At 38.1% G+C, this 112,500-nt stretch overlaps 2 protein-coding genes and 1 long non-coding RNA gene across 4 annotated transcripts in view; 1 reads left to right on the top strand and 2 right to left on the bottom strand.

Annotated features, from left to right (window-relative positions):
* Positions 1 to 2,118, bottom strand: part of LOC103909194 (uncharacterized) — a 6,434-nt gene extending 4,316 nt beyond the window's left edge. The window contains exon 1 of the mRNA XM_073931394.1: positions 1,780 to 2,118. Within this exon, the coding sequence (XP_073787495.1) occupies positions 1,780 to 1,821 (42 nt within the window). The 5' untranslated portion in view covers positions 1,822 to 2,118. The remainder of the gene's footprint in view (positions 1 to 1,779) is intronic.
* Positions 2,119 to 25,547: 23,429 nt separating this feature from the next.
* On the bottom strand, positions 25,548 to 94,365 carry kcnk9 (potassium channel, subfamily K, member 9). 2 transcript variants are annotated; one of them, XM_073931235.1, is made up of 2 exons: positions 64,522 to 65,037; positions 25,548 to 28,484 (listed from the first exon to the last, which is right to left on the bottom strand). In XM_073931235.1, the coding sequence occupies exon 2, from the start codon at positions 28,435 to 28,437 to the stop codon at positions 27,568 to 27,570; it is 870 nt and encodes a 289-aa protein (XP_073787336.1). In that variant the 5' UTR covers positions 28,438 to 28,484; positions 64,522 to 65,037; the 3' UTR covers positions 25,548 to 27,567. The 2 variants fall into 2 exon arrangements, with proteins under 2 accessions (XP_073787336.1, NP_001122021.1); NM_001128549.1 differs by lacking the exon at positions 64,522 to 65,037 and adding an exon at positions 94,083 to 94,365 and having other exon boundaries at positions 27,568 to 28,484.
* Positions 63,068 to 65,803, top strand: LOC141378989 (uncharacterized). The gene is made up of 3 exons (XR_012394860.1): positions 63,068 to 63,361; positions 64,432 to 64,630; positions 65,323 to 65,803. It is a non-coding gene; the product is annotated as an uncharacterized lncRNA (long non-coding RNA).
* Positions 94,366 to 112,500: the final 18,135 nt, after the last annotated feature.

Below are 112,500 nucleotides of genomic sequence, written 5' to 3'. Positions count from 1 at the left end.
ACAGCAGTATGTTTGTTTTCATTTAGCATGGGGGTCGTGTTTGGGACCACAAATTCTGGAGATTTGAAAGTGCTTGCTGAGGACCTGTTACAAACACCTTTTGAGTTTATAGACACATTATTTGCGTTTTAATATGAATTTAAACTCATGTGAGCTGTGGACTGCTTAATCTTAGCTAGGAAACTCTTGTAAAAGAGATTTTTAATCTTAATCTGCTTCTTTCCTGGTAAAATAAACATATATATATATATATATATATATATATATATATATATATATATATATATATATATATATATATATATATATACACAGTAAAAGTCAGAATTATTCGCCCCCCTCTGAATTTTTTTTTCTTTTTAAAATATTTCCCAAATGATGTTTAACAGAGCAAGGAAATTTTCACAGTATGCCTGATAATATATATATATATATATATATATATATATATATATATATATATATTTGGAGAAATTCTTATTTGTTTTATTTCAGCTAAAATAAAAGCAATTACATTTTTAAAAACCATTTTGAGGTCAAAATTATTAGCCCCTTTAAGCTAATTTTTTAGAGAACAAACCATCATTATACAATAAACTGCCTAATTACCCTAACCTGCCTAGTTAACCTAATCTAGTTAAACCTTTAAAGGTCACTTTAAGCTGTATAGAAAAGTCTTGAAATATATCTAGTAAAATATTATTAATTGTCATCATGGCAAAGATAAAATAAATCAGTCGTTAAAAAATTTGTTATTAAAACTATTATGTTTAGAAATGTGCTGAAACAATCTGCTCTCAGTAAAACAGAAATTAGGGAAAAAAATAAACAGGGATGCCAATAATCCAGGGGGTTAATAATGCTGACTTCAACAAAAATAACTTCAATAAAAAAATCTATAAAATAGCAAAAAAATAAATAATTTGAAATATATTGTTGGAATATATTGTAAAGCCGTTAAAAACATCTAATCTCATCTTAAAAACTGCTCATAGGCATATGAACATACTTGTACATAATTCCCATATTTATTGAAGAAGCATAATAGTTGAAACTGAAACTAAAACCGTGCAACTAACAAAAACACACACGAAAACCTAAATTAAATCTAAATGATTTCAACTTGTTTCCAAAGAACATTTATATATAACAAATAATTGAAGATTTAGGAACAAAATTACTAAACATTTACACAAAAAAAAGAAAACAAAATGAAAAATATACAACTAATTATACCATTAATAAAAAATATATATGATACTAAATAGCATTGAAATGAAGAAAAGGTTCATAAAATTTAATTTAATTTAAAACTAATAAAAGAATACAAATTGTTCCTATTTTAATTATTTCAAATTTGTATTATTTTATAAGTTTTAAATTAAATTAAATTCTTTAATTCTTTAATTCAATGCTATTTAGTATCATATATATATTTTTTTATTAATGGTATAATTAGTTGTATATTTTTTAATTTTGTTTTCTTTTTTTTAAATAAAAGTATATTATTTTATCAAATAAAATATTTGAAGACATTTGATTTGCAAATTGTTTTATTTATCGGATCAAACAAGAAACATTTACCCTTTTATTAAACATTAATTGTAACATTCCAATACATTATTGCACTGCCAAATATTTAAAACACACAAGTAAGTTGCCTCTTTGAATTAGTTGAGATTTAAACAACAGAACAGAACATTTTATAATAGAATAGAATAGAATAGAATAGAATAGAATAGAATAGAATAGAATAGAATAGAAGACTCGTATACTCACAACGGTCGCCATATTTTCATGTGCGTGTTTTTGTCGAATCATCAGTCGGTGTGTGTTTGTTTTTTCCTCTGTCCTGCACGAGACCGTGACTCTGCAGTGAGAGAGAGACGGAGAGAAAAGACTGAGGATTCTTAGAGTGACATCTGCCTTAGTGATTGACAGTAAGATCCTTATGAGGATTGAGGTCAGTGTGCAGGTGCTGTGATCTCCTCTGAAGTCAATGCCAGGTCACACACGCACACAGACACAAACCTACTGCATGTGCTGTTATAGACACATGGCCTTCGTTCTTCTTGTTGACAAACATGCTGTTTTCAAGATTGTTTTGTGAGCTGCCGCTAGATGGCGCTACAGACTGAATACTTAAATCTGCATGACTGGAATAAGTAACTATGGTTGTGTGCTTGCTTCCTTGAGTTTTATATATTTAAAACAAAACATTAATAATGAACTTGTTTGATTTAACATCTCAAACTTTTCATTTGATATTAAATCAGCTCGATTCAATTGCATCGTTTAATTACAGCTATCAAATTACCCGAGTCTAGACATTCGTGTTGCTTCTGGAATTCCAAGACCAAGTTATTTATCTTATTAGTCATTGTGGGCAGATGACTAGCTGAATAACAAAAAGAGCAAACAGTAAATCTGTCTGAGCTGCATGTCAGTTTGTAATTATAGTGTTATGAATTATTAAACGTTTGCAAGCAGCATTAAAGACATTTCAGAGCAACTCTAATATCTAAGAAATGCTGAAACTGAAAGTCTCACACATTCAAGTTATAAATGGGCTTTTTTTTTTTTTTTTTCCATAAATATGCATATATAGATGCCAGCCCTAATGCAGAAAAAAATTTAATTTGAAATTATTATTAATGTAAATTTAAAAAAAATTAAAAATTTAAAAATGATTTAAAAAAAAAAAAAAAAAAAAAATATATATATATATATATATATATATATATATATATATATATATATCGCTTTTGGTCTCCACTTGTATTTTTTTTATATTACTTACAGAACATTTTGGCCTCCACTTGTGTTTTTTTTATAGAACATTAGAACATTATTCAGGTTTCAACAGCATTTTTTAAGTTAAACAAATTTTAGCTTGAGGTTTTAACTCAGCTTAATATATTATTATTAAGTAAATATGTAAAAATGCAAAAAAAAATTACAGTGTGTGTTGATATAGATAGTTGAAGTCAGAATTATTAGCCCCTCTAAATTATTAGCCCCCTGTTTATCCCAATTACAAGATTTTTTTCAACAGATCTCTAAACATCATAGTCAGACATCATATTTGACTAGATATTTTTTCTAGACACTTCTATACTACTTAAAGTGACATTTAAAGACATGTAAACGTTTAACTTGGTTAATTTTGATAACTAAGCAGGTTAGGGTAATTAAACAATTAAGGTAATTAAGTTATTGTATAATGGTGGTTTGTTCTGTAGACTATCGAAAAAATATATAGCTTAAAATTTAAAAACTGCTTTTATTCTAGCCAAAATAAAACAAGTAAGACTTTCTCCAGAAGAAAAAATATTATCAGACATACCGTGAAAATTTCCTTGCTCTGTTAAACATCATTTGTGAAATATTTAAAAAAATAAAAAAAATTCAAAGGGGGGCTAATAATTCTGACATCAACTGTATGTGACTGTGTAAAAAAAAAAGATGGCTGTGTTTTGTTTGGTATACAGCAGCACATTGGTGCAGATTGCTCAAATTATTTGTGTAATAACTCGAGATTAAACCTAAATCTCCACATATGTGAAAATGTAAAGCAAGCAAATGATCTCCAATTTGACGGTCTTACTGTCCATTTGTGCGGTGGAATGAGATATCCAGTAGACTAATCTTCTCGCAAAGTCCTCATAGTCACGCTGAAATCCTCTTCTTCCACGTCGGGGCTGATGGGATTATATGTATGGCTGTGGTGTTGAGTGAGTGCTGATCCTGGTGACCTAAAGCAGGGAAAGTGCTGTCGTAATCCAGACCCGAGCCAAGTGATGCACAGGGCACTAAAGTCAGGAAAAAAGTACGCTGACCGCATATTCGCATGGGCACGAGTGCAGAGACACCGAAATTGGTTTCAAAAGGGCAACAGGCTTAACGCAGGCTCTCGAATCTGGTGAAGAGTTGTAACAATCTGCCTGAAACCCCAGGCCTTCAAGGCAGCCGTATCCATCTGTCCCTATCCGCTCACAGATGTGATTGTTCAGATGGAACCAGCTGATAATGATGCTTTTGTGTGCGTTTCAGTTCTCTGTTTTCATTTTTTCTCTGGTCCTTTTCGGCTGTGAGGAACTAGCGATAACACGAAGCTATCAGAGACTATATTTAGCTGATTGAAAAATGTTGTGGTTGCTAACTTCTGGGGTTGCTGCATGGTTGTCAGGGTGTTGCTAAGGTGTTTTGGGTGTTTCCCAATGTGTAAATGGCTACAAGGGTGGTAAAATGGCCACTAAATATTTCTGAGCAAGGTTGCTGCAATGGTGGAATGGGTTGCTGTCATGGTTTTGGTAAGTGGTTGCTAAGGTAATGTGGATGACTGCCAAAGTGTTGCTGGGTGATTGCAGATCAGAGGGAGATCTGGAGCACGTTGTTAAGTAGTTACTAGGGTGTTCTGAGGTGTCAGGTCACTAAGGTGATCTGGGTGATTGCCAGGGTGTTATTGTGTCACTGCTGTGGTGAACTGACTGCTCAGTGGAATCCTCTGGCTGGTTGCCAGTTTCATTCTAAGGTGTTCTGGATGGTTGTTGCTGGTAAATTCTAGGATGCTGTCTGTGTGTTACTATGTGTCTAATGGCCCATTTCCACTAAGAGGTACACAGGGCCGGACCAAGCTGAACTGCCACTCTAGGCAAAGGACGGTTATGCCGCCCTCAACCCTAAAGTGAAAGCGTGGTGGGGGGGTAGTGTCGCGGACGCCGCCCAAGGCGTGGATATAACTGAGGGCGCAGGTGGTGAGGGTAGTGTCGCGGACGCCGCCCAAGGCGTGGATATAATTGAGGGCGCAGGTGGTGAGGGTAGTGTCGCGGACGCCGCCCAAGGCGTGGATATAATTGAGGGCGCAGGTGGTGAGGGTAGTGTCGCGGACGCCGCCCAAGGCGTGGATATAATTGAGGGCGAAGGTGGTGAGGGTAGTGTCGCGGACGCCGCCCAAGGCGTGGATATAACTGAGGGCGCGGGTGGTGAAGGTAGTGTCGCGGATGCCGCCCTAGACGTGGATATAACTGAGGGCGCGGGTGGTGAGGGTAGTGTCGCGGACGCCGCCCAAGGCGTGGATATAACTGGGGGCGCGGGTGGTGAGGGTAGTGTCGCGGACGCCGTCCTAGACGTGGATATAACTGAGGGCGCGGGTGGTGAGGGTAGTGTCGCGGACGCCGCCCTAGACGTGGATATAACTGAGGGCGCGGGTGGTGAGGGTAGTGTCGCGGACGCCGCCCTAGACGTGGATATAACTGAGGCGCGGGTGGTGAGGGTAGTGTCGCGGACGCCGCCCAAGGCGTGGATATAACTGAGGACAGCGGGTGGTGAGGGTAGTGTCGCCGCCGCCCTAGACGCGGATATAAATGAGGGCGCGGGTGGTGAGGGTAGTGTCGCCGACGCCGCCCTAGACGCGGATATAACTGAGGGTGAGTGTAGTGTCGCCGACGGCGCCCTAGACGCGGATATAAATGAGGGCGCGGGTGGAGAGGGTAGTGTCGCCGACGCCGCCCAAGGCGTGGATATAACTGAGGGTGAGGGTGGTGAGAGTAGTGTCGTGGACGCCGCCCTAGACGCAGATATAACTGAGGGCGAAGGTGGTGAGGGTAGTGTCGCCGCCGCCCTAGACGTGGATATAACTGAGGGCGCTGGTGGTGAGGGTAGTGTCGCCGATGCCGCCCTAGACGCGGATATAACTCAGGGCGCGGGTGGTGAGGGTAGTGTCGCCGACGCCACCCTAGACGTGGATATAACTGAGGGCAGGAGAGGTGAGGGTTGTGTCGGGGATGCCGCCCTCCGCCGCCTAGGTCGCCTCTATGGACGTGCCGGCCCTGAAGGTACAGTAGGGTACGGTAAGTTTCAGTATGGGTCACTTTTATCAGGCTTGTGTTTCCACTGTCAAAAGGGTTCTCTTTTGGTGGGTGCGGTGTACGACAGAAAGTTTCAGACAACGTCATTTTTACTTGGGGAAATGTCTACAGTAAAGCTGTCCGGTCATTTGCATATCATATGAGAAGCACTTCTCACAAAACGAAAAAAAGGATGCTTTAAAAACATAAATACTTGTGTATAAATGTCCATTACTAACCTTTCTATGAACAGGATTTGATTATAACTGCAGATCAACGATCATTCGGCACAGCAGCTGAATGATATAAAATAAATAAATAAATAAATGCAGCATATATGAACACATGCAGACTCTTTCAGTGTTTCATAGGCTACCAATTACAGAAAAACTACACAACGCATACATTTAGTGCTAATTTGGGTTCAAAAACAACACAAAATATAACTCACAGTCAGAGCAAACCTCTCATCTGTGTCTGTAATCTTCAGCAGCACATGTAACCCCTGTTAGAGAGTCATTCCGTCATTTTGAGTTCACAGAACACAGTTATTCCTGGTGGTTGCTAGGGTATTGCTTTGGTGTTCTGGGTTATGCCAGGGTGTTGTTCGGTATTTGTTAGGTTGTCTCTTGTGGGTTGCAGGGTGCTGCTATGTGTCTCATTGTACTTATGGATTTAGAGGGTTTCCAGGCAAATGTGGCAAATGGCCACTAATGTGAAACAAGTGATTGTCAAAGTGTTGCTATGTGATTAATATGCTCAGTTTGGTTACTAACATCTTATTGGTGGCTGTCAGGTTGTTGCTAAGGTGTTTTGGATGTTTGCCTGGATTCTGGCAAAGTGTTACTATGTGATTGGTAGGGGGATCTAGTTGGCTACTAATGCATTGTTGGTGGCTGTCAGGGTGTTGCTAAGGTGTTTTGGGTGTTTTCCAGGATTCTTGTTGTAGTTGCCAGGATTTTGCTATGTTGATTTCAGTTGGTGCCATAGTTGCAATTATATTCTTTGTGGTCGCTAGGGTAATGTTTTTGGTGTTCTGGGTTATGCCAGGGTGTTGTTCAGTATTTGTTGGGTTGTCTCTTGTGGGTGCCTAGGGTGTTTCTTTTGGGTTATGAGGGTGTTGCTACTATGTTCAGGATAGCTGCCAGATTGTTTATATGTTGTTGCTAGGGTGTTGTGGATGGATGACGGGGTGCTGATAAGTGGGTGGAAGTGTGTTTTGGGTGTCTGCCAGGGTGTGGTTAAGTCAACCCAAGCTCATTCTGGAAACATAGCCCCGCGGACGTTTCTGGAGACCGCGATTTATGTGGGCGGAGGTACGTAAGGTCGCGTTTAGTTTTTTTCGAGCGAACGCTGGGGGGCGGTGTAGCGCCGCTCCGCCCCTCCTCTTCGCGCTCGCCGGCCGACGGCTCGCCTCCGAGTGGAGGGCTTTCCCGGTGCAACCAGTTTGTCCGCTTAGCTCACAGCATTGCGTCGGCGGAGCGGAGGCCCTGGAGGAGGAGGAGCCGGCCGCGGTGGACGACGACAGGGATCGAGTCCGGGGAACAGCGGTTCCGGAAATCAGGTAAGACAAAAAACGGAATCCGAAAAATAAGGGCGAGAACGCGGCGGGATCCAAAAACGCGGTCGAAATAGAAGACGAGGGCTTTTGCTTTTTTTTTTTTTTCTGGACGGCTTTTGCGAACCGTCGCTCGGGTTTAGGGACGGGACTCCTGAGAGGCGCCCGAGACGCGAAAAAGCGTGCACAGCGGACTCTCGCGAATCCGCGAAAACAAAAACCGCTCGAATACGTACCTCCCGGGACTTAAATCGCGGTCCGCAGAAACGTCCGCGGGGCTACGTTTCCACAATGAGCCCGGGTTGGGTTAAGTGGTTGTGAGGGTGTTTTCATGACTGTTTGAGTATTTCACAGGTGTTTTGGGTGGATGCCAGGGTGTTGCTAAGTGTTTCCTTATTGATCCTTGTTTATAGAAAGTTTCACCTGTTTTGTCATCACCCAGATCTGAAAAAAGATGACACAATGGTTAATATCATTCTAAAAATGTGAGATTTTGTCCAATTTTCCTCTATTTCCAGGTGCAAAACGCACAATTGTGTGCCTCTGAAGTTGTTCTCACAGCTTTCTCAAGATGTTTCTTGCCATCCTAATAGAGAAAAATACGATTTTCTTGTCAGATGCCTGGTGGAGTTCATTGTATGGGTCTCGGCCTGAAGTTGTTTCTGCTGAAATGTCAAACACCTGTTGTGCGAAGAGAAAAAGAGGTTTTTACAGAAAATACAAGAATCTCACCAGGTTTGTGACGGTGGGCTCTGTGGATATCTACACAGCCCTACTATGGACAAAAGTGCTCAGATTTTGTCGCAGTCTCCTGTTGAGGGGTTACTGAACGCTTTTATACGAGGGAATTTGGACACCCACTGCGTCAAAGTGCTTTCACCTCTATGAAAGCACCACGAACGTGAGGATGAGTTAATGATGACTGCAGTCATGTTTAAATCCACCTCACATCCATAGTTTAGCACACAGATTTTGTCATTTTTTAAAATTCAAATATCAGTCACTTACCAACAATTAATGCATTTGTTTTTTTTTCGGAGATTTAATTCTTTCATATTTGCATGCTTTCATATGCAAGTTTATTCGACATAATGGGAATCTGCTGCTAAAGGATATTCTGTGAAATGAAACGAACAGGCTGTCCCTTGGCTAGAAATAAAACCCAAGTCATTTTTGATGAAGGTGGATTCATTTGGTCCCAGAATGCCCTAGTGCATTAGCTAAATTTTTCATCACATTTTATTAAATATTAAATAGCTTATGAAACTTGTGAAACTAATGTATATAACGTATATACATGTACAGCCATGGAAAAATGCAAGAGACCACTTGAAAGTTCTTAGTTTCTTTAGATTTACATATGAGTTAAAAATTCATGGGCGGCACAGTGGCTTAGTTAGCACTGTCGCCTCACAGCAAGAAGGTCGCTGGTTCGAGTCCCAGCTGGGCCAGTTGGTGTTTCTGTGTGGAGTTTGCATGTTCTCCCCATGTTGGCGTGGGTTTCCTCCAGGCGCTCCGGTTTCCCCCACAGCCCAAAGACATGCACCTTTAGGTGAATTTTAAAGTTGTCTTTTACGTTGGGAATGGAAAAAATGGCAAAAAAAAAAAGGGGGACATAAAAGAATTAAGAAATAAAATACATTTTAATAATAAAACAAGTTTGGCCCTCAAATTTAAACTTTAAACTTTGTATAACATAAATAAATGTTGTTAAAACCTGATTAACCTATTAAAATAAGTTAAAGCAACATAAATTATTTGTTGTCTTGACATTTTTGTTATTTTTTACAGTATAGTATATCTTTTATTCTATAGACCTATATATGTATCCTACAATGTACTTTATGTACTACTTTATACATTCACTGGCCACTTTATTATGTACAACTGCTTGTTAATGCAAATTTCTAATCAGCCAATCACATGGCAGCAACTCAATACATTTAGGCATGGAGACATGGTCTAGACGATCTGCTGCAGTTTAAACCGAGCATCAGAATGGGGAAGAAAGGTGTGGTTAAGTGGGTGTGAGGGTGTTTTGCGTGACTGTTTGAGTATTTCACAGGTGTTCTGGGTGGCTGCCAGGGTGTTGCTAAGTGTTTCCTTATTGATCCTTGTATATGGAAAGTTTCACCTGTTTTGTCATCACCCAGATCAAAAAATGAGCTTGATCTGAAAAGAGATGACACAATGGTTAATATAATTCTAAAAATGTGAAATTTTGTCCAATTTTCCTCTATTTCCAGGTGCAAAAAGCACAATTGTGTGCCTCTGAAGTTGTTCTCACAGCTTTCTCAAGATGTTTCTAAAAAAGAAAGGTGACGGGCTGGTCTGAGAATTTCAGAAACTACTGATCTACTTGGATTTTCTCTAGGGTTTACAGAGAATGATTCGAAAATATCCAGTGAGCGGCAGTTCTGTGGGTCCCCTTGTTGATGCCAGAGGTCAGAGGAGAATGGCCAGACTGCTTCCTGCTGATAGAAAGGCAACAGTAACTCAAATAACCACTCGGTACAACTGAGGTCTGCAGAAGAGCAGCTCTGAACACACAACACGTCCAACCTTGAGGCGGATGGGCTACAGCAGCAGAAGATCACACCGGGTGCCACTCCCGTCAGCTAAGAGCTGGAAACTGAGGCTACTGTTCACACAGGCTCACCAAAACTGGACAATAGAAGATTGGAGAATCATTGCCTGGTCTGATGAGTCTCGATTTCTGCTGTGACATTCAGATGGTAGGGTCAGAATTTGCCATCAACAACATAAAAGCATGGATCCAACGGTTCAGGCTGGTGGTGGTGGTGTAATGGTGTGTGGGATATGTTCTTGGCACACTTTTGGTCCATTAGTACCAATTGAGCATCGTGTCAACGCCACAGCCTACCTGAGTATTGTTGCTGACCATGTCCATCCCTTTATGACCACAGTGTACCCATCTTCTGATGGCTACTTCCAGCAGGATAACACACCATGTCAAAAAGAATGTCTCAGACTGGTTTCTTGAACAATAATGAGCACTGTACACAAATGGCCTCCACAGTCACCAGACCTCAATCCAATAGAGATTTGCATAATGGATGTGCAGCCGACAAATCTACAGCAACTGCGTGATGCCATCATGTCAATATGAACCAACATTTCTGAGGAATTTTCCAGTGTCTTGTTAAATCTATGCTACAAAGGATTAAGGCAGTTCTGAAGGCAAAAGTGGTCCGACCCAGTTCCAGTAAGGTGTACCTAATAAAGTGTACACTATATTATACAGCATATATAAAACTTTTCATGTGAACTTGCATGAAATCCAACTTTTCAGAGAGGCCTCAGTACAGTACAGTAGCCTCTATGTTCATATTTATTAACGCATGCATGTGTAAATAAGCTTGCGTGATTTCTCTCCCTCGGCACCTGCATATTAGAAAGGCCGTTCATATCAGTGAATATATAAAGAGCGAGGTTAGCTCTCCTCCTCGGGTGGCTCGGCTGGGTTGCTGAAGCTCTTTTTGAGCTGCGTTTTAAATTACAGGCTGGATGGAGCGCCAGAGATCCAGGCTCGCTCCACCACTGTTCTTATGCTGTCGCTCTCCCCCGGCCTCAAACAGCAGCCTGACAGCTTAATTAGCGAGGAGCCGCGGGAGATGAATAGGGCCGCGCAACATTCGCTTCCACCTACTCAATAAAGGCCGGCATCCAGCTGTAGAGCCACCAAACACTGGGGACGCTGATGTCATACAGGCTGCTGAACTGCAACCTCACGAGAAAGAAAAAAATAAAAGAGTGAAAAGAATATTCATTTGGCCGAGCATTAGCTAATGTACCGCTTACTGATGACAGCGCTGTGATTAGCATAAGAAATCAGCTCTGCGGGAGAAAAAAAAACAGCAAGGTAAATTAGATTTGATAACATCAACATGGACTCTTTTGTTTCATCATTCACTGTGATAAAATGCTGGGTTCCACACAATCAATTTGTGTTGGGACAACATGAAGAAATTAAGTTAGCTTGTTAGTTTATACAAATGTAAGTGGAGTGAACATAAAATAATTAAGTTGCCCCCCAAAAAAAATCTCAAGAATTGTGTTGTTTCAGCTCATTTTAAAGAAGTAGTTAGTTTGAAAAAAACGCAATCAGCATTTTTTGATTGAGTGTTATTATTGATTTTAGTGTTATTGCTGAGAATACAGTAAATTACATTTACATTTAGTTATTTAGCAAACGCTTTTATCCAAAGCGACTTACAAATGAGGACAAGGAAGCAATTTACACAACTATAAGAGCAACAATGAATAAGTGCTGTAGGCAAGTTTCAGGTCTGTAAAGTCTAAGAAGGAAAGTATTAGTAATTTTTTTTTTGAGTACAGTTAGTGGTATATCCAGAGAGGCAATTGCAGATTAGGGAGTGAAGTGGAGACTAAATAGTTGAGTTTTTAGTCGTTTCTTGAAAATAGCGAGTGACTCTGCCGTTCTGATGCAGTTAGGGAGTTCATTCCACCAACTGGGCAGATTGAGCGTGAGCGTTCGGGAAAGTGATTTATTCCCTCTTTGGGATGGAACCACGAGGCGACGTTCATTCACAGAACGCAAGTTTCTGGAGGGCACATAGATCTGCAAAAGTGGGAGGAGATAAGAAGGAGCAAAGCCAGAAGTCGCTTTTTAGGCAAACATCAGAGCTTTGAATTTGATGCGAGCAGCAACTGGAAGCCAGTGCAAACGGATGAGCAGCGGAGTGACATGTGCTCTTATTATTAAGTTAAACGTTAAAGGGATCGTTCACCCAAAAATGAAATTGACCTATATTAACTCTAGCCAAAAAACCCAACAACATAAATTGGATTTGATAACATCAAAACGGCCTCTGTCATCTTTCAGAAGTTTCAGAATGATGCGTCATTCATGTGATTCCAACGCAATCTCACGCAATTCGTAACTTTTTGATTTAGTGGCTAATTCGTATGAATTTATATGATGCAATTCGTACAATTTAGTACGATTTGCTCATCACCCAATGACGGTTGGGGTTAGGGGTGGGGTTGGGTGCCACGACTCCTTTTTAAAATCGTACATTTTGGTACGACTGGACTTTTTGTACAAATTAGCAACTAAACTGACAAAACTTAAAATACTTACGTTTCCTCGTGAGATCAGGCTGGTAATTCTGAAGAAAAAAATAATGTTAAAGAGATAGTTCACCCAAAGATTCAATTTAGTCACTCACTACTCTCCTTCAAGTGGTTCCAAAACTGTTTATGTTTTCAGTTAAACACAAAAGAAGATATTTCGAAAGAAGCTGTGAATCTGTGACCATTGACTTCCATTATAATAGTATTTTTTCTACAATTTGAAGGAATGTTTGATGATTTTAACTTCATCCTATGCATTAATAGACTAATCCTTGCATTAATAGGTTAATTCTGTTTTTAACTAATTGCATGAACTTATTCTGATGTGTTTATCCTCACATGACCTTATGTGCTTAACCTCATATAATTTTGCTACGTAACAGCTGTGCCTTTGTGTGACTGGTAACCGAGAAGTTAACTCCTCTGTACTTGTTATCAATGGAATGTTACATATTTTCTTCCAGAGTGTGCTCATTTACAGGAACAATAACGGACGGGAGGGGCTCAAGCTCACTCTCTTGCAGGCTCTGTTATGTGTATGCGTAACCTTTTCTTTGCAGATTTGCTGTTCTGCCTAACAACTAATGATTGGACTGATGTTTGAACTGATCTGGATGGAGGATCTTAATTACTGAAGCGCCCGAAGAGAAACCGGCGATATATACTTGGCTGCAAGGGTTAAAGAGTGTTGTGGAAAGCCCTCAAGTAAACCTCATACTGTAAAGGGTTTACTCTGCAGGCCAGTGCGCTCTGTATGCTTAATTCATTTGATTCATTACATTAATTTAAACTTATTTGAAGCCTCTGACCGACCTTAGAACCTGGGGGACTAGGGGAAAGTCCAACAAATGGAAAGTCAATGGTTACAGGCTGCTAAACTGCAAAGTAATGGGAAAAAATAGAGTAAAACGAATATTCATTTGGCCGAGCATTAGCTAATGTATCGCGGTACTGATGACTAGCTGTGGTTTAACATAAGAAATCATCTCGGTGAAAAAATAACAACGTAACTTTAAAATGGTTTTAAAAAAAATGAAAAACTGCTTTCATTCTAGCCGAAATAAAAAAAGACTTTCTCCAGAAGAAAACATATTATAGGAAATACTGTGAAAAATTCTTTGCTTGCTTAAACATCATTCGGTAAATAAACAATAATATTAAAAGATTTTGACTTCTACTGTAGATATTTAATGTGTTATAATAACTTCTAGTCGCAATTCATCTCCAAAACTATACGATTAGCATGTCTGATAACTTGAAGAATTTCAGCTGATGTTCAATTTTAGGGACACATGTGGCTCATTGCATCATTCATAAAAAAAAAAAAAAAAAAAAAAAAACGGACTGCACTGAGATATGCATGATAAAATATAAATGAGCTAATAAAAACTTGGAGTTTATACTGTAGTAGCTCCCTTATGAGCCACTGTTTCGAACAAACGCAGCGCTCCGCTCACTCACTGAAACACAGGCACGCGCTTTTCATTGGCAGAAAATGACAGATTCATATTCCTCCACTCATGGAGTGAGCGTGGTTTCCACAAATAGGCTTGCGGTGAAATTCACAAGCACATTCGGTCTCCTCTCTCAAAGTCTTGCTCCGTCACTCTGCTTCATTTAGATTTCTCACATGGAGAAGGTGAAGGTGCCTCTGGTAGCTCTCCTCTGTATAATCTAATAATTTGCCTTCACTTACATCACACGACAGGTGATTCACAATAACTATTTTAAAGCATAGTTATTTCTGGTGCGCGGCATTGTGGCTCAGTGGTTAGCACTGTCGCCTCACTAAGTGAAGGTCGTTGGTTTGAGTTCCAGTTCGGCCAGTTGGCATTTCTGTGTGGAGTTTGCATGTTCCTCCCGTGTTGGTGTGGGTTTCCTCCCCAGAGTGCTCTTGTTTCCCCCACAGTCTAAAGCAGGTAAGGGCAAACTTGATCCTAGAGGGCCAGTGTCCTGCATAGTTTAGCTCCAACCCTATTCAAATAGACCTCCCTATAGAGTTCAAGTGATCTTGAAGACACTGATTAGTTTGTTCAGGTGTGTTTGACTAGTGTTGGAACAAAACTCTGCAGGGAAACCGGCCCTAGAGGATCAAGTTTGCCCATCCCTGGTCTAAAGGCATGCGATAATTGTATAAACTAAATGTGTGTGCGAATATGAGAGAGTATGGGTTTTTCCCAGTACTGGGTTGCAGCTGGAAGGCCATCCACTGCTTAAAAACATATGTTGAATAAGTTGGTGGTTCATTCCGCTGTGGCGATCCCCTGATGAATAAAGGGACCAAGCTGAAGGAGAATGAATGAATGAATAAACAAAAACAATAGAAATCATAACAGAATTTGTAATGGTTTCCACTACAAATACCATTACTAACCATTACATTTTGCAACAGAAGCTCACTGGAAAGTTTGCTTCTGTCTACAATTTTGTAAAAATGCAAAACGTACATTTAACCATGTTTCTAGGTGAAATCAACAGGCTGGCAACTTTTGTCCCTTTTCACACTACTGGTATTTACAGGGACATTTACGCCTGTATGCTTAGTAGCTTACTTTGTAAGGTGTTGTAATTGTGATGCAAAGCGCTCAGATTTGAGAGTGTTGAAGAACACTTTCACAAAAGCGACAAAAGGAAAAAGTAAAATGAAGGTAAAACTATGTGGTCATTTATTTTTAAGATTTGCTTTTTAAAACACTATTGGTTGGGTTTAGGTTAATAGGTCGAGGTGATCTGTAAGAAAACCCTGCTTTCCCCTGGACATGTACAAGAAGGATGTCTATCTGAAGCATTCACCAAACTGTGTTTCAGATTCACAATAATGTAAACCTCTTTAGTGGATTTGGCATGTGAAATGTGCAACAAAATTTATACTTAGTAACGTATTTCAGATTCACAAAGATGTAGACACTGAACTCTAGTGGATTTGACATCTGAAACGTGCAACAACACGTACCCTAAGTAACGTATTTTTGATTCGCAAAAATGTAGACAGTCCCCTCTAGTGGATTTGACATCCGGAATGTGCAACAAAATGTACTCTACGTATTTCAGATTTGTAATGATGTAGACAGCGCCCTCTAGTGGATTTGACAGATGAAACATGCAACCAAACGTACCTCAAGTAATGTATTTCAGATTCGCAAAAATGTAGACTGCGCTCTCTCTAGTGCATTTCACATCTGAAATGTACAACAAAACGTACCCTAAGTATTGTATTTCAGATTCGCAAAAATGTAGACAGCTCCCTCTAGTGAATGTGGCATCAGAAACGTGCAACAAAAGTCCCCTTAGTAACGTATTTCAGATTCGCAAAAATGTAGACAGCGCCCTATTGTGGATTTGACATGAAACGTGAAACAAAAAATACCCTAAGTAACATAATTCAGATTCGCAAGTTTTAGAAAGCACCCTCTTGTGGATTTGACATCTGAAGCGTACAACAAAACGTATCCTAAGTAACATAATTCACATTTGCAAGATGTAGACAGCGCCCTCTTGTGGATGTGACATCTGAAACGTACAACAAATCATATCCTAAGTTATGCATAACAGATTTACAAAAATGTACACAGCGCTCTCTAGTGGATGTGACATCTGAAACGTACAACAAAACGTACCCTAAGTAACGCATTTCAGATTCATAAAAATGTAGACAGCGCCCTCTTGTGAATTTGACATATAAAACGTGCAACAAAGCGTACCCTAAGTAACGTATTTCAAATTGGCAAAAATGTAGACAGCGCTCCCTAGTGGATGTGACATGTGAGACGTGCAACGAAACGTATTCGGAGCAACATATTTTAATTTTCTCAAAAAAATGTAGGCTTTTTATTAGTTTCTTGTGCATTGGAATAGGATGTATTTGCTGTAACATACTGCCTTACCAGTATGGATGAACAGGGACCATTACAGTTTCCATTAAAACATTCATTACAACCATTATAACATTTCAGTTGTTTAATTTATTTAGCAAGGTGAGACATCGCTCCATTCACATTTACTATAAAGTAAGGGTGATGTACACTGCTAATGATAAACATTCCCATTTAAGCAAATAAAATGCATTAGTGTGTCAAAGATCCTACGTGATAATACGAAGCAGGTGTAAATGAGCTTCTACGCTGATAATGGTACACCTGCAGAACTCAGCATTGCACATCATCGCTTATCCTCTGCAATTTAGTTTCAAGGAGACGGTCTGTGTTGACAAATGAACACCTGCGAGCAAATGTTAGCATTTTAATTTGTTTCTTTGTACTGTATGTCATCTTCTGAACATCTTTATGGTGGGAATTCAGAAGCACAGGTAGGATTATCCTACATCTGATTTTGAATGCTAATCAAAGCTCGGTGACTTTTAACCCACTGTTAAAAATTATATACGCTAGCATACACAAAATTATATATATATATATATATATATATATATATATATATATATATATATATATATATATATATATATTATATATTATTATATATATAAATTTAACACGGTAATGGCTAATTTTGGGATTGTCCTTATTTTCTTCTCCAGATTTGTAATAAAACTATGCATAATTTTGTTAGCGCAGATAATGAGACATCTGAAACGTGTAACAAAACATACCCTAAGTAATGTATTGGCAAAGTAATAATAATGTAATTCGCAAAGATGTAAACAGCGCAACTCTAGTGGATTTGACATATGAAACGAAACAAAACAACAAAATGTACGTTAAGTAACGTATTTCAGATTCACAAAAATAAAGGGACAGTGCCCTCTAGTGGATGTGACATCTGAAACATGCAACAAAACATACCCTTAGTAACGTATTTCAGATTTGCAATAATGTAGACAGCGCCCTCTAGTGGATTTGACATCTTAAACCTACAACAAAATGTACACTCAGTAACGTATTTCAGATTCGCAAGTATGTAGACAGCGCCCTCTAGTGGATTTGACGTCTGAAACACAACAAAATATACTCTTAGTAACATATTTCAGATCTGCAAAACTGTTGACAGCGCCCTCTAGTGGATTTGACATCTGAAACGTACAACAAAATGTTCCCTAAGTAATGTATTTCAGATTCGCAAAAGTGTAGACAGCGCCCTCTAGTAGATTTGACATCTGAAATGCACAACAAAACGTACCTTAAGTTTCATATTCGCAAAAATGTAGACAGCGCCTCTTGTGGATTTGACATCTGCAACAAAACGTAACTTAAGTAACGTATCAAATTGTTTTTGTGCTTATTTTAAGTTAGCAAATTTTGGTTGCCAGTATTAATAATGTGAATTGACACATTGAATTAATGTCAGTGAATTAATAAGGAAGAGTAAATTGTAAACTCTGACCCAAGTTTATTTAAATCAAGCGACAGAAAAAAACTGGTTAATGCATTGACGAAATGTTCATTATTGCAGAAAGAGATAACTAGGATGATCTGACCACCTGGTTCCCTTTGTGAAAAATTGACCATGCCTTTACAGTAAATATTGTATGTTTTTTAGCGTTTGTATGATCACAGTTTCACTACAAATATGAGGGGGGATGTTTCACTCCAGTTAAAGTTGAAATGGTGTACTTACTGATTTTCTCTCTGGTCTGCAGGGGAATGACAACTGCTGGAGCTCCAGATGTGAGAGATGAAGCTGGGAGGAATTGTGTGAAAACGCTCAGATTTACCAGCCATTATAGCAGCACCTTTCACCTCTCATCATGCACTGAGAAAACAGACTAATTTTGGAATAACACTCCAACTGTTCACTGACAGCACATATGGAGAAACATGAAACCAGATACTGAGGAAAAAGCCGTCAATAGCTAAAACAATACTCTCATGCATTATTTCAGCTTGTGATTAAGTTAAGCTAAATTTCTAATTGTTGTTTTGTAACGTAATAGACTAAAATTACAATAAAACTGAAACAGAAAATAATTATAAACATTAAGAAAAACGTTTAAAATGAAATGAAAACTGAAATTAAAGAAAACTAAAAGTGAATACACAGATAGGATATGACAAATAATTAGCTAGCAAGTCATAGCAGTACAGTATTGGATGTACAAAAAGAAACAAAAACTGAAAAAATAAAATAACTTAAAACAAAAAACAATCACGATCATCTTAATTTAAATAAAAAAATACATTCATAAAAATAAAAAAGTAAAGCGTTGCTTAGATCGGAGGAAAAAGGACAAATGGATATATTGTTTACATTATATTTACAAATTTTATACATAAAAAGCATACCCTCTCTTTAATAAAAAATTAACATTAAATAAATAAATGTGATTTCTAATAATAATAATAATCACACAACAATAATAATGATATAATGATTATTATGATTGAATATATTTCAGATTTGCAAAAGTGTAGATAGCACCCTCTAGTGGATTAGACATCTGAAACGTGCAACAAAATGTACCCTAAGTAACGTATTTCAGATTCGCCAAAATATAGTCAGCGCCTCAAGTGGATTTGACATCTGAAACATGCAACAAAACTTGGCCTAAGTTGCATGTTTAAGATTTGCAAAAATGTAAACAGCGCCCTTTAGTGGATTTGACATATTAAACGTACAAAAAATGCACCCTACATAACATAATTCAGACTTGCAACGATGTAGACAGCGCCCTCTAGTGGATTTGACATCTAAAACCTACAACATACCATAAGTAACGTATTTCAAATTCGCAAAAATGTAGACAGTGCCCTCTGGTGGAGGTGGCATCGGAATCGTACAACAAAACATGCCCTAAGTATCTCATTTCAGATTCGTAAAAATGTAGACAGTGCCCTCTAGTGGATTTGACATCTGAAACATGCAACAAAACACCATAAGTAATGTATTTCGAATTCGCAAAAATGTAGACAGCGCTCTCTTGTGGAGGTGGCTTCGGAAACATACAAGTTTCGTTTTTTCAGATTCGCAAAAATGTAGACAGCGCCATCTAGTGGATTTGACTTCAAAACGTGCAGCAAAACTTACCCTGAGTAAAATATTTCAGATTCGCAAAAATGTAGACAGTGCCCTCTAGTAGATTTGATGTCTGAAACATGCAACAAAGCGTACCCTAAGTAGCGTATTTTAAATTCCCAAAAATGTAGACATTGCCATCGAGTGGATTTGACATCTAAAATGTGCAACAAAACATACCCTAAGTAACGTATTTCAGATTTGCAAGGATGTAGACAGCGCCCTCTAGAGAATCTTACAAGAATAAAAATAAACCTTGATTTAAATATTTGTTTTAAATATATTTTTATATAAAACAAAAAGGGGAAAAGGACATATTAATATATTGTTTACATTATATTTACATGTTTTATAAAAAAAAAACTCACTTTAATAAAAAATAACAATAAATATTAAATGATATTCGGATTAATAATATTATCATCACACATAATACAATTATTAAATGATTATTATAATTTAATTTATGATTATAAAAAATCAATAATATTTAAAATGTTGATTATAATGTCAATAATATACTGTGACAACTACTACTACTAATAATAAAAATAAATATAATTTAAGGATTAGTATTGTCATGTATTAATATTTACAATGAATAAATAAACGATATTCAAAATATTTCAAAGAAATAAAACAAAAATATTGTTTCATAAAGCCATAAAGGAAAAAACAAACAAGCAGTCATGTCAAACAGAAACTCAGTAGGAGATCAGTGAAGTTGATATTTTTGTTTTTAATTCAAATGTTTAATTCACCCCAGTCATGTGAAGAGGTCAGCCGGCCACACTGTCATGCACACGCAACAAAGAAGACAAACAAACTCATTTAAAATGCTTCTTTGCAAATTTTCCCTAATAAAGGCTCAAAAAAAAACAAAACAAGGCAATTAAACAGTATGTTGTTCTGTCAGTCCCGAGATTGAATCTGAGTAATGACGGGTGCCTCTTTTTCACTGGGACAGGGTCACACAGATTATTTGACCTTAAATGATCACCTCGAAAATGACTAATATTGCAGAAATAAGATTATTGTAGAAATAAACACAGAGCAACATGTGGCGATTATTGTGAATAATCATATTCATACGGCAGCATGAATCACACTGCTGTGGGCGGACAGACAGATTTAATAGTGCAATATTTCTGTAGCGTTCTGATAAAAATATAGTAGCTGAGAATAAACAGATGAAGACGAGATGGACAATAGAGCTGTTTGCTTTTCTGTTACATGATAAGAAAGTACAAATGAAAATGCATATAGTGACAATTATTTAATACATTAAGAGTTCAGATGCAAACACCTCTAAGTGCCGACTGTAATTTCTATCGAAAATGAACATTTTTCTCAGCCTGCTTTGTTTATGTTGAGTTATTTTACTGTGAAGACCAGGAAAAGGACTTATTCTTTGACATAAAAGTGATATTACTGAACATGCACACAGGAGCTTGATAAAAGTACTCCTTTTAGAGGAAGATTTCGGACGGAATTTAGAGGTTTTTGCATCTAAACTCTTCATATAGACTCATCAATATTGTTGTTATTATTTTATCCTAAAATGATAATAAAATTAGTATTACAATTTTATATAATAATAATATTTTTAATGACAATGGTAGTAATTATACTTATACTACTAATGATAAATATAAATAAAAACATAAAATTGTAATTATTATCATTTTAGTATTGCTATTTTATATTAATAATAATAATTATTATTATTATTAAATAATAGTACAATGAGTATTTTAATTTTATTTGTTATATTATTAGCAGTAATATAATTATCATCATTATACTATTATTATTATTATTATTACTATTACTATAAATAAAATTACAGTTATCATTTTATTATTATAAATATTTTGTGAACAATACAATTATAATTTTAATTGTATTTCCTACAACAACACAATAATAATAATAAAATGATGATAGTTTTACTACTGCTACTAAATATAAATAAATATAATTGCAATTATTATCATTTTAATATTGTTATTTTATAATATTAATAATTATTAATTAATTAATAAATATTAAAATAATAACTATTGTAATTTATTTATTTATACTATTATTACTATTATGATTATAATAATTATTATAAGTAGTAGTAGTTGTAGTAGTAGTCGTAGTAAAATTATCATAATCATAATTCTAAACATTACTATTACTATAAATAAAATTACAATAATTTTATTATTATTATTTTGTGATGTGATAATGATATTATTATCATTACAAAATAATAATAACAATAAAATTATCATATTTTAACTTATAATAATATTAATAATAATAATAATTATAATAATAATAATTATTATTATTATTATTATTATTATTATACTACTGTTATTAAATATAAATAAATATAATTGCAATTATTATCATTTTAGTATTGTTTTTTTTATAATAATTATAATTAGTATTAATTTAAAATAATAATAATAATTATTATTATTGTAATTTTGTTTATTTGTATTATTATTATTATTAGTAGTAAAACTATCATAATCATAAATATAAATATTACTATTAATATAAATCAATAAAATTACAATAATAACTATATTATTATTATTATTATTATTTTGTGATGATGATATTATTATTGGCTCTATATATTACATAATTGCCACTATTTGCATTTTTGTGTGTGTTTTTTTATCATTTAGCAACAGAAACCCACAACTCTATTGAACATTTCAATAATTATTATTATTTACATCATTGTTATTATTATTATTGTACTATCAATATTTTTAATAATGATGATGACAATAAATGATTTTACAAATAATCATTGTTATTATAAATGGAATTTAAATGATTATAATTTTATTATTACTTAATAATAATAATAATAATAATAATAATATTTATTATTATTCTTAATAATATTCCTACTACTACTTATAAAAATATAAGTGCAATAACAATGTATTATTACTATTTTATAATAAAACAACAATAGTGGTAGTAGTATAGCAATAATAATAACAATAACAACAACAACAACAATAGTATATTGAATGCAATCTCTATATTTAACCTAATATGAAACTGGACGGACTGAAATGTGATGCATATGATTTGGATAAAAATCAATTTTTATGTCAGTGTCCTCCTACAGCAGTGCAACTGTTGCCAATCATAAAGTCTTTTACATTTCATCTCTTCCACACAGACAAGCTCATCTCTCCGAGTAATCATCCTCAGGCTATTACATATAATATGCATGTACAGTTTTATTAACGTAAAATACATATTATTCCATCCCGGAACCATCATGTAGGCTACTGTACTGTACACACACAGCTTAAAGTGACAACTGATACCAAATAATATTGAAAATAATGCTTTTTTTTTGTGCTAGAGAAAAGATGGACGTATTTAAGACAGAAAAATATATATGTTTGTGCATTGTTTTGGCGCCGGCGGCTTTTTGTGAGGATTAGTTGCTTTGGTTTTATTCGATGTGACGTCTTCCATGTAAATACATTGGGGAGCTTCTCTTCTTTTCTTTTTTTAATTGGTTTGCTTTTACATCTGAATATGAATTTGAGTATGTGCCTTAATGAAATACAAACTCCACTTCTGAAAGATACCCCTTCAAGGCACATACAGTATATATGCTGAACGCTGTAAAAATGGGAATGCATCGGAGTTTAAAATATGCCTTTGTCATTTGTCAAGGATATAACTACTTACAATATATGCACTGTACAGTATTATAAAAAGCTAGCCATTTACATACATTTACATGAGTGCTGCGACCGACGTATGCTGTGGAAATCCGGAATGTCAGGCGTCAAGTTGATTGGTGTTAGAAAGGCGAGCTGTTTGAGATTGACTAAAAAGAGCGCCATATATTCCCGAAGGAGTTTCTCTCATTAATTAGTCGTGTCTGAAACCGAATTACTTTTGGGCTTTTGCATACCTCAGTGATCCACATCAGGACAATTAATCCAGATTTCGTTTTTTCTGCAGGAAAACATCGGCAAGGTTCCAATCCAGACCTGACTTTCCACCTGAAACCCGTGAGACTTGCTTTTCTGTCAAATATTATCACTATCATGGCAGCTTTTAACAAAATATGTCTTGCTGTAATCTGTTTATATCATCTAAATGGTGCCTTGGATTTTATCTACACACATACTTTAAAGCAATGGTCTCAAACTCAATTCCTGGAAGGCCGCAGCTCTGCATAGGTTAGCTCACACCTGCTTAATAGTCTCTAGTAGTTTTGAACACCTTGATTAGTTGGATCAGCTGTGTTTGATTAGAGTTGGAGCAAAACTGTGCAGATAGAGCCCTCCAAGAATCAAGTTCGAGACATATGCTTTAAAGGAATCACCTTTAATGTTGGAAATGTACTTTTCTTGGGCCCTAAATTGAGCATGTGTTCACATTCGGCAGGTTTGGATAGATCAGGGGTGCTCGAACCTGATCAGTGTCCTGCAGAGTTCAGTTCCCATTACAATTAGACACACCTAACCTTTATAGGTATACTAGAAGCTTCCAACCAGGTGCGTTGAAGCAATCTGGAGCTAAACTCTACAAGAAGCCGACCTTCCAGGACCATTTTTGAGCAACCCTTGGTTGGATTAAAGGGATGCTTCACTTTTTATGCACTATAGTTAAACAGTTTAGTTTTACCATTTTTTAATCCATTCAGACCATCTCCAGGTCTGGTGAGAGCACTTTTAGCTTAGCTTAGCACAAATCATTGAATCAGATTAGACCATTAGCATCTCACTCAAAATAAATTTAAATAATTTTCACTTATTAAAGCTTGACGCTTCCGTAGTTAAATTGTGTACTAAGAACTAAAGGAAAATGTTAAATATAGGTAACAACACTGTGTTATATGCTGCAGCCGTTGTACGGCAGTAAATTTCTTTGATTATTTCATCAGAACAAGAGTATAGTTCCTAGCTATATCAATCTACAAAATAGCAACTTTTGATTTTCCGTCATTCCTAGTGAACTTAACTACAGTATATGGCATATTTAACTACAGAAGAGTCAAGCTTTGGTCATTTTGGAGTGAGATGCTAATGGTCTAATCTGATTCAATGATCTATGCTAAGCTAAGCTAAATGTGCTCCCGGCAGACTCGGAAATCGTCTAAATACTTTAAGAGATGGTTAAACTCAACTGCTTAACGTTAGAGCCTAAAAAAGTGGAGCATTCCTTTAATCCAACCAACAGTTGCTCGAATTTAGTCCTGGAAGGTCGGCATCATGCAGAGTTTAGCTCCAAATTTCTTCAACGGACCTGGCTGGAAGCTTTTAGTATACCTATAAAGAGCCTAATGAGCTAGTTCAGGTGTGTCTAATTGGGATGGAAACTAAACTCTGCAGGACACTGGCCAAGTTTGAGCACCCCTGATCTAAACAAATCTACATACCGGTTGAACATATTCTCAATCAGCTGAATGGATTACAAAAACGGTTAACTTTAGAGCCTAAAAATTGTGGAGCGTTCGTTTAATCTAACCAAACCTACTGAATGTGATCAGGGGCATTATGTACGAAGACTTGCGTTGAATTCATATGAAAACATTGCGTATGCTCAAAGCAGTAATTGTGCGTACGCAGTAAAAAAATCAGATGTATGAAACACTGCGTACGCCGGATCACACGCATATTCTGTTTGTACATCCGAATGAACGTGAAACGGAGCGCAACATGCACGAGCACAAAACCCCTCCCTGCCTCCTCCCCCGTATGAATATGCTAATGACTCTACTTTGACAAAACCCAACGAAAAATTGAAAAAGTGAATTGGAGGTGCTGCTTTCGGAGGTAGACCGGAGAAAAACTGTGTTATTTGCAAATTTGTCCTCCGGAATTAACAACAAAAGAAAAAAATAGAGTGGGAGAGTTTAGCTGATGCGGTTAACACAGTTTGGTCTGAACATCGCACTGAGTGGATTAAAAAAGAAATAGTGCGATGTAAAACGCATGGCAACATGTTTTGACACGTTCGAGCATGAACTCGGTTCGAATCCAGCGTCTGATGAACTCATTCTCCCCCCCCACTACATATCAGATTTTGCCTATACTCTTCATCACGAGAAAGACAAGTAGGAATCATTAATAAGTCTGTGCATCATATTTTATTTGCACATTTATTGAATGCAAATGTTTCTGATTCATGTATACAAATTAATCCTCAGATGACGTCTTTATAGCAATGTGCGTGCAGTAGATCGCTCCGATTACATTGGGAAAAATGGCGATCGCTGTAAATCGCGCTTTAATGTTTGGCTGGTCAGCTGCATGGTATGGAAATCTTATTTACCTGCTAGACATGCAGATGAAGCCGTCTCATACAGCTGCCATTGCTCGACTCAGACACTTTGAAGAGAGCAATTTAACACAACTGCCTCTAGGAGTCGCCAATGGATATAAATCAGACACACACAAGAAATGTACAAACGCCAGGCATGAAGTTGGCGTGGACCTGCGCACATTCCCACGTTCATTTTAACGTTAGTAAATCCAAACGTGAGCGTGAATCCTGGCGTACGCAAAGTTTTTGTGTGTGTCGATACATGAGGCTCCAGATGTTCAGTTTAGGGCTTGAGTAAAGTATATTTTCCAACAGGTGATACTAAGACAGGTTCTGAAAGTCATTGTAGCCACTGTACAATGTGAAAATCTGTGATATTTGTATCATATTACTAATTTTAGATCTATCGCTGGTCTTGGCTTTGTAGGGTCTCGTCTTGACTCCAACTCTGCTTTATTGTAGCTGCAACACAGATCCTCAGATATTGTATCCAAGACCTAGTGAAAGTTTAGCTTGAAACTGAAAAGTGACATGATTGCTGTTATTCATCGGAGAGAAGGAGAACTGTTGATTACATCCAGTCCCTTCCCCTAAAAGAGGTGCACTATGTTTTTTTTTTCAATCAGCGTCAGAGCAATTTTAGGCTCATTTGCAGGGCGTCCTCTGAAGACATCATCAAATGTGTAAAATACATAAATAACCGTCTCTATCGATGCATTTAAATAAGTCTCATTCATGGCTATGGTTGCGAGAAATGCAATCGTTACTGGGGTTAGCATACATTATACATTGATTGCTCACAATGGAATAATAGTCGACTCAACGTGCTTTTATTTATATAAATAACGATGAGTAAAAATCATCGGTGATGCCATTACGTTCCCATTGTGTGGCCATTTTAGTGGATGATTTCAGAAGTTCGTCGTTCATCTAAAAAAAATGTTTAAAGGATTATTTGCTTTTTAATATCAGATCCAGTGTCCCCTTGTGACAGTATACGCATATCAGTTTGAACAAAGCACATGCAATTATTCTTCTCTCACAACCGACTTTTGCTGTCTGTCGCCTCTAAATATACCGCGCTTGGAAAGTCTCTACACACATGTATAATTTACAGAAAACGGTTGAGAAATGAAACGAAAACGAAACAAAAAAAACGTTAACAGAAATGATGACGCACATCAAGGGACAACTAATGCACATGCTATGGTTGGCAACAATATTTTGGCGTGATGTGAATCAATGTCTTATTTTTCTTCTCTTAAATAGAATTGCTTATAGAAAACAATACCTGATACAGTGTAGTCCTTTTCAAATCAGTTTTTTTTTTTAATCGTTATTTCTCCTTCGGTAGGTGTGTGGCACTTGAAATCTCACGAAAGAACCAGAGGCTGCTCGCCGTTTGATAAAACGCTTTCTCCACACGTCCCTTAAAAAAATTAGATATTTATATATAGATATATTTCCCTCTGTATTATTCAAAACGCGAGTGTGCATCGTCTGATAACGTATCAAGGTTGTAATATTAATATATCCAAACCCAGCTGGGGTGCTGCTCAAAAGGGCAAAGAAAGCCCAGGCGATGTTTTCTGCAAAAATAGATATCCATGCACTTCATGCTTTATTTTGAACAAAGTTCCTACATATCCATCGATCGTCCTGCTTGCATGGTCGCCTCCATGCAACAAATGGCAAGTGCAGGAATGAGGTTTGGTTGAGCAGCATTGGATATATCTCTGTATGTGTGTGTGTGTGTGTTCAGATGGACTTGCGTCGTCTCATAAGCCGGAGGTTTTCCGCGAAGCTGTGCAGCCCAGGAGAGATGGAGCTGATCGGGGAAGGAAGGAAGCTGTTTTTCAAGGTGCTCGGTGAGATCTCCTCGATGCGGTAGGACACCGTTGAGTGGTAGTGATGGTACGGATGCGGGCTCAACTGCGAGCCGAATGAGTTCTGCTGCGGAAACGCACCTCCGCCACCTCCTCCCAATCCCAACCCGAGGCCGACCGAGCTCCCGAACTCATGCGAGTGGTAGTGCATGCAGGAGCAAACCGACTGGAGATCGGTGACTTCGGGACGGTAGCGGTTCTGCTGCTGTTCTCGCCTCCGCCGACTCCTCTGAAGCGTGTCTTCTTGGATGTGGATGATCATGCTACTGCGGTTCCCCGCCAGGGACGCCCTCTCCTCAGCATCCCGTCGCTCGTCCTCGCTGTTCATGGTCAAGAAGCGTAGCACCACCAGATTGAGGAAGGCCCCGATGACCGTCAGCCCCACTAGGATGTACATGAAGCTGAACGCCACGTAAAGAGGCTTTTTCTGCAGGGCTTTGTTCTTCTGGAGGGCCACGAAGTCCCCGAAGCCAATAGTGGTGAGTGTTATGAAACAATAGTAATAGGACTGGAAGAAGCTCCAGTCCTCGTACTGGGAAAATGCGGCAGCGCCGATGCAGAGCGTGCCCATGCAAGAGAAGAAGCCCACTGTTACCATGTTCTCCATGGACACCTCTGTGATGCGCATCCCGCAGCACTTCTTGATGCGCTTTAGCAAGTACTTGACGAAGGTGTTCATCCGCTCGCCGAGGCTCTGGAACATCACCAGCGTGAGCGGGATCCCCAGCACGGCGTAAAACATGCAGAAGGCCTTCCCAGCATCTGTGCCTGGAGCTGCGTGACCATAACCTGAAGACCAAAGAGACCAGTGGTTAGATTTTTACAGAAGAAAACCTGAGTGTGCTGCAAGGTTATTGTTGTAAGTGTAAAATAAGACTAAAACTATCATTGAGAAATTATTTTAGTTCATTTATTTTTTTAAATTGAAATGAAAAACTAAAACTAAAGGAAACTCAACAACTAACTGAAATAAATTAATACTTTGCAGAATTTAAAATAACTTTCAAGATCAATAAGCATTCATTCTATGTCGGAAGCTAGGGTAAGACTTTATTTTGATGGTCCGTTTTAATATTAGTAGACTGTCTGCTTAATATCTGTTGATACTGCTCCTTTAACACATTTTTCTGACTATAAAAAACTTTGCAAGTACATGACTGTCGTGACTGTCAGTGACCACGTGAGGGCGCTGTAATTCAACGGACACTGACTATGAACTACAGCGCCCAAAAACTACAAGTCCATACATACCACGCTCATTACACCCGGTCCACGTACACTGACCTGCCATCACAACTGTGTCTGTTTACCGTTGATTTCCCGGACTATTTAAGACAGACTGTGCCTGATGTGATGTTTTCCAATTGGTATACAAGTGTTAGCTCAATTACAAAGTAGTAAAGTAGAACTAAGGAGCTGCTCTCAACAGCACCAGAACTCGAAGGGTATCGCATACAGTTGAAGTCAGAATTATTACCCTACTGAAAAAAACAGCTTAAACCAGCCTAGGCTGGTTGGCTGGTTTTAGCTGGTTGACCAAGCTGGTTTTAGAGGGGTTTTGGCTATTTTCAGGCTGGTTTCCAGCCATTTCCAGCCTGGTCCTAGCTGGTCAGGCTGGGAGATGACCAGCTTAGACCAGCTTGACCAGCCTAGCCAAGCTGGGAGCCCAGCCAAAACCAGCTATGTCCAGCTTAAACCAGGCTGGTCAAGCTGGTTTTAGCTGGATTTAGCTGGTCATTTTACAGCCTGACCAGCTAAGACCAGGCTGGAATTGGCTGAAAACCAGCCTGGAAATGGCCAAAGCCCCTCCAGAACCAGGCTGGTCAACCAGCTAAAACCAGCCAACCTGCTTAGGCTGGTTTAAGCTGGATTTTTCAGCAGGGTAGCACCCCTGTATACCCCCTCGCTCTGTTAAACATAATTTAGGAAATAGTTGAAAAGGCAAATTCACCAGAGTAATACTTTTTTAGCCAGCAGTTTAGCCTAATTGAAAACTAGCCACTTCCAAGCTAAATATCATCTTCAGCAAATTCCAAGAAGCTAATCTGTCAATTTCTACGAAATGAAAGTTACCCAAATGTTGGCTTTCTCTGCGAACGCACTCAGGCAGAAAATGTGAGCTGAGTCACGAAGATCATAGCTAAAAACGCTGAGTATAGGTCACGCAAACCAGGTGTCTGCTTGATCTTATTCTGGGCTCAGAGATTACAGGGGGGGCGTCCAATTAGTGCCATCTTTCCTCTGTTGCCTTCTTGGCCCGTTTCTTTGGGTGGTGAGTCGGGAAGGTGGGCGTTACAGGTTTAGAAATGAAAGAAAGAAAGGATAGTGGAGCCAGTAAAGCTCTTAGCTTAATTAGACTTTATCTGGAAGTAAAAAGGCTAAATTTGCTGACTCATGTTGAAGCCACTGAGCCTTTCTAATACAGTCTTTTGCTGATGAGCAAGAAAATAAGTGACATGACTATAGTAAAAATGTATTACATCCCACCCGACCATGCCAAGGCAAGTGTACATCTTGCGTCTTTCATCAGCATTAAGAAGGTATCATAGCATACAATTAAGTGATACCTGCTCAATACGTAGCGGTTTTGCTAGCACTTTACTTTAAATAGTGCACCGACATCACAACAAAACTTAGCAAAAATAAATTTTCTGATTAGCTAAAAATGTAAGTGTGAGCCAATTGTTTGGCTAGTTATCTTCACTGGTTAGCAGTTAGCAGAGCAACTTAGCCATTTAGATTAAACAGAAAGCAGCTTATACAGTTGAAGTCAGAATTATTCCCCCCACTTTGAATTTTTTTTCTTTTTTTAATATTTCCCAAATGATGTTTAACAGAGTTAGAGTTTTTACAGTATGTCTGATAATATTTTTTTCTTCTGGAGAAAGTCTTATTTGTTTTATTTCGGCTAGAATAAAAGCAGTTTTTAATTTATTTAAACACCATTTTAAGGACAAAATTTACTTATTATTCCCCCGATAGTTTACAGAACGAACGATCGTTGTACAATAACTTGCCTAATTACCCTAACCTGCCTAGTTAACCTAATTAAGTCTTTAAATGTCACTTTAAGTTGTATAGAAGTATCTTGAAAGATATCTAGTCAAATATTATTTACTGTCATCATGGCAAAGACAAAATAAATCGGTTATTAGAAATGAGTTATTTAAACTATTATGTTTAGAAATGTGCTGAAAAAAATCTGCTCTCGGTTAAACAGAAATTGGAAAAAAATAAACAAGGGGGCTAATAATTCTGACTTCAACTGTGTGTATGAAATATATATATATATATATATATATATATATATATATATATATATATATATATATATATATATATATATATATATATATATATATATACATATGTGTGTTGTGTGTGTGTGATCATATAAAATATATATAATTAAAATATTCAATATACACTGGTAAACTAAAAAAATGTTCAGCTAGTCAGTGTGAACAAGTATGATAATCTGATTCTAGCTAGGATCTCTAGTGTGGAGGAAGAAAAGGCACCATTATTAGCCGATTTGCTATTTGTTTACAAAAAGAGGTGGGAGGAGGACGGAGTCCACAGTTTGCTTGGAGGCTGGGAAGTGTGAAGAAGTAACTGGTTACTGTACACGTAAAATGGTGAAATTCAAACAGGTCAATTATGGCACAAACATAACCCCCCCCCCCCCCCCCCCCCCCCCCCCCCCCCCCCCCCCAAAAAAAGCTGCATGGTTTTCTTTTTAACTTTGTCTGAGGTGGCAGACAGCAGAAAAAATCCACAAAAGTGAAATTTCCGATATGATCCTTTAAATCAGGGGTCACCAATCTCGACCTGGAGGGCCGGTGTCCCTGCAGGTTTTAGCTCCAACTTGCCTCAACACACCTGCCTGAACGTTTCAAGTATGCCTAGTAAGACCTTGATTAGCTTGTTCAGGTGTGTTTGATTAGGGTTGGAGCTAAAATCTGCAGGACACCGGCCCTCCAGAAACAAGTTTGGTGACTACTGCTTTAAATGCTCATCTGATTAACTGTATTTTCAATTAAATAAATGCAGCCATATAGCAAAGACTGTAGAATACACAAGAGGTGTCACTCGTATAGATTTAAATGGGGAAAAGTGTAACGTCAGTATGGCAAATGAAGCTCCGCCTTCTAGTACAGGAGCCAATAATCAATCGCTATAGACTGAGGATCCTCCTAGGAAGGGACTTAGACCAGACGTCAGTTTCTACAGATTTTGTGTTGTTCATACATTTAGAAATGAAACTAAAGAGACAGTTGTTGTTTACCTTCATTGGTGATTCCTAATATGAAATTTAATCGTAAGCTTGACAAGCAGCTTTGGAGAATTTGGTGTTTCCCCATTCAGACAGAATGCCCGAGAGGTGTTTCAGAGATGGCCACCCAGTGAAATGACTTGCCTTAATGGGACTTTGCTTATAGTGAAAGACTATGAAGCAACCCAGGCTCATTGTGGAAATGTAGCCCCGTGGACGTTTCTGGAGACTGCGAAATACGTCCCGGGAGGTACAAGAGCAGTTTTTGTTTTTGCGAATCCGGGAGAGGCCGCTGTGCGCGCTTTTTTCGCGTCTCGAACGCCTCTCGGGAGCGTGCGCCGTTCGCGCTTGCGCTGTTCTCGCGTGAACAGCCGCCGGAGGCCGCTGTGGAGCGACCGTCCGTCTGACTGACTGGCTGAACGACTGAACGATGGACTGGGCGGACAGCCAATAGGCCTTCCCTAAACCCAAGCGACGATTTTCAAAAGCCGTCATCCGATTTTGACCGCGTTTTCGGATCTCGCCCCGTCGCGAACTCGTTCGCTTTCATTTTTTAGATTCTGTTTTTCATCTTACCTAATTTCCGAAACCGCTCTTCCCCGGACTCGATCCTGGTCGTCGCCGTGGCTGGCTCCACCTCCTCCGGGTCTCTGCTCTGCCGACGTAACGCCACAAACTAAGCGGACAAACTGGTTTCAGCGGAAAAACCCTCCACACGGAGGTGACACCGCCCCGCAGCGTTCGCTCGAAAAAAATAAAACGTGGCCTTACGTAATTCGCGGTCTCCAGAAACATCCGCGGGGCTACGTTTCCAGAATGAGCTTGGGTTGCAATAAAAATACACAAACAAAAACACAGTAAAAAAGTACTAATAAAACTTGGATTTGGATGTCTACAGTGACACTTTCAGAAATTATTTTCATTTGGTTTGATGAGTAATTATTGATATAAGTTCCCATTATTGTCCTTTTTCAGGATTCTCTGATTATTAAAATCTCCAGATGTGACATTTGATCATTTAATGCATCCCTGCTGAATAAAAGTGTTCATTTCATTACTCCATCCTCGCCGAGCATAATAGACCCCTTTCCCGAAGCATTAAAATGCGCTCTTCAAAATTCACAGTTGAATTATCGACAGCTCCACAATACTCTCCATCCCTCATCCGCAGCTGCATTGAATCTATTTCAGTCTTCAGATATCAAACATATATGCTGCCAAATCTACCCAAGTGCACTTTGACCCTTCAACCAACCCACTGACCCCAGCAATATTTTCCTTCAATATTCCAGCGAGCGTTAACATGAAATTTACACACCCATATTTCCAATAAGTGCCTGTGTGTGCGCGCACATGAGGTCAAAAGAGCAACTCCAACGCGGTGAAAGAGAAAAGAAAAAGCTCTCCCCGGTGCCGCTTGCAAATCAAATCGATCAGGCTGGACTTCTATAAATAGCATTCATAAGCGCACGCTCGAGTGGGCAGGCGGCCTTCAGGGGGAAGGCGAGATCAATCCTTACAAGTCCAAAAGATCAGTAAAAGCCAGTTAAGTTCGCACAAGTGCTCGGCAGGAGTTGAGCCGCGTGGCCGATCTGTGTTGCGGTAATGAATGCATGTGTCTGTGGGTGTCGAGCGCTGTTGCGTGGGCCATCCAGTGGGCGTTCAGAAGGTTTTCGAGAGGCTATATGTCAGTGGGATGCATTCTCATTAACATCTGCTGCTGGGATACGAATTAAGAAGCATACTTTGTTAGTATGGATATGTGTATTTTGGCGCATTATTTATATATACTGTGTATTTTAAAAGGCCCAGTGGTTAGCACTGTCGCCTCACAGCAAGAACTGGTTCGAGTTCCAGCAGGGTCAGTTGGCATTTCTGTGTGGCGTTCGCACGTTCTCCCGGTGTTGGTGTGGGTTTCCTCCGGGTGTTCCGGTTTCCCCCACAGTCCAAAGACATGCGCTATAGGTGAATTGAATAAACTAAATTGTCCATAGTGTATGAGTGTGTGCGTGAATGAGTGTGTATGGGTGTTTCCCAGTACTGGGTTGTGGCAGGAAGGGCATCTACTGCATAAAACACATGCTGGAATTGTTTTTAGTTCATTCCGCTGTGGCGACCCCTGATAAATAAGCGCAGAAAGAAAATGAAATAATGAATTATTGAATTAGTCATATGGCGAAATCGCCTACTACTCAGTAGGTACTGCAGTTAAACGTACTTCGTTACCGTTAGAAAATTATGTTCTATATAATATGAATGTGAGTAGTATTACAGTTTTTTTCAGTCTCTTTGGTGCGTTTCTCACAACACTAGTGTATTTTTGCACAACATTTAATGATTTTCTCAAAACAATTAGTACAAACTGCAAAACCTAGCTGATAACCCGCAAAAGCGCGTCACATGCTCAAAATGGATAGTTCATTCCTCAAAAGCAAGTATTCATGTCAATTAAAGTGTCAGTATCATCAAAATCAAAAGTCCTGACACCATTGTTTATGAACAAGATGGTCAAATGGCTTAGTCATGTTTTCATTATGACAGTTTACTTTACATTTTTTCAATGCAAAAAAAGTCTGATTTTGGTGACACGTCCTGAAAATGCTCAAGACAGCACTGTATACTATTTGTACAGCCATTTGAAAACTACAGTAAAGTTGGACATCACTGCATTTAATGAGGTATCTGAGTACAAGACACTGAATATGTATGTTTCACATTTTTACTGCATTTGCTCTTTGCAATCCTAATTTATTCACAGCATTGTGCAAAAGAATAAACACACCCTTATTTACAACAAACACAAACTCCCTTTTGGTAGAGTTGTGCACAACAGTACACAATATTGCAGTACATATTGGAACTGAGCCTACAACATACACAGGTCTGTAAATCATTCATCAAATTGTTCAATTTTACTGTAAAGAAATTTTCAGGAGAAAAAAAAAAGATTTAAATTTGTTTAAAAAAATTAGCTTGACAGAATTTGACAACTAGTTCAACATTTTTGTATGTAATGACTCAAGTAATGAAATGAGGATTATATAAATGAGGTTTTATATGGAATGACTACTCAGCATTTACAAGTTTAGTTCATTTTGACTGACATGACATAAGCAGATGATAATGTTAAAAACAGCAGAGAGTTGTATGAAAGCAATTGATGCATGTCCAAAAGCATTCGCAATTTGTTGAAAAGAATGAGAAACTGCTGCTAGGATGTGCACAAATGACTAATTGTTTTGAGAAATGCATTAACTGCTGTGCAAATGTAAATAGTGTTGTGAGAAATGCACCAAAGTGACTGAGAAAAACAGTAATGGAACTTGGAAGTACTAGATAAGCCGTTTTGTCATTATCACATGACCTACCCACGTCAGTTGCATCGCTTCACTCCTATTCATGAAATCTCCTGCGGGGAATCATGGCATAGCACAGCGTGCATTGGATGCACACTTTAAAATCTCGCCGGAAGTAGTAGGGTACTTTTCGCATACTGTTTTTCGAATTCTATGAATTCAGAAATACTACTCGACTCGCATGCTGTTTAGCGTACCTTATAGTACAGAAGTATGCGATTTTGAATGCAGTCTAGGAGTATGAATAATTCCCAGCTTGACTGTATGTAGAGGGGTGGGGTGAGCAGCAGCTCATTAGCATTTAAAGAGATATGAAGCAAAATGACTCACTGTTTTGGACAGGGTAAAAATTATGTTTATTTACACTACCATTTGAAAAATATAACCCAATATTCCAGAAAGCATAGGACGTCATACTTGACACCAACGTCGTAATGAAAATCGGATTGACGTCAGAACTCAACGACAAACCGACGTCAATCTTCAATGTCCAACATTAAATCAACCAAATATCAACATCTAATGATGTTACAGCTTGACGTTGTGTGGATGTTATCACTATGACGTCTATGAGATGTTGAATTTTGGTTGTCAAACCTGATGAATAAATGTCAGGATATAAAATCAGTATAATGTTGGTTTAAGATATCGGCTCGATGTTGGATTTTGATCACTTTCCAACACAACCAAAAATCAGCGTCATTATTAGAGGTCAAAATAAAGTTTTCCTTAGACACTGGCTAGACTATGAATTTTGATCACCTGACGTCACAACCTAAATCTAACCTAATATTGATGCCTTATAACATTGAGTGTATACAGTATCAACTTAGATAAAATGAGCATCAGATGTCACCTTTAAATCACTTTTTTGTGTATTTCAAAGTATTAAAATGCTACTTGCTCTTATGATGATTCAACGTTACTATTTCAGTCAACAGTGCCGCTCCGATCCTCCAGATATCATTCCAATACTCAGCTTTATCATCATGCAGATCAATTAAATATACAGGGGTCTGATTTACTGTATAAAACGTACGTAGAAACCTTCCTACATTTTTTTTTATTTTTTTATTAACGATTATGGCTCAAGGCGACACCTCCTGGTGCTCCGGTTTCCCCCCCACAGTTTAAAGACATTGGTGAATTGAATAAACTAAATTGGCTGTGGTGTATGAGTGTGTGTGTATGGGTGTTTACCAGTACTGGTATCTGCTGGATAAAACATATGCTGAAATATTTGACAGTTCATTCGGCTGTGGCAACCCCTGATAAATAAGGGATTAAGCCGAAGGAAAATGACTGAATGAATGATTATGGCTCATATGATGATTTAAAAAGGTGAGTCAATGTTTAAGTTAAAAATGTTTGCTTACAGCTGCGCACATTCTCCCATCAAGTTTTTTATATATCACAACTTATCAATGGGAAGTGGCATATGCACATTTATGACCTTGTCTTGTGCATATGTAACGTTTATAAATGAGACCCCTGACTAATTTGTCAAAGGTTTGCATAAGGTTTCTGACCAGCTCTGTCAATGACTGTTTTTCAGTGTTCAGCAATGGGAAAAGTGAGCTGTGTTGTCTGACCTGCATCATCTGAGCACGGTGGACTCTCTCTCTCTCTCTCTCTCTCTCTCTCTCTCCTCCCACACAATCACTGTCAGCGCAGCCAAAAACAGCACACCGTGAGTAAACACTGACCGTCGGCTAGCTGACAACTCTGAATGACTAACACGTACAGGCAAAACGGTGCGATCGCTTTGTATGGCAGTCGTAGTTTTAACCCTGGCTAAAGAAAAATTTCACACTATTCATTTGGGTGCAGGGTTTGGAACCAGTGGGGTGAGGCAAGAGAAACACAGCTTACATCAATTTGTCAAATGTTTTATCATTCATTTTCTTGTCGGCTTAGTCCCTTTATAAATCCGGGGTTGCCACAGCGGAATGAACCGCCAACTTATTCAGCAAGTTTTTACGCAGCGGATGCCCCTGCCATCTGGGAAGCATCCACACACACATTCACACACACACACTCATACACTACGGACAATTTAGCCTACCCAATTCACCTGTACCGCATGTCTTTGGACTTGGAAACCCACGTGACTGCTGGGAGAACACGCAAACTCCACACAGAAACGCCAACTGAGCCGAGGCTCGAACCAGCGACCTTCTTGCTGTGAGGCGACAGCACTACCTTACTGCTTCGCGGTAAAATGTTTAAATGTTTTTTTTTTTTTTTTTAAGTGTTCATTTTCCTCATAATTCAGATATTTATTTGTTTTCTAAGTTCTAAGTTTTTTTGGTAACACTTTAGTTTAGGTCACAATGCTATTAACTACTGGCTTATGACATGCCTATTATTAAGATATGATCTGTTTATTAGTAGTTATCAGTATTGGGTAAGTTACTTTAAAAAAGTAATAGATTACAAATTACTGACTGCTACTGGAAAATTGTAATCTGATTACATTACTAATTACTTCATGTAAAAAGTAATCAGATTACTAATTACTTTACTTTGAAGTTACCTTTAAAACATATAAATAGACCTATAAAAATACAAAATAAACTGCAGCTCTTTTAGAAATGTAATATTTAATGGAAAGCATTACAATGGGTTGATCAAAGCAGCTTGAAAAGACTTACGCCCCATTCACACGGGGCTTCAGCGTCAACGCTTCCCATTCACTTTGAATGGGTGACGTCAGGCGTTGCAGAACTGCATTGTGGATCCGTCAGCGCCGCTTCAGAGACGTTGCTCGCTGCAGAAGTTGGGACTAGCTCAACTTTTCAAGTGCTGACGGAAGCGTCAGCCAATCAGATCGCTGTATGCAAATACACCAGCTAGACAGTGGCCTATTGCTGACTAAATTTCAGTGGCTGACGCTGCTATGACGATCGCTTCAGCCCCAACTTTAGACACACCTTTAGTCAAGCATTGACGCTGAAGCCCTTTATGTTCATACATGATATGTCTCCTATATAGCTCATATCTCACTTTGGCAACTGTCATGCATGATGCCTTGCCTCTGTCATATTTTCTATTATCAAGGCAATAACTACCCAGATAGCAGAGTGGCATTAATTCACTGTTGAAATTCTGTCAGAATCATTAGTTTAGTTGATGTTATTACATTTATTAATTGTTAATTTACCTTAGGTCTCGGTAAGAACTAACTTAAAAAGTGCAAAAATAAATAAATTAGCGTATGTATGTGCAATATAAATTTGGTATCACTTGTAATTGGCATGTTATGGATTTTTGCTATGGCAAATAAGTGAGAAGAGATGGAAAGCTATGATGTCTACATGTTTTCCTGAAACATTTACAAGGTCAATTCTTTCTTGTATGAAGATAGTGGAAAAGAATGAAATGTATAGCAAAATGGTTTGTCTTTTTTTTATTATTGTTGTTTTTTTTTGTTTGCCTTATTTTTGTTCTTGTACTATATTTATTTCTTGTATTATTTAAGTAAATAAAAATTTAAATTTCTATTAAATAATGTTGTCTAGCAGCTGTATTTTAATAATTTTACTAACATATCACTGTTAAAAAAATCCTGTAAAATTTACGGTAAAAAACTGACAGCTGTGGTTGTTAGAAATTTACCGTTAAAAATATGGGAGAGATGTTTTTCAGTTTACGGTATAATTAAGTGATACGTAAATTTAATGGTAAAAAACTGGCAGCTGTGGTAGCCAGAAATCTACTGTTAATTTATCGTTAAAAATACGGTAGAATGTTTTTCAGTTTACGGTCGCAAAAAACGTAAAATTTACAGTAAAAAACTGGCAGCTGTGGTTGCCAGACATCTACTGTTAAAAATACGGGAGAGATGTTTTTCAGTTTACGGTATATTTACGTGATACGTAAATTTAATGGTAAAAAAACTGGCAGCTGTGGTTGCCAGAAATCTACCATTAAAAATACAGTACAGATGTTTTTCAGTTTACGGCATATAAGTGAACCGTAAAATTTACGATAAAAAACTGGCAGCTGTGGTTGCCAGAAATCTACCGTTAAAAATACGGTAGAGATGTTTTTCAGTTTACGGCATATAAGTGAACCGTAAAATTTACGATAAAAAACTGGCAGCTGTGGTTGCCAGAAATCTACCGTTAAAAATACGGTAGAGATGTTTTTCAGTTTGCGGTATATTTAAGTGATACGCAAATTTTGCGGTAAAAAATGGCAGCTGTGGTTGCCAGAAATCTAATGTTAAAAATACGGTAGAGGTGTTTTTCAGTTTATGGTGTAGGCGAACATAATTGTACCCTTTTATGTGCATATATGTACATATAATATAGAAAAACGGCCAATTTTATATATGTCACATGTATCAAAGACCTATATCAAAACCTATATTAAAACATAAATGTTAAATAGATTCTTTCCGTGTGGGTACCACCAAAATATCGGCACAAAAAGTATTATAATACTAGAAACATTTTACTAATCCGTAAGCTTTAATTCCAATTTTACACTGGATTTTGGAAACGACATACATTGTAGGCATACAAACATTTATGTCAAAACAAATTCGTCATGTAATTGATTTGAATTGACGTATTTCTGACACCAATGTTGGATGCCATTTTGCCATCAAGGTAGTCAAATGACATCAGATTGATTTGTGTTTTTTATGTTGATGTGGTTTTGACATCAAAGTGCCCGCTGGGTTGAATTTTCCACAATTCCAGCTGTGAAAATCTTAAATATGCACCACTGCACCAGAGCTTTTGTTGTGTGAAAGGTCTGATTACCCAAGTCTTGATGTCAGTACATAAACTGTTTCCAGTGTAAAGATTGTGAACTATACGTGTCATGTGATATTGATTCAGCGAGCGACAAACACATAGTATTGGCTTTGCGTGATTCCCTGTTCACCTCGGTGGCGTTTCTCCTCCTCCTCCTGAAGCCGAACGCTTGCTTTAGCGAGAGCTCTTGAGTGGGATGTGAGGAGATTAGAGCTGATGCACGTGGGTGGTTTATTTACTGTCAACGCAGAGCCTTGCAGAGCTCTGATACCGTGAGAATTTAAAAGCATTTTTATCGCTATCTGTGGCAGTGGGTTGATCTTTTACACGCTTGGGTGTTCATTGCAGTCCTGGCTGTTGATGAGCTTAGTCATACTGCGTGTGCGTGCGGTCTTTCTCACTACGACATACACCGAGCTAATGGGAGAAATGCATAGGGAGCTGTGAAAATGATTCAGATTCAAAATAAGCCACGCCGAGCGTCCAAGAGTCGCTTTGGGGTTTTTTTAAACCGAAGATTTTTCCAAATTTTTTTTACCAAATGTTTTTCGGCGCGACGCTGGAGGTGAAATGTAAGGTCATTTCCACACCAATGCTTTTTCGTTGAAAGTCCGCATGAATCAGAAGCTGCGACTGTTTTTTTTTTTCGTATTGTGACGCAGTTTATTGAGAAACGGAATATTAAATTAGAAAACAGTGGGCGTGGCTTGTTTTTTCTACTGCGAGCTGATTGGATGTAGTAAACTAAGCATTTCATTCAGAAAGATGAGGAAAAGGGTTTGGGGAGAGTTATTACAACCCAACAGACTCCTCCTCCTTCTCATAATTTCTGTTTGTTGTCAAAACTAACAGCTGGAGGGGCGTGGTTAAGTATGTTAGCCCCACCTAATAGCTCAGACAGATTTAATCTGAGAATTCAACTGAAAACAAACAGGAAGTGAAGATAACTTTTGAAAGTGCCATTTTCATGTTGCAATGTGGACAGTCCAAACGGAGGCTTTCGCAAATGATAGTCATGTGACCTGTGCTGCTAACATGATGGTTTGTACATTCTCTATATTATCTTTCTTCACAGGACACAGAATGTTTCAACCCAGGTTTATTCTGAAAATGTACCCCCTATAATAGAGCTGTTATTGGGCCATAAAAGTTAGCCCCGATAGGGCCCGAGCCCAACAGAATTCGGCCCGAGCCCGAAGTACATTTTGGTTGACAGTCTTTTAAAAGCCTGAACCCGTTTATAGTCCAACATTATTCAAATATGCACATGCAAATAGCTCTTTTGTTTTTTATTCCATCAATGAATCGTTAATAAGTGTTTTAACATAATTTATTCATAACAAACGTAGGCTATGGACCACTTGGAAGTTGAAACAAAGAAATAAAATAAGTCCTCGTAACATCGTAACACCTCAGCACTCTAAATAGGCCTACATACACTTAGCCTTTAAATTGGTCAACACACCAATAAAAATAAGTCTTTCCTAACCATCTAATTATATTAAATTATCAATTATGACAGGTATTTGGCAATAGCAAAAGTCGGGTTCAGTCAAAGATCTTCAGCTCTAACCTATATACATTTTTGTAGAGCACCAAATACGTCCCAGAAGGTTGCAAATACACTAGTGATCACTGTTTAGGCATTTTGAGATCTTAAATTTCTCTCGCAAGTGGCATTCGCACCTGCTCTTCTTGCGTAAATCCAACCGCCTGTGTTTTCAAAGCAATCCAGAAAAAAAAAAAACATTGGCGGCAGCTTGATTTTTATCACACTTTCATATTTAAGTCTGCCAACGTACATGGCAAGCCAATGGATCTGTAGTGAATTATGTAGCCAGATATACGTATGGCTGCATTTTGTCTATAAAATGAACACTCCGTGTGGACAGCTTTTTTTATTGTTACCAGTTTGTCCAGTTCCTCGCAGCTTGTGGTCGGACTTAAGACACAGAGAGGAGTTGACTAGGACGATGGGGTTCGAGTCCTGCGAAGAACGATTCCAGAAAGTGGTTAGAGACAAAAACAGGAGCAAAAAAATTAAATGAACAAGTAGGTAACAGGGTGAGAATGTGGTAAAAATCTGACTGATTTTATTCTGGATTGCTTTCGAAAACAGTGTCAGTTGGGTTTAGGGAAGGCAGTGGGTGAGTCAATCAGTGCTTTTGAAAACATTATTGGTTGGGAAGGAGGAGAGTGGGTCAGTTGATTGGACAGTCAGTCAGTTGACAGCGCCCTGTGGTGGATTTACATGAGAACAGCAGGCACGAATGGCAATCGCAAGAGATTTGAAAACGGGTACACAGCGGCCTCTGGTGGATTCACGAAAACAAAAACTGCAAAAAAAAAGTACCTCCTGGGACGTATTTTGCGATCTCCAGAAATGTATATAGGGGTAAATATCAATAATGAGCCTGGGTTGCCATATTGCCTCTCTTCAAAGGATATGGAATGTTTACGGAGAGTTTACTGGTTCAGCACTAAAAGCAGACCACAGCTGCGACATATTTAAAGTGACATTTTGCAGAGTTTCAAAGAGATGGAAAGTAAATAAATGCCAGAAGGATATGATGCAGGTAAAAGCATCTCACCTTGTACATGAGCCAAAGTGTTTTCAGACGTTTTAGCATGGATGACGAAAAGAATTGAAAATGATAGTGTGGACATGAAACGTTTATCTAGACAAAAATGCTATTTTTTTTCCTGTATTAGTGTAGACGTAGCCTAAAATAATACCTGATACTGTCGATATCTTCCGACTTTCCCAGTTGACTAATAACACTAAAAATTACTTATTTTGTAATAAAAGTAAATGTAAATAATGCACTAATTTTCATTTAAAATGTACATTTTGTTAAATAGTCTTTATTTAGCTGATTATCAAAGGTTTTTACAAAGGGGATTTTGGTTATCTCTTTTTATCCCTCCATAATACAAAAATACTGTGACAAGCCACAAGAAAAGTAAAGATGTTCACTTTTTTGTAGAATAAAACCAGGTAAAATCAGACTGATTCAGTCAGCCGAATTACATATTAATTATCTGTTCAGAATAAAGATGGGAATGAAAATTTAATTTAGTACTGTTGAAGTGAACATTTAAAAGGAAGGTTGAGAAAATAGCCTTTAAAAATATGTTCTGTAATTGAAATCTACAAATCCAAATTGATAAAGTATGATAAAGGTCACACTAAAAGATCCATTTTAGTTGTTTTTATTCTAGTAGATGGGGGAAAAGCACTTTATGAAAAGACAAAAAGCATAAAATTCTCCAAAATGATGTACATGAATTAGGATTATTATTATTATTATTTAATTTTTTTTTTTTTTTTTTTTGCTGCGTTGTCTTGCCTTTAAACTGGTGATTTTATTAAATGCATTTCATCTGCAGGGGACAAAGTATTACTTGATGTTTTAAAGTTTTAAAGGTAAAAACCTCCTGAGCAGTAAAGTCACTTTTGCAATTGTGCGTCACACATTTCAGCCCAAGCGTCTGTGATCAGTCTTGTTTTTTCTCTCTCTTTATTACACATTAGAGCTAATTAATATTGAGCTTTGACACTTTTATAACCCATGAGTAATTATTCTAAATGAATGATTATTGGCAGAGTTGATTAATTGGTGCAATGATCACATCAAAACAACAACAGCTGAGTCACTGCTCTTCTCACAAGGAGTCGATGCACAGGTGAACAATTACATCACTCTCTCCTCATGATGAACATTGAAGTCTCTAACCTTTTACAGCCTATAATATGTAATGCAAAAAACAAAATGCCAAATAACGAAAACATTTATTTAAAATTTGGAACAAACAAACAATATTGCATAAAATAAGAAAAAGGTGGCACGTTTTACCAGTAATTTAACTTCAGAATTGTTCAAGTCTGCATGAAATCTAAATATACAATTTACTTTGCCGTGGCTGACGCTAACCTTTTAAAAAATGTAACAACACGTTGCAACTAGTAAGACAAGCTCTGTGATTGGTCGATTTAGTAGCGCTGACAAGTGTGGGCAGTGCTGAGAGCTGCGAGCCCGATAGAGTGAGTGTTTACTAGTGTCGAGTCCCATGAAGGAGCTCAAGATGAAGACTTTTGTTTTGTGTTTATCTTATGATTAAAGTTGTTGCACATTCGCCGGTTCCTGCCTCTGAATAAGCAAGTTTTAGCTACTTGCACATTAATGTAGCGTTCAGCAAAAAACAAAAGCCCCACGAAGAAACTCGACACCGAGGAAGATAAAAACCTTCTACCAGCTAGAATTTCGGAAGTGTCATTGCAGAGCAACACGCAGAAGTATAAATGCACGGCTATGCGCCGTGGCTCACATTGATCACTAGCAGAAGTCTAAATCAGCCTTTATTATCACAATAATTGCAGTAATAACACATTGTTTGTCTTAAGGTGAAAAATGTTTATGTGCAAGTTAATTCACTGCTGAAAATGCTTTGCATTGGTATTCTTTTTTCAAAATATGAAAATTTATTTCAAAAATAAATAAATAAAATTGCTGTTGAATTGCATCTGATGTCAGTTTAATAGCTTGGGTTCAATATGTGTAGCCACAACCTTTCAAACATTAGTCAATATGGGCTCATTCTGAAAATGTCCCCCTATATACATTTTTTGGAGATCACAAATTATGTTGCCAGATTTACATATGAAATCGGTTGAAGAAAGCAGGAAAGATAATAACAAAAGCCAAAAAATAAAATAAATAAGTAAATATCAGGGTGAGAATGTTTTCAAATCTGAAAACGTGGTAAAAATTATTCTGGATTTTTATTTATTTCTTTTTTTTGAAAATACTGTCGGTTGGGTTTAGGAAAGTGGGTGGGTGCTTTTGAAAACACTATTGGTTGGGAAGGAGGAGGGTGGGTTAGTCGATCAATTAGTCAGTAAGACGACAGCAGCCTCTGATGGATTTATGTAAGAACAGCAGGCACGAACGATACTCGCACAAAAACTGGAACAAAAAAAAAAAAAACATACCTCCTGGGATGTATTTGGAGCTCTCTAGAAATGTATATAGGGGTACTGTACGTTGTCAGAATGAGCCTGGGTTGACATTAGTTGATAGATGATAAAAATATAAACCCCGCCTCCCTACTGAATATTTAGTTGAAGCTGTAAATAAATTCTCATGCGGAAAAAAAAGTTAGCAGCAACTTCATGATCACGTGAAATGTAAGAAATCAATAGTAAAACCCAGTCACAAAATATTTAATAGTTTGTGGTTCTGACCAATTGTCATTTACTCAACTAAAATAATGCTAAATGACAATATTTTTCATTTGAATGTTCGCAGACCATTATAGAATACACACACAAAAAAATAATAATAACATTTTACTAACAAATTTATATAACAAAAATACCTGATAAATGCCAGAAATCCTCATAATTTTTCACTGATCCCAGTTTTTCAACAGCTGTAAGTACAGTTGAAGTCAAAATGATTTGTCCTCCTGTGATTTGTTTTCTTTACCTTTTCAAATATTTAACCTATTTATAACAGAGCAAGGAATTTTTCACAGTATTTCCTATAAATATATATATATATATATATATATATATATATATATATATATATATATATATATATATATATATATATATATATATATATTTATTTATATATATATATATATATATTTTTTTTTTTTTTCTGGAGAAAGTCTGCTAAAATAAAAGCAGTTTTTAATTTTTTAAAATCATTTAAAGGTCAAAATTATTAGCTCCCTTAAGCAATAATTTTTCTGATAGTCTACAGAACAAACCATTATTATACAATGACTTGCCTAATTACCTTAACCTGCCTATATAATCTAGTTAAGCCTTTAAATTTGACTAAACTGTATAGAAAAATGTCTTGAAAAATATCTAGTCAAATATTATTTACTGTCATCATGGCAAAGATAAAATAAACCAGTTATTAGAAATGAGTTATTAAAACTATTATGATTAAAAATGTGTTGAAAAAAATCTGCTCTGCGTTTAACAGAAATTGGTGGAAATTATACAGGGGATGAATAATTCTGACTTCATCTGCATTTTAATGGAAGTGATCAGACAGGGATGCACATATGTTTTTATAGGTAGCTCTGGCAAGGTCATGTTAGTTCTGCAGAGAGAGCTTCGTCTCTGTGAGTCTGTGTGTTTTTTATTCCCCGAAGAAGGAATCACTTTGATGATGCTGATAATCGTTTTTTCGTCAGCTCTGGTTTTTGACATCATGCTTTTTCTGATATGATAATCTCATTATTCCATCCCTGCGGAAAACAGAGCCGCTCGTTCAGCAGAACGCAGGTACACAGTCACAGGTGTGTATGTGTGTGTGTACCTTGCAAACAATCATTCATTCCTTCACTAGTCACCACAGCGGAATAAACCGCCAACTATTCTAGCATATGTTTAACTTCCAACTGCAACCCACACTGGGAAACATCCATACACACTCTCACACGCACACACATAAAGTACGCCCAATTTAGTTCCTCTTATTCCCCTATAGCGCATGTGTTTGGACTGTGGGGGAAACCGGAGCACCGGGAGGAAACTTACGCCAACACGGGGAGAACATGCAAACTCCACACAGAAATGCCAACTGACCCAGCCGGGACTCGAACCAGCAACCTTCTTGCTGTGAGGTGAAAGTGCAACCCACTGAGGCACCATGCTGCACCAACGCAATTCAGATTTTTAAAACTTAATGTTTGAATATTTTTTTGAGTGTGAGTGTGTGTGTGTGTGTGTGTGTACTTGTGTTCCAAATACAACCAAATATCCCCACAAGCACACTGTAAACAATGCTGCGTTCCACACAATTTTCACACGTTGTCCTAACACACATTAATTAAATTAAGTGAATTGTTTTTACTAATTTTAAGTGAAATGAACAAATAACAATTAGGCTTTCCCCCCCAAAAAACCTCAAGAATTGTGTTGTTTCAACTCATTTTTACATTTAAACACGCAGCAAATGTCAGTTTTTGAGTGTATAATATGCCTAATAACAATCATTTCATGTTCTCCTCTGTCAATTACTTTAAAAAAATGACCAAATCCAACTAATCATTTTTTTCAGTGTTGTGCTGTTGTTGTGATTACATATCTGTATAGAACGAAACGTGAATATGAAATGCATTTGTTTGAATGCCATGTTCGGGTGTTTTTCTTGATTATACAACACTTTTCTGGCTTGCTTCGAGTGCTCTCTAGCAAACACTCAGACGCCGTGCATTTATGTTCAAGAGGGAATCACTCCACTCACACACACACACACACACACACACACACACACACACACACACACACACACACACACACACACACAAAAAACATAACTGCACACAAACATGAGTCTGCTAACTTTTAATTGCTTTTGAAGGCTTTTACAATGCAGGACTGACAGCAATGTGTGGGACATCAGATATGCTTCTCTAAAAAGCACAGCAGGTGCGTCCGAACAGCAGGAATCTGATGAGAAATTAGACGCTTCAGTCCTCCGAGAGAGAGACTGCCTCTAAAAGGGTGACCGAGTTCATTAAATCACATGGCAGGATGACATTTGCGAGTGTGTGTTTATGCGCGAATTCATTCATGCGTGTGCGAGGAGGAGTGTGTTTGCGTCCAGATGCATTCGTCCATTTGTGTGTGTGTCTCTGTGTGGGCAAATGCATCTATGCGCGTGTTTGAGAAAGACTTTCTGTGCGTGCAAAAGAGTGTGTTTTAGCATAGTTTTGTGCAAACGCATCATTAGGAACCAACTGGTAGATGTGGTGTAGAGTTTTTTTTTAGAGATTTTTACTTTTTTATTATTATTATTTGTTTACGTAACCAAGTTTTCGTTTTAATCCACTTTGTCTCAGATGTTTGATCAAAAAGGAGGCAAAACTGGCAGGATTTGTCATTAGTTTTGACTAGTTTACTAGTAATTAAAAGTAGTGATTACTAGTAGTTTAACTAAACTGTAAAAAATCCTGTAAGATTTACGGTGAAAAAATTAGCTGTCAAGGACAATGGTGTAGTGGTTAGTGCATCTATACATGTGCTCACGGCAAACTGAGTTTGATTCCCGCCTAAAATTCCTATGCTGATCTTTGAATTTGAATTTGAATTTATTTTATTTAACAGGGACAATGCTCATTAATCAACACTAAAACTGTAAATAAGCCAGAGTTAGCCACAAGGGCTAATTTTCATCTGTTGCCCCCTGCCAGATTTTAAAAGGCAACCTAAAATAAAAAAAAAAACACATCATTACACATACAAAAACAGTAAAGTTACATAAAGTTGACAAAAAGAGATAAAAACATGCAAGTAAGAATTTCCTAAAATGTTAGACAAAAGAATTAAACATGATTACAAACTTGATTTGCTTTTAGCCGTTTCTTTAACTTGTATTTAAAAGTTGAATAATTTGTAACACCCCTTAAGTCAATCGGAAGTGTGTTCTAATAATGACTGGCTCTAACTGAGAAGACTGATCGTACGAAAGTTGTACGTCTAAACTGCTCAGCACAGTCTCCCCTGGTAACAGATCGTGTTGCTTGACCGTTATTGTTCTTGTGTGTCACAGACTCACATAATGGAGGTGGAGCATATCCATTTAAAAAAATTTTTAAATCATTCAACATCATCCAAATATTTCATACTATCAAAACTCAATAAATAATGTTTTTGTGTTATATTAAAATGATGATACCTAATAGACTTTTGATCAAATACTTTCAGTGCCTGTTTATAAAGTGATTCAACTGATTTTAAAACTGTTTTACTAGCATGTGACCAACTATCAAGACAATATGTAATATGAGAAAAAATCATGGAGTGCATAAAAAGTTTTGATGCTTCATTAGTCAAGTAAGGTCGTATATGCCTGAAGTTGGCCAGATTAAATTTAACAATTTTAATAACCTTCTTGGCATGCTTTTGGAATGTTAATTGAGAATCTAAAATTAGACCTAAATATTTAAAATCAGAGACAACCCTGAGCGTTTCTCCTTTAACAAATACATCAGGATGATGGGTAACTGTCAATGATTGTGAGAAAAACATACATACAAACATACATCCTTCCCCTCTCTCTGCTCCACTTTCCTGTCAATACTCTATACCAGTGGTTCTACAGTGGTTTGACCATGGGACCTACATTTTTACATGGTCATCAACCCGTGGCCCAAATTTTTAGCAACTATAATATAATTTTAGGAATTAAAATTCATTTGTATTTATTTGTTAACATCCTCAAGTAGTGACAGATAAATCATAAGAAAATCACCAAGACTTACAAATAAACTATATTTTACTATTGTCAATGTCTCAAATTATAAAAATAATACAAAGTAAAAACAACAAATGTTTGGTTTCTAAAAGTGCTCTTGTGAGCGCACATCACTATGACACAATGAGGTTTTAAGCCTTTTTCATCACTATATGTATATCCATACTTTACATATTCGGGGTCGTACTTGTGCTTCGACATATTTGTTGCTAGAAATAAATTAAATTTCACATGTCAAACGGTACAGTTGACGCATTTCAAAATAAAAGTCTGATACAAGCAAAATAAGTTAAAAATTAAACATTTGTTGTTTTTTTGACCACACACTCTGCGACCCACTAAAAATGTTCCCGTGACCCACTTTTGGGTTGCAACCCACCAGCTGAGAAACACTGCTCTATACTGTCCTATCCATTAAAGGTGAAAACCCTAAAAAAATAAATAAAAAATTGGCAGCTGTGGTTTGCCAGAAATTTACTGTAAAAATACAGTAGAAATGTAATCCAGTTTATGGTAGTGATAACTGTAAAATTTACAAGAAATAACTGTAAGCTGAGTTGACAAATATCTTTTAAAAATACAGTGGAAATTTTTTTCAGTTTACGGTACACTTGAGGGCGTCACAGTGGGAAGCACAATCGTCTCACAGCAAGAAGGTCGCTGGTTCGAGCCCTGGGTGGGTCAGTTGGCATATCTGTGTGGAGTTTGCATGTTCTCCCCCTGTTGGCGTAGGTTTCCTCCGGGTGCTCCGGTTTCCCCCACAGTCCAAGACATGCGGTAGAGATAAATTAAATAAGATAAATTGGCCGTACTGTATGTGAGTGAATGCTAGAGTATATGGTTGTTTCCCAGGGATGGGTTGCCACTGGAAGGGCATCCGCTGTGTAAAACATATGCTGGATAAGTTGGCGGTTCATTCCGCTGTGCCGACCCCTGATGAATAAAGGGACTAGCCGAAAAGAAAATGAGAGAATAAATGGTATACTTAAAGGGCAACTATGGTGAAAAATCTACTTTTTAAGCTGTTTGGACAGACATGTGTGTAGGTATAGTGTATAGACCGTCATATTGGGGTGATATGAACACAATTTTTTTTAACAACAATATTTAAACAATATATATATTTTTTTAATTTAACAACATAAAAACGATGGACCAATTGGAGCGGTTTTTAGATCGTCAGCAACTTGACATAGGAGTGCGGTCCCCCCGCCCACCAATATTGTTTAACAGCCGCACGTCACCATATCCTCAGTTTGTTGCTTCACGTCCGCCATTTTCAGTGTTAGAGTCAAGCGATGACAGTAAAGGAACACCCTTGCTCTATTTTTAGATGTAAGGCTCATTGGGCTCAACACAAGATCAACATTCACCACATGATCGATCTAATTGGAATTATTGTATGTAACAGTTTGCAAACATGTGTACTTTTCATTGCATCTACCTTAAACTTCAGCCATTTGTTCTTGCGGTCACAGAAGCTCCCTGTGATCTTAACTTGGTGCAGCTGGAAAGTGAGAGCTTTCTGTCAGGGTACACACAACGGCGCTTCCAGCCGTCGGCTGTCCGCGGTGCCCGGACACGATTTTTGGACACTTCATAATTCTGCCGCGCAACAGAGCCCAATCTGAATAGTTTCATATTAAATAACATGCGAATGTGCGTGTCTGGTGTTTCGTGTCACGCCGCATCTGGTGCTTTAGTCAAGTTAATTCAGAGTGCGTGGTTATTAGTCTCGGTGTACAAGCTCGGAACTTTAAACTAGCAGTTGGCTGTAACAGTTGGCTGTAAAACTATACAAAGACACACATGATTTTGTACTGTCTGCTTGGTCTGTGTCCGAGTCATACATGTACTGCTGAATGCTGGTCCTCTCACTCATGTAGCTTCTCTCTGTTTGTCATTCTGTTGCCAAACACAAAGCGGGGGAGCTCTTGGCTCCGCCCCCTTGTTATTGGGCGGGAAGTCGAAACTTATGTTCATGTGAAGCAACACACCCCTAAAACAGCGAGCTGTGTACACACCCCCAACATGACACTTTTGAACACATTATAATAAAAAAATCTGAACTGTTTTTTGAACTGAACCTAAACTGGCACACTCATAATATTAATATTAAATCATAAAAAAAGAGGTAAACTTTGTGCCCTTTAAACAAACTGTAGAATTCACAGTAAAAAAACTGGCAGCTGCGGTTGCCAGAAATCTGCCATTATAAATATAGTAGAAATGTTTTTCGGTTTACGGTATACTTAAGAGAACTGTAAAATTTACAGTAAAAATACTGAAAGCTGTGGTTACCTGAAATTTGCCTTTAGAAATACAGCAGAAATGTTTTTCAGTTTACGGTATACTTAAAAGAACTGTAAAATTGACAGTAAAAATACTGAAAGCTGTGGTTACCAGAAATTTGCCTTTAGAAATACAGCAGAAATGTTTTTCGGTTTACGATAGACTTAAGAGGACTTTAAAATTTACAATAAAAAACTGGCAGCTGTGATTGACTGAAATCTTGAGAAGGGTATAAATGGAGGTCGGAGCCAGCTACAAGTGGGTGGGCCTTGGAGCTCCAAGTGGGCTGTGCAAACCTCATTTAGTCGTATTTAGAGTTTAATATTGTGCTTGATGAATGTGTACACCTAACCCTAAACCCAACTTCACAGTAACCTGTTGTGTTTTATGAACGTCTACACCTAAACCCAACCTCACAGTAACCTGATAAACCCAACCTACTTGTGGTTTAAGTCCCTCCCACTTGGAGGTCACCCAACCTACTTGCGGTGTAATCCCTCCCATTTGCAGGTCTCTGGGCTGCAGCGATACCTACTTGGAAATCTTCCGTTAAAAATATGGTAGGAATGTTTTCTAGTTTACAGTATACTTAAGAAAGCTGTTGAAATCACAGTAAAAAACTTTAAGCTGTGGTTGCCAGAAATTTACCATTAGAAACATAGAAGAAATGTTTTCCAGTTTACGTTTTACTTAAGAAAGCTGTAGAAATCACAGTAAAAAACTGTAAAATTCACTGTAAAAAAAACTGTAAGCTGTGGTTGCCAGAAATCAACAGCACAGAGGAAGAAAATAAGTCTATTTAAAAAAATAATAAAGTAGCATTAGCTGAATTGGTCACACTTTACAACAAGGTTCATTAGTTAATGTTAATTAATGTATTTACTAACATGAACAAACAATAAACAGTACATTTACAACAGGATTTATTCATGTTAATAAACGTTAGTTAATGAAAATACAGTAGTTCATTGTTAGTTAATGTTAACTCATGGTGCATTAACTAGTTAACAAGCATGGACTTAAATTTTAATAATGCATTAATAAATGTTCAATTATGATTAATAAATGCTTAACAAGTGTTGTTCATGATTAGTTCATGTTAGTAAATGCGTTAACTAATGAACCTTATTGTAAGTGTTACCGCTGAATTCAGTTCGGTTTGGCCCAATTTACATAATTTTTTTTAGATTAGATGTACACGCTTTTCCATTTCCATTCTACTTTAACCGTCCCTCAGTTTGGAGAAGTGCTCTTTAAAACCACGAGCTGCTGATATTTCTGAATATCCACTGAGATAGAAATCTGGCTGCGAGTGGTTTAATGTTTGACTCGGTGTCTCCAGATAAACAGATGGGAGTAAAGTGCAGATCGTACAGCACACAGACAGTAGTGAACACACAGCACAATGACTCATTACCTAAAGGTCACACAGGAGCGCTTTACTCCGACAAGAGGAGATCACTAAAAACACACACACACACACACACCAAACCACAAGAGCTCTACAACACTCAACATCATCTCAAATGGTTCCAAATAAGCTTTAGAAGACACCGAAACAGCCAAATATCAAGGTTTATTATAATAAGGCCCCATTATTTAAATGTATAAGCTAACTTTACATTTGTTACAGTGATTATTTTGTTTGTGTAAATGAATTCTTGCTAAGTTAAATATTTTTTGTTGAATCATTTTTTTAGTCCTCTCAACTTACATCAATCAAACCGACCTAAAATATTAAGTTAGAACTTTAAAATTTAGTTGATTAAACCTGCTTTATGTCAAAGCAACATACAAATATTTGTTGTCCTGACTTTTTTCATTACATTTCATTACAGCCAGAATTCTGACCAGAAGCAGGAAATCAGAGCACATCACACCTGTCCTCAGGTCTCTACACTGGCTGCCAGTTACATTCAGAATAGATTTTAAAGTATTATTACTGGTCTATAAATCACTAAATGGCCAAGGACCTCAATACATTACAGATATGCTCACTGAATACAAACCTAACAGATCACTCAGATCTTTAGGATCATATAAACTAGTAGTTCCAAGAGTTCAGTCAAAGCAGGGTGAATCTGCCTTCAGCCACTATGCTCCTCACTGCTGGAATCAGCTTCCAGAAATGATCAGATGTGCTCCAACATTAGGCACATTCAAATCAAGACTGAAAACACATCTGTTTAGCTGTGCCTTTACTGAATGAGCACTGTGCTGCGTCCGACAGATCGCACTATTATGTTTTTCGTTTTCTTTTTCATTCTTTTATAACCTATTTTAACTCATTTTAATTTGTTTTTATCTGTTTTTAATAATTTTTATTGTCTGCATTTTATGTTCCTAAACTTGTCTTTTTTATTCCTGTTTATGTAAAGCACTTTGAATTGCCACTGTGTATGAAATGTGCTATATAAATAAACTTGCCTTGCCTTGCCTTGCCTTACATTTGTTACAGTGCAGAAGGCGTTGAATTATTCTACAATAATGCACACCCGAGGTGGTGATGTGCTGCTGTTACACCTCAGGTGCTCATCACTTTCTAATAATTCAATGGTCTGCAATTATTTACTCCACTTATTGTTCAAACATCTAATCACACTGTTCAGATTTTGCATTTCAGACAAATGTCTACAAACTGTTCCTGTGTGTTGCACTAGTTTTTTATGCATCTCATCTAAAGCCTTCTGTTTTGATTTGATGTAGCTGTGAAATTACTGAAATCATTCAGCGTAGTGATATGGAACTGTAATGTGGCCAAAACCTGCCTGGAACTACTTGAGCTGTGTTTGTTTATCTGACAACAACAGCACACGCTTAGAAATAAAGCTACAAACCCTGTCACCTGTCACGGAGGCAGCACATTATAAAAAGGAACATTTCTGTTACTAACAGGACATTAAAGGTATATATTACTATCTAAAAGTACACATGTGAACCCCTTAGTACCTTAAAGGTATAAACGTGAAGTGAACCCTAAAGATACTAATGTTCCCCTAAACATGCTTTAGCTGTGTGTGTGTGTTTATCTGACAAAAACAGCACACTCAGAAATAAAGCTACAAAATCTGTCACTGGGGCGGTATCTTTTCAAAAGGTACATTCTTATTCTTAAGTCTTTAAAGGTACATATTAATACAGAAAAAAGTACCTCATAATGCCTTAAAGGTATAAAAGTGTACCCTAAAGGTACTAATGTCCCCCTACACACACTTTAGCTGTGTGTGTTCATCTGACAATAAGGGCAAACTCTCAGAAATAAAGCTGCAAAACCTGTCACCTGTCACTGAGGCAGTACATTATTAAAAGGTACATTTCTGTTACTAACAAGACAATAAAGGTATACATTACTATCTAAAAAGTAAAAATGTGAACCTCTTAGCACCTTAAAGGTATAAAACTGAAGTGAACCCTAAAGGTACGAATGTCCCCCTATACACTTTAGCTGTGTGTGTGTATCTGACAATAACAGCACACTCTTAGAAATAGGTAACAATATCTGTCACTGGGATGTAACTTTTTCAAAAAGTACATTTTTGTTCCTAACAGGACCTTAAAGGTACATATTAATCCCTAAAAAGTACAATTGTGTACCTCAAAATGGCTTAAAGGTATAAAGGTTAGCCTTAAATGTATAAAGGTGAACCGTAAAGGTACTAATGTCCCCCTACACATGATTTAGCTGTGTGTATTTATCTGACAATAACAGCACACTCAGAAATAAAGGTACAAAATCTGTCACTGGGGCGGTACCTTTTCAAAAGCTGCATTTTTAACAGGTCCTTAAAGGTACATATAAATCCCTAAAAAGTACAAATGTGTACCTCATAGTAGCTTAAAGGTATAAAGGTCAGCCTTAAATTTATAAAAATGAACCGTAGAGGTACTAATGTCCCCCTACACACTGTGTGTGTTTATCTGACAATAACAGCACACTCAGAAATAGAGCTACAAAATGTGTCACTGGTGCGGTACCTTTTCAAAAGGTGCAATTTTGTTCTTACCAGGTCCTTAAAGGTACATATAAATCCCTAAAAAGTACAAATGTGTACCTCATAGTAGCTTAAAGGTATAAAGGTCAGCCTTAAATTTATAAAAATGAACCGTAAAGGTGCTAATGTCCCCCTACACACTGTGTGTGTTTATCTGACAATATCAGCACACTTAGAAATAGAGGTACAAAATGTGTCACTGGTGCGGTACCTTTTCAAAAGGTGCAATTTTGTTCTTACCAGGTCCTTAAAGGTACATATAAATACCTGAAATTACAAATGTGTACCTCATAGTACCTTAAAGGTACAAAAATCAACCTTAAAGGTATAAAAGTGTAGCCTAAAGGTACTAATGTCCCCCTTCTCACACTTTAGCTGTGTGTGTTCATCTGACAATAAGAGCAAACTCTCTGAAGTAAAGGTACAAAATCTGTCACTAGTGCAGTACCTTTTCAAAAGGTAAATTTTTGTTCCTAACAGGGTTTTTTTTTTCTAAACAGGTCCATAAAGGTACATATTTATTCCAAAAATTACAAATGTGTACCTCATAGTTCCCAAAAGTCTAAAAGGGAAGCTTAAAGGTACAAATATATATATATAAGGTTCTAATGTCCACCTACATATACTGTCTATGTTTATCTGGCAGCAACAGCATACTGTCACTGGGGCAGTACCTCTTCAAAAAGTATATTTTTGTTCCTAAAAGATCCTTAAAGGTACATATTGATACCCAAGTCGTACAAATGTGAACCACATAGTACCTAGAAGGTATGACAGAAAACAAAAACGCAACTAGCGCAAATGGCCACTCATGCTCACTCTTTATATGCAAAATATTTGCAGCATAGTCTCTAGCTTTATTATCCTTGTGGGGACAATTATAACCTGAGCGCACACACTGTATACTACACATATACACACACCCACAGAGTTGACCTTTTGATGCCGCAGTTATTCCAGCAGTGGTTTGCAGTTGGTATTGACACCACATATCAATAGCTCAAAGGTCATTCATTAGGACTGCTAGAGAAACCCTACTTAACATTAGTTTGCTTTCTTCAAGACTATAATACTGACTTGAAGAAGAACGAACATTTCATCTCACGAGAGACACTTCAGACGCTTCTCTGAGACTCCAGTTCTGAAAACAGCAAGCAGAGCATAACAGATGTGTTCATTCACAAAACATACTGTCTATGAAACACGAATGCTCTTAACAAAGGCTGGGTTCCACACAATCGATTTGTGTTGGGACAACATCAAATAATTAAGTTAACTTATTAGCTTTTACAAATTTAATGGGTTGAACATAAAACAATTAAGCTGGCCTCAAAATAGTTTTGTTTCAGGTCAATTTAAATAATTAGTTTAAAAAAACAGCTGATGTCATTTTTTGAGTAAGCATAAAGCGTTTTGATGGTGCGTTCACAGCATATGAAGCGGCAAGCGCGAGTGATTTACATGTTAAGTCAATGCAAAGACGAATATACATTTGCGATTCGTGTGAATGAAGCATTTGACATTTAAAAAGTTGTCAAATCAGAATTTTAGCGGATATTCACGCCGTGTTAACCGTGATTAGGATGTAGCGCTTGTTGTTGGTGTTTTGTGGGGAAACCCTCCTGCCGACAACAGCTCATCAAACTGGACTCGACTCAGTCTGAAGTACTCCTGAAAGCTTCCATCATCCATGTATAGTTTCTGAAGGAGTTGAACTCACAGAGCTGGGTGCACCTTAGAAAGGATCTAGTGGACTCAGACATGGCGCCGAACCAATCAATGCTGTTTTTCAGCCTTACTAATGCACATAAAGCACAGCTACTCTCTCAAAAAAATCCAAGTTAGCCATTCAGCAATGAAGCAAGAGTCACCGAACAGACAGAAGCTCGCCCATGACGTGAATCCGCATCTATTGTGAAGTGAATTTGATATATGAATGAAGCGAGTAAACTTAAAATGTTCATGGGTCTATTTATGCACGAATAGCATGATTTATTTGCGCAGGTGTGAACACAGCATAATGGTGCTTTCACACCACACAAAGATAAAGCATCCAGCACAAGTGATTTACATGTTGAGTCAATGCAAAGATGCGAATAGACATCCTGTGGTGCGAATGAGGCGGCATGAATGAAGCTGTTCGAAATAAGTAAAGCGAATGATGCGATTCACAGGAATGAAGCGGCACGAGTGAATCGCGTGAATGAATCGGCATGAACGATGCAATTCACAGGAATGTAGTGGCGAGAATGAAGCAGACAGAATGATGCCATTCACAGGAATAAAGTGGCGTGAATGATATGATTCACACAAATAAAGTGCCGCAAATGAAATGTCGTGAATGATGCGATTCAAATGAATAAAGCTGCGCAAATGAATTGACATGAATGATGTGCTCACATGAATGAAGCTGTGCTAATGAAGCAGCCAAAACTATCATTCACATGAATGAAGCAGCACGAATGATGAGATTCACGCAAGTGAAATGGCACGATGAATTTGTTTCACACGAATGAAGCGGCGCGAATGATGTAGAGCAAATTGAGCAATTCACACGAATGAAGCATTGCAAATGAATCGGCGTGATTGAATCGACATGAATGATGCGATTCATAGGAATAAAGTGGTGAGAATGTAGCAGCCGAATTGATGCCATTCACAGGAATGAATCGGCGTGAATGATGTGATTCACACGAATGATGTGGAGCAAATGATGCGATTCACACAAAGTAAACGCCGTGAATGATGCGATTCACACAAATGAAGCGGCGCGAATGATGTGGAGCAAATGATGCGATTCACACGAATTAAGTGACGCAAATGAATTGTCGTGATTGAATTGGCATGAATGATGCGATTCACAGGAATGAATCGCCGCAAATGAAATGGCGCTAATAATGCAATTCACACGAATGAAGGGGCGTAAATGAAGTGGCGCAAATGATGTGATTCAGACGACTGAAGCGGCGCAAATAAATTGGCGTGATTAAAGCAGCATGAATGATACGATTCACAGGAATGAAGCGGCGTGAATAATGCGATTCACGCAAATGAAATGGCATGAATGATACGAATTACATGAAGCTGCGCAAATGATGCAGTTCATGCAAATGAAATAGCGCTAATATTGCAATTTACACGAATGAAGGGGCGCGAATAGAGTGGCGCAAATGATGCGATTCACACGACTCAAGCGGCGTGAATGAATCTGTGTGATTGAAGCGGCATGAATGATGCGATTCACAGGAGTAAATCGGCACGAATGATGCGATTCACACAAATGAAGCACCATGAATGAAGTGGCGTAAATGATGCGATTCAGATGAATGAACCAATGTGATTAAAGAGGCGCGAATGAAGCAGCCCAAATGATGCAATTCACATGAATGAAGCGGCGCGGATGAAACAGCCCAAATGATGCGATTCACACGAATGAATCGGCGTGAATGAAACAGCCCAAATGATGCAATTCACACGAATGAATCGGCGCGAATGATGCGGTTCACACGAATAATGTGATGCCCAATTCGCTCGAGTTGGAAAATCTGAACTTCAGCGGACATTCGCGCCACGTTAACCAATCAGGGGCTTGCTCTTGTAAAGGCATGATTATGAGGTAGCGCCTGTTGTTGGTGTCCCGAGGGGAAATTCTTTTGCCGACACAGGAGAACAGGTCATCAAACTAGTCTCGGGTCACCGCTAAAGGCTTCCATCCAGTTTTTACTTTAACATCAGTTTTTGAACTTTAACATCCAGTTAAAGTTTCTGGAGGAGTTTATGACCTCACAGACCTGGCTGCACTGCTGAAAGGATCTAGCGAACACGGCGCCAAATGAATCTAAGCAGTTTTTCAGTCTTCCTATATCACATAAAGCACAGCTACTACCTCAATAAAACCCATGTTAGCCATTTAGCAGTGAAGCTAGAGTCACAGGCAGACAGAAGCCCTGCCCATCACTTTAATCCACATCTACTGTGAAGTGAATTTGACGCGCAATTTATTCGTACAAGATGCATCTGGTGTGAATACAGCGTTACGTTTTAAAGGGACAATTTTTAACATTCATTCTCTCATCCGTCTTATATTTATCAAATAAATCCAGCTCAGGTGAGTCTTTCAGAAACGGTCACAGAAAGCATTAACGGCCTGTGTATCATTCAGTGTCTCTCACACATACACACACATCCCCTGAATATGATCGAAGGTTTGGTGGCTGAGTAATTGTCGTTGACAAAATGATGCTAAACTTTTATTGAGCCTTTGGCGAGAGTGACAAACACACACACACACACAAACACACACACACACACACACACACCCAGGCTAATGTAATAGGATGATACATGGAGTCTAGAAATAACAGCATTGTCAGACTGCATTGAGCGTGTGCTAATCTGAATGAGGCCAGAGGGTAAATCATGAAGCGCAGGAGGAGATGAGAACGCCGCGAGACCCTCCAAAACACTCCAGTGTGATTGGAAGTGAGCGCAGTGTAACTGAATTGAATGGAAATTAATGATTCAGAAATGAAATTATGCTCGAGTGAATGGAGGAAAAGTAATGCAGAATCTGAAGAAAGGGACAGAGCTGTCTACATGCTCTCTTTGAGTCATTCAACAATGGAAACGAAGGAAATTCAATATCTACATTTTCCCTGATATAGGCAACACTGGTGAGGCGAGATATTGTAATGCATGCTGCTAACTCAAGTTTAGATTAAGTGAACCAAAAGGTAACGTTCCAATAAAAACATTCTGTCATACTAATATACATCATGTTTACAAATTTTAAAAACAACTATAAAAAAATGAAAGGAAACAACAAAAAAAAATAGTTCTTTCAGTTAACATAGCATCTTGATGACTTAACGAAGACATGATTGCTTAAAGTAGGGGTCTCAAACTTCTGGCCAGCGGGCCAGCTTCCTCCTTTTTCCTCTGGCCCACAACTGACGTCAAACATATAACAAAATTCGGTCCACCAAAACATATAAAATACATTTAAATCCAACCCAGGCTCATTCTGAAAACGTAGTCCAGCGGACGTTTCTGGAGACCGCGAAATACGTCCCGGGAGGTACATATGGCTGCATTTCATTTTTTTTAAGCGAACGCTACGGGGCGGTGTGACGTTGTTCCCTTTTGCGCTTGCCAGCTGACCGCTTACCTCCGTGTGGAGGGCTTTCCCGCCGCAATCAGTTTGTTCGGTCAGCTCATCGTGTGCGTCGGCGGACTTCAGATGCAGAGAGGAGGAGTTGACAAAGGCGTCCGGGTTCGAGTACCAGGAAAAGCGGTTCCAGAAATCAGGTAAGACAAAAACAGAATCCAAAAAAAATAAAGCTAACGAGTTCTTAACAGGGTGAGAACGTGGTGAAATCCGAAATTATAAAACAGACGAGGGCTTTTCTTTTTTCTAGACGGCTTTTCTAAATTGTTGCTCGGGTCTAGGGAAGTGGGCGGATCAATCGGTAAAACTGGTTGGGTTCAGGGAAGGAGGAGGGTGGGTCAGCTGATTGGCCGGTCGCGCAGTCCATCATTCGGTCAGTCAGACAGCGGCCTCTGGTGGGTTGACGCGAGAACAGCGCGGCCGCGAACGGCACTCGCAAGAGACGTTCGAGATATGAAAAAGTGCACACAGCGGCCTCTCGCGGATTCGCGAAAACAAAAACTGCACAAATACGTACCTCCCGGGACGTATTTCACGGTCTTCAGAAACGTCCGCTGGACTACGTTTTCAGAATGAGCCTGGGTTGTTTAAATCACTATCACTCTTGTGCGAAATTTATGTGCGCATGTGGATATTGACGGAATATATGGCGAAAAGTCCTACATGATGGTAATAGTTTGATTGTGGTGTTTACTTCAATAATGCCACTAATATCTGCATACTCCACATGTCTTAATTCCTTTTTTGTTTAGTTCAGTTATGACTTTAGTCGGATTAAGGTGATCAAAAATCGCTGTTTGGAGCTTATCAAGGCCTACAGTTCAAAACTCATGTTTAACTGAATAAACAGTTAGTAAACAAGTACATCTTATTGAACCTCATTTATTTTCATCACCAATTATCATGGTAGAACAGTTTCCCAAGCAGTTTGTGATGCATTTTGGAAACAGGAGATGAGTCCCCGGACTAAAAGCAAAGATATTGAAAAGAACAATCCAGATCCGCTGTAAATGCTGCTCTCTGAATCTCCCCTGTGTCTGTGTTTGTGTTGCCGCTATGAAAATCAGCTGAAGTGCACGCATTAAAACTCTTTTTCATGCAAACAATTCCTTCTTTCATCACTCGCCACTTCCACCTGAACAAAGCAGGACTCACCCACTTTCCTGACTTTTTCAAACTAGAGGTGTGAAAACAACCTGCTGAGATACCTTGGAGGGGGGGGGGGGGGGTATGGGGAGATTGATGGCCCTTTAAAAAAGGTGAAAAATGCTTAAAAAATAAACAAGGCAAAAAGTAACATGACAACTGAGTTTAAATAGGACAATAACCAATGAATAGAACCCTTGACCTACTTCCAAAGCACTTGCAATGCACATTTGAGCGATAACTTTTGACCGGTAGTGTATATATATTTATTCATTCATTTATTTTCATTCTTAGTCCCTTTATTCATCGACGGTCGCCACAGCGGAACGAACCTCCAACTTATCCGGCAAATGTTTTACACAGCGGATGCCCTTCCAGCTGCAACCCAGTACTGGGAAACATCTATACACACTCATTCACACACATACTCTACGACCACTACGGATGTCTTTGGTCTGAGGGGGAAACCGGAGCACCTGGAGGAAACCCACACCAACACAGGGAGAACATGCAAACTAATTATGCATATGCTAATGTTACAAAGTGTATAAAACGGATGATTAATGTAGGAAGATTAAATAATGAAAGCTTTTTCTTTCTTTTTATTGGCTAAACAGTCTACAAAACCATATTTCTCAGCTGGAATGGAAGAAATAAAAACGAACAGATGATAAGTCTGTCCACAAACATGCATAATGCATCATTTTTTAGATGTCAGACCTCCCCCCCCCCCCCCCCCCCCCCCAAAAAAAAAAAAAAAAAAAAACGCCAAAATCCATAATAGAAAGATAAGGTCGAGAAGAATACAACTGGAATGACATTTCAAGACCTAACAATGAATCTGACCTCACAACACGTCGCACTTGACGAAATCGCAGTAAGCACTGGATGAAATGGTCTGTCAGAGAATAAATTGCCTGCCTTATTTTAAAGAACGCGTGCAGGAAAAAAATAGTTGAAGTGTAGAATCGTAAGAGCGCACACACACACACACACATACACTCAGATACATAATCTTTCCCACTCGGAGCGTACAAAGGTTATTTACACACATCAATGAAATTGCTCAGCTGTCATCTGCCATTACATCAGTGTATACCGTACAGACACACAAAAGCCATCTGTATCAGGGCCGCCGATTCCTGCTTCCCTGCTGATTGCTACAAGTGCCACTCTCTTCCTCCGGGCCAGCTCATATCCATGGTTCAGGGCCACGAAAGGATGCACAGGCCCGAAATGGAGCCGAGCTACGCTGGAGGAAAAAGAGATCCATCAAAGCATGAAGGAGTTTCAGCTTAAGGAGCAATTACATGCTCGGGCTCGACTCAGCCCCCGTTTTCTCCTGTGGGGACGAGCGGCGGGGGAATAAGATCTGATGGGGACAGTAAGGTCACTTCTGCTGGGACATTCAGCCGGGTTGAACATAAGGACCACGTGTCTTGCGCAGCTTATTATCATTTAAAAGGGGCTACACTGTAAAAGTGACTAGTTACTTGGCTTAAAAAGGGGAGTAAACCTAACTTGAAACTGTTAGGTAATTATTTTAAGGAACGAGTTTACACACTTTAGGATAGTTAACAAAGCAGTTTAAAGGTAACAGGCTTACTCACTTTTTTAGGTGAAATCAACTAATTGTTTCAAAAACAATGGAGTTTTTTTTTTTAGAAAGTCAAGCAAATGCTTTATCAGCAATGGGTTTTTTCACTTTTTTTAAAGTCAACTAATTACTATAAAAGCAACAGGGTTACTCCCCTTTTTAAGTGAAGTCAACTTATCCCTCTTAAAGCAACAGGGTTACTTACTTTTTAAGTAAAGTCAACTAATCCCTTTAAAAGCAACAGGGTTACTCACTTTTTTAAGTAAAGTCAACTTATCCCTCTTAAAGCAACAGGGTTACTTACTTTTTAAGTTATGTCAAGTAATCACTATAAAAGCAACAGGGTTACTCAATTTTTTAAGTAAAGTCAACTAATCCCTTTAAAAGAAACAGGGTTTCTCACTTTTTTAAAGGGTCACGAAACACCAAAACACATTTTTTGAGCTGTTGACAGTCATATATGTGTCCCACACTGCTAAAAACACTATTAGGACACCTATATTTCACTAAAAAGTGTAAATTGGTTGTTTTTGCGTTATTTCAAGCAAATTCGTACTTCCGGTTTAAAACGAATTTTTGAAGCTGCGTCACGGTCATGACATAATAGCGTGTATTCCAGCGTGCAGACTGGGCATCTGTGCCAGAGTGTGTCTTATTACATCTTACAGTGTGATGCATTAAAGCATGAGTAAGGCTTGGTTCGAACCAATCAGCGCGCTCTATTGTGCAACTTCATTAATATTCATTAGTGTCACCGTGTTTACACGACAGAGACGCCACGTTGTGTTGGCAAAACAAGTGTGAAGTGTTGCTTTTATAGTTTGCTGCCGTTAAGTTTTGTTTTCATTTTCTCTCAGTGGGAGCTCATCTGGAGTCACGTGTGGATTAACAGTGTACGCAACGCTCGACAACAATAACTTACGTGTCTAAGGAGAAACATTGTTTACCTGAGAGCTGTTCTCATCTGCAAACGCTGGGATCCGGATTCGCTTGTAGTCTCCTCTTAATAAAGATGCGGCTCTAGTTGCTGGTGATTGTCCTGTCTCTACAGATTTGGTAAGTGAGCGACTAGTGCTCTTTGTTTATTCAGTTTGTTCGTATCGAACTAAGTTAACCATTGCACCGAGTGTAAACATGTTAGCACCACAACCAAACTTTGACCTCGTGTAGGGTTTTTACCGTATTTTGTGACCGGAATAACACACGCGGCTTTCTGACGCTACCTGCTGTGTGCATCTAAGTTTCTGGGAAATGCAGAGGTTTTTTTTCTCTCATTCGCCGTGCGGTATCAAACATTCCATGAAAAATACACGCTTACAGCAGCTCCTCGAATCAAATATCTTGTTTGTCGCGAGGGGCATGACTGAATTCCCTGAATCAAAGAGCCAAACTGCAGTTAAAGTCCAACATTTAATAATTTGGCAAATAGTTCGACTACAGATGTCCATGTAGGTTAAACACCCTCACTTTCTACTGTGTGTGTATTTTGGCTCTAAAACTCGCGCGTGCCCAAATAGACACTCCCACACCCTCCCACTTTAGTTCCTCCGACACTCCCCCCTAAACAGAGCTGGACACGCCCACTTTTCTGACTTTTTCCAAAGTAGAGGTGTGAAAACACCCTGCTGAAACGAGGGGGTTTCATGGCCCTTTAAGTAAAGTCAACTAATCCCTTTAAAAGCAACAGGGTTTCTCACTTTTTAAAGTTAAGTCAACTAATCCTTTTTCATGCTGATGGGATTTTCCAGCAGGAACTGGAAGACTAGTCAGGATAGAGGGAAAGATGAATGCAGAAATATACAGAGACATCCTGAATGAAGACCTGCTTCAGAGTGCTCTTGACGTCAGACTGGGGTGACGGTTCATCTTCCAGCAGGACCAGCAATAAAAATATCAACGGAGTGGCTTCATAACAACTCGGTGAATGTCCTTGAGTGGCCCAGCCAGAGCCCAGACCTAAATCCTATTGAACATCTCTGGAGAGATCTGAAAATGGCTGTATACCTTCGCTTCCCATCCAACCTGACAGAGCTTGAGAGGTACTGCGAAGAGGAATGGGCAAAAAATTCCCAAAGACAGGTGTGCCAAGCTTGTGGCATCATATTCATAAAGACTTGAGGCTGTAATGCTGCCAAAGGTGCATCAACAAAGTATTGAGCAAAGGCTGTGAATACTTGTGTACATGTGATTTTTCAGGGTTTTTATTTTTAATAAATTTACAACAATTTCAAAAACTCTTTTTTTTTCACATCGTCATTACGGGGTATTGTGTGTAGAATTTTGAGAAAATAAATTAATTTAATCCATTTTGGAATAAGGCTGTTACATAAAACAACAACAAAAACGTGAGGCGCTATGAATACTTTCCGGCTGCACTGTACAAACGCTTTAACCACAAATCCCTGAAGGCCTGCTTGAATACACTATTCAATTCAAAGCGTATATATTGTAGTATTGTTAGAAAAAAAAAACAACACAATTGAACCGGGATGAATTCATAACTTAGAAGAATAGCTGAATGAATAAAAATCTGAGAGTAAAGGGACCGCTGTGTGGAAGATGAGCTGAGCGGACGAAGCCTCACAGCCCTAATGATCACACACTGATATCTTGTCAAATTTAACAGAGACATCGGTTAAATGGCACCGAGCTCAAGCCGATCTCACAGTTGTGCACATCAGACGCCGGGTATTTATAGACTGTGTATAGATGTGAACCTGCAGCTCGCTGTGTGTAAGACACACAACGCTGATCCGGAGACAGAAAGAAAAACACTGTGGCTGAGCTGATTATGACCCCTTTACACTTTAACACACACACATTACTAAGAGGGGACTGTTGCTCTATACTGGCCAAGAGGGGATCAGAGTTTCTGCTCATTTTAAAGAAACTAAATTCACACACATTTCTTTTAAGGTCTTTTTTTTAAATAATAACTGAAAATAAGTGTTTTTTAGTTTCTAAAATGCATGCCACGTGGGGACCTGAAGCTCTGAGTGATGTCCTGTGGGTGCAAATGCCTTGTTGATGCCAGAGGTCAGAGGAGAATGGCTAGACTGGTTACAGCTGATAGAAAGGCAACAGTAACTCAAATAAGCACTCGTTACAATGGAGGTCTGCAGAAGAGCATCTCTGATTAAAATACACGTCTAACCTTGAGGTAGAAGGGCTACAGCAGCAGAAGACCACATCTTCTGATGGCTCCCTGCAGGTACAGTCAATCAACATGACTCATATTGACTTTGTACCCCAACATCATGAGGATGTAGGATTTTGTTTGGAAATGGAAATCGGGTTGACGTCAGAACCCAACGTCAGGCCAACATCAATCTCCAACCTAAAATCAACCAAATATCAATGTTTAATCATGTTACACCTTGACATTGCGTAGATGTTACCACTATTACATCTATCAGACGTTGAATTTTGGTCACTTTCCAACACAACCTAAAATCAACCAAATATCAATGTAATTTGTCGTCATTATTGGACGTCAAAATAAAGCTGTCCTTAGATGGTGGCTAGACATTGACTTTTGGTCACCTGACGTCATGACCTAAATCTAACCTAATATTAACGTCTTGTGATGTAGTGTACCTGCTGGGCTACTTCCAACAGGGTTACGCCCCATGTCCTAACACCCGAATCATCTCAGACTGGTTCCTTGAACATGACAATGAGATCACTGTCCTCAAATGGCCTCCACAGTCACCAGATCTCAATCCAATAGAGCACCATTGGGATGTTGTGGAACGAGAGATTCACATCATGGATGTGCAGCCAAAAAATCTGCAGCAACTGCATGATTCTATCATGTCAATATGGAACAAAATCTCTGAGGAATATTTCCAGTAGCTTGTTAAATCTATTAAGGCAGTTCTGAGGGCAAAACGGAGTCCAACCTAGTGCTAGTCAGATGTACCTAATAAAGTGGCCGGTGAGTGTACTCTCACTAACTTTCTCTTACTCAATCACACACACACACACACTAACTCTCTCTTTCTTACTTACATATGAATGTTGTTAAAATGTGCTTTAAATTTTTTCTTTCTCTTTCTACACTTAGCGACTAAAATGACTCTGAAACAATTTATTAATTAAAACAAAACAACACCAAGAACGCTGCACAAATGATTACTACGCAAAAGGCATTCATGAAAGCAGCGCAATCACTTTATCGCATCTCTCTGCAAAAGCAGTCTATTTAAAACAGGGGGCCGTCCTGCCAAAATGCATTTAACCACAGATGTCACACACACTCCCACACACACACTAGCGTCCTCTAAACTGTAGACGGAGCTGTTTAGTCAACAACAAACTAAAACTGTGCTTGAATGATAACAGCAATTAGGCAAGAGACAGCTCAATTACATGTTGGCGGTTCATTCCGTTGTGGTGACCCCAGATTAAAGGGACTAAGCTGAAAAGAAAATGAATGAATGAACAGCTCAATTACTGCAGATTTACCATAAAATACCACACACTGGCCTTCTATTCTACTGCACATGCAGTTACTTTTAGCTATATGACTGCCTCAGTCTAGGAGGCTCAGTGGTTAGCACTGTCTAGTCACAGCAAAAAGGTCACTGGTTCAAGGGTTCAAGCCCCAGCTGGGTCAGTTGTCATTACTGTGTGGAGTTTGCATGTTCTCCCTGCGTTGAAGTGTGTTTCCTCCGGGTGCTCCGGTTTCCCCCTCAGACATGCGCTATAGGTGAATTGGATAAGCTAAATTGTCCATAGTGTATGAGTGTGTGTATGAATGTGCATGGGTGTTTCCCAATACTGGGTTGCGGCTGGAAGGGCATCCGCTGTGTTAAACAAATGCTGGAATTGTTTGTTCATTTCACTGTGGCGACCTCTGAAATATAGACTAAGCCGAAGGAAAATAAATGAATGAATTGTCTCACTCATGCACAGGACATAATCATCTGCAAGACTCTCCTTTTAGAGAGCTTTTCTGACCAGCGTAGTGATTTCTTTGTCATCCTTGTTATCCGTCTCTTTCTGTGTGGCCTCTAAACTGTTGTATTTCCTTGGCGAATCGCTCCCGGAAGACACAATGAAGTTACCGAGACCTGTTGCTGAGATGTCAAGCGAGAGCCGGAGAATATAAGAACATAAAAGAGGCAGAAAAAATCCTCAGGAGAGACGAAACTGTCTTTTCTGATGCTGACGCGCAAATGCAATACAATCCTTGCTGGAGAAGAAGCATGTAATATCAACATCGTTTTACGCTAGCACAGCCACATCTATTGAAGTTCACAAGGGTTGTGTTTCACAAGCTTATAATTTTTTATTATTTTAAAGGAACAGTTCACTGAAAACTAATATACTGCACTTAAATGGAACCTATTTAACCCCCTTTTTAAGATTTAAGATACGTCTTTTGTGTCTCAAGAATCCATACATTCACACACACACTCATACACTACGGACAATTTTAGCCTACCCAATTCACCTGCGCCAAATGTCTTTGGACTGTGGGGGAAACCAAAGCACCCGGAAGAAACCCACGCGAAGGCAGAGAGAACATGCAAACTCCACACAGAAACGCCAACTGAGCCGAGATTCAAACCAGCGACCTTCTTGCTGTGAGGTAACAGCACTACCTACTGCGCCACTGCCTCACCTTGACTAATACTATAATAATTAATATAAAGTTTAAGTGTGGAATATTAATAATCACAGACATTACTTAAACCAAGTTTGTCGAATGCAGAATATGAGTTCATTTTCTTGTGTAATATTTTGCCGTGCAAGGACACCAGAAACGATTTCTGGGAACAAATCTTCCATTAAACACACAATCCCCAGCAGGAAATGACATCACCAACACCTGCTCCACTTTATTGTTACTCAACGGGGAAGCATCAGGACGTCAGTCGACAAGCAGACCTCATGCTGGATGAAAAAACAAAGAGCCGAAGATGAGGAACAGAGCCAAAGATTAGTTATGCTGACTCACGGGGAGAAAAGAATTATAGAGGAGATGAAAAAATAAAAGGAGGTGAGATATTAACTTCATAGATCAATATGTCTGAGTCTCTCCATGAGCTGAGGCCGCTAAAACAAGAGACTAAAGGAGACGATGGTGAGAAAGATTAGATATGGAGAAAACAAGAGGAGACCAGCTTCTCTTTGTCAATTTATTATGAAAGCCGTGCCCTCTAATAAAGTCATTAATACATCATGCTTTAATCATCCGCCGTATAAAACTTTTAAAACACAATTTGAAATTCTCGCACAGCTATGAATAATAATGAAGTCCACACACTCCATTCGCATTACACACAAATCCGCTAACGTAAAACAACCTCCAGTCACACACACAAGGGCGAATTCACGTGTGGAAAACTTTATGGCATGTTCAGATCAATATTTAAGGGAAAGGACTGCTTCGCGTCAATGATTTATTGATAAAAAGTACTTTTTGATGCTAGGCTACTGGTGCGCTGAATGTTTTATGAGTTCATCGGAAAAGGTTGTGATGGAAAAACGGTCTCCTGATAAGCTGCAGAGCTGAGATCGCATCACATTAGGGAGAAACTCATACACTTTCTGATAAACAGACCCAATTATACATGACTGAACAGATATATCAACAACAGTCCAAAATAACTTGCTAACGTTTATTAGCATGACTACAAGGCATGTGGTATATGGCAATTCAATATTTTTACTTCCTTAATTCACTGCATTTTATAAGTATCTGTACTTTATTTTGCAATTCACTGCAATACAAAAGTTTTGTAGCAGTGTCTGATTCACGGACAAGGTGAATCTTGTGAGTGAACCTGTTAAATCGATTCACAAATCACACTGAATTAATATGTGATCTGGACAGTTATGTTCGTGTTTGTTCTTGAATCAACAACTCAGTGATTCAAGTTATGTTTTTAGCCAATCCACAGTTAATTATTCTCTAAATCAAATGATTCAGTAAGAGTGAGTTTCTGGCAAATGATTCTCTAATTCAAATGATCCATTAAGAGTGAGTTTCTGGCAAATGATTCTTTTAATTCAAATGATCCATTAAGAGTGAGTTTCTGGCAAATGATTCTCTAATTCAAATGAGCCATTAGAAGTGAGTTTCTGGCAAATGATTCTCTAATTCAAATGAGCCATTAGAAGTGAGTTTCTGGCAAATGATTCTCTAATTCAAATGATTCAGTAAGAGTGAGTTTCTGGCAAATGATTCTTTTAATTCAAATGATTCAGTAAGAGTGAGTTTCTGGCAAATAATTCTCTGATTCAAATGATTCAGTAGCTAAGAGTGAGTTTCTGGCAAATGATTCCCTAATTCAAATGATTCAGTAAGAGTGAGTTTCTGGCAAATTATTCTCTCATTCAAATGATTCAGTAAGAGTTATTTTCCAGCAAACAATTATCTGTTTCAAATTATTCAGCAAGAGTACGTTTCCAGCAAACTATTCTCTGATTTACAGACATCCCAAGTCTCCTGAAAGTTCCGGGAGTCTCCCGCAAATGCATAGAGACTCTTGCATGCCCGCAAACCAATGATAATCTATAAGTTTATAGTTAATGATTCATAGATCTAAATGATTCATCTAGGGCAGGTTTGCAGCAAACTATTATCTGATTCAAATGAATCAGTGAGAGCAAGTTTCCAGCAAATGATTCTCTGAATCAAATGGTAACAGCAAGTTTTCAGTAAAAAAATCTCTGATTCAAATGATTCAGTAAGAGGGAGTTTTCAGCAAACGATTCTCTGATTCAAATGATTCAGTAAGAGTGAGTTTCCAGCAAACGATTCTCTGATTAAAATGATTCAATAAAAGCCAGTTTCTAGCAAACATTTATCTGATTCAACTGATTCAGTAGGAACCAGTTTCTAGCAAACGATTCACTGATTCAATTGATCCAGCAAAAGGCGATTTTAGAAACGATTCTTTGATTCAAATGATCAAGTAAGAGCAAGTTGCCATTAAACATCTCTAATTTAAATGATTCAGTAAGAGTGAGGGCAATGCGGTGGCGCAGAAGGTAGTGCTGTCACCTCACAGCAATAAGGTCGCTGGGTCACTGGTTCGTACCTCGGCTCAGTTGGTGTTGCTTTGTGGAGTTTGTATGCTCTCCTTGCATTCACGTGGGTTTCCCCTGGGTGCTCCGGTTTCCCCCACAGTCCAAAGACATGCGGTACAGGTGAATTGGGTGGGCAAAATTGTTCGTAGTGTATGAGTGTGTGTGTGAATGAGTGTGTAAATGTTTCCCAGAGATGGGTTGCGGCTAGAAGGGCATCCGCTGTGTAAAACTTGCTGGATAAGTTGGCGGTTTATTCCGCTGTGGCAACCCGGATTAATAAAGGGACTAAGCCGACAAGAAAATAAATGAATGAGTGAGTAAGAGTGAGTTTCCAGCAAACAAGTCTCTGATTCAAATGATTCAATAGGAACCAGTTTCTAGCAAACAATTCTCTCATTCAAATGATCAAGTAAAAGCAAGTTGCCGTTAAACATCTCTGATTTAAATGATTCAGTAAGAGTAAATTTCCAGCAAACAATTCCCTGATTCAAATGATTCATTATGACCAAGTTTCTAGCAAATGATTCTCCGATTCAAATGATTCATCAAAGATCAAGTTTCAAAGTAAACAATTCTCTGATTCAAATGATTCAGTAAGAGTAAGTTTCCAGCAAACGATTCTCTTATTCAATTAATACAATAAAAGCAAGTTTCCAGTATCCTAAAAAAAAACTTAAAGCTATCAATGGGTTAATTCCCCGTGTGTAAGCATGACATCTGAACATCCTGTACCATTAAACATGAACTCCTCCGCTCTGCACACAAGATCCTCTACCACCCAAGCCCCCATTAGCTTGATTTCTGCTGCCATGACCCTTGTCTAGACACTTTAATTAGTTTAATTAGAATCACTTCATTATTTAATTACTAGCTCAACATCGCTACGTTTGTATAAGATACTGTCACTCTCACTGGGTCGGGATCTAAAAGCACCATCATTAACCAACAAGTCAAACCCTTCTGGCTTAAGAGAACGAGACACTCCTTCTAATGTCGTTTTGAGGTGAATTTTACTATTTTATGCTATTTTAAATGATTCTGGTTTTGATTTAGAGGACTTCTAATAGCTTTTACAACACTATCTGCTAACATAAACAGTTGAAGTCAGAATTATAAGCCCCTCTATATTTTTTTCCCAATTTCTGTTGAATAGAAAGAAAATAAATGTAACACATTTCTAAACATAATAGTTTTAATAACTCATTTCTAACAACTGATTTATTTTCTCTTTGCCATGATGACAGTAAATAATATTTGACTATAGATCAGGGATGTCCAAACTCGGTCCTAGAGGGCCGGTGTCCTGCAGATTTTAGCTTCAACTTGCTTCAACACACCTGCAAAGACGTTTCAAGAAAGCCTAGTAAGAGCTTGATTAGCTAGCCCAGGTGTTCCTGATTGGGGTTGGATCTAAACTTTGCAGGAGTTTGGACATGCTTGGACATGCTTGGACTAGATCATTTTCAAGAAGCTTGTATTCAGCTTAAAGTGACATTTAAAAGCTCAACTAGGTTCATTAGGTTAATTACAGGCAAGTCATTGTTTAAAAGTGGTTTATTCTGTAGACAATCGGAAAAACAAAAATAGCTTAAGGGGGCTAATAATATTGACCTTAAAATCGTTTCCAAAAAAAAAAAAAAAAACGGCTTTCATTCTAGCCAAAATAAAACAAAAGACTTCATCAAAATATCATAGGAAATACTGTGAAAAATGTGTTGCTATGTTAAACATCATTTGGGAAATATCTAAAAAAAAGAAAATAATTCTGTCATACAAATAAGCCCTATTCGGACAAGACAACTTTTTAAAATTCTTTTTAAATATCAACACACTATGGATTGTACAGTAGATCATGTTGACCAAAACACAAGAAAACACAGTTTATAAATAATAATAAGTCATTGGAGTTTGCTGAAAAATAGTAGTGGTGGGGGGATTGGTGCAGATGGATATGTCCCCCTCACTTTTGGAGCCAGATCTTTTAGAAACAGGTGATTAATAATTATATGAATGTAAACTTTTGCATCTCATTCAGCCGTCCCCCTCACTTTTTAAAATGTCTGCTATGTCCCTGAATGAAGTTGAATATTTTTATTACCTGTGTCAATTTGGGGGTTAACTTCTGAGGGAACTGATGTGCGCAGCACCGTCACTGACAGAGAGAGCGAATGCGAAAGCAGAAAGAGCAAGTGCCAGACACTGACTGTCAGCATCAACGCTTCCCATTCACTTTGAATGGGTGACGTCAGGCGTTGCCGAACTGCATTGTGGATCCGTCGGCGCTGCTTCAGAGACGTTGCTCGCTGCAGAAGTCGGGACTAGCTCAACTTTTCAAGCGCTGACGGAAGGGTCAGCCAATCAGATCGCTGTATGCAAATACACCAGCTAGACAGTGGGCTATTGCTGACTGAATTTCAAATGTAGAGGGGCCAGAGAGGGGGAGGGGGGGGGGGGGGAGGGGGGGGGGGGTTGGGGGGATGGGGGGGGGGGGGGGGGGCAAGCTTGTTGACATGGGGGCACGCCCCCCTACCCCTCCCCTAGAATCGCCACCGGATGAAGATGACACCAGAGGGGACGTTTTAGCAAGACAATAATCCAAAACACACCCAAGGTAGCTCTCAAATGCTTTCAGAAAAAGAAAATCAAGCTGTAGAATGGCCCAGCCAATCACCTGACTTGAATCCAATAGAGAATACAAAATAAAGCTCACATTTGATAGACAAGATCATCACCATTTTTACACTCTGTGAAAGAATCACAGCTGAGCATTGAATGTGACTTCATTCTCCATATGAGAGGCGTCTTTAAGCTGGCATCACCAAAAAAAAAGCCTTTTACACACAGTATCAAATACATTTCAGTAACTCAGTACTTTCTCCTTGTGTCTTTTCATTGTTGTTACTCATAACTCATTTTTTTTAGATATTAAGGTTTTGTTTTGTTTTATTTTTATGCTTCTATTGTTTGGGTTTTTACCAAAATCTGGTTGAATTCCATGTTTACATCTCCTTTAGAAATATTATTCACAGGAAAAAAAAGTGTATATATCTGTATATATCATATATCCAATATTCATCGCTTGAAACAGATCACAGCCTTTATGAAACGCCCTGTAATTAAATCTTTAATTCATTCACTCTCGGCTTGTACTGATTCTAACTCCCAAATTGATTATCCTCAACAATGTACAGTGAATGAATTCCACTGCCTGTCTCTCTCTCTTTTTTTATAATCAAACGCTGTGTTTTATCCAAAAAAAAAAAAAAAACCTCCAGCTCATTATCATAATCTTTTTAATCCTGCAAAGCGATCTGGCGGCGCACGTGTCCCTCTGAATGAAGCTGAAGTCATTTGCATCGATCAAAGATGCAGCAAACAAATCGGTTATGATATTACGGGTAGATATGCTAAAGGGATTCTGCATTCTTGCTGAGCGTAAGGTAAAGATAGAACATCACCATGAGGAGGGAAAAAAGCAGAGGATAATGTGTCATTATCTAAATGAATCTCAACACCGCCTCTAGTATCTTCCTCCCACTTAGCAGATTGAGTCCAACTGCCACAAACACACACACACACACACACACACACACACACACACACACACACACACACACACACACACACACTGCTAATGAGCTTTAAATACCTTCGTTTCCCACCTGTGAGAGAATGAACATGCCAGAAGTGAATAGTAGAAATGTGCGTGCAGTACATATCTCTATCTGTGTTTATGTTATTCAATATTTTACAAGAGAAACCGATTTTCAGAGAGATTTTGGGAGCAAATAATCATAAATAATCAAACCAAAAGTGTTTTTCCAGTTCATGAACAATACATTTATAATATTTAAGTACCTGTCTATTTTTATGCGTTAGTTATTGTTAAGGTTTAAAACTTTTAAAACTTTAAAACTTTGGGTTTTAAAAACGCATTAATAAATGCCAAAGTACAACTGCTTAAATGCTGTGTATTATTAGCTTATATTAAGTAGTGGAACGTTGTTTTAAAGTGCTACTTAATTACATTTGCAGAATTAATATATATCCGTTTTAATCAGTTAATTCATATTTAATTTATTAATTCGTGATTTATTATTATTATTATTATTATTATTATTATTATTAATAGTAGTAGTAGTAGTATTAGTAGTATTACTTTAACATAATTAATATATATCAGTGTTAATCAGTTAATTCAGATTTAATTAATTAATTTGTGATACTTTATTATTATCATTATTACATTAACAATAATAATATATGAGTTTTAATAATTTAATTCAGATTGAATTAATTAATTTGTGACTTATTATTATTATTATTATTATTAATATTATTATTACATTAGCATTATATATATATATATATATATATATATTATCAGTTAATTCATATTTTATTAAATGATTTGTGATAATTTATTATTATTATTATTATTATTATTATTATTACTACTACTACTACTACTACTACTAAATTAAGACAATTTATATATATATATCATTTTAAATCAGTTATTCCAAATTTGATTAATTAATTTGTAATAATTATTTTGTTATTATAATAACACCGCCCCCAAACCAATTTTGTAATTCCTTAATCATTTACGTATCCTTGTTTTAAATGTCTGTGAGTTTCACAGACTTTTCCAAGACTTTTTCTTCACCAAACTTGACAGATTTCTATGAGAATCTTGGGTCCATGCTGGTTTCAGTAGGTCGTCTGCAGTATTTGTGATGATTGGGATACAATTCATCTGAAAAATCTACCTTCTGCCACTTTTGCAAATGATCAACTAGAAGTCAAGAAATTATTTGTTGCTCTTATAATAGGTATCGACGACAAGACTTTTGTCAGATAGTGTATTTTTTTCCTTCAACAAAAGTATTCAATGGTTACATGTTTTCTGCATTCTTCAAAATATCTTCCTTTGTGTTCAACAGAAGAAAGGTTTGCAAGCACTTGAGGCTGAGTAAACAGCGAGTAAATTCTCATTTTTAAATGAACTTTCCCTTTAAGACCATCTCATCATTATTCAATAAATGTAATATTAGCGCCAATGTCAAGAGTCATTGAGAACTGTCAATCAAACTGCAGCTTCTGTTTATGAAGAGATGATAATTTCCCTGTGACACACAGATCTATGAATAATGTAATGCCAGATGATCTGACGCTGCTAAACCGCACATATAACCTTCATATGGCTGAGTTCTGCAATTGAGCATGTGTTTATGTGCAGACATACACCGCAGAGTCGTGTTGACCTGCTTCACACATGTTATAATCCACCTCGGAAAGCACACAATGTTTTATTCATGCCGACACATGTGTCCCAGCATGCACTGCAACAATCCTTCACGCATGAACAGGCTTGGTAATGCTTTTGAAGAAACTAATGTCTGCTAGAGCATTCGCACATTAAATTCTGTAGACATTAATATTCATTTAAGGCGTTCGTATTTTCAGCATTAAATATTATTAAAATATATAGACTAAAAAACATTTAATACTTATATTATATTTCTCAGAGATGGGTTGTGGCTGGAAGGGCATCCGCTGCGTAAAACAGTTGCTGGATAAGTTGGCGGTTCATTCCGCTGTGGCGACCCCGGATTAATAATGTTTAATTATTAATAATGATTTAAAATGAATGGATGACTTATATTATATTATATAACATAGTATAAGCTGGCAGCTAGCTCTCTGCTGCTCTCACATGGTCACCCACTAAAGCTAAGCAGGGCTGCGCCCGGTCAGAACCTGGATGGGAGAACTCATGGGAAAGCAAGGTTGCTGCCAGAAGAGGTGTTAGTGAGGCCAGCAGGGGGCGCTCAACATTCGGTCTGTGTCGGTACTAATGCCCCAGTATAGTGAAGGGGACTATATACTCCCCGTGGGCTCAGGAAAACTTTCAAGTACCACGATGCGTAGATGCGTTACATCCACAAATGCCAGTTAAAACTGTACTGTGCCAAAAGGAAGCCCTATGTTAACAGTGTCCAGAAGTGCTGTCGACTTCTCTGAGCTCAGAGGGAGAGGAGACAGAGAAAGAAAGCAAGATAGAAAAAAAGAAAGGAGGAAAGAAATAATTAAAGAAAGGAAGTAACAAGGAAAGGAAAAAGTATAGTATATACTGCTGAGGAGGGATTGCTGACGTAAAACAGACGTTTCGACACAATGACGAGATCCCGAAGCGCAAGTGTTTCGAAACAATGCACCCAAGTCACGTGACTAAAGTGTTTCGAAACACCTGGTCACGTGACTAAAGCGATTCAAAGCATCGATCAGCTTAGAAGCGTTTCGAGACCTGGCGAATCTGCATTTGGCTGCAAAGGTCAGGAATTATCCCCGTCTCATATCCCCGTTTCTGTTTTGTGCAGCCTAAATAGGATACAGCTGCAGTAACGCCATCAAGTTAGCATCATTTTTGTAACACTGTAAAACAATAATAAATATTTTTACAGTATGGTTGGGTTTAGGGTTTGGGTAGACATTAATAAAATACAATAAATGGGAAATTTAATGAATAATATAAATAATTCTTGATAACTTCAGGCCACCGTTTCTGATCTAGCAACAACCCTGTTTTAAGACCAAAACAAGTCATATTAATTCACAAATTGTTTATTCGGATATCAGACCAATGTTGAAACAAAACGATACAAGAGCAAAGCATTACCAACTGGTATTAAAGCATTTCAAATAAAAATGTATCAGTCTGGCATCGAACCCACTGTCCCCGCATGGTAGGCTGACACCTTAACCACTCCACTAAATTACTTGATGATTACAGCATATAAAGTGGAGTTTAATGCCTCAATTTGCTCAACTGTTATTCGCTGAAGCTGCTTCAGTGCAATACATAAAAAATGACCACTAGGTGTCACCGTAGAGTGGGGTTTCGAAATGTTTCGAAGCTTCGACACATTTGCTTCGACTGTTTCAGTGTTTCATGAAGCCTCGCTTTGCCCACCACTACTGCTCAGTGAGCTCCATCTTTTGGATGAGACATTAGGTCCTGACGTGTTAAAAATCGTCAAAAATTAAATGAAACTTTATATAATAATAAATTAATATAAGGCAACAAAGCACTAAGAATACAAACATACATATAATTTATTTAACTATAATGTTTCTATTAATAAATCAATGCTTAAAATAGTCAATTTCAGCCAAAATGTAAACAATCACATTCTGCTGAATCAGTTTCCACAAAGACCAATGACTTCATTGCGCTAGAAAGATCAATAGGAAGTATATTTGTGGCTTCTTTTATTGGTTGAGAGCACACAAAACAAGTGTATATCACTAACTTACATTTTTGTTCAATTTTACCTCAGTCGAACACTAGTGTTTCCCGTGAGCCGCCGATGAAGCTCACGGAATCTGTCTGGTGTGTGAAGACAGCAGTGTTCAGCATTAACTCTGACCTGTTCAAAACCCATCAATAACAACCCACTACAGTACAAAACAGCCTTTTAGGAGCACCATCTCTTTCCCCAGGACGAAAGCGCATGTTTAGTCAGCAAGAGAAAGAGCTCGACGGTTTAATTGAAAGCAGATCAGTCATAAAATGGCTGGTTGGCGTGCAGCTCCTGTTACGCAATAAAGAAGGTATTGTGGAAAAAAAGGCAGTCTAACATTGTTTGAAATTCAACTTGAAAACTAAATGAGCTGGATTCTCTCTCCGTGAGCGGAATGATGATCTGAGACACTGGATGGAGACGAAAAAGAAAGGAGACGAAAAAAAGAGAGACAAGGTCAAATCATCCCTGGTGCTTAGAACAATGACTGAGAGAGAAAGAGAGAGACAAAGAAAGAAATGTGATCAAATACAGTTAACTAAAATAACCATTGAGATAATAAACTAATGATGCCAAATGATCTGTATAAGGAAAGCAAAAACGAGAAAGAAAGAAAGAAAGAAAGAAAGAAAGAAAGAAGAAAGAAGAGAAAGGAAGCATGCAGAAGAAAGAAAGAAGAAGAAAAGAAGAGAAGAGAAGAGAAGAGAAGAGAAAGAAAGAAAGAAAGAAAGAAAAGAAAGAAAACATCCAAGTAAGAAAGAAAGAAGAGAAGAGAAGAGAAGAGAAAAAAAGGAAGCATGCGAGAAAGAAAGAAAGAAAGAAGAGAAGAGAAAAGAACAGAAGAGAAGAGAAGAAAAGAAAAAGGAAGCATGCGAGAAAAAAAGAAAGAAGAGAAGAGAAGAGAACAGAAGAGAAGAGAAGAGAAGAAAAAGGAAGCATGCGAGAAAGAAAGAAAGAAAGAAAGAAAAGAAAGGAAGCATCCAAGTAAGAAAGAAAGAAGAGAAGAGAACAGAAGAGAAGAGAAGAGAAGAAAAAGGAAGCATGCGAGAAAGAAAGAAAGAAAGAAAGAAAAGAAAGGAAGCATCCAAGTAAGAAAGAAAGAAGAGAAGAGAACAGAAGAGAAGAGAAGAGAAGAAAAAGGAAGCATGCGAGAAAGAAAGAAAGAAAGAAAAAAAAGAATGAGCAAGTTCATGAATGAAAGAGTTGTGAATGAATAAATGAATGAATGAATGAATGAACAAGTGACTGAATGAATGAATAAATGAATGAAGGATTTGGTGAATGAATAAAAGTGAATGATTGAATGATTAAGTGCATAAATGAAAGACTGAATGAATGAATGAATGAATGAATGAATGAATGAATGAATGAATGAATGAATGAATGAATGAATGAATGAATGAATGAATGAGCAAGTGCACGAATGAATGATTGGTGAATGAGTGTATGGCTGAGTTAGAGGATGAATGACTAAGCGAGTGAATGAATTAACAATTGGGTGAATGAATAAATGAATGCGTGAATAAACAAGTACATAAATGAATGACTGAATGAATGTGTGAATGAATAATCATTGGTTAAGAGAATAGATTAATTAGTGGGTGCGTGAATGAGTGAACAAGTGAATGAACGAGTGCATGAATGCATGATTGGTGAATGGGTGTATGAATGAGTGAATGAACGAGTGAGTGAATGAATGAAGCATTAACTGAATGATTGAGTGAATGAAGGAATGAATAAATGAACAAGTGAGTGAATGAATGAATGAATGAATGAATGAATGAATGAATGAATGAATGAATTAATTAATTAATTAATTAATTAAAATGAATTAATTTTAAAAGATAGATGAATGGATGAATAGATGATAGATAGATAGATAGATAGATAGATAGATAGATAGATAGATAGATAGATAGATAGATAGATAGATAGATAGATAGATAGATAGATAGATAGATAGATAGATAGATAGATAGATAGATAGATAGATAGATAGATAGATAGATAGATAGATAGATCTTCCATCAGCTGGTCTATGTGAGTTATTGATACACAGGGCATGTCGGAAATTAGTGGGAAATCGATTTGGCTTTATTGGATAAGCAGCGGCGTGTGACTGTGGGCTTGTAGAGCTGAGCTAAAAATAGAAGCAGAGAGACGAGTAGAGAAAAGTGTGTGTGTGTGTGTGCGAACTGATGCTCGCAGACACACACACACACACACACACTGATGAAAGCCGTCGCTGCAAAACTTCACATTTACAGCAATCAAACGTGCTTTATGACAAGAGAAAACTCCCCGTGTTAATGTTAACGGCTTCATTTAGCACTCGCTCTCCGGGTCTAGACTGACACCAGCTTTACGTGCTGATCACACACGACACGTTCTTGTGTTTGTGGACACACTGATGGAGCCAGAGCCAACAAAATGACAGGTTTCTGCAAACACTGGCTTGTCCAACAGATCTCGCAGCAAACTCGGGGTGCTATCAGTGCAGATGCAGTCAGGGTGATACATTTCTATACCTTTTTCGTGACAGTTTTCACAGAGCACCTAAAAAACCCTGCATTTAAACAGCATTGTAGGACAGTTTATTACGCTGATGCCAATCAAATAAGACCATCTACTAGACATGCTGATATTTATTAAATCAGTATATCCCTTTATAGTCCCTTTATTCATTAGGGGTCGCCACAGCGGAATGAACCGACAACTTATCCAGCATATGTTTTACAAAGTGGATACCATTCCAGCTGCAACTCAGTACTGGGAAACACCCATAGACACTCATTCACACACACACACATACACTACGGGCAATTTAGTTTATTTAGTTCACCTATAGCGCACGTGTTTGAATTGTGGGGGAAACCAGAGCATCCGGGGGGAACCCACGCAAACACAGGGAAAACATGCAAACTCCACACAGTATTGCCAACTGGCCAGAACTCAAACCAGTGACCTTCTTGCAGTGAGGCTAACCACTGAGCAATATAATATAATATAATATAATATAATATAATATAATATAATATAATATAATATAATATAATATAATATAATATAATATAATGTAATAAATATCATATGATATAATAAGTACAAAATAATATAAAATAATATAATATAGTATAATATATTTTAATAAATATAATATAATATACCATGATATAATATATATCATATGATGTAATAAGTATAATATAATATAATTTAATTTAATTTAATTTAATTTAATTTAATTTAATTTAATTTAATTTAATTTAATTTAATTTAATTTAATTTAATTTAATTTATTTTAATTTAATTTAATTTAATTTAATTTAATAAAATTTAATAAATATCATATGATATAATAAGTGCAATATAATATAAAATAATATAATATAATATAGTATAATATAATATAATAAATATATACAGTTTATATAATATAATATAATATAATATAATATAATATAATATAATATGAATATAATATATTTTAATAAATATAATATAATATAACATGATATAATATATATCATATGATGTAATAAGTATAATATAATATAATATAATATAATATAATATAATATAATATAATATAATTTAATTTAATATAACATAATAAAATTGAATAAATATCATATGATATAATAAGTACAATATAATATAAAATAATATAATATAGTATAATATAATATAATAAATATATACAGTTTATATAATATAATATAATATAATATAATATAATATAATATAATATAATATATTTTAATAAATATAATATAATATAATATAATATAATATAATATAATATAATATAATATAATATAATATAATATAATATAATATAATATAATATAATTGGTCAATGTCGCAGGTCTATTTCAGCTCTTCAAAATAACAACGCACCAACAATGCGCCTTAACACACCTCCTTTCTAGACCAGCACACCCATGAGTCCACAAAGTGCTGCAAATGGATTTGTTATTTAAACAACGTGGCGCAAAACGTGAAAATTACAGATACGCTGGTCTGACAATAGCTACAAACCGCGCCGAACACGTCTTGAGCCTTATTGCACCGGATGTATGACAGGGCCTTTTATATTACAAAGAAACTTATTGTACTTTACCATCCTTTGCAATTAAATAAACTAAATTTAACTAAACTAAATGAACAACTCAAAAGCTTTTAATAATCTTAAGATTTGAGTTTAATGCCTAAAATAATGCATTAAATCGTTTTATAAAGTGCAGTTAACTAATAAAATGTTGTAACTATAATAAATCTGAACAATTACTGTATATACAGTTTCAATAAATCGACATACTAACTATTTTAACTTAGATCAGCGCTGTAAAAAATGTTGTGTTCCAAACAATTCCTTCATGTTGTCCCAACACAAGTCAATTAAGTCAGCTTTTTACAAATTTAAGTGGATTGAACATAAAGCAAATAAGTAGCCCCCCCCCCCCCCCCCCCCCCCCCCCCAAAAAAAAAAATCAATAATTGCATTTAATCATCTAAATTTTAATAGGTAGTTTAAAGAAACACTAATCATATTTTCTGAATGTCCTTTACAGCATCATAAAAACCTTCACCGATTAATCCCATCAAGAAAATGTGATTCTATCATAAACCTGCTGTCTGTCCGACATTATTCACACTCAACATAATAACTAAGTGGAAACATATCAGTAGGGTAAGGCTTAGTGCATTATTTCCCGAAATTCAATCTACACGTCATCGTTTTCACTGCCTCTGCGGTTGAGGGCAGTGTATTGTGAGTAAAACGTGATGTCTCTCTATGGAACAGCACATACTGCCTGGACAAACTCAAGCGCACTCAGCCTCTCTGGAAGGTGGAAACATTACCAGCAATTAATCACGGCGAGTGGAACCTGTGCAATCTGCTCAATGCCGCGTTACAGCCGCACACATGACCACGACACACACACACAGTCTCCACAGAAACCAAGACTCGAGGCGACTCTGACATTTCCACTCACACACACTGCTCTCATCAACACTAATACAGTACATCTGTTCGTTGTTAAAGACATACTGTCTGATGCTTATGTATCAGTACAAGACATTGTATTGTATTAGCATAGCAGGACAATGAATAAACAATTAACAATGCTCTGTTGGTATTAAAAGTTTCCCCAAAAAATCTTCACCACACCATTAAGCAACCAGCAGCTAGAACTGTATATCAAGTGTGCCGCAAGCCTACGTTTGAGTGAAGGTTTCGGCCGTTAGATCGCCCCTGGGGGCTGGCTGCAGTACAAGTCATAAAGCCCGCCTGCTCCGTGTTAATGAAGGAGACTTGAGCCCAAATAAAAAAAAATATTACACTTGCAATAAAATGTCCCGAAAGATAGTTCTGGTCGATTAAGGCACTGGTTATTGTGCTGAAATAGGTACAGATCTTCATTTTTGTAAACAGTTTGTTTTTAGCAGTAATTTAATGCTGGGCGTGTCATCGTGATTGAAAGCTGTGATTGACAGTTTCTCAAAGCGCGGCGTCTGAGCTTCGGCAGGAGACTGAAGTAGACTGAAATGTTATTATTCGATTTCTGTGTTATTTTACCATGACAAATGAGTTCAGCAGTAAACTATAGTTTCTGACATACATGATCCTGGTGGAACACTGTTTATTCGCTAAGTTCAGGGCTTTTTTCGGGCTTTATTAGTTTGCTGATACACGCCTAGCCACCCAGATAGCAAAACACAGTTCCGGCTAGATTCTCGCCTGCCGGAGACTTATCTCTTAGAGCTCAGACTGACTAATGTTACCTCTGCTGGACCTACTCCGGATGCCTGGACTCACTACCCAATTCCTGCCCGAGTCAATCGAGCCAGATGCGGCGGCCGAGCGAGCAGGCGCTGCCGCATGCGAGCCGGAATCAGCCCGCGACGCCGCCAGTAAGTTATGCGCTGCGGCCTGGAGCTGGCGCGATTGAATATATAAACCCCTCATATTTGTGAACGTTATTACATCCATTTGTGTTGATATGACAGCAAACACATGCTGAGAAGTTCGGGGGGCGTGGTTGATTTTACATAAAGCGTTTGATTGGAAGCTCGACTCTGCTCATTTTCGCGGCTCCTCCTCTGGCTCCATCAGACAATCCTTCTGCGCATGTCTGGCTCCAATTTCAGCAGTCTTTTGCGACAGTTTGTGCCCGTCAAGCAGGCGTTTTGCCCTCAAGGCGTTCAATGGGAAAAAGGGCTGTCGCGTCGTCCATATTTTTTACAGTCATTGCTGTATATACAAAGTAAGAAAAATTCTGACACTATGCTCTCGGAAATAAAGGTACAAAAACTCACCTTTTAAAAAAGGGATAGTCCACGCAAAAATGAATATTCAGTGGTTACAGTTTTTCAGATTTCTTTAAAAAAATATATTATTTAGTGTGAAGCTCAAAGATTCGGAACCACTTGTGTAATTATTACTGAGTACATTTTCATTTTGGGGTGAACTATGCCTTTCCATATTGGTACCTTAAAGGTAAGTGGAGCTGCTAATGTTGTTTGTTATGTTTTTAATGATCCTCTGCTGAGATTTTGAGAGATTCTTTGTGTTTTGTTTCAGGTGATTCCATCTAAGGCTGTAAATTGTCATTTTTGGGTCAACCTTGCCTTCCCATATAGGTACCTTAAAGGTAAGTGAAGTTGCTCATGTGATTTGTAGAGTTTTTAATGATCCTCTGCTGAGATTTTGAGAGATTTTGCGTGTTTTATTTCAGTTGATTTCATCTAAAGCTGTAAATGTTCATTTTTGGGAGAACTTTGCTATCCCATATAGGTACCTTAAAGGTAAGTGAAGTTGCTGATGTGGTTTGTTATGTTTTTAATTACACTTTGCTGAGATTTTGAGAGATTCTGTGTTTTATTTCAGTTGATTTCATCTAAGGCTGTACATTTTCATTTTGGGGTGAACTATGCTATCCCATATTGGTACCTTAAAGGTAAGTGAATCTGCTTGTGTGGTTTATAGAGTTTGTAATGATCATCTGCTGAGTTTTTGAGAGATTCTGTGTGTTTTATTTCAATTGATTTCATCTAAAGATGTAAATGCTCATTTTTGGGTGAACTATGCCTTTCCATATTGGTACTTTAAAGGTAAGTGAAGCTGCTGGTGTGGTTTGTAGAGTTTTTAATGATCCTCTGCTGAGATTTTGAGAGATTCCTTGTGCTTTGTTTCTGTTGATTTCATCTAAGGCTGTACATTTTTATTCTTAGATGAATTATGCCTTTTCATATTGGTACCTTAAAGGTAAATGAAGCTGCTGATGTGGTTTATAGAGTTTTTTATGATCCTCTGCTGAGATTTTGAGAGATGCTGTGTGTTTTATTTCAGTTGATTTCATCGAAGGCTGTAAATTTTCATTTTTGAGTGCAATATGCTATTCCATATTGGTACCTTAAATTTAAGTGAAGCTGCTGATGTGGTTTGTAGAGTTTTGAATGATCCTCTGCTGAAATTTTGAGAGATTCTTTGTGTTTTCTTTCAGGTGATTTCATCTAAGGCTGTAGATTTTCATTTTGGGCTGAACTATGCTATCCTATATAGGTACCTTAAAGGTAAGTGAAGCTGCTGATGTGGTTTATAGAGTTTTTTATGATCCTCTGCTGAGATTTTGAGAGATTCTGTGTGTTTTATTTTAGTTGATTTCATCTAAGGCTGTACATTTTTATTCTTGGATGAATTATGCCTTTTCATATTGGTACCTTAAAGGTAAGTGAAGCTGCTGATGTGGTTTGTAGAGTTTTTAATGATCCTCTGCTGAGATTGTGAGAGATGCTGTGTGTTTTATTTCAATTTATTTCATCTAAGGCTGTAAACTTTTATTTTGGGGTGAACTATGCTATTCCATATTGGTACCTTAAAGGTAAGTGAAGCTGCTGATGTGGTTTGTAGAGTTTGTATCGATCATATGCTGAGATTTTGAGAGATTCTGTGTGTTTAATTTAAATTGAATCTCAAGCGGTGACTGAAATTGTTTCGAACCAAGCTTATTTCACACACACTTTTAAAGTAATATCAACTATTTGGGTTCAGAGTGCACAACTTTGCAAATGAACTTATTTTTTCAAATGGCAAGTAAATAGGTTACTTACAACGTTCACATGTTTAGCAAAGCAATGTAAATGTCTGTGTTATGTAATTTTTGCGAGCTTAAGATTACCCTAAAATACCCAACACTTTTAACCTTTGAGGTTGTATTTTAAAAACGTCTAATAAAATCTCTCATTCTGACATATTCTACTAATAAAACCAATAGTGAGAACATATGGCACAGTAGCTCCCGCCATGTTTCATACTGTTATTATAGAGTTTCCACACAATGCACTGACACACGCCAGCAGATTCAATGAGAAGAGTCCAATATTCTATGCAGAGCTCCAATACAACCATACAGATAATACACAGGCTACTGTTCATGATACAAGTATTTAGAGATAAAAGACTCAAATTGATTTTAAAGTATTCATAAATGTTTTGAAGTCTATTAGCATGAAGCTAAAAAAATATCTCAAACAATAGGATGGATGAACTGATGGATGGACAGAAGAAAGCTGAAATACAAAAATTTATATCTACATCTATAGTAGGAAGAAACAATACATTGGAAGTCAATGGCTGTTTTGTTATTCTATCATTCATCAGTATATCTTCCCTAGTGTTCAACAGAAGAAAGCAACTCAAACATGTTCAAAATAAGGGAAGGTTAAGGAAATGAAGCCAGATTTGTCATTTTTTTGGGGTGAATTATCCTTTTAAAGACTGAAATCTTGTGCCACAGCTCAAGTGTTTGCTTTAATGGGCTCAAAGGAGACAAATTGCGTTCGTTCTGAAACTTTACATTGCTAATGGGCATGTTTATGTGCCAAGCGGAGCCACCTGGTCACTTGAGGATGCAGCCAGTTTCATTTCAAAATCCAAACTCAAGAGATCAATCCAAACACAGGCCGTGATGCTTCGTTTTTTGTGCAGATCCATTCAGGAGCGAATGGACTGAATGTGCCAGGTCAGTTCAATTCATTGTAAAAATTATACACCATTCATCTAAAGCCTGGCAACCCTGACATCTTACCCTCGCTGAATTGCTAATCGTTTTGGAATTAAAGGCAATGCAAGATGAATTATTCTCAAATGATGGACTAAGATGCAACTGAAAACATAAAAAAAGAGAGTGAGAAATAAATCTTAAAATGTGGCACTTGATTTGTAATTTAATAGTGGTGATGTTTTCTAAAACACACAAATAAATGAAGATTCCAAAATCAAGTCATCTTAAAATGCAGTTTTACAATCATAATGGGACATTTTGTTTTGTTTGAAAATCCTGGGAAAGAACATTTTGTTTTAATTATTAGGAATTGTGAAGAAACAAAGTTTTACAATGGAATAAACCTGGTTATTCATATAAAAACAGAAAACATTACCAACAAATATATAATTTAAATACTTAATATTTAATTTAGACTAGTTACTATGTATGTAGGATTAAAAATATATATTTTCCTGAACACAACCTCAAATTCAACAGGTGAAATAAAATGTTATGCTTGTTTTTGTCAAACTAAACCATACGCATCATTAGATCTATGATGTTTTGAGCAATGCTGCACACACACACACATACCACATGCACAAACATACAGTGCACTGCAGTATTGTCACTGTCCTGCTGAGGTGGATCCTCACGACACCTGTTTTTTTTCTTCTCAACAATGCCATGATAAACAGATGATATACTGTAAAGAAAGTAAGAAAGAAAGAAAGAATGAAAGAAAGAAAGAAAGAAAAGAAGGAAGGAAGGAAGGAAGAAAAAAAAAGAAAGAGAAAGAAAGAAAAAAGAAGAAAGGGAAGAGAAAAGAAGAAAAGCAAATAAAAGGTTTAAAAAGAAAAAAGAAAGATCAGATGTTTAAAAAGAAGGAAGGAATGAAGGGAGGGAGGGAAGGAGGGAGGGGAGGAGTATCAAATGTTTACAAGAAAGAAAAATAAATATCAAATGATTAAAAGAAAGAACGAAAGAAAGAAAGAGAAAGGGAAGGAAGGAAGGGAGGGAGGGAGGGAGGGAGGGAGAGGGAGGAAGGATAGAAGTAAGATAAAATGTTTAAAAAGTAAGAAGGAGAGAAAAAGAGGAAGGGAATAGTAATGTACAAAGAAAGAAAGAAAGAAAGAAAGAAAGAAAGAAAGAAAGAAAGAAAGAAAGAAAGAAAGAAAGAAAGAAAGAAAGAAAGAAAGAAAGGGAAGGTAAAGGAAGGAAGGAAGGAAGGAAGGAAGGAAGGAAGGAAGGAAGGAAGGAAGGAAGGAAGGAAGGAAGGAAGGAAGGAAGGAAGATAAAATGTTTAAAAAGAAAGAAGGAGAGAAAAAGAGGAAGGGAATGGTAATGAAGAAAGAAAGAAAGAAAGAAATAAAAAGAAAGAAAGAAAGAAAGAAAGAGAAAGGGAAGGGAAAGGGAGGAAGGAAGGAAGGAAGGAAGGAAGAAAAGAAGGAACAACAGAAGGAACAAAAGAAGGAAAGGAGAAAGCAAGGAAGAAAGGAAGGGAGGGAGGGAGGGAGGGAGGGAGGGAGGGAAGGAAGGAAGGAAGGAAGGAAGGAAGGAAGGAAGGTTAAACGTTTAAAAAGAAAGAAGGAGAGAAAAGGAGGAAGGGAATGGTAATGAAGAAAGAAAGAAAGAAAGAAAGAAAGAAAGAAAGAAAGAAAGAAAGAAAGAAAGAAAGAAAGAAAGAAAGAAAGAAAGAAAGAAAGAATATAAGAAATTGCGAGGAAAGAGAAAAAAAATAAATAAATAAAAGAACAGAAAAGAACAGAAAAAAAAAAACTAAGAAATGAAAAAACTAAGAAATGAAAAGGAAGGAAAGAAATATTCAGGAAGCATGATTATGACACTACGCTGCTATAAATGAAGTGCTACATGTCCACAAAGTAAACTATGACAGATATTCAAAACACAAACATTTCTTTCATCACCAAAGTGAAGAACACAGCAAAACACCTTTAAAAAGATTTCGATCCTGAGAGAAGCCTGTAAAATATCTCCTGATGTACTGTTAATACAAGCAACCAGCAATTATAAGCACCTAACAGTTCATACATGCATGAACATGCTGCATACAAACAGCCAGAACACACTTTGTGCATTAGTGTCAGACGCTCATTCATTATACACACGAGCTGCTGTTAAAACATCAACGCAGTGAGCAGACCAACATTCAGCCTGCTGAAGGACATTCTGTACAGTAAACCTGCTGTGTGGACACGAGACAATCAGACCAGCGTATACAGCATCAGACCTACCTGAGCTCGAACTCCTCTCTTGCCCTTTTAATGGGAGGGAGCCCCGGGGCTCAAGGATATTACAAGCTCAGGCCTCTCTCCCGGGACAGCATGCTAATTACGCTTTATTGATTATCAGCTAAGTGTGAACTCTTGAAGTTGCTATGGTAACCTCGCACACAATTGAACAACATTTGACGACTTGCTCAGCATTATACACCCCCTAATGGCTCTTTACAAAAATGCATTCGCCAAAAAAATCAGGAATGGCTCTTTGCTGAAAAAAAGGTTCCCGACCCTGATCTAAACAGTCTCAGGGTCAATGCGTGTAAAGATTTTGGACGTCTTCTTCTTGAACACTTTCAATGCTTCCAAACAGTTTGCTGCAGTTATAAAGCGCCCATGTCTTGAGGTAGTTCAGTATGATGCGATTTACCTTCTATGTGCGATCTGATTGGACACGAATCACAGGACTGATTATTCTAATCCCCATAGACAAGAAAAAATAAAGCAGAGACTGCAGGTTGAAGAGAAGTAGTGGAGTAAAAGTACCAATACTGCACTAAAAATGTACTCAAAGGAAAGTACACATCTTTAAAACTACTTAGTAATTTACCAACCCAAGCTCATTCTGGAAACGTAGCCCCGCGGATGTTTCTGGAGGCCGCGATTAGTTTTTTTCGAGCGAACGCTGCCGGGCGGTGTGACGCCGCTCCGCTCCTCCTCTTCGCGCTCGCCGGCCGACAGGCTTTCCTGATGCAACCAGTTTGTCCGCTTAGCTCACAGCGTTGCGTCGGCGGAGCGGAGGCCCAGGGGAAGGAGGAGAAGCCGGGGGGACGATCGCGGGGACGATGACCGGGATCGAGTCCGGGGAACAGCGGTTCCAGAAATCAGGTAACATGAAAAACAGAATCCGAAAAAAAAGGGCGAGAACGCAGGGGGATCCGAAAATGCGGTTGAAATCGAAGACGAGGGCTTTTGCTTTTTTTTTTCTGGACAGCTTTTGCAAACCGCCGCTCGGGTTTAGGGAAGGAGGAGGAGGAGGAGGGAGAGGAGGGCGGCCGGGTCAGCTTTTTACGCGAGAACAGCGCAGGCGCGAACGCAGGCGAAGCGGCCTCTCGTGGATCCGCGAAAACAAAAACCGCTCGAATACGTAACTCCCGGGACGTATCTCGCGGTCCGCAGAAACGTCCGCGGGGCTACGTTTCCACAATGAGCCTGGGTTGCAAATTACAAGTCCAGAGTAAGTCTAAACGATTAATTTGAACATTGTAACTTGTTACTTTACACCACTGAAAATGAGACATGTCAAACAGGGGCGTATTTAACTAATAAGCGAGGTAAGTGGTTGCTTAGTGCTCCATAAAATCAGGGGGCCCCAATAAATATCTAGAAGTATAAATTATACCTATAAACTATACATAACATCATTTTCTGCCATATTTTGCATGGTGAGAGTTAAACAAATACAATTTTAATGTAATTTAATATTTTTTAATATAATCAAATATAATATTATTATAGGGGCGTCCTGTTGGCGTAGCACGATCGCCTCACAGCAAGAAGGTCGCTGGTTCGAGCCTCGGCTGGGTCAGTTAACGTTTCTGTGTGGAGTTTGCATGTTCTCCCTGTGTTTGCGTGGGTTTCCTCTAAGTGCTCCGGTTTCCCGCACAAGTCCAAAGACATGCGCTATTGGTGAATTGGGTAAGCTAAATTGTCTGTAGTGTATATCTGTGAATGAGTGTGTGAATGAGTGAGTGTGTGTGTGTGTGTGTGTGTGTGTGTGTGTGTGTGTGTGTGTGTGTGTGTGTGTGTGTGTGTGTGTGTGTGTGTGTGTGTGTGTGTGTGTGTGTGTGTGTGTGTGTTTTCCATAGATGAGTTGCAGCTGGAAGGGCATCCGCTGCGTAAAACATCGCTGGATAAGTTGGCAGTTCATTCCGCTGTGGCGACCTCCAGATTATTAATGGGGCTAAGCCAAAAAGAAACTGAATGAATTAATGAATGAATAATACTATTATAATAATGTAATGTTATGTAATAATGATAATAATAATATTACAAAATAAAATGCCCATTGTGGAACAGTCCAGCAGTCACATTTATAAAAAATATATATATTTATTATTTTTAGGTGTAGATTCATTTAAGGTGAACTAATCATCTAAAATATAGAGATTGCATTCATTTAAAATGTCGAAAAGAAGATTGAGTGATATAAATTAAACAGCAATATAAATAAATATTAAATAAAAGTTGTAAGGGTGCATTACTTGCTGGAATTTCTTAGGCCCCCAAAATTACTAAATCCACCCCTGATGTTAAAAAATGTCAAGTGGAGACCTGAAGCTCTGAGTGATGTCTATCAAACATCAGGGGACCTTCGTAGACTGCACTGACACTGAAACACAGTGAAACACACAGGTCTCCTCTTGGTCAACGTTCTAAAAACGTCTCCAGGGGCCTTTTCACTTGATTTTAACATGATTTAAGGCACCTGAAAAATGTCCCCTTTTGGCTCCCGGTTCCTTCTTAGTGGTTGTGTAACAAAACCACAGTCACCACTTAGAGGTAGGCAAATCACACACACACACAAAGAAATATTTACTGCAAAGTCGCAATGCCTAAAAGAAATGTCATTTTGGCAAAGCAGCACAAAGATATAGTTCAAGTTTTAAGTGCTGTTAGTTCTGCGTAAATGCGGTTGTCATGACACTCGGCATCACCTTTGCACCATAAAGCTGCTACAAATGCAAAACCGATAACCAATCATTATGCAAATGATTCAATATTTAAATAGAGCATATTTCAACACCAAATCAGTTGCATTAACTTTGATAGTTGGCCTTCAGAAGCCAAATCCAGAATGTTCGCAGAATATTAATATACCTTGCAAGAATAATGCGCGTGAGGTGCAACGCAGCTGGAGCTGAAGCCGGCACCTGTTGCATCACGATTGATTTTACATTGTTTCTGCCGGAGCATTAATGACGCTGAGTGTTGATGCATTGCGAATTGAACTCAATCAGCGACACAATACTGCAGCATAAACACCCTGGCCTTCATCTGACCTCAGTGAGCGTGTGTGAGAGATTTAGGAGAAACTCCATTGCGCATCATGTCCTCATATGAACTGTCATGTTGGATGATGATAAAGACGCATTATGAACGCGTTATGTCGTGCGCGTTCACACTGTTTCGGTGAGCTGTTCTTTCAGCACCACGGCGTACAGCGCACGACACAAAACTTCCATACAGTCACTGCTACACTGTAGTCCACTGTAACAACCGTGGTACAGCAAACACACATTTGAAGTAATATTGCCAGCGTTATGCAACATCATGCACAGAAGCGGATGCACATTGAAGACTATGAAGATTTCAAGAAATTTAAATGAACAAACTAATTAAAGATTGCATGAAGCCATGCTTACTATTCGTTAAAGACGCGTATACCCATATTGACAAAACGTCATCCCATTTGTGGGTTTGAATTAACGGAGTTAGCGTAAAAGTGTGGGATTCAACAGATTAGAAATGCACTTGAGTGCCAACAGAACCTTCGTGACTCATAAACTACAGGCCTGGCATAGTTATTTATGTAGTTATAGTGAATCCAGAAAACATTATGCAACAAATGTCACACCTGTGGTGCGCTAATAACTGTGATTTTCCGCGCATTAAGAGCTAATAACGTGCCTTCATCTCATCTCAGACAAACCCAACAGTCTGCACTTTTCCTCAGGCTCAAATGATTAACCAGACACCCCACGCGTGTCCGTCACGCTCCACAAAGTGCTTAAAGAATGAAAAAGCACTCATTTATATTCAAACAAAGCGCTTTGGGAGTCTTTTCTCACACTGAGAAACTCACCTATAGTGGTTATGACAGTGATGGCAAAGTAAAACGAGCCTGCAAATTTCCACTGGACCCCTGCTCTGTGCGGCTCGGCCTCCATGATGATGGTCTGCAGCTTTTTATAGTCATCCTCACTGATGTTGTACTTGCCCTGGAGGCGCTTCTCCTCCGCCTCCAGCTGCTCCTTCTCCCGCATCTCGAAGTCCGACTCGAGCGCGTCAAACACCGCGGCCCCGACCAGCAGATAGGTGAACGTGCAGACGATCAGGGACAGCGTCCGCACGTTCTGCCTCTTCATGGCCACCAGGAACCGGCGGCTGAGGGGTTCATGTCCCCTCTTATCCCCCGGGAAGGCGCAGCAGCAGTCTGGAAAGGGCGGATAGGGGCAGTGTTGCTGCCGATGCGTCTTCGGACACCGGTTGCGGCTGTAACAGGTCCCTTGGTCGTGCTCCTGGCTGTTGGAGAGACACAGCAGACTGCTGGAGCGCCGGGACCACAAGCCCTGCAGCCGCGAAACTCTGCGCAAAACCTGCCCGAACCACAGCAAAGTCCTCCCGGCGCGCAGTGCCATCAACTAGCGCGCTCCCCGGGTGATCTCCAAAGAGCTTCTGAACTGAATAAAGCGCCAGAAGCCGCTGGGATTCATGCTCGAGTGACAATTACGCACCTGTTAAATTTCCTCCGCCGCTGCGTTCAAACAAACTCCATCAGATATCCAAACGGCTCCCCTGAACATCTTCTGGAGAAAGAAAAAAAAAAGTTTCCCCCAACCTGTTCATCTGAGGATCATCTTCAGCTGTTCTCACTCCGCCGGTGCGTGAGTAATGCCGACGGTACCGGAGGAGGACCCGTGAACACGCAGCAGCATCATCTGATGATCGGCGGAGACGCGCAGCGCACGACTGATGATCCAAACGTGATCCGACCCAGGAGAAGCTCACTTATTCCCGAGGCTTCGGCGAGACGCTGAGATTAATGCGCTTTACGGCTACGCGAACAACAGGTCCGAGCGCGAACGTGTCCATCTGTTTCCCCGGTGATACATTGGAGGTGACGGATGGATGGACTCGACTCTCGTTTGGCTCCGCTCCTAGCAAAGCTGCACTGTCACGGTATGCCACCGCGAGCGACCGCTGGCAGACTTCAGTGTGTGCCAGTCTGAGAAAACACACGCAGACACGCACGCATCACCAAAGCGCACACACAGATGGAGACACTCAACAGTAAAGGCGTACTGAGAGCGTGTGTGCGCGCGCGCACGTGTGTGCATTACGATCTCAGCTTGAAATACTTGATGTAATTTGCACATTCTCAACAGGTAACCTCAGAAAAATAACGAGAGAATTCAGCTGGGGTTTACTCTCTAAAGGTAAATCATGTTGGGCAGCTGTTCGTAAATGCGCTCAGGATATAATTTCATGAAAATGCGCATAAAGCATTCGCTAAAGCTCAGAAACACCCTCAACCTCAGCGTGTTAATGGACAGAGAACACCACTAGTGCAAAGTGTGTGTGTGATAGAGAGAGGGAAAGTCATTTTATTACACTTATTAACATTTTATTATATAACGAGGCATAACAAGAAATATATAAAAAATAAAATAGTGTGCGCGGTGAGGCTGAGCAGGAGCGAGTACTATATATAAAATTAGCATAGTTATTACAGAAAATACAACTTCACCTTGCAAATCTCATTTAATACCTTGTTACTATTCCTGTGTGAAGCGTTTGCGTGAGCGCGTGTTACGCATGAGAGAATGCGCCACGCAGCAGCCAGAGTTAAATATTAGTTAACCAGAGGAGAAAGTGTGAACATTATTATCTTCCAACGCTTCTAACGTGAATGGGAGGACTATTCCAGTTAATAAATATTTAACAGCTTCCCCCGACCAGACATTCTTCAACACATTTCAGCGTTTCAGTTACAATGCACCTTGACTTTCGTCTGATTTTATAGTCTCATGTAAAACAGGACACGTTTAATGCATCTGGACATTAAGAACAAGCTCATTGAACACATAAAAGGATAACTGTACCTTCAACACAGCATTAGAACCTTCTGAGTTCAGTTTCTGTAAGGTATCTGGGACTAAAATAACTAGTGTGCTGGACACCGTGGAGTATTTTAGTAGATAAATGTAGGTCCTGTCCCAATATTTGAGCTGTGTCCCGGTGAAAGCGACAAAAAGTGGAGATTCAAAGTAAAAACAATGTAGATAAATTAAACTCACTCTATTAACATCTCACTCATTCATTTACTATGCCTCTCATTCTCCCGCTCTTCGCTGATGGAATAAAGGGTCAAATCAAACGTTACCATGGGCCAACTTTGACCTGCGGGCCCTTGTTTGGGCGTCTCTGCTCTAAATAAAACAGCATATATATTTAAGTATCAATATATATATATTAAGCAGCTCAACTCCTTGTTCAAGCTCTTGTTCTCTCCAGACTGGACTATTGCAACTCTCTACTAGCCGGGCCTCCAGCTACTTCTATCAAACCTCTTCAGATGCTTCAGAACGCAGCAGCAGGAGTGGTCTACAATGAACCTAAAAGAGCACATGTCACTCCGCTGCTCATCCGTTTGCACTGGCTGCCAGTTGCTGCTCGCATCAAATTCAAAGCTCTGATGTTTGCTTACAAAGCGATTTCTGGCTTTGCTCTTTCTTATCTGCTCTCACTTCTGCAGCTCTATGTGCCCTCCAGAAACTTGCGTTCTGTGAATGAACGTCGCCTCGTGGTTCCATCCCAAAGAGGGAAGAAATCACTTTCCCGAACGCTCGCGTTCAATCTGCCCAGTTGGTGGAATGAACTCCCTAACAGCATCAGAACAGCAGAGTCACTCGCTGTCTTTAAGAAACGACTAAAAACTCAACTATTTAGTCTCCACTTCACTTCCTAATCTGCAATTGCCTCTCTGGCTCACCCGCTATCTCTCTTACAAAAAAATTAATTAAAAAATAAAAAAAAATACTAATGTTTTGCTTCTTACACTTTAAATCCCTGAAATTTGCCTACAGCACTTATTCATTGTTGCTCTTATAGTTGTGTAAATTGCTTCCTTGTCCTCAATTGTACGTCGCTTTGGATAAAAGCGTCTGCTAAATGATTAAATGTAAATGTAAATATTCATACCTTGTTGTGTTTCATGTTTGGTTAATGGCAAACACACCGCATTTTAGGTTATTAACTGGAGATCCCCCTTCACCAGCTGTCAAAACCCCATCGAACACAACACCTCCAGAATGCAGTTTGTGTATGTATTTCTCTTCCTCGATAAGGAATAGATTGTTGCTGCATAAAAGAAAGCAAATATCATGCTGAATAAATAACATTATTAATTTTATTGATGAACCATCCCTTTAATACACAATGTATACCCTAACTTTCAAAATAATTAGGTGGTTAGAAAAGAGCAGTCATGCATACATTTCTAAGAGTATCTAAGAGTACAGGTAGTTTTTCTGCTTACAAAAAAGGTTTGTGTTATGCGTTGCATGAAAACTACCTTACTGGCCAGTAGCTATGCAAACCAATTAGCATGCAACTACTGAATTGTCTAGTTCATTCATTCATTTTCTTTTCTCTCATTCACACACATACACTATGGACAATTTAGTTTACCCAGTTCACCTGTCATGCATGTCTTTGGACTTGTGGGGGAAACCAGAGCACCTGGAGGAAACCCACGCCAATACAGGGAGAACATGCAAACTCCACACAGAAACGCTAACTGACCTAGCCGAGGCTCAAACCAATGACCTTCTTGCTGTGTGGGGATAGTGCTACCCACTCCGCCACCGTGGCGCCCTGAATTAGCTAGTTTTAAATTTTAATTACCTGCTAATTTAAAGTTTATGAGTTTGTTTATTCAAATATTTTCAATAAGGCCAATTAAAATGAACCCAAAATACAAATTTAGCATATATGTTCTGCTTGAGCTCAATTGGTTTTGGTTAATTGAACTAGCTGCATGTAGCTTTAGAATATTTGTTTTTGAGTTTGAGTTCTGCTAAATTATTCTGTTGTGAATCTCTGTGAACTACAACAGAAATAATGTCCAGTATAGTATATAAAGTCACGCTGCAGTGGAAAAACAGTTAAAATTGTGCATGACTTCATCATGAGCTTGGAGGACTGCATCCATACATCTCTGCACTGACTCAAATCACTTATAAAGTCTTCTGGAATGCCAAAGAAAGCGTTCTTGCAGGACTCCAAGAGTTCATCAGGATTCTTTGGATTCATCTTCAATGCCCTCTCCATCATCTTACCCCAGACATGCTCAATAATGTTCATGTTTGGTGACTGGGCTGGCCAATCCTGGAGGACCTTCTTTGCTTTCAGGAACTTTGATGTGGAGGCTGAAGTATGAGAAGGAGCGCTATCCTGCTGGAGAATTTGCCCTCTCCTGTGGTTTGTAATGTTATGGGCAGCACAATTGTCTTGATACCTCAGGCTGTTGATACTGAATGTAACCCAAAACATGACTTTTCCTTTACCGAACTTGACTAATTTCTGTGAGAATCTTGGGTCCATGCTGGTTCCAGTAGGTTTTCTGCAGTATTTGTGATGATTGGGATGCAGATCAACAGATGATTCATCAGAAAAATTCACCTTCTGCCACTTTTTCAAATAATCAACTAGAAGTCGAGGGTAACGCTTTACAATAGGGTTCATTAGTTAATGCATTTACTAACATGAACTAATCATGAACAACACATGTACAGCATTTATTAATCATAATTGAACATTTACTAATGCATTATTAACATTCAAGTCTATGCTTGTTAACATTAGTTAATGCACCATGATTTAACATGAACTAACAATGAACTACTGTATTTTCATTAACTAACGTTAACTAACATGAACAAATACTGTAGTAAATGTATTGTTCATTGTTTTTTCATGTTAGTAAATGTATTAATTAACTTTAACTAATGAACCTTAATGTAAAGTGTGACCAAGTCGAGTTATTATTTGTTGCTCTTACAACTGGGATCGACGACAAGACTTTGTCAGGTAGTCTTTATTTAAATGTATTAATTCATACCATTTTCAGTGCCTCACGGCACGCGCTCAGTGATTATCTCTCAGTGATTATTTAATCACTCTCCGTCTAGTTACCAGACCTAATCTGCATCAAAATAAGCAAACACAAGCTGCATATCAACATTCATACCGTATGCTGAGAATCTGAGCGAATGCAGCACTATCAAACATGAATAATCGTCTGGTAAACACGCGGAGAGATGCGAGCAGACGCTGACGCTCGGCATCTAAACACAGCCACAGCAGAAAATGTTCAGTCTGATCTGCTGCCGCTAAGTTTAGTTTCATTTTCTCACATTTCAAAAGCCCCCACGACACTCACCCACACACACGGAGGATATTTCGAGATCTGCGAAGAGAGAGAGAGAGAGAGAGAGAGAGAGATTTGATTTTTACAAAAACTTTATTACATTAAAACAAACACAATATTACTATAAATTAGTCAATTCAATTTACATCAATGAAAAACTATACATTTCAATTAAGTGTAAAAACAACATTGCTTTCGCAACACAAAGCATTATTATAGCACCAAATATTTTCGAAAGTTTCCAAATCATCCATTTGTATATAGTAACTAAAATCAGTTAAGACTCTTGCTTGTATCATGCTTGAAAAAACAATTACTACATTATGTTGTGTGTTATTTTCAATTTTCCTCCTTCTGCTCACATACACAGCCATTTTTGCTTGTCTAGTATAAAGTTCAGTAATTGACAAGAACATATCTTACTCCTTACATATTTAAAACCGAAGATGAATGTTTCAACCGAGAAAGTCTCACAACATCTAGCAAAAAAACTTTGCAATAACTTGGACCCAATTTAACACATTTCACAAAGACATGAAAAATGGTTTAGAGAGAGAGAGAGAGAGAGAGAGAGAGAGAGAGAGAGAGAGAGAGAGAGAGAGAGAAAGAGAGGACTGCTTAATGAAGATTTCAGTGGAAAGAGCTGTAGGTCAGAAAACACTTGTGAAGTTTGATATTATAACACAAGCAGTGTTTGGGAAGCTTTTAAACTGTCATACGGGAAAGTTAAGCAGTTTATGAAATAATAAAATAAGTTGTTTTGTATGCTTGTGTATGACTGCATCTTTTATATTAGCGCTTTTGGGGGGTGGAAAAACAACATGATAATGCATGTGATTTAATGACAATACAAGAACATTACACACAGCCTGAAAACATGCCATGGCTACATTCATGTATTGCATGTTCAAACTTTTTTTTAATGAGCTGATTCAACAAAATCATTTCATTTATTTGGAGGCGACTTTACTTTTGTAAAAGCAGTTAAATTACCTTAATCTGTCTTGGGACAACATAAGGAAATCATGTGGAACCCTGCATATTTTACTGTGTAAAAAGCAAAGTAAACAGCTACATAAGTCATAAAGAGTAGAGAATAGAGCCAGAATAGCTATTTATAGGCCTTAAAAAAAAAAAAAAAAAAAAAAAAAAAAAAAAATATATATATATATATATATATATATATATATATATATATATATATATATATATATATATATATATATATATATATATATATATATATTAAAGAGAAATTAAAAGTTATATAGACACCATTGATTCCAAACTGGGAACAGGGAGCTAGGACATTTACAAAGTTGCAAAAAAGTTGCAAATAACTAATATATATATATATATATATATATATATATATATATATATATATATATATATATATATATCATCGAAAGTGAATAAAATATATTAAAATAAATCTAATATAGATAACGCAGCAAAAGAGACGAGTTTATGTTTAGAGAGAGTAACTAAGATTTACTTAAGTCTCTTAAAGTCTTTTACTGCAATACAACATCAAAACCAGCACCTTATTTTTTTTACACTAGTTTAATAAAGCATCTTGTTAGAGAAACGGAAAACATTTGATCTTGTTTAGCGACTGGAAAATGTATTTAAGTAGGCAGCACTGGTCTCGCACATACGACCACAGAGTTCAGACTCATTTCCACTGTCTTGTTTTCAGCTTTGCACATTCATTTATAAGCACTTTTTTTGTCTGAGAATATTCTTTGCCTAATCTTATGCTGATCCATCTTTGGTTTTATCTTTTGACCTTTATGTCTCTTCTCACCTGCGCTGCTGCCGTTGCAATATAATGAGGGTGTGGCAGAGAGAGAGAGAGAGAAAAAGAGAAAGAAAGAGAGAGAGAGCTTAGGTAAATCTCTGAGCTCAGATGCTGGAAACATGGAAATTAATTGAAGTTGTGGTTCTTCTGAGCTCATTTGCATACAAGGAGGAATGGGTCAAATCCCTCATGTAACAGACGTTCATTTAAGCTATAGGAAAATATATAAATAATATAAAAATGATGTTTTTTTTTCTTGGTTTAAAGCATTCATTACTTTCCCTCTATTGTTACTGAAGCTGAAGGATGGATGCTTTCTCTCTTTTCTTGCAGAATAAATGAAACAATGAGCTTTACTGTCTGTAGATCAAAGAGAAAGAAGGATTTAATTGAAATATTTAAATAAACAAACATTACATTAGCATACAGATAAATGCATTGTTATTATTATTACTAGTAGTAATAGAGGTCAAACTCAGAGGTAAATTGAACCCAAGCTCATTCTGAAAATGTAGTTTCGCAGATGTTTCTGGAGAGTAAAGTTGTTTGAATGATTATTAATTAAAATCTAGCCAGCTGGAAAATATTTAAATCACGTTTTCCATGTTATATAGCATCTACAACAACAATGTGAACTTATATTATGACGTGTTTGGACATTATCTTCTGAATTCTACACAATTATCCAAAGACCTGAGGAGATTTCTGTGCATGAAATACTGGCGAATCAGCCTGATCTCACGAGAAAATTCGTACGAACTCGTACGAGTTCAGTCGTACGAAATGGAACGATTTTAAAAAGGAGGCGTGGCACCTAACCCCACCCCTAACCCCAACCGTCATTGGGGGATAAGCAAATCGTACTAAATTGTACGAATTAGAAAGTACGAATTCATACGAATTAGCCACTAAATGAAAAAGTGACGAATTGCCGTGAGATTGTGTTGCAGATTAACCTGCTGCTGAATCTACAATATTGTATGTAAATAAATATGAAATAAGTGGAGATGATGTGTCCAGATGATTGACATAAGCAACATAATGGTTCATTCAAGAGTTCACACTGCTGATGATTGATTATAAATCTTGTTTGGCATGCTGTCCCGGGATAGAGCGCTGAGCTCATAAGATTCTTCCCTGAACCCAACCAATTTTACCGATTAATCCGCCTGCCCGCTTACTTCCCTAAACCCAACCAACAATTTACAAAAGCCATCCAGAAAAAGAAAAGCCCTCATCTGATTTTTACCTCGTTTTTGGATTTTACCACATTCTCACCCTGCTATTCACTTGTTCACTTTATATTTTTTGGATTTTGTTTTTGTCTTACCTGATTTCTGGAACCACTCTTCCCCGGATTCGAACCCGGTCGTCGTCGTCATCGTCGCGGTCAACTCCTCTCTGCGTCTCAAGTCTGCCGACGTACATGACGAGCTAACTGGACAAACCAGTTGTGGCAGGAAAGCCCTCCACACAGAGGTAAGCGGTCAGCTGGTAAGCGCCAAAAGGAACGGCGTCACACCGCTACGTAGCAATGAAATGCAGTCATACGTACCTCCGGCTACGTAATTAGCGGTCTCCAGAAACGTTTGCGGGATTACGTTTTCAGAATGAGCCTGTGTTGGGTAAATTAATGCAACTTTACTGTAATAAATGCTGGGTTTCACACAATTCCTACATGTTGCCTCAACATTAAACTTAATCGTTTAACCAATTTAAGTAAATTGAACATAAAACATTTAAGTTGTCCCCTCAAAACCCTTAAGACTTGCGTTGTTTCAACTCATTTTAAATAAGTAGTTTAAACAAGCAGCGAAAGTCAGTCTGTATCCAAAAATTTTCTTCTTTCGCTCCTCTGGAAATCAGCGGTTGCTGTAACAAGTTGTGAATACTGGTATAACAATAGAGGACCATCTCAATAATAAGGATAACAAATTTGAAGTCTCTGAAACGGTTTCCTGCAGATTTTAGCTCCAACTTGCTTCACCACACCTTGCAATGTTACATAAAAGGGACCTATAATGCAAAAATTATTTTTATAAGGGGTTTAAACACAGCTGTGGGGCAGCAGTGTGTGAACATAACCAGCTTCCAATTGTAAAAATGTATAAACTCTATTTATTTATAATCACACTTTGTAAAAACAGAAACAATTTGTTTGTCATTCTCCCTTTGTACATGTCATCAGAGGGGGAAAGCCCCACCCATTAGTGACCATCTCCCCCTCATTTGCATAGACAGCCCTAAATGAGAAGCAGCCGACGCTCAAACACTTCTTATTTCATCGAAATAATATCAGTCCTGTTTTGAATCTGCCGCTATGCTAACACATAGGCGTTTGTAGCTCCGCCTTCTTTTGAGAAGAGCACAATCTTATTTAAATTTAAAGCGACAGCCACCAAAACCCCACATTTTGGAGCAAAGCCTAAAAGTGGCAGAATGCAAAGAGTTATAAAGAAAAAAATGTGGGGTGTTTCGAGTTGAAACTTCACATACACACTCTGGGGACGTCAGAGACTTATTTAATATCTTGTAAAAAAGAGTATAGTAGGTCCCCTTAAAATCAACAAAATGTGTTAAAAGTTCACTAAAGTTTTAAATGCTCTTCAAAACATACAAAAAAAATAAAAATCCCCTGCACCCTGGATGGCGTGAGGGTGAGTGAATATTGTCAGGATATGTTCGTGTCCGGGTGTAAATCCCTTTAGCTTGAATACGCTGTTTCAAAGCTGAATACTTTCAGAGCTAAATATATCTGAACTATAAATAGACTTTAAAATGTATTAGTAATGCAATTTTGGAGGCACTTGAGCTAAAAGAGCCTGAATTGACTGTCAGAGTTCAGTGAGTGGGCGACTCAATATTCCGACACTAACACAACATCACGGATCAATACAGCGCTCTCTTTTCAGGTAATATCGTAAAGTTATTCATGAGTGCTACTATTTCCAGCCGTCGCGCTTCATTTATCTAGATTTGTCTTCATTTTCTCTGCACTTTGGCATTCCTAAACATATTTATTCTGTCAAGCAACTTTTTCTGAGCAACATAGAAATGAGTTTCATCTTCTCTAAAGGTGTCTCGCCTGTGATCTCACGTCTTCATTTGACCCTTCGCGTGTTTGTTTTGAAGGACCCAGAGGATCCATGAGAACCTCGCAGCAGCTCTGGGGCGGAAATCGACTAAATAATTCACTGATCAGTACAGAAGTCACACGTGTGTTCATGTCTGCAGATGAGATCCGGAGAAGAGCCTCAAAGCTTTTGTGTGTGTGTTGAAAAATGACAGCAGTATACTGTCTTCTGTATTTCTGTAGTCTGTCTCGCTCTTTCTCCACAGGTAAGTGGATAATGAGAAGCTAATTTATGAGATAAAATGAAATCCCAAGCTAAAACTAATTTTTTTTCAGGTCATATTAGATTGTGTGTGTGTTCACTTGTCATTTTCATCCTTTTGAGTGTTCTTGACTGTGTCACGATATAGCTGCCGCCTTTTATTGTTTCTTTAAGAACACACACATTTTCCTAACGGTGCAACCCTCGAAAGTCACAGAGAGACTAACAGAGATCTCATGCTTTCAGTTCACTTATTTGTATAGCACTTTGTACGACATATACAGTTGAAGTCAGAATTATTAGCCTCCCTTTGAATTTATTATTATATTGAATTTAAACAGACCAAATTTTCACAGTATTTTCACAGTATGTCTGATAATATTTTTCCTTCTGGAGAAAGTCTTATTTGTTTTAGCTCCAGTTCTAGTAAATTGAACTATGTCAGTCCAGTTTTCAGAGTTGAAGTTCATTCATTCATTTTCATGTCGGCTTAGTCCCTTTATTTATCCGGGGTCGCCACAGCGGAATGAACCGCCAGCACATTTTTAAGCAGCGGATGCCCTTCCATCCACAACCCATCTCTGGTAAACTTACATTCACACACACACTACAGACAATTAAGCCTACCCAATTCACCTGTACCGCATGTCTTTGGACTGTGGGGGAAACCGGAGCACCCGGAGGAAACCCACGTGAACGGAGGGAGAACATGCAAACTCCACACAGAAACGCCAACTGAACCGAGGATCGAACATGTGACCCAGCGACCTTCTTGCTGTGTGGCGACAGCACTACCCACTCGTCGCCTATTGAAGTTCAGTTTAGTTTTTTTTTTTTACTGCTGAAAGTCCAAACAGTGAAGAGCAAATTCATCGATCTGCAGTCCCAAACCAAGCAGGCCAGTGGTGACAGTGGTGAGGAACAAACCTTCACCGATTGACGAAAGTGAAGGAAAGAAAAAAAAAAAAACCTTGGGAAAAAAACAGGCTAAAGGCTGATTTATACTTCTGCGTCAGCGCCGTAGCACACGCCGGTGTGCCCTTCGCCGTGGCCGTCGCCGTCACTGACGTGCACCTCTCAAAAATTGTAACTACACGTCGCAACTATACGTCGCAACAACGCGTAGCGCAAGCTCTGTGATTGGTCGGCTTGCTAGCGCCGACGAGTCTGGGCGGGACCGAGAGCCGCGCGAATGCCGCGAGCTATTGTTTACAAGTGTGGAGTCCCGTGAAGGAGCTCCGGATGGAAAGTTTTGTTCTGTGTTTACCTCATGGTTAAAGTTGTTGCACGTTCGCCGGTTCCTGCCTCAAAATAAGCGAGTTTGAGTCACTTGTACATCCAGGAAGTGTTCAGGAAAAGCAAAACAGAAGCGAAGAAACTCGACACAGAGGAACATTTACACCTCACTGCCCACTAGCGTTTCGGAAGTGTTAATGCAGACCAACAGAGACAGCGCGCAGAAGTATAAATGCAAAGCCACGCGCGTTGCATGCGCCGTGGGTTACGCCGGTCACTTGACGCAGAAGTATAAATCAGGTCTCCTCTGACCAACCTCCTTGTGCAGAGCTGCAGTCTAGGCGGCGGAGGCTGGAGAATAGGCTAATGATGATTGGATTTAGGTGTGGGGTTCAGTGCCATAGCTTCTTTTAAAAATCGTACATTTCCATACAACTGAACTCGAAGTCATGCGAAATAGCCACTGAACTGACAAGACGTAAAATAGTTCCATTTCTTTGTGAAGTCAGCACATCCAGAGAGAGTGAGAGAGAGAGAGAGACATGACTGGCTCTGCACTGCTGTCTGCTGACTGATAAAACTCACAGCTGGTTGTCATGGAGACGGAAAGCCACAGATAGGCTCTCAGACAAACCCGAACCCTCTCCGCAGTACACCAGGATCAGCCCGAGGAGAGACACCCACAAATCCCAATAAAGTCTCCCAGCACGAGTGGACGGAGCGGCAAACGGACATTCATTGACTGTCTGTTGTGTTGTGGAGAGGCTGAATCAGCAAGAATAACTCCCGTGGCCTGTGGTTCTCCTTCCATGCGCCGCGAGAGAGCACTCAGAAAACTGACGCTCAGTGCTGAGTGTGTGTGAAAGTGCACTTCATCGACACAAGTGCGCACTCAGTTACTACAGCGCAGATCAGCTTTAGGAGGGCGAGGGCGCTCTTTGTTGTCATGTTATCGCTATTGTATAGTTGGAGCATCAGATGACTTGAACGCAATCTATAGTGTTCACTAAAGACTAAACTGCAAGTCAACAATGAAGTCTGTGAAGCATTCAAGAGTTTTCGTGAGCGATATTACATGCTTTTTCATATTTCATACTTCCTTTTCTGCATCTGACACATTCAACATCCTTTAGTGTGTATGTTTCTACATAAAAACGATTTAATATTGCACACTTAATATATTACTCCACTGCACATACCTATTTATAAATTAGCAATATCACACGAGTAGCTGTGCGATGTGGCTGTATCAGCACTGGTGGGAGGCATGCGTTGGCATGAGGCCACAGGCCAAGTGCCTTAAGCCTGATTTATACTTCTGCGTCAAGTGACCGGCGTAACCCACAGCGCATGCAACGCGCGTAGCTGTGCATTTATACTTCTGCGCGCTGTCTCTGTTGGTCTGCATTAACACTTCCGAAACGCTAGTTGGCAGTGAGGTGTAAATGTTCCTCTGTGTCACATTCTTCGCTGCTGTTTTGCTTTACCTGAACACTTCCGGGATGTACAAGTGGCTCAAACTCGCTTATTTTAAGGCAGGAACCATCGGACGTGCAAGAACTTTAACTATGAGGTAAACACAAAACAAAACTTTCCATCCGGAGCTCCTTCACGGGACTCCACACTTGTAAACAATCGTTCTATTGGGCTAGTGCCGCTCGCGCGGCTCTCGGTCCCGCCCAGACTCATCAGTGCTACCAAGCCGACCAATCACAGAGCTTGTGCTACGCATTGTTGCGACGTGTGGTTACATTTTTTGAGAGGTGCACGTCAGTGACGGCGACGGCCACGGCGAAGGGATATGCGTCAACGTCGTAGCATACGCCGGTGTTTGACGCAGAAGTATAAATCAGCCTTTAGTGTCCCACCAGTGACGATCAGTGGAGTAAATTAACAAACTACAAATATTCAAATTACTGTAATTGAGTATTTTTTTTTTTCTTCAGGAATTGTAATTTACTAAGTAGTTTTAAAAATTTGGCTATTACTTTTCCTTGAGTACCTTTTTAGTGCAGTATCGATACTCTTACTCCACTATTTTCCTTGTACCTGCAGTCACTACTGTCTTTTTCTTTCTTGTCTATAGTGATTGGCTAAAGTAGAAAGATCAGTCCTGTGATTCCTGCCTAATCAAATCGCACATAGAAGGTAAATCGCATCATACTGAACAACCTCAAGACATGGGCGCTTTATAAATGCAGCAAACTGTTTGGAAGCATTAAAAATGTACAAGATGTTCAAAATCTTTACACGCATTGACCCTGAGACAATTTATAGACTGTATATCACTGACTGAAGGATGTCCACTGTATGATGACTGAAATCACCAAACAGCCTTAAATCACTAAATAGAACGAAAGAAGAATGACTGAACAAAGGAAGGAAGGACCAATTGAATGAAGGAAGGATTCAAGCAAAGACTGAACAAAGGAAGGAAGGAAAAAAGTAATGAAAGAAGAAAGGTAGGAACAAATGAAGTAAAGAACAAATCAACAAAGTAACGAACGAACAAAGTAACAAACAAAGTAACAAAGTAATGAACAGAGCAATGAACAAAGTAATGAACGAACAAAGTAACGAGTGAACAAAGTAACGAATAAAGTAACAAAGTAATGAACAAAGCAATGAACAAAGTAATGAACGAACAAACAAAGTAACGAACGAACAAAGTAACGAATAAAGTAACAAAGTAATGAACAAAGCAATGAACAAAGTAATGAACGAACAAAGTAACGAACGAACAAAGTAACGAATAAAGTAACAAAGTAATGAACAAAGCAATGAACAAAGTAATGAACGAACAAACAAAGTAACGAACAATCAAAGTAACGAACAATCGAAGTAACGAACAATCGAAGTAACGAACAAAGTAACTACCAAATGAACAAAGTAACGAATAAAGTAACAAACAAACGAAGTAACAAACAAACAAAATAATGAACGAAGTAACAAATGAATGAATGGCCAGTCCAGTCACCAGATATGAACATCATTGAGCATGTCTGGGGTAAGATGAAAAAGAGCGCATTGAAGATGAATCCAAAGAATCTTGATGAATTCTGGGAGTCCTGCAAGAACACTTTCTTTGGCATTCCACATGACTTTATTAATCAGTGATTTGACTCTTTGCAGAGATGTATGGATGCAGTCCTCCAAGCTCATGGGAGTCATACACAATATTAATTCTTTATCCACCGAGCATGACTCTATATTCTATACTGGACATTATTTTTGTTAAGTGACAAGACTTTTGTCTAAGCAAAGTCAGACCTTACTGTCCTAATTAAATAGTCACAAATTAAGGCATCATCATATTTTATTTTAGTAAAATCAGCGTAATCTAGAGGCCTTTGCCTTTCATATAAGCCACCTCTGATACCAAATGATCAACTAGAAGTCAAGTTATTGTTGTTGCTAAAACTTGGATTTTTGTCAGGTAGTGTATGAGTATTGCAGAAGTCCACAGTGTCATGTGGATGCTGAAAGGATCTATTATGCAGCATTAGTCTCTCATTACAGTGAAGATATTGAGAGAGCATTACTTTTGTACGCTGTTCAGTTGTAATAGCTCTGCTTCAAGGTCAAAGTGAGGATGTCAGAGGTCAGATGTGCCGCAGGTTCAGCCGTCAGCCTGACAGGAACAGTAAAACAGCATTAGTAGTACAAGCTGAGAAGATTAACAAGCTCTCTTCTGCATTTTAACTATGTTTGGTGTGTGTGTGTGTGTGTGTGTGTGCGCGTGTTTGATGAAGCCAGTGAATTTTCCATCCTGTGGTGACAGAGCAGATCAAAGCGAACGTCAGGAAACCTGTGCTGAGATAATCTTATTAATGAAGGAACATGAACACACACACACACACACACACACACACACACACACACACACACACTAAGAACATACTGTTCAATCAGCAATACACACACACACACACAGACAATGACACACGGACATTAAGAACACACTGTTCAATCAGCAACACACACACACACACACACACACACACACACACACACACACACACACACACACACACACACACACACATTAAGAACGTAATGTTCAATCAGCAACACACACACACACACACACACACACACACACACACACACACACACACACACACACACACACACACACACACATTAAAAAACATACTGTTCAATCAGCAATATACACACACACACACACACACACACACACACACACACACACACACACACACACACTAAGAACATACTGTTCAATCAGCAATACACACACACACACACACACACACACAGACAATGCCACACGGACATAAAGAATACACTGTTCAATCAGCAACACACACACACGCACATACAGACAATGACACACGGACATTAAGAACACACTGTTCAATCAGCAACACACACACACACACACACACACACACACACACACACACACACACACACACACACACACACACACACACACACACACACACACACACACACACACACACACACACACACACACAGACACATTAAGAACATACTGTTCAATCAGCAACACACACACACACACACACACACACACACACACATTAAGAACATACTGTTCAATCAGCAACACACACACACACACACACACTAACACACACACACACACACACACACACACACACACACACACACACACACACACACACTAACACACACACAGACACAAACACACGCACGCACACATGCACACACAAAACACACACAAACAATTAGTTTCCTCAATACATTGCCTTATCTTCAATAACCTTTCATAAATCATAACCTTTAGATGAATCATATTTAAATACAAATGAGCTGCTCGGCTAAAGACTGTGTGATTTAGAGACACAATTTGTTCAGATGGACTTTGAGGCCTTGAATCTCTGAGTGGACGTTTTATGCTAATTGAATTACCGCAAAACGCAATCACTTATGATTATAGCACATAATGTAGACCATCTCGACCGCCTCCTGCATTATCATCGCCGGACCACACCACAATAAAAGCATTAATATCACATTTCCAGCAATCATCGGCTGCTAGAAAGCTCACTTCAGAGAAAAATGAGCTCCATTCCTGCAACAATGTGAGCCGAGATGAGCTTCCGCTACGAAATCAGCAGGAGAATATTAACATTTCATATGCGTTTCATCTTAATGTTTTGGTATTTCAGAGTAAGTTTGAAACATTTTCTAGTTTGAGACATAAACAAGTCCTTAAAAAACAATGAATAGATGTTGGTTATGTGTGCACATTTTAATCAATGTTTTATCTAATGAGTATAATCGCCACGACAGAAGACAACATGTGAAATTTCAGCCTAGAATTTGAAGAGATTGATCAAAATCTTCATCAAATTCACAAGCAAACACGTCAAAGATACAAAATTGTTCTGTAGTTACATAAAAGTCCAATTCACACTGACAGAAAACCAGTTATGAAGCCCATTATCTGATTTATGAACCCCCAAATGTGCTATAAGCGGCAAACATTCATACATGAAAATATTGTGACAGGTCTACTATTTACATGCACATAATAAAGTCAAACCTGGAGAGATCTTGTCCAGGTCATATTTCAGATGATTCTATGACATTTTTTATTTATTTTATTTATTTTTTTTTGTTCACAATTAAGCACATTTTACATCCAGCTCTCATTACCATAGTATAAAAAAACAAACAAACTTGAACTTATTTGAGATCATAATTGTACACAGCTATGAAAAACAATTAAGAGACCACTTGATAATTCTGTTTACACTGGATGATTATTTAGGCATGTTTTATATCTGTTTATGAAAAGGTCTGATAACATTTTTATGGCAATTTTCAAATAAAAATAATGTCATTTAGATCTTTTGTGATTTAAAATCAGGGTTTTACCACCGATTTAATAATTTCTTACCTCTGCTGTAAAAAAAAAAAAGTTTTTTTTTGTAATGTTTTTTGAAAATAGAAAAAACTTATTACTTAACTTATAAACTTTATTACGAACCAACAAGCTTTACTTAAAAAAATAACTACAGATTTATGTTTTTTTTAATTAATTAATTAATTAATTTATTTATTTTTGTGGAGTAAAGCTTGTTGGTTCCTAATACAGACAAATAAATAAATAACCAAAATCAAACAGAAAGTGCTCTAGGGTAGCTCAAATAACATGTTGGTGCTCTTTGAGCAAGAGATTCATCAGAACAAACAGCAAAAATCAGTCCAAGGCATTCGAAAAATGTGTAAAAATTTTTAAAAAGCCTTTATTCACATGGCTATTCTATAAAGAACCTACGCGTTTCGGCAGAGAGCTGCCTTCCTCAGGGTAACATTGATCAGGTGAGTCTGGAGTTTCTTTTGAATTGTACGGTCTCCTGACTTATTAGAATATCGAAGCCATACTAAAATAATATAATAAACAACATCAACTCAACAATCATCATTAATTTAGCATTGAAAAAAAAAAAAAAATTATATATATATATATATATATATATATATATATATATATATATATATATATATATATATATATATATTCATTTATTCTCTTTTCGCCTTGGTCCTTCTCAATCAATCTGGGGTCGCCACAGTGGAATGAACCATCAACCTATCCAGCATGTTTTACACAGTGTATGCTCTTCCAGCCACATCTCATCTCTAGGAAATATATATAGTGAGAATAAGAAGCAAA

The sequence above is a fragment of the Danio rerio genome, chromosome 19 (genome assembly GCF_049306965.1).
Source record: "Danio rerio strain Tuebingen ecotype United States chromosome 19, GRCz12tu, whole genome shotgun sequence".
Taxonomy (NCBI): domain Eukaryota; kingdom Metazoa; phylum Chordata; class Actinopteri; order Cypriniformes; family Danionidae; genus Danio; species Danio rerio.
Note: the sequence above shows the minus strand (reverse complement) of the source record. Positions and strands in the feature narration are given on the sequence as shown.

Excerpts from the sequence above, each read along its gene's own strand:
- kcnk9 (NM_001128549.1), bottom strand. The coding sequence starts at position 94,365 with ATGAAGAGGCAGAACGTGCGGACGCTGTCCCTGATCGTCTGCACGTTC. Across the intron at positions 28,485-94,082 it reads CACTGTCATAACCACTATAG|GTTATGGTCACGCAGCTCCA; the intron begins GTGAGTTTCTCA and ends TTTGGTCTTCAG.